Below are 144,179 nucleotides of genomic sequence, written 5' to 3'. Positions count from 1 at the left end.
TTTTTTCAAGAACCAAATTCTACATCAGATGCCATCTGCTTACTGAATGATTTGGTCATCTATGCTAGGAGATGGCAAGTATAGCTTATGACTGGATTCTGACTTGCTATGTATTTTTATAAATAAAGTTTTATTGGAGCACAGTCACACCACTTCATCTATGTATTGTCTATGTTGCTTTGGCATTACAATGGCAGGGTTCAGTTGCTGTGACAAAGATGGTTTGGCCTAGAAATCCGAAATTACTTACTATGTGACCCTTTGCAGGAAAAACTTTTTATTTTTTTTTCCCAACCTCTGGTCTATGAAGACAGTACCAGTTGCTGAGCTGCTGATAAGAAGCAAGGTATTTTGAATGTTCTTTATCCTATTGTCAATATTTCATCTTACCTTGCAAATTATTAGTTATATTTGCTCAGAGAAGGACCAACTAAAAATAGAGTGAACAGAGCTCCTAGTCCCAGGAGGTGAGCAAAGCCCACATCCATTATATAATTGGCCACCAAATGACGACCATCAATATAAACCTTACTATTAATCATTTCTGTTTTATGGTGCTATGTCAGACACCAGTCCATTTCTACTTATTCCTGCTTCATAGTAGTTCCCAATTTAAGATATAAAATGTTGAGACAGAACTCTATCCTATAATCTAATGAAATTAGTACTTAAACGGCTAATAACAAAAGAAGAAATCAGAATTCCTTTGCAGCTAGACATTTTGTTATCCTACTTGCCCTAAAATTTTGATGAAAGTTACAAATAGTAAAACTTTAAGAAAGAGAATTGTAATTAAACTTGCTTACCAGGAAGTTGTGTCAAAGAGTTTGCTTTAAAAGACATCCTCTTTAGGGACACCTGGGTGGCTCAGTCCCTTAAGTAACTGACTGTTAATTTTGGCTCAGGTTATGATTTCATGAGATCAAGCTCCCCATCCAGCTCTGTGCTGACACCATGGAGCCTGCTTGGGATTCTGTCTCTGTCTCTCTCTGCCCCTCCCTTGCTCATATACACTCTCAATTGCCTCTCTCTCACTCTCTCTCTTTCTCATAAATAAATAAGTAAACATTAAAAATAATAAATAAAAGGCATCTTGTTTATTTTTGGGTGAGGGAAAGGGGTGAATAATTTTAGACATTCTTTTCTTAATAGCAAAAACCAAGCCTAATTAAGGAGACAAAACATTGGTTTGTAGAAGCAAACAGAATTAATGCCTAATGTTATCTTATTTTTTTTTTACTCTGAGTTCAACATACCAGCTGGCTTGAACTGTGGGTGACATACATAATTAAAACTGAAAAAAAAAAAAAAGACTGGAGGATCTTACTTATCTGGCTTTCTATTCCTTTTTATGTTGCCCAAATCACAACCCTGCCATCATCTCTGCATAATAAATCAAGCAGAAATTCCTGCTGATATGATGAATATTTTATTTTTTTAGTTTTGACCATTGCTTTATCTTCTGCAAGTATAATGGTAAATTAATGAAGTAAGTCCCTTAAAATAGTACATCCTATTAAATAATTAGATCATCATGAAGAGAAGAAAATTCAGTATCTAAAGTTGATGTACTTTCATTTTAGGTATTTCGACTGAACTGATCAATATCCAATTAAGTTAATAATGTCAAACAACTAGATTTTTTTCCTAATTTTTTATTATGAAAAATTTCAAACAGGCAGAAAAACTAAAAAACTAAATTCCATCATCAAGATTCAGCAATAGGTAATGGCCATATTTGCAGTTGTCTGCTTCTAGTATTTCTAAATCTAGAATAGTCTCCTAGCAATTAATTTATTTAGGTATTTAAATTACATTGACTTTTTAAAAAGACCAAGTCAGTTTTTTTCAGAATGTCCCACATTTTGAATGTATCAGTTTGTTTCCTTGGTGTTTTTGTTTGTCTGTTTGTGTTTATTTTTGTTTTTGTTTTCAGAGAGAGAAAGAGAGCACATGAGAGAATCTTAAGTAGGCCCCACACCCAGCTTATAAGATCGTGACCTGAGTTCAAATCAAGAGTTGGATGCTTCACCAACTGAGCCACCCAGACACCCTACTTTTTGGTGTTTTTATTGTTTTCCTCTATCCTCTATTTCTGGAAAGCTGGAAGATGCATCTAAAGACCATACTCACAGTAAATGTTTTGGAAGACAGTATTTTATAGGTAATGGTGTGTACTTTGCATCATATCAAGAGGCACGTGATGTCAGGTTATCTTAATATTGGTGATGCTAAGTTTGATCACTTAGTAGATTTAATGTCCAGTAGACCTCTGGCACACTTCTAAATTGTCCTTAGGACAACAAGGAAATTACAAGAGAAGTTAGAAAATCTTTGGGAGTAAATATAAAGAAAAAAACTCCATTTTGAAATTTGTGGGATATAGTTAAAGCTTTGCTTATATTTTTCTAAGGCTTATATAAATAAAATGGAAGAGCACACAATCAATGATCTAAACTTCCATTATAAGATTCTAACAATGGAGAACAAATAAAAATTTAAGCAAGCAAATTAATAAAGATAAGAACAAACAAATAAAAAATGAACAGAAAAAATAGAGATCAATAAAATTCAAAGCTGATTCTTTGAAATGGCAAAAAAAAAGAAAAAGTGATAAACTAAGTAGATGGATCATAAAAAGAGAGAGAGAATAAAAAAACAAAAATGACCACTATCAGGAATAAAATAAGAAACATCACTATTGATCTGACAGTCATTAAAATGATAATAAGGAAATATGATGAACAACTTTATTCCAATAAACTTGGGAACATAAATGAATCAGACAAATTCCTTGATGGTGTAAATTACAAAACTGACTCACAGAGAAACAAACACCTGAATAGTTCTACATTTACTAAATAAATTGAATTCATTACTTAAAAGCTCTCCCAAAAGAAAACTCCAGCCCCCGGTGACTTCCTAGGAGAACTCTATTGAATATTTAAGAAAGAAATAATAACACCAATCATACATAAATTCTTTCAGAAAATAGAGAAGGATGCAATAATTTCTCAAACACTTTATGAGTCCAGCATTAGCCTGTTACCACATTCAGACACAGACATTACAAGAAAACAAAGCTAAAGACCAATATCCTTCATAAAACTAGATGTAAATCCTTAACCAGATTAGAAAATTAAATCAAGCAATACAAAAAAATAGATAATACATAACCACTAAGTGGTATTATCCCAAGATCATAAGGTTAGTCTAACATTCTAAACTCAATTAATGTAATTCCCCCATATAAAGAGAATAAAGGAGGAAAGCATATGATCATCTCAATAGATGTAGTAAAAAAAAAAATTTACAAAATGCATCATCCACTAATTGTTAAAAGCTTTTGGCCAAATGTGAATATTAGGGAAAGAGAAGGAAACATTCAGCTAATTTCATACGTAGTAGTGAAAGACTAAATAATCTTCTGCTCTAAGACTGGGAACAAGGCAAGAATCTCTGCCACATTTATTTTATTCTACATTATGGTGGAAGTCCTAGCCTGTGCAATAAAGCAAGGAAAATAAATACACACAGATATGCAGTACACACACACATGCAGGAAAGGAGGACATAAAACTGCTTTTATTTTGTGGGTATCATCATGAAGTACATAGAAATTCCTAAGGACACTACAGAAATGAAAAAAAGCTACTTTAGCTAGTGAGTGAATATAACAGTATCACATGATAACATAAGACTAGTACCACCAAAATCAGTTGTTTCTAGATACTAGTAATGAAGATATAATAGCATTAAAAACACATAAAATGTTTAGAGATAATTTTAACAACATGTACAATATATTTACAATGAAAACTGAAAGATTGCTGAATGAAGTTAAAGAGGACATATATAATTGGGGAACCATACAAAGTTCACGAATTGGTGCACTGAATATTGTTAAGGTATTGATTCTCTCTAAATTTATTTATAAATTTAGCACAACCCTAATTAAAATTCCAATAGACATTTTTAAAGAAATTGTTAAACTGATTATACAATTTATATGCCAATACAAAAGATATAGAATATAGAATTTTGAAAAAGAAAAATGCATTGGGAGGATTTATACAACATGACTTCAAACAGTAAACAAGGTAGTATGATATTGGCATCAATATAGACATTTAGATCAATGTTACGGAATTGGGAGTTGAGAAATAGATGTATGATTATATGGTATATTAGTTTTTGACAAATAACCAAGATAATTTGATGACATAAAAATTGTCTTTTCAATAAATGGTGTTGGGATAACTGGTATCAATATGGGAAAAAAGGGGGCTTTGGCATTTTCCTGATACCATACACAAAATTTGATTCAAAATGGATTATGGACCTAAATACAAAGGTTTGGGGTTTTTTTAAATTTATTTATTTTGGGAGAGAGAGAGAGAGCATGCAAGCATGCACACACACACACACACACACACACACACACACACACACCAAGCGGGAGAGGGACAGAGGTCCACACTGTCAGCACAGAACCTGACAGTGGTGGACTCGATCTCACCAACTGTGAGACCATAACCTTAGCTGAAATTAAGAGTTCCAATGCTCAACTGACTGAGCCACTCAGGAGCCCCAACACAAAGGTTTTAAAACTTAAAACTTCTACAAAAAATACATACAAGAGAAATCTTTGTGGTCTTGGGTAAGGCAAAAGTAGTGTAGATAGGACACAAAATATATGAGTGACAAAAGAAAAACACATTTGTAACTAAATTTTACCAAAATTAAAAACTTTTGCTTGTCCAAAAATGCCATTAGGAAAATTAAATGGCAAGTCACAGATGGTGAGAAAATGTTTGCAAAAAGTACATGTTACAAATGACTTGGATTCAGAATATACAAAGAAGTCTTACAACTCAATAGTATGAAGACAAGCAAGTAAAAAACGTGCAGATGCTTTGCAGATGAACAAGTCCAGGAAAAGTTGTTCAACATCATCGGTCACTAAGGAAATGCAGATTAAAACCACTACTACACACACCCACGAGAAAAACAAAAATTAAAAACAAGTGTTGGCAAAGATGTGAAACAAATGGAAACCTCATGAACCACACGTAGGAGTGTTAAATGACAGTTGGAAGAATGGCAGTGATTCAGAAGGGGATGGCTCCATGAAAGGGGGCGGGGCGATGTGGAACCAAGCCATGGCCAATCCAGAGTTCCAAGTGCGAAAAAAACGTTGTTGTTGCTCTCCACTGAGGTTCTGAGATGATCTGTTATACAACATAACTTTACAAAGGTTGACGAATAGATTTGTATTTTGACTTACATATGGTGCTTTATTTCTTCTTCCTTTTCTCTATGCAAAAGACTTTCTGTTGCTGAATTTATTGATATTTTCCGTTACTGCTTCATAATTTGAATCATGATTGGAAAGGCTTTCCCATTTTCCAACTGTCCTGTGACAATTTACTGTAAAAGCTAGCTTTTCCCCGGTAATTTAAAATGCCACGTTTATAAATATCCATATATACTTGCTCTATTTTTGTACTTTCCATTCACTTTCATTGTTTTGTCTGTCTATTCTTGGACATGATATCACACTGTTTAAATATAATGACTTTACAATAGTGTGATTCAATATAATTTTCATTGCTCTTCTTTTTCAACATTTTCTTGACTCTTTGCTTCTGTATTTCAAGACTCAAGTTTTCTAGCTTTACAAAAAATATTAGCATTTTTATTGTGTTCATGTTTTATATGTCATTTCCTACATTAACTCAAATAATATTGACTTGTTAGGAATTGAATCACCCAATCCAAACATATAGTGCCTTTCTATCTGTTCAAGTTTATTTTTTCACCTTGCACTAGTGTTTTATTATTTTCCATGTATAGATTTTATCTGTTATTTTATTTGTTTCCTCCTACTTTTTTTGTTGTGGGATCTTTTCTTCCACCAATTTTTCTAACTAACAATTTTTGCACATAGGACATATTAATTTTACATGTTATTTCTAGGTACTGACACATCATAGAATTATATTACTATTTATAATCCTATTTTCATTGATCCTTTCAAGCACACTACCATAATTCATTTATTATATTTATTTATATATTTATATTATTTTATACATATTTATATTATACACATTTTATTTTATATATAAATTTTATACATATTTATATTATATATATTTATATATTAAGATATGTTTTTATCTTTTATAATTATTATGCTTCTAATTTTTATTAATCACATTGGATAATATTTCTAACACAAGAGTATAGAGTAATGTAGACAATAACCATCCTTCCATTATTTCTGTCTCAGTGAGAATTTATTGAGGGTTTCCTTATACATAAATGTTACATTTTGGTTTGAGGTACAGAAACATCAACACTCAGAGACAGACATGCACCTACACACAACGTAATCATTTCAGGATGAATTCATTAAATCTTATTTCAGAAAGTTTATTTTAATTATTTTCTTATTTTTTTATTTTTATTTATTCTGAGAGAGAGAGAGTGAGAGCAAGCGGGAAGGGGCAGAGAGAGAGGGAGAGAGAGAATCCCAAGCAGGCTCTACACCATGAGTGTGGAGTCCAACGTGGGACTGAAACCCAGGAACTGTGAGATCATGTCCTAAGCAGAAATCAAGAGTCTGAAACTGAACCAACTGAGCTACCCAAGCACCCCAGTTTTTTTTTTAATTTTAGAGAGAGAGAGCACACAAGCAAGGAAGAGCAGCAGACAGAGAGAGAGAGAATCTCAAGCAGACTCCACACTCAACGTGGAGCCTGACATGGGGCTTGATTCCATAACACTGGGAACATGATGTTAGCCAAAATTAAGAGCCAGATGCTCAGTTGATTGAGTCACCTAGGCATCCCTGTTTTTTGTTTTGTTTTGTTTTGTTTTGTTTTTAAGTTAGAATTGATGTTGAATTTTGACATACCTCTTAAGTATCTAGGGAGATGTATGATAATTTTTCCTTAAATCTATTAATGTATTTAATGACAATTAAGGCTTTTTATGATGTTGTATGATTTTTGCATTATTATAATAAACCCCACTTGGTCAGGATACATTATATTTTAATGTACTGTTTTATTTCATTTGCCAATGTTTTATTTTAGATTTTTGCATTATCTGTAGTTTTCATTGTTTGAGTTTTCAGCTTTAGGTTCAATGTTGTACTCACCTCCTAAAAATACTTTGAGTATTTTCCTCCTTTGGCATCCCCTATATGAGGTTGTTAATTGCTTGCCTGACTTACTGGTACGTTTTTTTGGGAGAGTATGTACAGAGAAATTAGAATTTGCTAATGGCCATTATATAATGGAAACCTGGAATATTTATCTTATTATGCAACCAGTGCATACTGAGGAAATCTTACAAAGTACAAATGAGCAAATATATATATATATATATATATATATATATATATACACACTAAAATAACAATGCTAATGGAAGCACCAGTCTTTTACTACTTTGAATAATCTTTTCACCAGATGATTTAAAAAATTTAATAGTGACCAAAATTAGAAAAAAATAAAAGGATCTTATATATCTTTTCATTCAGTAGGATGTTGGCCTAAGAACCTTAGCTTTCAATTTATTACTACATTTTATTTCATTTGTACTGAAAATATTTGAAGTACTTGACATACATAACTATTCTGATAAGCTAATGACTCTATAATGTTGAAAGAGTAAAAGGATGCTCTTTAAAAATAGTAAATATCTCATTTTAATCTAAAGAGGTGGGATCATAACTTAATTCTAGTTATATAAACAACCAAAAATTGACTAATATGAAGTCTACCATTTTGAGGGTGGAATAAAATTTGAGTACTTATTTTAATCTCTCACTTAAAAAGCTTATTTGTGCACTTACTGAATGTATACTCTAGGTAATAATGTTTCAGAGTCTTCCTTGTGATTAGATCTTACTGCCAAATTCAGGTACTCTTACATGGATACTTGATATATATATATTTTTAAGACAACAAAAAGTATAGAAGAAAAGATGTGTTTTCTGTTTGTTTGCTGTTTAATTTCCTCTATTTCGCCTTTTAAAACATTTTCTGGGTTACTAGAACACTTTTTAAGGATTCCTTATTTTTATTTACAGTATTTTATTTTTAATGGTGGTTGTCCCAGGCATAATATTATGCATATGTGAGTTACCACAGTCTGTTATCAACATTCTACCCCTTTGAGTGAAGTTTAAAACTTTACTTCCATTTATGTCCTTTTACCATCTCCACTTTTTTCTTTATCACTTTTTTTTTTTTAAAGTATAGTTGACACACAATGTTACATTAGTTTCAAGTGTACAACTTAGTGATTTGGTAAGTTTTTACATTATGCTGTGCTCACCACAAGTGTAGCTACCATCTGTCACCATACATCACTGTTATAATATCCTTAACTGTATTCCTTATGCTGCGCTTTTTATTCCCATGATTTATTCCTTCCATAACTGGAAGCCTGTATCTTCCACTCCCCTTCAACCACTTTGCCCAATCCTCCAACCCCCTCTTCTCTGGCAACCATCAGTTTGTTCTCTGTATATATAGTTCTGGTTCTGTCTTTTGTTTGTTTATTCCTTTTTTAGATTCCATTTATGAGTGGAATCATATGTGTTTGTCTTTCTGCATTCTGACTTATTTCGCTTAGCATAATGCCTGCTGGGTCCATCCATGTTGTCTCAAATGGCACTATTTCCCTCCTCACCTTTTAAACACAATTGTCCTTAGTATTTACTCCACATACTTTAAGTACCACATTACATAGTGTTATAATTTTTGCTTTAATCATCAAAAATGATGAAAGAATCTCATGAGAAATAGGATTGCCTATTGTGTTTACCCATTTTTACCTCTTCTGATGTTACTGCCTTCTAAAGTTCAAAGCCTTCAGTTATCATTTCTTCTCTGTTTAAAGGAAATTCCATAGTCACTCTTCAACAGATTTGCTAACAATAAATTGTCTTAGTTTTCCTTCTTTTCAGAATGTTTTTATGCCCCCTTCATCTTTGAAGGATATTTTTATCAAATTGGAATCCACCAATCAATTCTTTTTTTCCAGTACTTGAAAAATGTTGTGTCACTTTCTTCTGGCCTCTGTGGTTTTAGATGAGAAATGGGCTTTTCATTTGATTTGGTGTTTTCCCATAAGTAATAACATGCCATTTCTGTCTGGCTGCCTTGAGGACTTTTTCTTTGTCTTCAGTTTTCAGAGATCTAGTTACAATGTATCTTGGCTTGGATTTCTTTGTTTTTTTGTTTTTTTTCTTTTCTATCCGAGTTTTGCTAGGCTTCTTGAATCTGTACATTTCTGTGGGTTATGGTCCCACAGGTCCCCAAGACTGTTTTCAGTCTACTTCCTCACTGTTCATGTTGGATAAATCCTATCCGCTTGTTTTCAGGTTCACTGATTCTATTCTCTGTCATTCCCATTCAACTACTAAGTACATTCAGTAAGTTGTCCAGTTTCACTCATTGTATTTTTCAGTTCTATAATTTCCATTTGATTCTTTTAAAAAATAGTTTCTATTTTTTTGCTGAGATTTTCTATTTTTGTTTGTTTGTTTGTTTGTCTCAAGAGAAGTTGTAACTATTCATTGAAACATTTTTATGATGGTTGTTTTACAGTATTTGTCACATTGTCCCAATATCTGATTCATCTTGGTGCTGGTGTCTGTTTGTTGCTTTTCTTTTTTTTTTTTTTTTTAATTTTTTTTTCAACGTTTTATTTTTTTTTGGGACAGAGAGAGACAGAGCATGAACGGGGGAGGGGCAGAGAGAGAGGGAGACACAGAATCGGAAACAGGCTCCAGGCTCCGAGCCATCAGCCCAGAGCCTGACTCAGGGCTCAAACTCACGGACCGTGAGATCGTGACCTGGCTGAAGTCGGATGCTTAACCGACTTCGCCACTCAGGCGCCCCTGTTTGTTGCTTTTCTAATTCATGTCATAATTTTCCTGGTTCTGGATCCGATGCATAATTTAAAAAAATTTTTTAATGTTTATTTATTTTTGAGAGAGAGAGACAGAGCGCGAGCAGGAAAGGGGAAGAGAGACACAGAAGCAGGCTCCAGGCTCTGAGCTGTCACCACAGAGCCTGACGTGGCGCTTGAATCCACAAACAGTGAGCTCCTGATCTGAGCCAAGTCAGATGCTTAACTAACTGAACCATCCAGGTGCCTCATGCATAATTTTTGATTCTAGTCTAGACGCTTTGGAAATTATATTAGGGGACTCAGGCTCCTATTTAATCATCTTTTTGTGTGTGTGCAAGCCATGCCTCTATTAAACTGCACCTAAAGGTCTGGGTGGTTGTGTTTGTTCAGCTTCTTGAGGGACCTGGTCCACCTCACCTTGGCAAAAGTGGCATGACTCACACTGCTTTGTTGCCTGCAGGCACTACACCAGTTGGAAACTCAGCTCCACACTAGATTCCTCTGACACCAGAGGCATTCCAATTTTTCCTGCAATGCACTACTGCCTCTCCTGCCTCTTTTTTTTTTTTTTTAATTTTTTTTTTCAACGTTTATTTATTTTTGGGACAGAGAGAGACAGAGCATGAATGGGGGAGGGGCAGAGAGAGAGGGAGACACAGAATCGGAAACAGGCTCCAGGCTCTGAGCCATCAGCCCAGAGCCCGACGCGGGGCTCGAACTCACGGACCGCGAGATCGTGACTTGGCTGAAGTCGGACGCTTAACCGACTGCGCCACCCAGGCGCCCCCTGCCTCTTTGATGCCAGGTGTTAGGGGTGCTCAGCTCCATGTTTGGCCCTGTTTATACCAGGGGCGGGGACCTGTGGAGTTAGCGGACTGTCAGTTGCCCTGCCTTATATTACTTCACTCCACCACCCCAGTGCTAAGTGGGTGTGGAGGTCCCCACTAAGTGGGTGTGGAGGTCCCCACTTAGTCTTGTTGCCTCCAGGGCTGGGGTGAAAGTTGAGCACTTATCAGCTCCAACTAGTACCCATTGTTTAGTGTTTCCTGATACCAGGTGGGTGTGGGTGCTCAGCTTCCCTAAGACCCCACCACCCCAGTGGGGAAATTGGAGCACTGTCCACTTCCACTGGGCAGGAGATCAAAGGTCAGCTCCCTTCTCTCTGTACATCAATCAATGGGGGAATCCAAGTGCTGTCTGATTTTGCCTGGGTAGGGACAGGGGTAGATCAAAATTCCACTCCAGGACTGAACTGCATGGGTACAAGGCGTGACGTTTTCCCCCCTTGGTGTTTAACTAGAGTAGGGTGGGTATTTCCAAAGTTTTCTAACTTGAGGCGCCACATCTTCTGGTCCCTCGGCTTGGGATGAGTGCACTCTTGTTGAAGGTTTCTTTCTCTTTTTTGTGTGTTTTGCCTTGTCTTTTTTGTTTGTTTGTTTGGTTTTTGGTCTGTGCCTATTGGAGGCTTCTGCACTGCCCTCTCTGGGACCTGTGAGGATATGTCAGGCAATAAGGAGACTAGGAAATTCACTGGCATGTTACTCTCAGGTCTTGAGGTCTCTTTGCAACCAGACTTCCTTCCACCTTTCAGAGAATTCCTATGCTTGCTTGTCGTGTTATGTTCAGGGTTGTTTAGTTGTGAAGGGAGGGGTCTGGGAAGGATGGGCTACTCCACCTTGGCAGAACCAGACCTCCCTATCATAAAAGGATTGGAAATTGGTAAAACCACAATCAGCCCTTTATTATTTTTCACTTCAAATGTTGCACACAAATCTGGTCAGGAATTCATTTGGCTGCCCAACCCTCCTTGTCAAATCAGACCCTACAAGATCAAGGGCAGACCAGGTTTAAGTCATCATCAATCTGTTAAAAGAAAGTGAGGGGAGAAACCTCTTCCCTGAGTAACTAAAGCAGACTTTTTTTAATATGTCTTTGGATGATAAATGATAAGTGAGAATATTTGATCTAGGGACAAGTGTAATATTTCCTCTGGATTTATATCTACCATTTAGCACCACCAACTTCAGTTCATGAACACATCTAATGATAAATATCCCTTTTAGGTTAATTTTTCTATATCTAAAATAGTGGCCCAGTGGGAAGTGATGACCAATCCATTCCCCCAATGGCTTCAGGTAGGGAAATTACTGAGTTCATCATCAATCTTCCCCTTCAGTCCTCTAGGGAAGATTATCTTTGTAGAACATAGTAAAGCTAAATAAATTTAAAAGATTATCAAAGAGAGATTATAAATCTAAGCAGAAGTTCTCAATTCTGGGCACTCACTGGGGAATTAGAAAAAATAATACTAAAGGGTTTGCACTGCCCCGATCAATTAAATAAGAATATCTTGAATGGGGCCTCGTCATCAGTATTTTTTAAAGTTGTCCAGGTGATTCTAATGTACAGCCAAGACCGAAAATAACTCATCTAGGCAGGTGGTGTTTTCTTTGACAAGGGAATTTATCTGTTATAACAAATTGCATCCACCATACCAGATAAAAGCTCACACTGGAATAGATGTTCTGGTGATATGAGCTCCTCCCAATTTTGCGAGTGGCTTATTTTGCTACCAGAAAGTCCTTTCAAACCAGGACGAAGAATGGACAATGCTCTAAAAATATTTTCTCCCAACAGATAAAGAATCAAATGCTATAATTCTGGAGAGATGGACACTCTGAAGTTAAGATCTTTCATACAGAAATTGTGTTCACCACCATCAAGTTCAGCGCATTAGATTCCTTAACTTTGGGACCCACAACATTCCGGCGTATATAACAAATTTTGCCTTTCAAAAAGTACTTGCAAGTGACCCAATGCAAGTGAGCTTGTCAGGCATAAATCATTGAAATTGTTGGATTTACTGTGCAGTGAGCATTCCCTGAACCCACTTTTCCCGATGGAGAGCTCATCTTCGACCTGGCAAATCAATCTCATTTTGTCTCTTGAGAACATTTATAAGCAAGAGTTTGCATTTTTGAAACTCCAGGGCTTCTGGGATGGTTACCTATACTGGTCAGTTAGTCACAGCCAGAAAATGATGGGACTTTTACCCAGGGGAGTTGTGTTGGCTGAGGGGCATGACAGTAAGAATATGCAATTCCTCAATCTGGGAGAGGATAAGGGAAGCTGGGTACAGGCTCACAGTTTATATAATACTGTGTTAGGGCTTTCATAGCAAAAAGCAAGCCTCTGTATTGGTGAACCTTGCAAGGAGACATGATAGAAGTTTCTGGATGAGTTAACTATTGTTATTAGGGTGTAGGCATCAAAGGCTGGTTAAATCACCCTTCAAGGAATGCAACTTCTGTGGGTCATTAAATTATTCTCCCTTAGGGGCATAGACAAAGGATTGGAGAATACCAGCCATAATGTTTTCCTAAGAAAGGTAAGCCTGTTGACTGTGATAAAATGGATCTCTCCTCAAGTTTTGTTAGTCTGTTTCCCTGAGCAGCCTATCATGGGCTCTGACAAATTAAGAGGGTTCCACAACTGATCTCATTTATGAAATTCTACTAGGATTCCTTTCTGTGCAAGTTCTCCTTAATTCTTTTTTTTTTAATGTTTATTAATTTTTTGAGAGACAGAGAGAGAGCACGAGTGGGGGAGTGGCAAAGAGAGAGAGGGAGACAAAGAATCTAAAGCAGGCTCCAGGATCCAAGCTGTCAGCACAAATACCGATACAGGGCTCCAACTCAGAGACCACAAGATCATGACCTGAGCCGAAGTCAGCAGCTTAACCGACTGAGATACCCAGGTGCCCCAATTCTTAATAATACTGCTGATACACATGCAGCAATTGGCCCTGGTGGCCAGGTGTTTTTGAGAATACCATGTTTCTCTTGATTTAGGATTTAAGATTTGAGATTTACTATTTAAATAAGTCATTTTTCTTAGCTTAAAAATGGTGGGAAATCTCAATGGTGACACAGAATTAGCCAACCTAACTTCTAGAAACTTTACAGGTAAACTTAGCAACAAGTTGGCATCCACATATGTAATCTAGTTGCTTAAATCTAGTTGTGCGTGAAGGAGCAGGCAGAAGATTCCTTAGAAGCCATGCCATCCTTAGATTTCAGAGAAGGGCTGATAGTTCACCTAATGTTCTAGAGACAGAGTTGGTTCAGTTAAAAATTTATTAAATGTCTACTACATGATAACTTATAAAGAAATGCATAAAATATGGTCTCTGTCCTTTAGAAGCTTACAACTTATCACAATCTTTTTATTTTCAGCCAAACCTGAGCACAAAAAGTGCCTCCAGTTTCAGAAAGTGTTAGATAAAAGTTTAACTTCTGTTTTAATAGCTCACCAATGATTACATACCTAACTCCCTAAGGTCCTTCATTCTATCCTTAAATATAATTATTGCAGGTTGACTCACTTGTATGTCATTGTATATATTTGCTATTAAAGCTTTTCTATGTAAAGAACCCTATAAAGTTTCAAATTGTATGACGATGACTCACTGGACAAGTGCATAATTATAACTGGTGGCTCTTTAAGTCTTAGCAAGCAGCCAACAACATTTTCAATATTTATTGGCCTCATCTTACATGTCTGTGTCCAAAAGGAGTAAGAGACTCATTGCCTAAATCTATGAGGAGCTGTATAACACAAGCGGCATATAAAGCTTGTTGCATGATTATTAGATCTCCAAAAATATCAAATGAGAGTAAAATGAAAATAAAAGTTCATTATGGGTACATATAATGCTTGAAAATATTTGATTCATTTTCACTTAATGACAGTTGAAAATTTCTCTAAAATGAAGATGATTGCCTCAATGTATATTAGATGTTAAAACAGAAATTGAGAAGAAAGAAATTCCATTTAAATTTCATAAGCAAATAACTAGTAAAGGAATGTCAGCTGCATTACATTACTACGTCCCATATTGGCTAACTAAATTATGTGCTCATTAGTTTATTGAGTTAATAAATGAGAGGCTTAAAAATGTACACGCTCTTACAAGTGAAATATTTTCACAGAGCCAAAGGAAGCTTGACTAATTTGAGTTAGATTTAAATCCTTTGTCTTCTGTAATGATTAATACCATGAGACAATAAAAGAACAATCAGCTTCTAATTCTGACTTGGCCAGTGACTCACCAAGAGAACTTGGGAAATTCTCTTTGCCTGTGGATCTGAATCTCCTTGTCTGTAAAAGGACAAGACAAAACTGATTCTTGGGGCTGTACCTAGTCTCATGGTTCTGTGCTACCAAAGATTCTAAGGGATCTTATATTTATAACTTAATATTATATGTGATAAAATTGCCTCGTGTTATTAAAACATAGTCTTATAAGATCAAGGTTATTTAGGGACTGAAATATATCCTAGGCTGAGAAACACTCTGGGGCCAAGACCCATGATATAGCTGCAGTAATTAAATTGCTGAGCTCTTGGAGGAGAATGGGGCTGATGATATATTATCATGAGATATGATAATGTAAGTGAAAATGCTTTGTAAACTATTTGGGGCTATATAAATGTCAGGTATTAGGCATTATTATTTTCTCCATTTATTGAGGGACCAACTTACAGAACTGGCTTCAACAAGGGCATGTAATAAGTCAGGGATATTTTGGAAGAAAATACATTTTTTATTCTGACATTCCTTCCGTGCCTTCATCCCGCCAATATTTATGGAGCTGCTTCTGCTTCTAAAGTGCCAGTGACGGAATTAAAGAGGTGTCCAAGACTATTACTATCCTCAACAAGTTTGCAATGTAGTAAATATGTATGAAACAACATCATCTATTTTTCTTTAGTGATTTTATGTGTAGAACACATTTTTCCTGACTAGGTTTTAAGTTCTTTGAAGCCCCAAACTAGACTTCTTTTCTTCTTAATTTTTAAAATCTATATCCAAGTTAGTTAGCATATAGTGCAATAATGATTTTAGGAGTAGAACCCAGTGATTCATCCCCTACATATAACACCCAGTGCTCATCCCAACAAGTGTCCTCCTTAATGCCTCTTGCCCATTTAGCCCATCCCCCCACCCACAACCCCTCCAGCAACTCTCAGTTTGTTCGCTGTATTGAAGAGTCTCTTCTGTTTTGTCCCTCTCCTTGTTTTTATATTATTTTTGATTCCCTTCCCTTATGTTCATCTGTTTTATCTTAAATTCCATATGAGTGAATTCATATGATATTTGTCTTTCTCTCCCTGACTTATTTCACTTAGCATAATACACTCAAATTCCATCCACATTGTTGCAAACGGCAATATTTCATTCTTTTTGATTGCTGAGTAATACTCTATTGTATATACATACCACATCTTCTTTATCCATTCATCTGTCAATGGATATTTGGGCTCCTTCCATACCTTGGCTATTATTGATAGTTTTCCTATAAACATTGAGATGTATGTACCCCTTTGAAACAGCACACCTGTATCCTTTGGATAAATACCTAATAGTGCAATTTCTCGGTCAGAAGGTAGTTCTATTTTTAATTTTTTGAGGAACCTCCATACTGTTTTCCACAGTGGCTGCACCAGTTTGCATTCCCACCAGCAGTGCAAATGGGTTCCTCATTCTCCACATCCTCGCCAACATCCGTCCTTACCTGAGTTGTTAATTTTAGCCATTCTGACTGGTGTGAGGTAGAATCTCATTGTGATTTTAATTTGTATTTCTCTGATGAGTGACGTTGAACATTTTTTCATGTGTCTGTTAGCCATCTGGATGTCTTCTTTGGAATAGTGTCTGTTCATGTCTTTTGCCCATTTCTTCACTAGATTATTTTTGGGGGTGTTGAGTTTGATAAGTTCTTTATAGATTTTGGATACTAGCCCTTTATCTGTATGTCACTTGCAAATATTTTCTCCCATTTAGTTGGTTGCCTTTTAGTTTTGCTGATTGCTTCCTTCACCATGCACAAACTTTTTATCTTGACGATACCCCAAGAGTTTGTTTTTGCTTTTGTTTCCTTTACCTTCAGAGACACGTTGAGTAAGAAGTTGCTGCAGCTGAGGTCAAAGAGGTTTTTGCCTGCTTTCTCCTCTAAGATTTTGATGGCTACTTGTCTTACATTTAGGTCTTTCATCCATTTTGAGTTTATTTTTGTGTATGGCATAAGAAAGTGGTCCAGCTTCATTCTTTTGCATGTCACTGTCCAGTTTTCCCAACACCATTTGCTGAAGAGACTGTCTTTATTCCACTGGATATTCTGTCCTGCTTTGTCAAAGATTAGTTGTGGGCCATACATTTGTGGCCATATGTTTGTGCATCCATTTCTGGGTTCTCTATTCTGTTCCATTGATCTAAGTGTCTCTTGTTGTGACAATACCATACTCTCTTGATTACAGTTTTGTAATACATCTTGAAGTCCACATTGTGATGCCTTCAGCCTTGTTTTTCTTTGTCATGATTGCTTTGGCTATTTGAGGGCTTTTCTGGTTCCATACAAATTTTAGGATTGTTTGTTCTAGCTGGTGTTATTCTGATATGGATTGCACTGAATATATAGGTTGCTTTCAGTAGTATTGACATTTTAACGTTTGTTCTTCCAATCCATGAACATAGAATATTTTTCCATTTTTGTGTGTGTGTCTTCTTCAATTTCTTTCATAAGCCTTCTATAGTTTTCAGTGTATAGATTTTTCACCTCTTTGGTTAAGTTTATTCGTAGGTATTTTATGTGTTTTGGTGCAATTGTAAATGGGATTGATTCCTTGATTTCTCTTCCTGTTAATTCATTATTGGTGTACAGAAACACAACCAATTTCTGAACATTGATTTTATATCCTGCGACTTTGCTGAATTTATGGATCAGTTCTAGCAGTTCTTTGGTGGAATCTTTTGGGTTTTCCACATAGAGTATCACGTTGTCTGAGAAGAGTGAACGTTTGACTTCCTGCCGACATGGATGCATTTCATTTCTTTGTGTTGTCTGATTGCTGAGCCTAGGACTTCCATCACTATGTTGAGTAACAGTGGTGAGAGTCAACATCCTTGTTGTGTTCCTGACCTTAGGGGGAAAGATCTCAGTTTTCAATTTCCCCATTGAGATGATATTAGCAGTGGTCTTTCATTTAATGGCTTTTATGATCTTGAGGTATAATCCTTCTATCCCAACTTTCTTGAGGTTTTTTATCAAGAAATGATGCTGTATTTTGTCAAATGCTTTCTCTGCTTCTATTGAGAGGATCATGTAACCACACATCTTTTCTTTTATTAATGTGCTGTATCACATTGATTGATTTGTGGATATTTAACCAGTCCTACAGCCCAAGTAAAAATCCCACTTGATCATGGTGAATAATTCTTTTAATGTATTGTTGGATCCTATTGGTTAGTATCTTGTTGAGAATTTTTGAATCCATGTTCATCAGGAAAATTGGTCTGTAGTTCTCCTTTTCAGTGTAATCTTTGCCTGGTTTTGGAATCAAGGCAATTCTGGCAACTTTTATTTCTTTTGTCCTCCTTCACTATGTTCAATGGACTATTTGATCCTAAAAATATTCTTTGATGGAAAAACTAAAAATAACCTCTGTGATAGGATTTAGACCCTCTAAAGGACAAAACAAATGTATATTATTACCATTAATTTATGTTTGAAACGTTCTCTAGTACAACTCAAGAAGACATCTAGACAATTAGGATTCCACAGTTTTAGAAATAATACTGGATCAATAATAGCTTAAAATAGTAATGCAAAAATAACAACCAACTTTATGGAGGACTAATAATGTGCCAGACATGGTTATGTGTTTATATTCATTATCTTATTTACTTTTCACAATAATCCTATTAAGTGGGAACTTACTATCATTCCTATTATATAGATGAACAGACTAAAGCTTGGAGATAACCAAAATCACACAGATAGTGAGTAGCAGAACCAGAAAATGAATCCATGTGGTATAGTTGACAACACCTGAAAGGGGAAACCATAGCTGGGAACTTTACCTGATTTACTGCATTAAAATTATCTAGAATTTTAGATCATTCTAGACCAGTGCTTTTTTATGGAGGACAATTCTACCACCCAGGAAATATTTGACAACATCTGGAAACACCTGTGGATGTCACAACTGCAGAAGTTCTATAGAGGCTAGAGACACTGCTTAATATCCTCTACTATAAAGAGCCCCCCACAACAAAGAATGATCCAGTCTAGGGGCACCTGGGTGGTTCAGTGGGTTAAACGTCCACCTTCAGCTCAGGTCATGATCTCACGGTTCATGGGTTCAAGCCTCACACCAGGCTCTGTGCTGACAGCTCAGAGCCTGGAGCCTGTTTCAGATTCTGTGTCTCCCTCTCTCTCTCTACCCCTCCCCCACTCATGCTCTGTCTTTCTCTCTCAAAACTAAATAAACATTAAAAAAAAAAGAATGCTCCAGTACAAAAAATTCTGATCTATACCTGTCTTTATTATTATTATTATTATTATTATTATTAAGGTATTATTAACATACAACATTATATTAGTTTCAGGTGTACAATATAATAATTTGATATTTGTGTACGCTGTGAAATGATCACCATACTAAATCTGGTTACCATAGTTACCATCCACAGTGACTTCCTTCTAATGGCTCAGACAGTCATGAACAAACATGATCTGAAAGGCCAACACAAGAGTTCAAGTAAATGTGAGGATGCAGTTCATGATCTCAGAGTTTTAAGAGATGGCATACAGTGTGGGGTAATTTTTTCCCAGAAGGTAAGAACAGAATTCTTATTTGAAATTTATTACTTTTTGGTTGAATTTGGAATTTGTAAAGGTTTGGTTTAAAGTTCATCTCCTCCCCCTGACAACCTTCGACACTTCTTGTTAATTTAGAACAATGTCCTGTAGTTTTTTTTTTAAATATAAAATATAGCTGAAGTCTTTCCTACATTTGAGACTCTTTCCATCTAACAGTTATATGGCTTTATCTATGAGTGGCTAAGATAAATAGCTATAGCAATTTCATGGTACTTAAAGTCACATTTCTTGATAATCTCTGGATTTTCAGGGACCATTAGAGATCCCTGTGTGAATCTTGGAATAATGAAAAGTACATTCAAGCAAATACTTTAGGTACTCTGCCATTGCTGCATTGATTTAGAAACATATTTCTAAGTCAATTTTTTTTTTGCAATTTTAACTTGTAATAAAATGAGCCTTAACAAAAATGTCCTTTGCAATCTAAAGGCTTAGGTTAAGAATAGCAGGCCAAATTGAGAATTAATTACCATTTTGAAGTCACGGTACTATATTTCTTAATCCTAAATTGTACTTCAAATAAGGATTGGTTTTTACACCATAGGAAAACAACTTTTCCCTCTTCTCATGCTTTTTGAGATGGGAAAATATGGATGGTGTACATTTAGAGGATAAGATTCAATAATACAATCATTAAATGTTTTTGATGAAGCCATAATAATATCCTACTACAGAATCCATGTTCTCTAAGTCATCTTTAATACTTTGAGAAAACAATTATTACTGAATAAGAAAGATAGAAAACCAACCAATACTGAACACATTAGTAAAATTTATGTATTCACAAAACTGATAATACACATTTATTTCCAAAAATCCTTAAAGCACAGGTAATAATGGAGCCAGTCAGCAATTTGCCACTTGCAATTAATCACTCTCTTCATATTCACAACATTCAATTTTTCTTGCTATTTGAGAGAGTAATGATTAATTGATAAAAGTTTAACAAGTGCACTAATAGCAGGTGCTCTTAATTGCAAAGTCGTCGGAATGATTCTTCCCAAACCTACTTTATGCTAATTTGTACAGCATTAGTCATAACACTTTATAATTTTACTTTTAAAACAACTTTTCTTTTAGTCACCCTAATTTAATTAAGAATTTTAACTAGTTACATGTATCAAGAACACCAATGAATTTTAAATTTGTGAGTTTGATTACCATAAGAGATTAACAAGAAGCCTCATAAAAATGCACGGCTGCCAATTAGAAGCATCAACACTGCGTAAATTAGAATTTGTTAATTGCTTTAGCAAATGTAAATTCCATTTTTTGAAATTTTATGAACTGAAAAATTGATTATATTTTTGTGAGCCTTCAGAAATATCTTATTAGTGATGATATTTGTTTCAGTAGTTCCCGAGATTATACTTTTAGTCACAAATATTTCTATTCCATTTATTTCACAAATATCTGAAGATAGCATTCATTTTTCATCCACACGTGTTTGCCCCTTACCATCCACACTATTAAATGAATACTTAAGTACACATTTTTCTTTCATCTGTCTTTCCTCTCAGCAAGACAGATAAAATATGTTCTAGGAAAGGTTTGTTATTTTGTACTTTCAATATTAAAGTGCATGTAATTAATTTAGTTTCCTTAAACACTATGTGTTTATGACAAAACCTACAGATGCTTTTACAAAGATGAATATTGAAACAGCATTTCAGGTATGCAGATTAATACCGTTTGCCTCTAGGAAATAAACTCAGCAATTTTGCATTTTAGCATTATATGAGAAGCAAAAGCTATATTTCAGTATGCATTGTGGAATGGGGAGGTCTCAGCAACGTAAGATCAAAATCTGTTTTCGGCAACGTCTGAGCACTGACTTCCAACTTGCTCCCATGCTCAGCTGCTGTCTAGAAACTGAGGGCTGTATTTAGGACAGACCTAAAATATTCTTATGGCTGAGTTGACATAGTGTAAGTGAGGAGCTGGGGAAATAAGGCATTGGATTAGATTTTTCTGTGAACCAAGTAGGTAACGTGACTTATTTGATAGTAGCCATTGACACCCTCCCTCTCCCTCCTAACTTTTCAGGCCCCTCCCAGAACTGTTTTGGAAAATCACAATGCCTGATCATCTCTCCTAAAGGCTCCAAACTGACCAGATAATTATTTGGCCGTCCAAAACCTCTTGCATTAATGCATTATCCAAAATTAGTGTAATTAGATTACTCTAGCCATGATTAGCTCCCAAGGGGATAAGGCACAGGCTAAGACCACAGGGGAAAGGGATCATGAACTTAGTGCCTTCCCCTTTGATCAGTGGGGGTAGGAAGGGACTTGACATTTACAGAGAACATGCTTCATGTGTATAGCTCCATATCTTGTCATCCTTAAGCAGGAACTGAGACCCAGACAACTAGACATGGGAACAAGTCGCAGCAGGAAAGCCGCGGGCCTGGGAGGGGCTGCTGCAGGAACTCAGGGTTAAAAGAGATGTAGTCTCTAGAATCAGGAGGCTTGTGAGGTAGCAGAGCAGCCCCTGACTACCAAGGGATCAGCCTGATCCCTTCCTCTTTGTTACACTCACCCCTCCCCAACACGCTTTTCCTGTTACACTAGTTTAAAAGAAGAAAAATTGGAAACAACCTCAATTTCCAAAAAAACAAAGACTGTTTAATAAATTCAGGTGTTAGTGGCATATTATGCAGCTATTAAGATAATAATGAAGATGTATATGTAAGAACTGACATGGAAATATGTTCGCAATTTATTAATTCATTGGTTCACCAAGTATGTGGCATACCTATCGTACATCAGGTTTAGAGCTGAGTGCTTCAGTAGTGAACAAAAGAGATCTGTCCTCAGGCAGCCTGCTTTCTAGTGAGAGATTCAGAAAATCAAAAAGTAACTAAACAAACAAATATATCATGTAGCCTCAGGTGTGATAATTGTTAGGAAGAAGTATAAAGCAAGGGAAGGAATAGGGTGGGTGGCAGTGACATCTGACTGGATAAGGGGTCAAGACTGTGGACTAAGAACATTCCCAGGAGACAGAAAGTCAGTGTAAAAGCTCTGAATTGGAAGTCTGAAGGCCAGACCCATGGGTGGAAAGATCAAGGCTGAAAAGGAAGAAAAACAAGAGGTGGGTCAGAGAATGGAGAGAAAAAACTGCACTGATGGCTACAAACCTGAGGTGCCCTAGTGCCCTCACTGAGCTATCCTTCCCAAGGATGGTTCCCTGAAGGACACATCCTCCTGGAGCTTCCCAGAATGGTGTGCTCTACATATGCTAATACCCAGGGTGTCAAACGCATTGTTTCACATCCAATGGAGAGCATACAAGTCTGCCGGCACCTAAAAATGTTTAATTAAAAATAATACACTATGCGGGGTAGTCAGTCACTTCTGTGGGCTCTGTGTCGCCTTTGGGGCTTGAAGTTTTTAACTTCTGTTTTAAATCCAGTCCGTGAGCATTCCAGGACCGGTCATGGTGGGGAAATTGGGAAAACATGCATTGTTGTTCACAAGAAACTCCCTGAGGGGGAGACTTTCTCTGGGGACACATCAGTGTTCCAATTCATCACCCTTTCCCCTCTTTGTTAGGGGTACCCTAGGACCAACCATTTATCAGGCACAGAAGTCCTCTGTAAGTTTTACGACTTTGAACCACCTCCCATCACGTGGTATTGGTAACCTTTAAGGTCTGCTCCTCGTCTGTATAGGGATTCTAATCCTTGATTCTTCAGTTGGAATATTTTTGGGAAATCCTGGGAAAAACCATTCCTCTTGAAGCCACAACTTCTTAGGCTATTAATAAGGACAATAATATTTATCTTTCCCACAGGGTGGCAGGATGGTTGATTAATAAATGCTTAAAGGGTGTTTTGACGATTACAAGTGTCAGCTATTATTGTGATTATTGTTAGCTGATCCTACAATCCAGAATTAGAATGAGCATCAGGTTACGCCTGACCCTTTCATCTTCGGTGCATACGTTCTATCCACTGGAGGAATTAAATTTAAACCCAGCATAATTAATTAATGTTTATGAAGCATGTTGTGAGTCTCAACTGCTCAACTCTCCAAGTGCAGTTATGAGAAACACCATAGCTTTGGTTTGAACTTTGTAATGATATTACATTCTGATTGGCTTCATTTACATTACAGATTGAGTACTCAGGGTCTCATTTCTGTATTCTGTGCAGTGCCCAGTAGCCTGCAGGCATATCATAGCTATCCAATAAAAGCAGTAATAAAGTTGTAATCTCCTTTCCTTTTCTCTTGATTTGCCTCCATATTTTAAAAAAGTAGCCTAGACAGGAAGAAAGATGCTCTCTTTGTTTTGGCAAAAGATAATTCAAAATCTTTGCTAATGAGAATATGGAATCTTCTTTCTCCTGCTTACCAATCAGGAAAATAAAAACTATTTACTCTAGGAAGTCTGGTTGTATCACTCTTAAATCCTTTCTAGTTCACTAAGTGCTTTGAATAATGGAGAAGCTAGAGGACCCCTGATTTAATTTTGTCTCCTGTGTTTCTTTCGTATCTTTGAGCTCTCTGGCATTTAGGAGAATAGGGCAGAAGAGAGAGCTAAGGATGATTTTTTTTTTAAAAGAAAGCTATTAAAAGCTTTTACAAGAGACTTGAGCTTTAATAAAACCTCTCTGTATGCAGGAAGGCCAAATCTCCAGGGATTTGGAAAGAGGCAACCTCAAAGTTAAACATTTGAAGAGCAAACTAAATTCATGACGTTAACATCACTTCCTTTCTTCTCTCTCCCTTATCCTCCTTATAATAGATCCAACATTGGTTCAGCACATTCTTTCACCCCAAATCCCCAATAGATCACAGTATCAAATTCTAACAGCACATATTTGCCCAAAATTTTAGTTATAAAATGTTATATTACATATGTGTTAGTTTTCTATTGCTGCCATAATAAATTACCATAAATGTAGAGACTTAAAACAGCAGCTATTTATTGTTTCACAGTTCTGTAGGTCAAAAGTACAGGCGCAGGTTGGATTAGCTGTTCTCTGATGCGGGTTTCACAAGGCTAAAACCAAGGTGTCTACAGCGCTGCTGTCCTTCCTCAAAGCTCTGGAGATGTATTCTTCTCCAAGCTCATTCATATTGTTGGCAGAGTTCATGCCTATGTGGTTGTAGGACTGTGGTCCCCATTTCTTTGTGGCTAGTGGCCAGGGGTTATTCTCAATTTTTACAAGCTCCCCACGTTCCTTCACTCATGGCTTCTTTTCTCCATCTGCAAAGCCAGCAATGGTGGATCAAGTCTTCTTCAAGCTTTGAAACTTTCTGATCCCTCCTTTCTGCCTACCCCTCTGCTTCTCAGTTAAGAATATTCTCCTCTTGTGGTTAGATTAGACCCAGTTGAATAATCCAAACTCTCACCATATCAAGGTCTATAACTTCCAGTATGTCTGCAAAGTCTCTTTTCCCATGTAATATAACATAGTCACAGGTTCTAGGGATTAAGGCATAGGCATCGGTGGGGGGAGTCATTTTCCTGCCTGCTAGTCTATGGAATTATCATACTAGACAAGGAGATGAAAAATTTTATGGAGGAAAAACTGCAGGATCTCAGTAGCATATGTGATTTAACTCAGGTCACAGAGCAAATAAATGGCAGAGTTCAAGGGTAATGACTAAAATCCTTGTCTTACTTGCTATTTTTATAATTTGATTTTGATAAGAACTTAAAGGGTGCTTAGTAAGTGTCAGGTTCTCTACTACGCCTGGGAACACAGGGATGAAAGATGAAATTTCTGCATTCAGGAGGTTCACAATTTTGTGGCCTACACTGACAAATATGCAAGAAATTTTAAATACGGTTTGTGAAGGCTTGATAAAGAATCCAGTAGGAATAGAATTTCAGGGAGGGAATGAGTGGGCATTAGGAAAGACTTCCCAAATGAGGTGATCTTTGAAAAGGTTCTTCAAGAACAAACAGGAGATCATCAGATATCCAGGGTATTACAGTGGGCATAGCACGTGCAAAGTCTTGGTGGCATGAAAGTATAGGATTCCTTCAAGAACCGGAAAATGGGATAAAGGGTACAGGTGGAGAAGAATTAACAGAGAAGCTGTTAAGAGTTGGTACAGCTAATTGTGTAAATCTTTTTAAACATATATACTCACTCCTCCCTGCGCTGATTAGGATCAGTTGTAGTATTTGAGCCAGGTGTGACATTACCCAATGAACATTCTAGAAAGGTATAAAATGAGGAGATTCAACCAAATGAGGGCTGAGCTGATGAATAACAATGACTATCATATTCAAGGCACTTGCTAGGGTTACAAAAATACAAATTATATGCTTTGGCTTTACAGATTATTTCGCCTTATGTCAGAACTCTTTTGGCTGCAAGAAGCAGAAAGCCAGTTCAAACTAACTTCGGCCAAGGAAGCAGAATTATTGATTCATATGACTGCAAATCATGAGGATATATGACTTCAAGCAGAGCTGGATCCAGGAGCTCAAATGATGTCATCGAGGGTCTCGCTTCATCTCTGACTTCTGACCTCCTCTTTTGCAATCATTTCAGAGAGCTTTCCTTCTTGTTGCACCAAAAATGGCCAGCAGCAATTTTAGATTTACATTGACTTTACAGCTAACAATCCTAGAGAAAAGGGCATTTCCTTTCTCCTAGCATCCAGATGTTTCTGAAAAACAACTCTGATTGGCCTGGTTTACACATGCCCACCCATGGACCAATCACTCTGTTCACAGAGATGGAGTATTCTAAATAGCTTCCCTGACTTATACACCCACCTCTGTAAGGGAAACATGGAGCCAACCTCATGTGATGGAATTGGAGTATTTTTTTTAATAGAGTAATGACAGACACTGAAAAAGAGAGTGAGAGGTGAATATTCTGGGTCTCCACTACACCAGTGCATACACATCGCCCGTGGGTTTTGTTAAAATGCGAATTGTGATTCGATAATGCTAGGGTGAAATTCTGCATTTTTAACAAGCTCCCAGGTGATGCTAATGCTGCTGATCCACGCACCAGGTTTGGAGTAGCGAGACACTGCTACCTATGGAGGGAACCAAGCAGAGCTTGCAGAAAGTTAACCATAATAATAAAAATGCAAATGGCAATTCGAGATGATGACAGAAGAGATGTGAAAAGAGGTAGTATTAAACAAACTGTAAAGGCGATAGTCACTATAGGAATTCAGAGAAGAGAGAATGTCCCGAAGCTAGGTCACCGGTACTCAAACTGTGGTCTGCAGTTTGACTCGGAACTTTTTCAAGAGGTCCGTGAGGTCAAAACTGTTTCAATAATAATGCTAAGATGGTATTTGACTCCCCCCCGCCCCGACCCTCCCCCGGTCTACATGTAGTGATGGTGCAAAAGCAACGATCAAACAGCTGGCACCTTAGCATGCGTCAGGGCAGGGGCATCAAAGGGTACGGTGGCTGTAGAGGTCATATGCACCATGACCAGCCTTCACCGGGGAAAAAGAAAGGCAGAGAAAATGCCAGTTTTACTTAAGAATGCCCTTGATGAAGCGACAGAAATTATTAGTTTTATTAAATCCGAACTCTGGATTTTATTAAATCTTTTTAATATTCTATGTGGTGAAGAGGGAAGTGTGTGTGAAACATTTCTGCTGCATCCCAGAGCATAATGGTTGTCAGGAAGGAAACCCCTTGTGTGATTGTTACAAGCTGAACTGACAAACTGTAATTATTCTGACTTGAGTATTTGAACATTTTCTTACGAATAAACAGGTGAGCCTCCTACTTCCAGGAAAACAAATGACAGCATTCATTCTTAATGATAAAATTGGTGCTCTCAAGATAAATTAGAATTTCAGAAAATGTTTATCTGTTACCATGAGCTTCAAAGTATTTCAATTCTGAAAGGCTTTTCTGGTAAGATTGATGGTATATGAATTAACTGTGTTTTTTGACATTGCTGTGTCATCATTTGGATTGTTTACATAATTCAGCGAGTCAAATTTTCCAAATGACCGATGCATAATGTTACAAAATTATGCATGGGTAAAAAAAAACATTTAAAGTACAAGACAGATACATAGATATAATTACAATGAGTGCAAAAAACTCACTGATATTGTTTCCGATTCCATATTGCAACTAACCTTTAAGAAACTACCACTTTCCAGGTTTGAGTATACTATCAAAAAAGAATATACAAAATTGTCTAAGAAGGCTGTTAAAACACTCTTCCTTTCCAAAATATCTGTGGGGGCCAGATTATCTTCACGTACTTCAGCCAAAACATGTATTGTAGCAGATAAATGCAGTAGGTGATATGAGAACTCAGCCATATTGTCTGAAATCAGACATTAGAGGGATTTGCAAACAATGCCACGCTTGTCACTAATGGTTTTACTTATTCATTTTTTACTTTGGCAAATGTAGTTATTTTTTCATAAAAAGATGTCATTTATTTTAGCATCCATTTGATTTAATGTTATTTTTAATGGCATGAACAGAAATATTTACATTTTTCTCTTTTTAAATGTTCCAATTCTATAAATAATTGTTTATATAATCCACATAAACAAAAGCTCTTTGGGGTTCTTCATAGTTTTTCAGAATGTAAAGTGGTTCTGAGACCAAAAAGTTTAAGAACTACCAGACAAAGCTTATCAGAAAAGCTTGAAGTTGGCTAGGTTTTTACTGCCATTTAATCATGGAGTATATTATAATAGAGCAAACACATGGATTCTTACTCTTAGCATAATCTTGTGTTTTTAATGGGGTCTAGTTAATCTTTTGAGTATGATATCTAGAATAGAAACTATGCCTTTAGAATCTTTCAGACAAAAACAAAAACAATTCATCATCCCCTAACAAATACCAAAAATACCTAGAGTTGGTCTTATTTAAATGCTCTTGAATAGAATAGGGCTAAATATTTCCCTGTTCATTTAAAATAGGATTTTTCAAAATAAAATTTAGAGACCAAGTCTCTCCCATTTCTGAAATACATACTATTTGGGCAGAGTTTCCTTTTGTTCTAGTTTTTGATTGCTTTTTGGGATGTCAAACATAGTTAAATAGTTGTTTGGAGTTAGAAGTTCTATTTGTTGGCACTTGGCTTTCTCTTCTAATGCTACTACAGGTTGGATCACTGGAGAGTTGGTTGACAGATATATTCAAACCAAGGTTACCACCTCAGTCTGAGGTGATGAAGCTCCTTATATGAATAGCTATAGCCCTTCTACCTAAAAATAAAACGTTAGAAAATTCAAACTTCCCCACAACAGGATTTGTACCACTGATTTATATTCCAAGTGTTTTTCTAGATGCCTTACAAATATTGACACCTTTAAATCTCATAACAATCTTATGAAGGACCGATGAAATTGAAGATCATAGTTCAAAGTCACATAGCTACTGAGTGGTAGGGAGCCTGGGGCCACCTGGCTGAAGAGATTTTTAAATGTTTATTTATTTTGAGCAAGAGAGAGCATGAACAGAGAGAGAGGGACAGTGAGAATCCCCAACAGTCTCCATGCTATCAGTGCAAAGCCTGATGCGGGGCTCAAACCCACACACCATGAGATCATGACCCGAGCCAAAATCAAGAGTTGGACGTAACTGACTGAGCCATCCAGGTGCCCCAAATTGGGGATAAATTTTAAAATAACATTTCTAATCAAGAGTTCCTTAATTTTTGTGGGAATAATTTTAATTAGGATTTGTTTGTGATTTGGACACATACCCTATACTTATAAGAATTCCAAGAAGAGATTCAGGAGAGGCTGAAGCTACAGGAAATAGAAGTTAAAATGATGTAGAGTTGGCAGAAATCTGTCATGCTCCTCAAAGTCTGCCAACAAAATTACCACCAAAGGCAGAAATATGCAAACCTGGTTCTCTGTTACTAGTGACAAATGGCTTTAACTTTTGTACTTTATCTTGTAAATGCTCTTGAATTTTGCATAATATAATACTTTGCTTTAGTATAGTAATCATTTTTTTAAAAAGACTTCTTATTGAATAAAAATGATTCTCCAAGAAAATCCAGTGCTACAGTTCTTTGTGTCTTGAAGAGGTCCCTACTACATGGTCCCAATCTTAGAAAAGCCTTGCTCTGTAGAATACTTTTGGAAGACCATGGAGGATTATCTCTTTTTGGTATCTCCTCTTCGTGAACTATTGCTCAGGGACCCTATACTAGCACTAATACGTTGCATAGCTCCAAATAAATCGATAGCAAGAGGGAACCAGGAGGCAACTCCATAAGCCAGTTAGGTTTGGCAAAGGCCCCTTTCACTGCTTCTTTTATTTTTTTAAAAATTTTAATGTTTATTTATTTATTTATTTTGAGAGAGAGAGAGAGAGAGAGAGAGAGGAATAGAGAGAAAGCAGTGGAAGAGCAAAGAGAGAGGGAGACAGGATCCCAAGCAGGCTCCGTGCTGACAGATGCGGGGCCGGAACCCATGAAATGTGAGATAATAACCTGAGCAGAAATCAAGAGTCCCACAGATGCTTAACTGACTGAGCCACCCAGGCACCCCTCTCCTTTTAACTCACACCCATCAAATGTCTAAAGGGACTAGGCAGGTAGCAAGAAGGAGTGAAAGAAGCAAGGTATGAGTGGTATAGGAGATGGTGGGGACTTGGGCACACTGCACATGGACTATATATATTTTTTTTTGTTTACTTATATTTGAAAGAGAGAGAGCACAAGCAGAGAGGGGCAGAGAGAGAGGGAGACAGGATCTGAAGCAGGCTCTGTGCTGACAGCAGAGACCCCGATGTAGGGCTCAAACTCACGAACCATGAGATCATGACCTATGTCAAAGTCAGATGCTGAACCGACTGAGCCACGCAGGCACCCCATGCACATGGACTACTGAATGTGAACTGCACTATATACCCTCCACTCAGGAAGACTGGGCGCCAGGTTACTCTGGTATTCTGATTATTTTTTTAACTAGAGGAATAAGGGATTTCTATTATTATATAAAATATTTTTCTTAATTTTGGTAAATAATTCAATTTTATAAAATACATGACCAGCCAAAAGAGTTTCAGACCTCTGGCCTCTGCTGTACATTCCTCCAGAGAATGAAGGAACGTTTATGTTGTCGAGTTATGCCTTTGGTTGGTAGATGGATACTCTGGCTATGTGTGTCAGGAAAGGTGTGAGAAGAGAAACTTCTGTCCTCTGGTCATAAAGTTTTTGTTTCTGTCTACTTACAAGTCCCAAGAGGGAGAATGAAGATGACTCTCCTTAAACAGGATAATATCATCTTTATGGTGTCACCATCTGGGGAATACACGTTTCTTTTGTTCTCTCTTTAGTGTAAAAGGGGAACAACTATTTCCCATTCTCTGAAAATTCTTTTTGTATTTTGACATAGTTATGAAGGCTGTCCCTGCTCACATTTTTGCTCTCCTCAGAAAAAATAGCCCCAAATCCTCTAATATTTCCTCAAGGATTTTTCTTTTTACATTTTAATTATCTTCATTATAGACCTCTGGACTCTCTCCAAGTTTCTTGTATCTTGCTTATAATGTGGTCACACTGGAACAACTTGTTCTCATAAAAGCTCAGCCAACGCTAAATACAGATAGAAGATTATTTGCAATTACTCATGTCATGTCTTTGTGTTATTTTCAAGCAGGATTGTATTTCTGACTGATACCTTAAAACTTGTAATCAATCTTGCTACAAGCTTCATATAATTTCTGCTATTTTTGTGCATAGCCAGGCCTTTTGTATTCTTATGCCATAATTTGTGACATTCACTTCATTATAATTCACCCTATGCAATTTCCTTTATGTTTATTTTTTTTTCTCTGTATCTGGAATGCCAGAACTTTCATGCCAATATCTAAATAGTGTCCAATACACAATAGGTGCTTAAGATAAATTTGCTGAGTGAAATAACTCAAATATGATTTAGGCAATATGTCCCACAAAAAAATTTTATTGAATCAAGTAGAAGCTCCTGGTATATTTTTCCAAAATACTAAAGCTTTAAATTCTATTTAGAGAAAGATTTGTGTCTAAGTCTTGGCTTTTGCTTCTTATTAGCTATTTGATTTGAATAAGTTATTTAAATTCTCTAAGCCTTTGTTTCTAAGTTATTGTAACATTTATATGAGATATTGCATGTAAAATGCTTGGATGCATTCTTGGTACATAATGAATCCCCCTCTCCCACCCCCCCCTCCAAACCCAAGATGCTAGGTTAAGAAGAAAAATGTAACAACCAAAACAAGGAGTACAATATCTGAATAAAAGAAGGGGGAGTTATTTTTTTATCTCACATTCTTTTCTGAAAAGTCTAATGCTGGAAATTATTTCTGGGCCCTAAAAATTCTTGGTCATGGTATCCCCTCTTGATGCTTCACTTTCTCATCTTTCTGCTTGAAGTAAATGCATGGCGTAAATGTTTAGTCCCAGTAAAATACTCCCTACACAATGTTAGCATTTAAAATCATCAGTATCATTAGTTTCATCTTTTTCCTATATCTTCATGAGATCAAAATCTAAATGGAAAATAGAGCCCATTGATGCAAAAAATAAATGTACAACTGCTATTGAAATGCTTTAAGGAAGGAGCACCTGGGTGACTCAGTCAGCTAAGACTCTGACTTAACCTACTGAGCCACTGAGGGGCCCCTCTCCTTTTAACTTACACCCATGGTTATAGAGTCAAACTTCTAAAGGGACTAGGTCATGGTCTCACAGTTCATGGGTTCGAGCCCCACGTTGGGCTCTGTGCTGACAGCTCAGAGCCTGGAGCCTGCTTCAGATTCTGTGTCTCCCCCTCTCTCTGCCCCTTCCCTGCTCACACACTCTTTCTCAAAAATAAACAAAAATTTTTAAAAATGCTTTAAGGAAGAATATCTGCACATACAAAGAAGGATGGTCCCTTTTCAAGGAAAAGAAGCAGGCTTTATCCAGACTGTGCTAAGGAGGAGGTGCTGGGCAAGTGTTTCCTGAGTGATGGTGGCAGTGATGGCAGTAGTGATGGAGGCACGTGCACCATCTCATGTCACAGAGAAAAGGGCTTGGCCACTACAGAAACAACAGAGTATTAGGTATTCCATTGAGTATCAGGCTGTGGTGAAGCCTTAGGAATGACAGGAAAAGTAAAAGGAAATGACAGTTAGGAAGTGATTCACAGCAACATGAAAATAACAAACTGGCAGACTTCACGGATGCTAAAATTCACAATTCTAAAATGGTCACCAATTTAACTCCTGAAGTGTGTGTCTCAGCAGAAATCGCAGAGTAAAGTGAAGATTTACAGTTTCTTTAGCAGGAGGTGAGTTGCTCAGGAGCAAAACTTTTATAAGGCTTATTAATTGTCATCAAATGATAGTATTTAGGGGTGGCGTCTGTTAGCACCAGTTACTATAAGGTGATAACTCACATAAAGTTTATATTAGGCTTAGGATTCATTAGAATAATTTTTGAAATCCAGATGACCCTGCAGCAATTTTCATTTTCAGCCACGATAGTAGATCATTTCCTACTCAGAACTACTTCAAAATGATAATGTGTCCCAAGGACACACTGAACTTCATTTCCATACCTTTCCAGTTTTACCTTTTCTGGGAAAAGGTCACTGACAATGAGATAAATACAATCAGAAGGCTTTATGTCATCACTATTCTGTTAGACTTATTGATTAGAATAAGTCAATTAAATAATTAAAAATTATTGGATTCAATTTTTTCATATTGAGAAACACAGCACACTTGAATTTATAATATACTTGTGCCAATTTGTTGTGTGTATTGGCTTGGGATGAATAAATATGAAGGTTCCTGGAAAAATAGTGAAACTGACAGGTCTAGGAATGAAGTGATAGAATTTTGTATTGGTTTTAGTATTTGTTAGGCAAAAGCTCTGAGCCTCATTCTTCCCTTCAGTGAAATGGGAATGATTTCACAATGATGTCACAGTGTTGTTTATTAGGATGATGATGATAAAGAAGGTCACAAAAATCCACAGGGCTGAATGGACACACATAAAGTTCTACCGCTATTGCCATAGCCACTAATTCTACCTCTGCTACTACGCCTGCTGTTACCACTGCCAGCACCTCCACTAACAGCACTACTCTTCTGTTGGGTTTGCTTCAGGCAGCTACTTCTCATCCTGGATTTGAATAGGATTAAAATACAGATAAACAGTGGGGCCTGGGTGGCTCAGTGGGTTAAGTGGCTGACTTCAGCTCAGGTCATGATCTCTCAGTCCATGAGTTTGAGCCTGCGTCGGGCTCTGTGCTGATAGCTCAGAGCCTGGAGCCAGCTTCTGTTTCTGTGTCTCCCTCTCTCTCTGCCCCTCCCCTATTTGTGCTGTCTCTCTCTACCTTTCAAAAATGAATAAATATTTTTAATAAATTTAAATACAGGTAAACCATATCTATACATTCTTCTAGCTTCCAACTCCTATATCATTAAAAATAATGAAAGGTTATAGGAAACATAGTAATATGCTTTTACATGTGTATTTTTAATAAAACTGATGTATTTCATTATTTAAATTGTCGAAAAATAATACGGAACTGTAATGTATGAAGTATGTGAACAAAGGGGAGAATGACGGTCAGTCTTCTATTATTCCCCCACCCCATCTCACCCTCGCCCCATGCATTCTCCAGAGATTACGGGGTCTGAATTTTCTCAGTCTCCTGCTCTCAAGGTTAGATGTTTTAGGAATAGAATAAATACATTTTGAATGTAAACTGTTTGATGCTATGCAAGTTTCTATATAAGTAAGTTAGCAGGTAAAGACCTTCAAATATTTTGCCGTCCAGGGCAGACACAAAACTAACCTGGAATCATGCCATTGAGCAGATTTGGAGTGTGTGTTAGACACAGGGCAGAGGACTGGCTACACTGACAAGTATGAATTCTCGGCTCTCCTTTTTGCTGGCTGTTGCTCTCTTCCGTCTACATTGACTGTTATAGCAGCCCTCTTTTTATTTTTAACAGATTTTCAGATTATCTTACAGTGAGTTTAACCTTTCTAATTTATTTCTTCTGGAATGTGTTTGTTATTCCATCTATAACAACATATTGTTGTTATTACAACAATCCAATGGATCTGAATCCTGCTGTAGTGTTCCTGCAGGGAATGCCATCCATCTTAAGTGGAATGGCTGGAGATCTGAGAGGCTAGATAAGGCAGACAGGGATGTAAATTGGGCCTTCCAAAGATTGCCCAAGATTAAAATCAAGTGGCTGCATTGTGGTAAAATCTGGTTGTTGATACTGGTAGGACTAAGGCTACGTATATGTATAGCCTGCATAGGCAGGAGTCATAAAAAGGTAATGCATCAAGAAGACATAAAAAATATATTTTCATTTCAAATGACAGCTTAAGCATTTCTCCATGTAAATTTAAATGACTATGATAATCATAGATGTACCATTTACCTTGTATTGTTGTGCCTTGTATTGTTTCCAATGTTGTATTACAAATAATGGCTACAGAGAGTGCAAAAAGACATCTTAATATTTGTGTTATTTCATGAGAATAGAGTCCCTGGGGTAAAAGTTCAAGTCAAAGAATATGAAAATTGTAATGACACATATACAGTAGTCCCTAACTGCCAGACTCACAACAATTTAACTTACTACATTGATGCTTGAGATGGCCCATCTCACTCCTTCCTCCACCTCCCTTCTGACTCTTCAATCTCAGTTTGATAAATATCTAAAATGTATAAAGAACTCATGCAAATCAACAGCAAAGAATCCAAACAATGTGATTAAAAAAATGGGCAGAGGAACTGAATAGACATTTTCCAAAGAAGACACAAATGGCAGGTAAATGAAATGAGGCTCAATATCACTAATCATCAGGGAAATTCAAATCAAAACCACAATAATATATCAAGCCACACCTGTTAGAATGATTATCAAAAGGACAAGAGATTACAAGTGTTGGTTGAGATGTGATGGAAATGTAAATTGGTACAGTCACTATGGAAAACCAGATGATCCAGTAATCCAACTTCTTGGGCATATATTCAAAGGAAATGAAAACAGGGTATCAAAAAAGATATCTGGACTCCCATATTCATTACAAACTTATTCAAAATAGCTAAGATACGGAAATGACACAAGCGTTTGTCAGTGGATGGATAGATAAAATTTGTGGTGTATTTATACAATAGAATAAAATTCAGACATGAGAAAGAACATCCTACCATTTGCCACAACATGGATAGAGTTTGAAGCATTATATTAAGTGAAATAAGTCAGAGAAAGACTGATACTGTATGACATCGCTTATATGTAGATTCTAAAAATGCCGTAGAAACAGAGAGTAGAATAATGGTTACCAGGGGCTGGAGGATTGGGGAAAAGCGGAGATGTTGGACAGAAGATACAAACTCCAGTTCTAAGGTGAGTAAGTTCTGGGGATCTCATGTAAGGCTGGTTAAGAAAGTTAATAATACTGTACTAGGTACTTGAAAGTGGTTAAAAGATTAGATCTTAAATGTTCTCATTACAAAAAAGGAATGGTAATTATGTAATGTGATGCAGGTGTTAGCTAACCCTATGGTGGTAATCATTTTGAAACGTGTATCAATAACCTTAATACCTTAAACTTACACAATATTATATGTCAATTATATCTCAATAAAGCTAGGAAAAGTATTTCTATCCTTTTGTGAATTGTTGATTAGTGTGGAAAATATCCAAACCTTAATAATTTGACTCAATCCACTCAATAATTATCTCAATCCACTATCAGACTTGTAGTAATATTGCTTTCAGTTTTATACTTTGCTTTTTAATATGAATTATGTTATCTTTAATTTATAGAATAAAAATTATTTTATGAAGTCAAATTAATGACCTTTCCTTTATTTCCTTTAAATAAGGCAATTAATCACAGGTAATAATGCAAGGTCCTTTAAATAACTTGAAGCTACCATTACCATCATCATGACCACCACCACCATTTTAGTTTGGAGAGTACAGAGTAGAAAGTGAAACTCTACCTCAATCCTTCTCCCTCATCCAAACCCAAAGCAGAGGTAATAGCCAGCAGTTTTATGTAGATCCTTCAAAGCTCTTCTTTTACATAAATTTAAATCTCTGTTGTTCTCAGCCTTCTCATCCTTTTGGTCATTGAGCTCAGTAGAGGCAACTTTCAAAATACATTTGGAATTCTCTATTTTTTGTTTCCTTTCGTTTTGTTTTCCAGTCTCACAAATTCCACTGTCTTCCCAACAACCCATTGTATTCACAGTGGTCCAAAATGATCATTTTAAGTTGTACTTTCCTTTAAAACCATTGAGTGGCTTTCCATTACGATTAGGTATAAATAAGCATCTTTTGCTAGCTTATTAATGCAGGGTTTGGCTATTGTCTGTTTCTGCAGCCTCCTTCATTGACTCTTGTGCTAACCAACACTATTTTTATTTTTCAGACCCTTGAAGCTCTTTTCCAACTCAGAACACACATTGTTCCCTCTCCTTAAGGTTTTTTCCTTCCCCACTTTCCTTGCCTAACTCCTTCTCATCTTTCATGTTAAATATCACTTCTGATGTGTCTTCCCTCAGTTTCCTCAATATACATAGTATTTCTCTTTTTGCACTTATAATTTTTCACTGTAATATTGATATAAATTGTTAATAACCACTTGTGTAATTATTTACTTAATATTTATCTCCCTCAGGGGTGCCTGAGTGACTCAGTGGGTTAAATGTCTCACTCTTGATTTCTGCCCAGGTCATGATCCCAGGGTAGTGGGATCAAGCCCTGCCTCGTAGGGCTCTGTGCTGAGTGTGGAACTTACTTAAGATTCTCTCTCCCTCTCCCTCTGCTCCTCCTCCGTTCGCATGCATGCATGTGCACACACTCTGTCTCTCAAAAAAAAAAGTGTCTCCCCCAATAGACCACAAGTTCCATGAGAGAATGTGTCTGTCTTACTCACTTATTGAGAGGGGAATATTATCTAGGAGAGAACACCAGGGAGACTTCTAAAGCGCTGAAAGCATTTCATATTTTGATTTGGGTGGTGGTTATGTGATTGCACATGCTTATTTTTACATGTGCACAAGTGAATAAATTTGTAAAAACTCTAAAGTTTTATAAAGTTTCTCATGTATATATGTTATTCCTAATATTTATATTTTTCTTCCATTTAAAAGTTTAATAAATTAAATCAAAGATATGCACTTTGAAAGTTTCTCATAGTACATATCAGATTGCCCTTCAAAAGCTGCAGCAATTTACATTTCCACTAACAGTATATAAGGGCACTCTTTTATCCCCATGTCCTCATCAATATGACAAGTCAAAGACAATATCTCAGGGATGTTCAAATTTGTTTCCTTGATTATTGGCGGAATTGAGCTAACCCATCTGGGATTTATTTAAATACATAAGAATTAAATATTTTTTCCTATCCAGTGTTTCCAGCACCATTTAGTGAATAGTCATTCCTCTCCTCTTTAAATGTTATGCCATTAATATTTATCATATTTTTGTGATGTCAATGACCTTGATAATATAATAAATTCTTGTGTACAGGAGGATCTGTTTCTGAGATATCTGTTCTCTCTATTCATTTGTCTCCATATTGTTGCACCAACACCATGCTGATTAAATTAACATAGCTTTTTAAAAACCTCATTAATCTTCTTTTTCAAATGTAAAAAGAATCCTGATACTTCAAATGATATCTAAAATGGTTTTATCAGAGAGCGTCTGGGTGGCTCAGTCAGATGGCTCAAGTTATGGTCCCAGGGTCATGGGATTGAGCCCTGCTTCGGATTCTGCACTGAGCCATGGAGCCTGCAGGGGAATCTCTCTCTATTCCTCTGCCCCTCTCCCCTTGCTTGCGCTCTATTTCTCTCTCAAAAAATAATATTAAATTAAAAAATCAGAAATCAGTTCAAAAAAATACCAAGGTTTTGTTCTGCAACTCACCTTGAGTGGGGTTCCTCAGGGAAACAGACATCAAGATGGAGCTTTGCGTGCACCTAGTTTAATTGGGAGTGCTCTGGGAATAATGCGTGGGAGAGACTGGGTGAGGGGTGCAATGGAGAAGCTGATCTGCCACGAAGTTCCAACACAGGCTTCAGTTGATCCCTGAGGGAGCTAAGTGCTGAGATGATACTGCCAAACTGACCAGGATTGAAACAAAAGTGCTAAATCAACCAGTAAATGGTTACAGGCTGCCTCCAAGGAAAAAGTATAGTGGTCAAGGCCAAGGATAGTTCCTGGAAAAGAACTCAGCTAGGAGCTGACAGTACCACAGTACAGGCTGTGTACCACAGCATCCACTACACAATTTTTATAATACCACTTCCTCTTTCAGGAGAGTGATTAGCTTTTCCTTGTATTCAATTATTTTATATTTTAAATAATGCACCCAGGCTAGAAATACAAAAACAAACAACTGGAAAAACACAGTCACTTTTCTGTGCAGTAACTGGTAGTCAAAAAATAAACTCAGTAGCCTGAAAAAATGAGTCAAATCAACAAGTGAACTTAAACAGTGGCCATCTCTTACTCAACATTAGCTAGAAGAATACTGTGGTTCTTACAACAAAGCACAACAAAACAAAAGCTAATCCTTCCCTTTGCTTCACTTTGGTTTTTCCAAACTCTTCATCCTCCTTGAGCTACAAGTCAACTTCAAGAGCTTCTCTCATTCTTCCTGCTCACACTCTGCATCTTTTGACGCAGCTGACCACCAACACCTGGCATTTGTCTGTCCAGTTGTCTACTGAGCACCTCTTTCATGTCCGTGTATCTTTTGCCCCCAAACCTCATCCCTCCCTGAGTCTTTTGCCATCTCCAACTCTGGTCTCATAACCATCTTTCAGTTTGTGGTCAGGACCTAGCACGTCTACGTGTTAGGTAAGTCTGAACCTGCCTCTTGTTTTTATTCTCAATGCTATGGACAGAGTTCACATCAACACCATTTGTTACGTGGACTGGTGTTGTAGACTTCGAACTGAATTCTGAGTTTCCAATTATTCCTATTTATAACCAATTATGCTACTAACAAACAGTCATCACCACCTGTGCTCAAACACTTTGAAGACTTATCTATCCCTCATAGAATGAAAGTTAAGTGTATTTAACATGAAATGCAATGCTCTGTGTACTTTCGGCCTCACCTGACGTTTTGTTCTATAGCTTTGTTGGGCCACTTGCATTCTCCTTCTTGTTTGTACTGCTTCCCTATGTTTCCTTTCTCTATCTATAAATGTAATTCTTTTCCTGTCCCCCCTAAAGACACTGTATTTATCTTCATGATTCAGCTCAAATGCTACTTCAGTGAAGTATTCTTGGATTTCTATGGCAGAAATTAATTGTGCATCCTTTTATTTCCCATAGTGCTTTGTTTATACCATTCTTACAACATGTATCTTGTTCTTACATATTTAGATGTTAGTGTGTTTCCCTGACTGGATTGGGTTTTAGAAAGCAGAAGCTGCTTATGTTGTTCTTCTTTGTATTCTTCACAAAGCCTAGGCAATATGAGTCTTCACTGCGCAAAATGTATGGTTGTGGAATATAATTCTGGCATTTAAAAAAATAAGGAGGCAATTCTCTCATTCACTTGATTCACAATTGGCCAATACGGTACTCGCCAATATGGTAGCTACTAGCAGCATGTAGCTATTTAAATTTAAGTGGATTCAAGTGAAATGAAATGAAAAATTCGATTCCTCACTCACACTAGTCACATTTCACAACCTTTATAGCCACATGTGACTAATGGCTACCATACTGGACCACACAGATATGGAACATTTCTACCATCACAGAAAGTTCTGTTGGGCAGTAGTACTCTACCACATTTGCACCAGAATGCTTTCAGCTACAAGTCATACAATACTCAACTTGTCTTAATTTGGGTTCCTCAAAAATAGACCCTGAGACAAGGTCTTATGCACATAAAATTTATTTAAAAGGTGATCCCAAGGTCAAGGAAAGCAATTTGAGGGGAGAAAAAGTGAGCAAAAGAATGGAAATAAGCCAGCAAAGATTGTGTTACCAAGTGGGTTTCTGCTTTGGGCTATTGGGATTCTGCTGGACTCCTCTGAGAAATGGTGTATAATGCATTTCAGAAATGCCCCACCAGACTGTGGAGTGGCTTGATCCCCAACTCCATTAAATCCCATTCTCTGTTGATTGAGGGTTAGAAAGCAGAGGCTAAAACTTATCCTCTCCCATCTCATCATTGCACCTTCAGGAAGAGAAGAGGTGTAGGAATTTGAGGTAGAAAAACATCAGCGTGTTGACAACTAGCTGTTATAGCAACAGATCATTTCAGGTGGGCAGAAGGGATGGGTTGGGGAATCAACTGATTCTGCTACACATTTAAATGGAGCTTAAACAATGACTACAATTGATTATCCTGCATAAGAATGTCTGGAAAAGGGAAAAATGAATGTTTGTGAATTCAGTGGTTTCATGGATAAGGAGCTATGGGTTGGTGGCCTTACAATAACCTTGACTTTTCTCCTGCCATCATCTCTAGTTCCCTGTAGCAGGTTCAAACTTCACAACTTCAGAAACAAGCTTCCCACAGACAGGATAGGGGTTAAACCTGGACTTGGAAGTTTTCTAAAAGCTTTTTTAATGTTTATTTACTTTTGAGAGAAGAGAGAAACAGAGGTGCGGATGTGGGAGGGGCAGAGAGAGAGGGAAACAGAATCCAAAGCAGGCTCCAGGCTCTGAGCTGTCAGCACAGAGCACGACACAGGGCTTGAACTCACAGACTGTAAGATCTTGACCTGAGTCGAAGTCAGAAGCTTAACCAACTGAGTCACCCAGGTGCTCCTAGGGTCTTTTTTTTTTTAATTTTTTTAATGTTTATTTTTGAGAGAGACAGAGTGTGAGTGGGGCAGGGGCAGAGAAAGAGGGAGACAGAATCCAAAGCAGTCTCCAGGCTCTGAGCTGTCAGCACGAAGCCTGATGCGGGACTCGAACCCACAAACTGTGAGATCATTACCTGAGCCAAAGTTGGAGGCTCAACGTGCCCCTCCTAGGGTCTCTTCTAAGGAGTGAGAACTTTTTAAAAAGCCCCCCTAACGACTTCCTTTTATATCTCAGTGGCCAAGACTCCATCACATGACTGTGAAGAAGGCAGGGTAATAAAATTGCCATGATTGGCTTAAACTTGTTAATATTCACCTCTTGGTTTTGAGGGTAAGGCTAAGGGAGGCTGCCTTTCTTGAGCACACCACCCTCCTATACCAGAACCAAACAGGCTTCTGCTGGCAAAGAGAAAGGTCAACAGGAGTGGGAATGTGTACCTAGGCAAGAGTCTGTCAATGATATAGGCTCCAAATTTTGAGAAGGATATTAAAGTCAAGGGAATCTAGCAGAAAATGACCAGGATTTCCAGGGCTTGGAAACTATATCATATTTTGAGTAAATAATGGAACCAGACACAATCCAGAGCTCTAATGTCATTACATAACTGAACCAATCCTTGAATTTTCCTCTCTAATAGATAGAATATAAAGCTTAAAGGATATCATGATAGCTATCATTTAATATTTGAAGAAATAACATTAGATAGAGGATTAAATTTAATTGTGATGCATGAGGGGATATAGTTAAGACCAGTGTAGAAATTAGATTTTTTTTCATATATTGGACAGACAGTTCCCTTTAAACAATTCATAAAATAACATGATTAAGTAAAGTAATATCCTCACCAATGAAAACTCAAGCAAAAGCAGAATCATACTAACAATTCACATTCCAGGGCACCTGGGTGGCTCAGATGGTTCAGCATGTGACTTTTGATTTCGGCTTAGGTCACGATCCCAGGGTTGTGGAATGGAGCCCCATGTCAGTCTCTGTACTGAGCATGGAGCCTGCTTAAAATTCTCTCTCTCTCTCTCTCTCTCTCTCTCTCTCTCTCTCTCTCTTTCTATCTCTCTCTCCCCCCGTTCTGCCTCTCTTCCCGTTCATGCTCTGTCTCTTTCAAATAAAGAACAATTTATATTCCAATAGTGCTATATGTATAAAAAGTATGAATTTAATTTATACTTTCATATATTTATATTTATAATTTCAAAGTATACTTACATTTAACTAGCCTCAAATCCTATAAGGTGGTAATGCATAGAGATACTATTATTTCTGTTGTCCTTACTTAGAGAAGAAAACTCCACAGGCTTAATGTTGCTCAAGATCAGGGAGCTAATAAATGGCATGGCTGTGATGCACACCCAAATTTCCTGATTCAAAACCATTGGCAATTCCTAAAACCTTATAACTATTAGGTTTGGTTCTACTGCCTTATTTCTTACTATTGGCAATCTGTTCCCAGGAATGCCCATCACCGTCCTCTCTCCTCTAGATAACTTAAACTTAGATTTCTTGTCCCTGCTGCTGTCTTTCTATATCTTGTAGATTCTGCCCATAATCCCCTTTAGCTGGTGATGTTTTATTTGGTATTAGTCACTATGTAGATTTTTGCCATTTCCAGTATGCTATTGGGTCCAGTTTGTGAATAAATAAAAATAGAGCTAGAGAAAGTCAATCTTGTTTCTCTCCTTGATCAATCTGAATTTTCTTTCTTTCGTGGAGTGTTCTGGTGTATTTCATGACTCAGTGGAACACAATAAACTCTGTCATTTCCTTTGTATTAGGTATTAAGGATTAGAACTGTTGTTTCAGTTACCCCCTCTTCTGCTTTTAACTTCCTTACTAGGGAAAATCCAGTGACTTCTCTATAGCCAGCACTCAATGAATGCTCAGTAAATTCTCTTAAAATAAATTATGGAATTCTAACCTGAGTTGTGAGAGCTTTTGATCTACTTCTGGATGTTGCTTTATGGTTCTGTTTTTTACATTAGCACAAATGTACTGTTTCTCTAGTTCTTGTGTTTTAACAACCACCAGGTCTCCAAGCTCTGTAGGATTCGAAGCAACTATCTCCAGTTACCAAAAATTAAAAGTTAAAAAAGAAATTTTAAAAAGAAAAATATTTTGTATCTCAAATATGCTTGATGCAGGATTTTTCTTCAATTCCTCATGTGGACCAATTTTTAGCCAGGAAGAATGGTTGTTGATATTGTTCTGGTGACTTCAGTTTGTGTTATTTGGGAGCTACTCCAAAGAATGCCTAAGAATTCTTAACTCCAGAAAAATAGCAAAATAATGTCAAAAGATAACAGATTAGGTAAATGACTTTACAATTACTGTCAGGATGGTTGTTTGTTTCATAATGTTCAGTTCGATCCACTATTTCCTACTAATTAGTGCTTTATTTTGCATTAGCAGTAACAATAATAATAATAAACAACAATATTGAATAGTTATTAAGAGTTTACTATATCCGACACTGGATTCTGAGCATTTTATAAATTTTATGCAACAACTTTGTCAACAGAGTACTATTGTTATTCTCATTTTACATATTTGAAAACTGAGACAGAGGGAGGTTAAGGAAATTATCCTAAGTCACACAGTTATAAAGCAGCAAAGCCAAGATTGCCAGCCAGCCAATCTAACTAAAGAACCCAAGTGCTTAATCACTATGTTTTCATTATTATTATTATTATCATCGTCATCATCATCATTAATTGTGCTCACGAAGTTGAAATTTTTAGAGGGCTGGCAGGAAAGCATAAAAAACCCCTCATTTCTTATAATGCATTAATGTATTTCTTCATTCCCTTCAAACAAACTCTTGGTGTTTTAACTTGCATGTTTAAGTATTGTCCAACTTTAACTATTTCATTTCTATAAATTTCTACTCTTTGCCATCTACCTATAGAATATATGTGTGTGCATGTGTGTGTATATATATATATATATATTCTGTATATATATAATGTATAATGAATATAGAATATATATATATTCTGTATATGTATAATGTATAATGAATATATATAATTTACATATGTATATGTATATTTCATATTGTTATATTAGTTATATGATATATATACATATATATTATATACATATAATAAATTGTTAGGGTAGGTATTTCTGAGTAAATTCTCTGTTCAGACTTTAAAATCTTTGAGTCTAGAGACTGTGCCTTGTGAATTTTCTGAAGGGCTGACTTGACCTGTCTTTGAAGGAAGTGCAAACTAAGAAGTAAAAGCAACTGTGAGGAACAAAACTAACCAGAACAGTGAGGAGAAGGATTCTTAAGAACAATAAAAGACATGTGAATAAAGGAGATAAAAGGTTTAAATCACAAGCCCTGAAGGAGAAAAGCAGTTGAAGTAGTATAAATATAGAAGGAGTAAAAAATTAGGAATGTTTAGATGCTAATCTATAGGGCCAGAAATTCCAGATTAATTTTTATAAATTAGAGGAAAAAATTCAGTTTCTACAAAGAGATACAGATCTATACAGGAAAGAAATTGAGATTATTACTACAAAGTCTCTGAACAATGAAGGAATAAAAGGAGCAAAAAGTCAAGGAGATGGATACGGAAAAAGTGTGGCAAAGCAATGAAAGAAAAACTAGAAAGAAAAATATTGAGGGAACAATAGTCACAGAGAAATTCCTATGGTTTTTAATGACACAGAAACATAAAATGTGAGAGAAAGGCGGCAGAGTTGAGTCATTCCTACAGCTGGCTGCTGAAGTAAGGCTGCAATGTTTCTTTATTATGACAATTGACCGGCCAGATAAATTATGATTCAGTAAGTTACAGGTGTGGGAAATGGAGTGGAAACGTACAAGGGACTCAGCAAACTGTAAAACTGCAGTGGCTTTATCAGTGGACTCCTGTTGAGTCCATCTAGTTGATGAACATCTCTATCAGCCAGCAAATATAAATGACTTATGGGAATAATATTTCAAGGCATAATGACACAGCTATATCTAGTATTCTTCTAAGATCTGGGTTATTAAATATTAAATATCAAAGCTGTAAATTATAGTAGCAGCTTTATATAACTAAATTAAATTCAAACAAAACCTAATTTCCTTAATCATTGGCTGTAATCCTCCAGGAACATATGCTATTAACTCAACTACAAATGGCACAGAAATTGTATGACTTCAGTTAAGTTATTTGATATCAAATTCTAATCCAGGGCAGACTTCTCTGTAAATCTCCTACAGGGATTTTAATACTTCTGCAATCATATTGGCTTTTTTTTACAGAGTAACTAATCTTTTCATACTCTTATTTCTCACTCCTTTATCCAATTTCTTTTTCTTTTTTTTTTCTCTCAGAGCACATTCTAGGTCAATTTTTTAAAACAAACGTCCTGTGGAATTAAATAAATAATATTGAAAATTATCACCAGAACTATCATAACCTTAGATCCTGCACAGAGAACTAATTAAACTTAACTGGGAGTATTTACAGATCCAATTAACTGTCTGTGGCCATGTATGTCAGTGTAAACCCAAAATAGTAAAGAAATGATCAGTATAAGTTGCCTCATTGTCCCCATGACCAAATGTTTATTATGGAGTTTGTTCAGTGATGAAGTGCATTGTGTCTATTGTAATTATGAACAAATGGTTTAAGTGAATTTATTTTGTGCTCTTCTTGGACAAATGTTAGCCATCTTTTTGAATAGTCCATTATGGGCATAGACTAAATAAATATATGATTAAGAATCTAAAATTGCTTCAAGTAAAAGAGTTTGAAGGGGAGAGAGGAATCAGTTCATATTATGGGGATTTACACAGCAGTAAGGAGATGAGAGCCTTGGCCAAAGTGGATGCCTGGGACATTTGGGCTTCTGTTCATAAGCAAGGTAAACAGTGATGTGAGGCATGGAGAAATTAGTCTTGACAGACACTAAGAAGGAGGATGGTAATTAGTTTAGGCTTTAATCCGAGATGTCAGGCTTCTTGAATGTGAGGGTGGGGCAGTCCAAGACTGCCTTGAATTCAGCAAGATGGTAATTCAAGACAGTGGGCAGTTCTGTGAGAGGGGAGGCTTGCTTTCCCCAAGACTAAAAGGTCATACCTATCCCCTTCTGCATCTGTATGCTGAAGATTCTTAAATGTCATTTTCCCTAGCCCAAACTTTCCCAGCCTTAAGGTTTCTCCAGACTCATTTTTGCTTGCCTATTTATATCTTCACTTGGATGTCTTATAGGAAAATCAACAAGAACATGGATCCTATCACACTCAGGGTCTCATCATGAAGCAGATGGAACCCTCAAAAGGTTAACTGAGATAAGCCTAATGAGAAACGTTTACAAAGGCGTTGGTAAAATTAAAGGAGTCAATAAAAGGTGCTAAAGCACCCTGGGATTGGTACCATTGGGAAGCTGTTATCTCCTTCAAGCTTACATGTAGGAACAAGGACAAGAAGCCCAGACAAAGCTTTGAGTCATGAAACAAAGTCCATCAGATTGAAGCAGCAATCCCAGAAAGAGTCACTGGTAGAAATGGGGTGACACTGGAAGGAATCAGAGGGAATAAATTCTTTTAAAATAAAATAAATTTTATTTTCTCCTGCCTCTTGCTGTTACCTCACATATATGCATCTGTGATATCTATCATCTATCTATCTATCATCTATCTATATAGATTTATGTAGAGAAAGAAATTCTTCATTCATATATGTACATCTCTATATACGTCCATGTAAGTCCACTTTGTTCTGTATTTAAAGTATACACAAGCATCAGTATTTTTACTGGTTACTATAAACAACTGGGTTGGGGACTGGCTTTGAGCTCTTGCTTCTCCTAGGGTCCCTCCACTGCCTAACTACAAGCGTTCCCAAAGGCTAAGTCCTCAACCCTCTACTCTTTCTCCTTACCTCCTATTCCCAGAATTCAACTATTGTCTTTATACTACTGTGGGTTCTGGCGTCAAGGCACAAGTTTTAATTCACAGGGATAGTATTTGATTAGGAGTGCAGAATTTAAAAATTTTTTTAACGTTTATTTATTTTTGAGGCAGAGAGAGACAGAGCATGAATGGGGGAGGGGCAGAGAGAGAAGGAGACACAGAACCGGAAGCAGGCTCCAGGCTCTGAGCCATCAGCCCAGAGCCTGACGCCGGGCTCGAACTCACGGTCCCTGAGACTGTGACCTGAGCTGAAGTCGGACGCTTAACCGACTGAGCCACCCAGGCGCCCCAGGAGTGCAGAATTTAAAACAAGGTCCTCTTTTGCTATGAAAAAGTGTAGAATTAAAAATTAAATAGACTCACTTTTGCCCTTTCTTGACTAAAACTGAAACAACCCAAACGAACAAATAAAAAGATAAAGGGAGCAGGTGGTCCATCAAAGAAGTAGTAAAGGGTCTAATATATATTCTTAAACTAACTTTGGTTTGCTCTATAATCTTTTTTTTAAGTTTATTTATTTTTGACAGAGAGAGAGAGAGAGAGAGAGAGACAGAGCATGAGTGGGGGAGGGGCAGAGAGAGGGAGACACAGAATCCGAAGCAGGCTCCAGGCTTTGAGCTGTCAGCACAGAGCCCAAGGTGGAGCTCAAACTCATGGACTACAAGATCATGACCTGAGCCGAAGTCAGACACTCAACTGACTGGGCCACCCAGGCGCCCTATATAATCTTAAACAAGTTTTGATCAAATGTGTTTTAAGATGTAAGAAACTCAAATGTTGCCTGGACTTGTGGCTTTTGTGGCTCTCCAGTTTGCAGATAAAGTCACCAAAAGTCTTCCCTCAAGTCCCTGAGGGCAGGTGGATGCCCTGCATATCATTTGTACTTTATTGAGTGTCAGTGTCCTTTCGACAGACTGGGGATCCTGCTCTGGCTACTCATGCGGTGGTGTTGATCACCTGCTGATATCCTCACCTGGAGCATCATCAGGTCCACACAGCCTTTGAGCTCCATCGCCACTTGCCTTTGGCTCTTTGGTTTTCTTCCAAAAGATAGTAGGAGAATGCCTTTCCCTTCTCACACCTATGCTTCCAGGTGATGTGCCATGGTGGAGTGACCTGTTTCCTTAGTGATGGCTGGTTGTGGTACTCACCCAAAGCATGCAGGTGATTCAGGGCGGGAGTTACAGAACCACCTTGTAGAGCACACTGGACTGTTCTTCCCTCACCTGCTCAGACTGCTCATCTGAGTTTGACTCACAGAGCCAGAACCCTTCATCAGTTTTGGCGAATGATTTCTCTCAGGGCCCTCCGTGTAGTGGCTCTCCTACCATGTGTCTCTCATTTTACACTCACCTCCCATCAAACTACATCCCTGCTGTGGATGGAATTCAAGTTTCTGAGACTTATGGGTCCCACAGAAGCCTGGGGCATGACTAGGTTTACTAGTGGGGAATGTGCAGTGTAAGAGTAGGGTGGTAAGGGAAGAATAAACAGTCTCTTTTTCTCCAAAGGCAGGAAAACAAGTTTCCTTGGGTCCAATTGGAGTGAGACTGGGAGCTGGGAGTAGAGGCAAAAGGATACAGAGGGAGTTTGAAATGTGGAGGAAAGGGACCTGTCATCTACCTCTGATGCTAACATGCCCAAGCCTCAACTCTGGCCTCCAAATTTCTTGATAGGTTTATATGGTCAGCCATACCAAGATCTTCTTTTATTACAATCTATGTTTAGCTAATTCCACTAAGGATATCTTCATATGTGAGTAAATTTTCAACTCTTAGTAGTTTTAGAAAATGATAAAAATTGTCTTAAATGTCCTTGATTCAAAATTGGATTGGATTGGATCATAGGCTATTTTTGAAGTTTCTTGAACTTCTTGCAAAGAGTACCACTGTCTGTTAACCTGCTCCCTACTGTTTCCATTCATCATTCATCACTCATTTTACCACCACAACCTTGGGAATTTGTTGTCGTCATTGTTGTAGAAGTTGATAGAAGTTAGTAACTTAGCTGTAGCTGTGTTGATATATGATTTTTCCTAAGGGTCTATGGGAAACATAGGCAGCATTGGTGTAATTCTTAGATCTTGGGCTTGTTAAAAAATTCCAATTTTTCCCCCTATATTGGGGGTTTGAAAAGATGAAACACTAAGAATTACAGTCAATTTCATACTCAATACTCAATTGAAGACTATTATGGGCTGAAAAATTCTGTACCAGAGGCTTCAAAGAAAAAAAAAAAGTGGGTCATTTTAAAGACATAAAGCTTACCTATTCCATTAGGTAATTTGGCAAGTCCAAATAGCTGCAGCCATTGCTATGAAGTCTCCACAATTTTCTGAAGAGAGTTACTCTTCAAACCACAACTGCTGTTCAATAAAAAGAAAAGATTCTGTAGCCATGGAATTTGTGCAATATTTCTGCTTTATCAACTTTTGATACAGAAAGAGGGGGAAAAAAAACCCTTTAGTTTCCCCAAGGAAAGTCTGTACCAATCTATTAAATGAATCTAACATTGTACCTATTGGAGAGTTCAGAAATTGTTTCACAGAAAAATTGTATTGCTTTTATTTACAGTTTCATAGGCCATCTCCAAAATCTATGAATGCAGCACAGTGAAAATTTGAAACACCTAGTGTTGTTATAGACCAGCCTTTGTTTGGCTTTTCCTTAAGACATACTGCATAAAGGTGTTATATTAACATTGAAAGTATTTTAAGAGCTCTCTCTTCAACTTTGTCAAAAAATAGTCCAAAGAATTAAAACCACCTCCATACAAACATGGGCCTTGCAACAAATTAGAAGTTGGCTCTGTAACTATAATTTAAGTAAATTTTAAATTACACACACACACACACACACACACACACACACATGCACACACACACACACACACACACACACGCTGTTTTTGATGGCAAATTCCTCAGACCTAAATCACACTTTTTATAACCCAGCTGGTGGCATGAAGTCAAGATGTCAAGGTGATCAAACTAGGGCATCTGTTACTCCTGGTGATGGCCAAAGATGATAAGTGCATCATTCCCACAGCCAGAGAGGAATAACCTCCAATTAAGCCTATTCGCATAGCTGGGCTCTCTGCTAGACCCTCCAAATAAGCCCTTTAAAATCAGTTTTTTTTTTACCATGACAGCTTAAAGATTCAGAAGAAGGGGACACCTGGGTGGCTCAGTAGGTTAAGCATCCAACTCTTCATTTTGGTTCAGGTCATGATCCCACAGTTTTGTGGGTTTGAGCCCAGCATTGAGCTCTGTGCTAGCAGTGCATAGTCTCTTTTGGGTTCTCTCTCACCCTCTCTCTGCCCCTCCCCCACCTAATAAATAAATGAAATTAGAAAAAAAAGATTCAGAGGAAGAAATACTCTATCCCCACCCTGGAACCTAAGGCACTCACTAGAACAGTACCTGAGGATGGGGATAAAGTGTGTCTTTCCCCAATTTAATCTACCAGGCTCAACATATGGTAAATACCCCATAATATTGACTGTCTCTTCTCTTTCACAGTCATCCTCCTACTATTGGAAATTTTGTTGAAGAAACATGGGAAGATTTAGAAATTTATAATTTGCAATCCAGCCCTCAAAATACCAGGAAAGTATGTCTTCAGATACCCTTTATAAAAAAGCCTTATCTAGGGTTTGTGCCCAGACTGGAAGTTTAATGGAATGGTTTAAAACATACAGACAATAATTGGACTGATATACTTCAAATAAATTCCCTCTTCTGTGATAGTAACAAATATCTCAGGTTAGGCTTGATCACTGTAGTAGTCAGCTCAGGCTACTGTGAAAGATAACGTACACTGGGGTCTTAGGCAACAGAGTTTTACTTTCTCACAGTTCTGGAGGCTGAAAATCCAAGAACAAAGTGTCTCCAGGGTTGATTTCTGATGGGACCTCTCTTCCTGGCTTGCAAATGCCACCTTCTTGCTGTGTCCTTACATGGTCTTTCCTGTGCATGTACAGATTGAGAGAGAGAAAAAGAGAGAGATCTGGTGTCTCTTCTTCTTACAAGGATACCAGTCCTAACTGATTAGAGTCCCACCATTATGACCTCATTTAACTCTTATTCCCTCCTTAAAAGACTTCTCTAAGTACAGTGACACTGGGGATTAGGGTTTCAATACAGGAATTTTGAGGGAATTCAGTCTATAACATCTGACTTCCCAAGTACTTAAGTTATGAGATATCAAAGAGAAGAGTAAATATCACTCAAGGGCTTTGTTTCCTCTTCTGGGAAAAGGGTTAGAGTATTTTGGGTTGTACCCAGGATAGTTATATTGTGTTAGGTAGAAGAACGATCTTGCTATTTGCCTTATTTTAAGATTAAGTATGGTTTAAGGAGAAATGTAAAGGTGACAAGTTGACAAGGGTGGACTGGTGGTGACTAATTAAAAAAAAAATTTTTAAGATTTATTTCTGAGACAGAGAGAGACTGAGCATGAGTGGGGGAGGGGCAGAGAGAGAGGGAGACACAGAATCAGAAGCAGGCTCCAGGCTCTGAGCTGTCAGCACAGAGCCTGACGCAGGGCTCGAACTCACAGACCACGAGATCATGACCTGAGCTGAAGTTGGACGCTCAACCGACTGAGCCACCCAGGCGTCCCTGGTGGTGACTAATTTTATGTGTCCACTTGAATGGGCCCAGATTTTTTGTCAAATCAAACATTATTCTGGGTTTTTCTGTAAGGGTGTTTTTAAATGAGATTAAGATTTAAGTTGATAGATGGAGTAAAGCAGATTGTTCTCCATAATGTGGGTGAGCCTTATCCAACCAGTTGAAGGTCTGCATAGAACAAAAGACTGGACCTCCCTCAAGTAGGAGTGAATTCTCCTGTCTCATGGCCTTCAAACTGGGACATCTGTTCTTCCTGGTTCTTTAGCCTGCCATTCTTTAGATTCCAACTGGGACACAAACTGTGCAGATTTTAATCTTGCCAGCCTCCATCATCACACAAATCAACAGTTTATAATAAATCTCTTTATGTATTTTTTTCTGGAGAAGTTGACTGATGCAATCATCCCTACCTTTCAAAGGTCAGCTATCTCCAACTTACTGTCATTTAATCGTGTATGCACACATTTATTGTAAATGTCTCCTACGTAGTCAGGGTTACAGTTTGTTGTTGCACAATTTAGGAATCAGAAAATCATAGCCATAGTTCTTACAGTTTTCTGACTCCTAATTTGAGTCAGAAATTTGAGTGATTACAAAATATTCAAATGATGACAAAACATTTCCTAAATTCTCTAATTTACTGGCTGCATGACCTAGCATGAATTGCTTATTTTTTTCTGAAATTCAGTTCCTTATTTGGAAATGGGGATAAAAATACATCCCAGTTTTACCTCATGAAATCACTTTAGAGTCTCATTGAAAATTCTTCTGAAGATACAAAGCAGCATCATATGATTGGATGTATTACTATTACTGCATAAGACACATGTTCATTTGTTACTGTAGGCTGATCTTAAATTTAAAATTCCCAACTTTAGGAAACATATCTTATTATGAAAAACTCTTTTGGTTAAACCAGGGATCATATGCTGCTACCCTCCATGCCTACTCTTTGGCAAACATATCAAACCTACCAACAAGGCACTTTCCCACAGAGCTTGTGAAGAACTTTGGGATTCTTCTAATGTCTCCTATTCCTGGCAGACACTATCAGTGGACCTGAGTAGGCACACAAGTTGATACCTTGCTGTCATCTCTGAATTAGTTACAAATCCAGCAATTCTGCAGCCCAGCCTGCTCTGTCAAAGGAATGTGTAGATTACTGTTAATTTATGTAATGCAATATGGATCTGTGGATGAGATGGAGAATATATATCCAATCTCAGTGACTGCATTTAGCAATAAGAATCATAACTTCTTCATCTGCTTTGCAGCACAACCCCCACCACCTTTAACCTTTGTGGTCAGAAATGCAGACAGGTCAGCTGTCATCTGCAAATTTCATTGCAAATGGGAGTTGTCTTTGTAGAAGAGAGTTGTTTGAAAGGGAACAAGAAATCGGATTGTGTGCCAAGAGAAGAAAATAAGCTAAATTATCCACATTCCTCACCACCTTTTTCTCACCCTCCTCCCCCATTATAGGTACAACTAGTCCTTCTGGGGATGTTTTCTCAATTCTTCTTCAGATTTCATAGAAGAAACCTGAGGTCTGTGATTAAAGTAAGCAGAAGGTTTTATGTTTCTTTTGTCACTGAGTCGTAGAGAAGAAACAAAACAAAACATGTTCAGCTCAGTCTCAACCGAACCAATCACATAGCTTTATTAAACATAGCATCAACAGAAAGAAAATATGAAGTCCTTGCCCAGGAAGGATGGATGCCAAGAACAGAGTAATTTTCTGGCTTTGTCCTTGATATCTATAAATTTTATTCTTTGTGCAAGTCACTACGTTCCTATATAGCTGTTGATATTAAACATTGGGGGAAACTTACAAATGGACAGTGAAATGCATTAGGGATTACCAGATGTTAGCTAGCCACACTCCATGAGAACCCTATTCACATCTGTTTTTGACCTCCAAAGTACATAAAGCACTTTCTTTTCTCTTCTATTATTCGATCTCCTTATTTTTGTGGCCAAATATATATTGGATGCAAAAACTTTTTCAGACCAAAACTTGGCATGTGAACTCTTGATTTGGCTGCAGTTGGGTTACCACCAATTTGCAAAATAAAGTATGAATAATAATCCAAGCTGTAAGAGTGCAAAGTAAAATAAATCTTTACTTTACCATCTTATCAGAGAATATAAATCAATCTGGCACATACGTCAACCTTAATTTCTGTGTAAAGTTTCCAGATGTAGTTATGATTCTATTTTATAAATATAACCAACATGTTATATATAATGAGAATTAAAGACCCCATGGATCTCATGAATGGCCCTTTCCTTATAAACACAATCTAAACCCAGAGCCATGGAATTCTATTGAGTTCACTTGACAGTGTTGCCTCTACACAGGTTTTTCTCATCTCTATTCCTGCCACTTCCTCAATTCAACTTCTTTCCCCTCTCCTTATTTTCTACTGTGTCTATGCCTCCTCCCTACCTGTGGACAAGAGATTAGCCCTTTGGAAAACAATCAGGGACACAAAGGGAATTGTTTTTAGAACACATATCTACAGAAATGATTTGGGATGTTGGCCTCTCCCTTGTTTTGTATTTCAAAACAGCCTTCAATACTAAACTCTTGCTTACTGGTTTTGAAACCAGAGCCCTTAGTTATACCAGAACCTGCCACTGCTACTCTCCCTGCCTAGCACCAGGACAGCAGCATGGGTCTCTCTGCCCACTGGGGCTCTCTGCCCACTGTGTGCAGGCCTTGCATACACAGGCCAGGCCACCAGGACGCTCAGCCACACTCAAAGTTGAGAAAAAACCCACTGGCTCCCACCTAGTATGTATCTCCCACTTACTGTGGTACAAGAGCTTGGCCTTCTTTAGGGCCACAATAGCCTCTGAGAGCAAAGCTCTTATAAGTGAGGACAGGGAGGCTTAGAGAGTTAATGTACTTGCCTGTAGTTAACAGAGGTAGGTTGGCCTGATCTCAAAGCCCATGCCTTCAACATGAACTGATTCCCTCCTGGCCACATTAGAAGCAATCCCTTCTAGCCATTCTTCCCATTTCTGTAATCCTTGGTCACTAGGCAGAAGGCATCTCCACCTATCTCCTCTTCTTGCTACATTTCCATCCCTTACTGCCTTGCCATTCTGCACCCTCGACAGCACCAACACCCAGGATGCATTCTCCTGGCACCCCATCGAGTTCTTACCCTCAAGTATCCTCTGTTGAAGTCAGTGTCACCTGGGTTGAACGGCCTCTGCCTCTCTCAACTCTCTGGGCATCTCATTTTATTTACTCAGAAGCCTCATACATTGATTGGTCTTATTTTCTACTAAATTTTCTTTTAAGAGATTTATTTTTACTTGCCCTTATCCCTAGAGAAACATCAAATGTCTTGCTACCTCAATTTTCTTTTAGTCCATTGGCTTCTTCAATTTCCCTTTTTGCCCTGCCGATTCTGGACTTTACAGCTGATGACTGAACAACTGACACCAGCCATTCTTGGCTCCTTTAGATCCCTATAGTCTGCACATCCTGCCTGGGAGTACTGAACCCAAGATCCACTTCCTCTGTACCTTCTCTACACTTGGACAGCTGAACGCTGCCAAAGGAAATTGCTTATTCCCCTGTTTGTGTTCAAACCAGCTCAGAATTGTTCACTAGCCCTTTATTTACCTTTTCTTACATTTGACTTTTCCTTCAGCCACAGTCCAAATCTTTATCACTCTCCCCAAGTTGCCCACTCAATTCAGCACATGGTCTCAGATCCTACTTCACTGTGATAACTGGTGTCCTCAGGGCTGATCTCGGCTGACTTCCCATTGCCCTTCAACCCCTGCTTTATCTAAACTCACACCCTTCCTTCCTTCCTTGCAATCTCAGAGGACAAATTACTTCTGCCTGGTATCCCTACCTCCTTTCTCTCCATCTGGCTAACTCCTCAATTATCTTCTAAGGCATCTAGGGTGGTCATTATTCCATGAAGGATTCCTTAAAATTGGTCCTGTAGTTGGACTAGGTGCCTCTCCTTGGAGCTTTCTTGGCACCTATGTCTGCCCCTGTGCTTGTCAGGTTCTAGGGTAAAGCCACTTGGGTGTTTGCTTCCTCAAGGTTATGAAGTCCTCAAGGTTAGAGACTGGGTCTGATCCCCTTTAAATCCTCAATGCTTCCTGCAGACCTGTCACATAAAAGGGGACACAGTTTTACTTACTTGTTTTTGTTCTCAAACTTCCTTCTTTAACTTAGCTGGATGTGTTTCCTTAAGAGTCTTAAGGAAACAACAACAACAACACCCCCACCAGATCAACAGACTCACTAAGGAGCCTGTCTTATGCTTTTACGTTTTATTTCTATTAAAAAGAAAGATTATATACATAATTCACTATATGATATATATTATGTATGTACATATTTATACACAAACACATGTATATATTCATATTTCTTAGTACTTTACATGCAATAAAAAAAATTTTTTCTTTCACATTCTTACCACCACGAAAAACTAAATGAGTTGTGATTTTGGACAAGTCACCTGCCCATTCTGGGCCTCAGTTTGCAAAGTGAGAAGAATGATAAGCTCTGTGGTCTCCTCAGCACTGAGATAATTTTGTCGATGACAATGATAATAAAGCAGAGACTCTAGTTATGGGAGATGACAAACGAATAATTGACTCTGCTATTCTGAAAGTATTCTCACATTATCACATAATTCCTTTATCTGATATTTTTAAAGTGAGAATTTGAATTTTTAAGCTACTTTGAAATAAAATGAAATAACCAAATAAAATATTATAAGCATTTTAAAATAAACTTTTTAATATTGTAATAGCTTTAGATTACATAAAAATTTCAGGGATAATTCAAAGACTTCCCATATACCCCTCATCCAGTTTCTTTCTTCCTAACAACTTATGTTACCATGTTACATTAGTCACAACTACAGAGCCCACATTGATATATTACTAGCAATCAGACTGTAGACCTTATTTGGATTTCACTAGTTTTTCCAGCAATATGCTTTTTGTCCCCATCCAAGAAACTGCATTACATTTAGTTATCTTGTCTGCTTCCTCTGGTCTGTGAGAGTTTCTTAGTCTTTTGCTTATTCTTCATGACCTTGACAATTTTGAGAAATACTGGTAGGGTATCCAACAGAATGTCCCTCATTTTGAGTTTGTCTCATGGTTGGACTAGGAGTATGGGCTTTGGGGAGGAAGACCTCCGAGATAAGGTGCCATTCTCATCACATCACATCAAGGGCACATACTATCATCATAACTTGACATTGTAATGCTAACCTTGACCCCAATGTATTTTCACAAAGCATCTTCATGTTCATTTCCTCATGCGATTCTTTTAAGGATCATGGAGTGTGCAAGGCTGGACCTTTCAGCTCGATTTTACAAAGAAAGACCCCAAGGCAGGGCTATAACTAAGGCATTAGGACTGCCACCTCATCAATCTCTTCATGGCACCCTACCCACCTTCTAAATCATATCTAGAAGAAGCATTTATAGGAAGTAACACATTACAATGCTTTTCAGTGTAAGTTCATTTTAGTGTTCCTGTGGTTAATAATTTCCATGATTAATGTGACCCAGTAATTCCACTTCTTGGTATTGACCAAAGAAAACAAAAACACTAAACCAAGAAGAGATGCGTCCCTCTGTGTTTATAGAGCAGCATTATTTACAGTAGCCAAAGTATGGAAGCATCCTAAGTGTCTATTGATAGATAAATGAATAAAGAAAATGTAGTATATATTCACAATGGAATATTACTCAGCCATAAAAAATGAAATCTTGCCATTTATAACAACATGGATGGATCTACAGGATATTATGCTAAGTGAAATAAGTCAGATGAAAAAAAATTATCATACGATTTCACTTATATGTAGAACCTAAAAACATACCAAGTGAACAAACACAAAAAAGTAGAAATAGACTCACAAATACAAAGAGCAAATTACTGGCTGCCAGAGGGAGGTGCATAGGGGTATGGGTGAAATAGATGAAGTGGAAAATAAGGAACAAAATTCCAGTTATAAAATAAATAAAATAAAAAGAGAGAGATGGAAACAAACCATAAGAGATTCTTAAATACAGAGAAGAAACTGAGGGTTGCTAGAGGGGTGTTAAGCGGGGGGATAGACTAAATGGGTGATGGGCATTTAAGGAGGGCATTTGTTGGGATTAGCACTGGGTGTTATACGTAAGTGATGAATCACTAAATTCTGTTCCTGAAATCATTATTACACTATGTTAACTAACTTATATTTAAATGAAATTAAAAATAAAATAAACAAGTTTGGAATGGCAGGTACAGCATAGGGAATGTAGACAATAATATTGTAATAACTTTGTATAATGACAGATGGTAACTACAATGACCAGGGTGAGCACCAAATAATGTATATAATTGTTGAATCACTGTGTTGTACACCTGAAACTAATATAATATTGTATGTCAACTACATATCAATAAAAAAAAAACTTAAAATAAGTTTTCATGATTAAACGCTATAGAGTATATTCAAATCATAGCTGTAACCGTAGGCTTGTTTGAAAAAAATTAAAATGGGTCAAAATGCCCACTTAAATGAATCAAATACATGAACTACATAAACTAAATATCATGATCTAAATTCGTGTTTTGAATAAACTTTCTTTTTCAAGCTGATTATATTGTGTTTGATAGTCATACTTTACTTTTGTAAATATTCAGGTTTTTTTTACCAAACCCCAAAAATCATTCAAAAGAAGGTTGTTTTCTCATCCATAAAATAAGCTTGTGATTACAAAAGGATGTGACATTTTGTTTCAGAACAAAAGTGTGAATCACTTTTCAATCAGATGGGGAGGGAACCTGATAACTGTCCCTCTGAAGACACTAATAACAGCAATAATAAAGATCACTTTTTATAATTATAGCAATAATAATAATAATAATAATAATAGCTAACATATTTAGCTCTGCCTGTGAGGCAGGCTTTGTGCTAAATGTCAATCTCATTTCATCCTCAAAATCTATGGATTAAGTCCTACTAATATCCTCATTCTGCCAATGAGGAAACTGAGGCTCAGAGAGAGAAACCTACCCACCCACGTTTACAGGTATCACATGCTTGAAGTGTTTAGTTTGCTCAGGCTACTGTAACAAAACAGCACAGATGGGGTGGTCTAAAGAGTAGACATTTACTTTCTCACAGTCTGGATCGCAAGAAGTCTGAGATTGGGAGGTTGGGTTTCTTCTGAAGCCTCTGTCCTTGGCTTGCAGATGACTGCCGTCTTGTTATGTCTTCACATGGTCTTTCTTCTGTGCTTGTGCATCCCTGGTGTTTCCCTGTGTGCCCAAATTTCCTCCCTTTAGAAGGACACTAGTCAAATTGGATTAGGACCCACCTTAATGGCTATGATTTTATTCAATCACCTCTAAAGATATTATCTTGAAATCCGGTTACATTCTGAGGCACTAGAGGTTAGGACTTAATATGTAGACTGGGGTGGGGGGCATAATTCAGTTCATAATAGGGGCTGTGATTCAAACCCAAGCCCTATGACTCCAGAGTCAAAATCTTAATTACTCAGCAATCCTGGCAGATGAGTCTCACACTATTCCGGGCAGTAAAAACGACCAGCATTGTCAGACTTGCTGTTATCTTCACAACCAACCATGCAGTGACTCCACTTATCTGTCATCTCCTTCAGGAATGAGGCCTTGAGCTCATACCAATGACATTTACCAGCTTTATTACTTACCCTATCATTTACAAGCAGCTAGCCCTAGAAGAAGACTCAGCTATGGTATCTACCAGCTGGGCAGTCACACAATTCTGTTTTAAGGTGTTGTTTATTCAACCCTCATGCATATCTTCATTTATTTATTCAACAATTATTTACTGAGTGCCTGCTATATTTCAGGCATTTTTATAGGCACTATTGAAATATCAACCAATTTAATCCTTACAATAAATACAAAGGTACTATCATTATTCTTATTTTATAGAGAAGAAACCAAGGCTCAAGGAGATTAAGTAATTTTCCTACAACTGCATCACTTAGGAGGTGAAGCCAGAGCCTGAAGAAAGCGGTTTGAAGAAGGCAACCTTCCTCCAAGTCCTTCACCTACACTTTAGATTTATCTTCCTTGCTAGCTTTTGAAGTGTCTGAAAAATGGGGGGCCTGGGTGGCTCAGTTGGTTGAGGGTCATGATCTCACGGTCTGTGAGTTTGAGCCCTATGTCGGGCTCTATGCCGACAGCTCAGAGCCTGGAGCCTGTTTCAGATTCTGTGTCTCTCTCTCTCTCTGACCCTCCCCTGTTCATGCTCTGTCTCTCTCTGTCTCAAAAAAAATAAATAAAGGTTAAAAAAAATTTGAAGTGTCTGAAAATTGATAATTACCACTGACATTTACTTAATTTTTTAAAGAAGAGTAATCATTACTATTACTGCTAACTTAATAGAACTCTCCTTTTACTCCACTATTATACATAATGTGAAACAGTTGCTGTTCTATTTAATCCATATATTTCAGAACAGCCAAGAAATCTGAGTTTTTGGATTCAAATTTTGATCTAGAAACTAAGATTTCACCTTTGAAATGGTAGAATTAATTTTTAAAAACAAAGAGGACACAATAAAAACAGTACTGGAAAAGTGTGAGGGGGTGGACCAGGACTTTTGAGGACTTTCAGGAAGATAGAATTGGACAGGCAGGATTGGTGTCAGTGGAGAAACCAGAGGGGAAGAAAATAGCCTGAGCTAAGCAGAAGTGAGCACAGGCCTTCTGTGAGAGCCCCATAGAAGCTGAAGTCATACCAGCAAGAGCAAACAGAAGTTGTTCTCAAGGGATTTACACATTAACTCTACTCAGGACAGTGGAAATTTTTGAGGATCTTCTTTGCTTCCTTACTCAGAGTCATTGATGATGTCAAGCTAAAATCTGAGAGCTGTACTTTTGAGAAAGATGGGAGTGGCGTGAGACTCCTAGTAAAAGTATAAAGAAAATCAGAGCATTCATGAGGAGTGGATATGGATATTTACAGTAGCCAGGGCTAGGGAATGACACAGAGAATATAAATCAAGGATGCTCTATCAAGGACTGAATGAATACCCTAAGCACCAGCTCTCAGAGGAACTCTCCTTACCTTGACATCACAGTCTGCTTCTCCTCACTGAATCCCACAGGGAAGCTGATCTGACAAATGTATCCTGCCCTAGTCCTTAGGTCCATAACCGACTCTCTCATTCAGTAGACAGCAACTCAGAACACCTCTACCAAATTTGTCTCCTGGCCAGCCTAGTTCATTGTTTGCAAATATAAATGGACAACAAAGAATCATCCTATTTTTTGAAGATCACCAGATTATAAAACCCTGAAAGTGAAAGAAGGAATGAATAAAAACTGAGCAATCAATGAAGTGAAAGCAGAAATGATCATCAGGAAAGATAAAATTATGAGTAATAGTAAAGGAATTTTAAAAGCTATTGCATCCATCAAATGATAACAAGCTTCTATGAAAAAAATGGGATATCAATTAATTAATCAGTTAATAAGAAAGGCTTGTTACAAAATAAATTGGCCAAAAGAAACACTGATAGAGTTGAACAATAAGATAAAATCATTTGAAGATTAAGTCAGATATCGGGAAGAGAAAGTTAGGAAGCTCTATCAGAACATAGATCAAAAAGACAAAAATGGAAAATATAAAGCATTCCAGAAGGAGAAAACAGAAACAATAGGGAAGAAATTATCAAAGAAATAACAGAATATCAACTTTCTTAAAGAAACAAGACTAATCTGTAAGGTAGTGTAAATGGAAAAAGTCCAATATCTACTTACACACATTCAAATGATAAACATTCCAGGGATTTGAAAAAATCCTAATAATTCCAGAGATTAAAAAATACTTATCTACAAAGAGAAGACAATGAGATGTACATGAAACTTCCTATCAGTAATACTGGATTCTGAAAAATAATAGATGTTCTCAAAGTTCTGAGGAAAACATACATTGCATATGAAAATTACATTGAATACTAACTACATATTTTAAATATTTTGTGTTGATTTTCAGTTTTTAAGACCAATGCAATATATTTAATTATATCTAGGGAACAGTATGTTGTTTTCATAGACAACATCATCTCTAACAAAATTTGGGAAGTAGAGGTGGAGTGAAGAAGAAAGAAAATATTGTGGGAGTATCAGACTCCCCAGCTTTCAAATTTTGTGAGTTGGCAAATTAAGAAACAGAGAAATATAAGGTATACTTTAAAAGATATAATTGTAGGGGTGCCTGGGTGGCGCAGTCGGTTAAGCGTCCGACTTCAGCCAGGTCACGATCTCGCGGTCCGTGAGTTCGAGCCCCGCGTCGGCTCTGGTCTGATGGCTCGGAGCCTGGAGCCTGTTTCCGATTCTGTGTCTCCCTCTCTCTCTGCCCCTCCCCCGTTCATGCTCTGTCTCTCTCTGTCCCAAAAATAAATAAACGTTGAAAAAAATTAAAAAAAAAAAGATATAATTGTAACTGCCAAGAAAAATGCAAATGGAAGGTGTTAATTGTGAACAATTTCTCTGGGGAGTGGAAGTGTACTTTCCTACAGTGTATGATTTTTACCATGCATCATGTCATATACATACACACATACATACATACATATGTATGTATGTATGTGTGTATGTATATGAATGATGTCTAAATACCAAAATGGAGTCAAGGGAGGAATGAACATTAATAGGAAGCTGTGGCTTTTGAGACCCAACTGCAGCTTTGGTGGCTTCTGGAGGCAGATGTGATTTTGGATTGCATTGCTGTTTGGAGGCCATAATTGTGCCTACAATGTTTAAATAGTATCAGAGAGGGTCATCTCTAACACTGTAGAAATAGGATGTGTACATATCAGCCAAGGGACGGATGGTCCTAGATGCATCAGTCAATATGCCTGCTGTGGCCCTTCGTCCTCTGCTCAAACTGTCCTACCCAGAACCCCATGGTGAAGGATGATGAAAGCAGCATCAACACCGGGCTTTGCATTGGAATGGCCAATGATTGAATTACAGTCCATCAATAGCCTACTCACTGGTCCAATGTGTGGCCTGGTAACTAGAATTGAAAAAATTCAGTGAATTCCTTTTCTCAGGAGTTTGAACTCAGAATGTGGAGAGATTGCTTGTAAGTGGACTGTGGCAGAGAGTTGCTGTGAAAAGGTCCATAAACTGCAACTAGGAAATCCCAGAGCCCCTCCAGTCCACAGCTATCCTACAATTCCAGTTGCTCAAGCCTCTATTGTACTTCTGTGCTTGATTTCCAAGGGGTTTCATCTCCTTGTTAGACCTTGTTAGACCTTCCAGTAACTACTCCTTTTACTTGAGTTAGCATGAAAGAGACTCTTCCATACAAGCAAAATCACTCTAATTGACAGAGAAGCCTGACAACGGTTTCATTTTGCATTCAGAAGGCAAGAGAAGTGTGGCGACTGCTGTCCCCTGGGACAATAGGGTGAGCTGGTTCCATACATGCAATCCAACTCTATATCACAAGAACTGGGTGTATGAGGCTAAGATTGCTTTTTCAAGAAGAGACATTTTGGGCATGCTGGGTGGCTCAGTCGGTTAAGCGTCCAACTTCGGCTCAGGTCATGATCTCACAGTTTGTGGGTTCCAGTCCCACGCTGGGCTCTGTGCTAATAGCTCAGAGCCTGGAGCCTGCTTCGGATTCTGTGTCTCCTTATCTCTCTGCCCCTCCCCTGCTGGCACTCTGTCTCTTTCTCAAAAAGAAATAAAAACCTTAAAACAATTTTTTTAAAAAAGCATCAGACTCTTGACTTCTGCTTAGGTCCTGATCTCATGTTTTGTGGGATCGAACCCCTCATCAGGCTCTGTGCTGACAGTGTTGAGCCTGCTTGGGATTTTCTCTCTCTTCTCTCTCTGCCTCTCCCCTGCTCATGCTCTTTCTCTCTCAAATAAATAAGTACACTTTTTTTTATAAAAAGAAAGAAGAGTAGGATTTTTTTAAATTGCTTAATTTTTTTCTTTTTAAAAGATGTGTGATCTATTTGGATTGGAGATCTCAAGATAGTTCTCAAAGCCTCCAGTCTTCTAAAATGAGCCTAGGAACAATATTATTTTAAATAACCTTAAAGTTATATTTAATGACAATTTTGTTTTTCAGACACTCAGGTAATGGAACTTAGACTGAATCTAAACCTTCAAATCAAGAAGCAATATAGATGTTTGGAAGCTAGCAGAGCAACTCCCTTCCTTGTTAAACCCTTCTCCTGGAGCCCTTCCCAGGAGGCTTGAGAAAGAGGAGAGAGGCAGCCAGGCCAGGCCCTTCCATCCTCCCGTGAAGACAAAAATTTCACAGAACATGAACATCAAGCAGGGCCACTCTGTGAGGCTGATGGAGTGAGACAGAAGTAGGATCACTGGGCAATTTTGTCTGAACTCAGACAAAACATGAACATTGCCCAAACCATGGAACTGACCTAACTGACCCCTAACTAAATAAGCTTTATTAAGACACCCCATCATAGAATTAACCCCACTTCCTGGGAGCATCCAATTAGAGTAGCGCCCCACTTTCTTAGCTGTCCTCAAATCACTGAACAGAAGTTCAAGTGCTTCTTAGTGAGTCCTTTCCAATGCCTTCTTCCTGAGATGCCCTCAGTTCTCCCCAGACTGTGCTCTCTTTCCTTCAAAGAGCAGTAAACCTCATTTGTTCAGCAACAGATGTGTTCCTGGTGGCACTCGGCCGGGATTTGACAGGCCTTGCGAGGGTCACATTCGTTGCTCCACTCTGAGTATTAATTGTCTCAGATCGTCAAAGAGCAACTCCCAGAACTAACTTTCTTGGTCCAGGCAAGAATCATCAGTGATTACCAAGCACATCTTAGCTGCCAGGTTCTTTATATGGATTGACTCATTTGATCCCCACAATGGCCCTATGAATTCCTATGAATTGATGAGTTTAGTACCCCATATACAGATGAGGAAACTGAGGTACAAAGTTTATAGCACTACTAAGTGACCGAGCCAGGAGTCTAAGACAGCCTGCTGGCCTGGCTGTAGGGCACCGGGGGTCCACACCACCCTGCCCCCCACTGCCCTAGTGCACAGTGCTCTTGTGTGCCACTGAAGAGTGTGAGGTCACTGGTCACTGTGCTATCCGCCTACAATGAAAAGCACTATAATAAGCGATCCCAGAGATTTCACTGCTGGGTTCCCTGGAAGATATGGAAGAATGCACATCCACAGGATGAAGAAAATCTTCCTAATAACAGTTAATCAGAAATAACTGAGCTTCTAAGCAACTGGATTTTTTTTTCACCTAATGAACACATGGATTATAGAATTCAGAATTTGCAACCTAATTTTAAGAAAGGTATGGGATGATTCTAAGTTGAATAAACCTAACCAAGAAAAATATTCCTTTTGTGTTTTTCTCTCAATTTTACTAATGCAGTTGAGAGAACATTCCTGCTTGGTAGTAACATGACTACCATTTATTTGTCTCCCCAGAAAGAGGGGTGCTGAGGTACAAGAGCCTTAGAAGGCAGTGGTTAATACTTAGTGAGATTTCAATAACTTAGTTTCATTTTATTTTAATTTTGTAATTACCTTCCATCTATGGCCTACTATACTGTTTTTTTTTTCCATTTATGAGTGATATAAAGTTTCATTTAAAATTATTTCAGTATAAATTTGAGTTCATTTAAATAAAAATGTAAAATAAATAGTGATACAGGTGGTAGGAAACCAAACAGGAAACCAAAAATCATGGGGCACCTGGGTGGCTCAATCCCTTAAGCATCTGACTCTTGATTTCTACTCAGGTCATGTTTCCTGGGATCCAGCCCTGTGTTGGGCTCTGCGCGGGCAGTGTGGGGCCTGCGTGGGATTCTCTGTCTCTGTCTCTGTCTTTCTCTCTGCCCCTCCCCTGCTCACACTGTCTGTTTTTCTCAAAATAAATAAATAAATAAATAAACTAACAAACTTAAAAAACTTTTTTTTTTTTTTTTTTTTTTTTTTTTTTTTTTTTTTAAATCATGAAGGTGTTTTGGGAAACCCTGACTTCAGTGTCCTCTTCGCCTTGGATGCTGGAACACCAGAGTTTAATTCATTGGTCATTGATCTCCAGGGCGCAGTTCCCAGCTGCATGAATTTCTCCCTCCAGTCCAACTCCTGTCTTTATCTTCTACCTCCTCCCTCACTTTCCCCTCTGTCTTCCTGTCTTACTACCCTCCCTCTTTCAGATGAAATTAGTGGAGGCGGGGGGGGGGGGGGGGGGTGGGGGGGGGGAGAGTAGGGACGACTTAATAAAGAACATCCCTTTGCTTTGGTAACACCGTGCCCAAAGACTGCAAGTGACCTGGACCACCTGCCCCCTAAATGCGGTGCGGGGAGCTCTCAGAAAGCCCCGGCGGATTCCCTCCCGTCCCGTGAAGTTTTCATTCTCCAAGCGGCGCAGGAACAGCGTTTCTAAAACTGCTTGGACAGCGGATTCTTTGGCCCTCCTGGGTTCCATCTCAGAGTCACTGTGAGAGCGTGTTCCTGTAAGAAGAGTGAGTGAATTAAACCACTTCGGCGGAAGAGCCAGGGAGCAGATGCCGCAGATGTGGCAGACTCCGTAGCACCTGGACCTTCACTCCTCTCCAGCCCTCGGAGAGTTTGGGGGAAGCCCCTGCGGGTGGGATGGGCTTGAGGGCCGGGATGGAGCCTGACTCCCGGCATTGGGAAGGCAGTGGGCAGCGCTGGGGAATAACGCCCCGGACCCGGAGCCCCGGCGTCACAGCCCCAGACTTCCTGGAAAGCCCAACAGTCTAGACGTGCTGGGTTTAGATTCTCCCCTCTCCGAGAGTTCTCAGGAAGTTTGGGGGAGGGGCGAGCCGCTGTCTCCCCTTCGGGCGCGGGAGGCTGAGCCGGGACTGCGGCAGCGGCGGGTCTCCAGCTGTCACGTCCCCGCCCACGGGCGGGCTCCGGGGCTCCCGAGAGGGGCGGCCGGGCGCGGGCGCGGGCGGGGGGCGGCGGCGGGCAGAGCGCGCGGGCCGGCATGGAGGGACTGGTCCTGCTCAATGCCCTGGCCACCCGGCTGCTGTTCCTGCTGCACTCGCTGGTTGGGGTCTGGCGAGTGACCGAGGTGAAGAAGGAGCCGCTGTACTGGCTGCTCGCGCTGCTCAACCTCTTGCTCTTTCTGGAGACTGGGCTCACCCTCAAGTTCAAGCGCGGCAGAGGCTACAAATGGTGAGCGCACCCCGGGAAAGGGCGGGCGCGCGGAGTCCCTGGGCGCTGTGCCTTACAGCTCGCGGGCAGCCCAAGAACCCATCTCCCCGCAGCCCGCCGATTCCTTACTCGGGTACGGACCCTCTTTGTCCTCGCCCGGAGCTTCCAAGGAGCGCGAGACCTTGCGCATCTCTGGGACCCGCCGGAGTACCTCGCGGTCCCAGGGCTACACAGGGAAGGCTCAGTCGCTGCCCGGTGTCACCCAGTCCCAGATTTGGTAACTTGGAAGATATGAAAAAAGAAAGGAGGCGCTTGCCTGCTCTACAGAAGGTGCTCCAGAGAGGGGGAGTCGTGCGGCAAGGGGGTGTCCATGTGCCCTGCTCCCTGGGGTGTGTGAGTGTGCATTCGCATGCAGGTGTGGGGATGGCTCCAGAGAGGGGGAGGTGTGGGGCAAGAGGGTGTCCACGGGCCCTGCTCCCTGGGCTGTGTGCGTGTGCATTGGGGAGTCGTGGGGCAAGGGGGTGTCCATGGGCCCTGCTCCCTGGGGTGTGTGCGTGTGCATTCGCATGCAGGTGTGGGGATACATTTCGCTGGGCACCAGCGACTTTTGTGAGAGCTTGTGTGCATAGAACAATCTCCCAGGGTGAGAAGTCCCTCGAAGCACTTCTGTGCCTCTTTGCTTCCTTTAGCCGGGGGCCCTGGCATGGCACCCGCTTCAGGTGTCCTGGTTCCTTCAGAGCTTGGTTAATGGTAAGTTCATCTTGTCAAAGAAGGGTTGCCACGCAACCTCAACCTGCAAGAACTGCCTGACGTTTTATTTGCTCCCTGAAGATTTGAATGGCAATAGAAGAATTGAGAAAAAGATTATTTTGCCATTTACAAAGAGTTTCCACCTCCATCCCTGCACTCCCAGGAGGTTTTCATCCCAAAGTTCTCCAAGTTAGGCCTCTTCCTATATTAATTTTTAAAAACTAAAATTATGGTCACATAAAAATTCAGTAAAATGTTTGCTATACATTAGTAAAAACAAAACAAAAACAAAACAAAACAACAAAAACCACCAGTAAGTCTGTGTTTTCATATGTCGATACTTTTAAAAATACCTAATCTACAAGAAAATATTATTAGTCAATTCAAATGCTACATACACGATGGCATTATAGTTAGCCACCAAATTAAGGGGGAAGAAAACCCCTCTCTATAGTTTTATAGATTAAGCTGCAAAAGGCTGTGTATTTCGTGACAGTTCAGGGATGAGATCCTGTTGTCTCTTAAGATGATGTGAATCTTGCTTAAATTTTCCACTGTTGAAAAATTTCTAGAATTATCAATGAGAAAATTATTCAAGTAGAATCCTAATATAACAAAATAAGGATTGGGATGTCACTATCCCTCTCTCTCACTATGAACAGCTTATTAAGCAGGAGAGATTTGAGGTACTTTCCAATGTACCTTTTAAGAACCTCAAAAAAAAAATGGCATTAGCTTCCCCCAATAAGCCTTAGGGTTAAAGAAACAGAAGTGGAGAAAAGTGTTCACGCAGCAGGTCATGTGAGATTTATTTAGTTTTTTACTGATCAGTTTTAAGATGCTAGGGTAGAAAATACCTTCTGTAACAGGAGCATGAGGTCTGAGGCTGAAAAGTGTTCCATGAAAGATAATCTTGTCACCAACTATCACAGCTTCTGGGAGAAATGTCAACCTCAGAGGAAGGACCAACTCAACCAGCCCTAAAATATCCTCCCTCAATATACTCCCTCCAAATATACTCCCTCCAAGAGTAAACCAGAGGCCTTAGCTCATGTGAAGTCAAAATTCCTCTTCAGTTGTATAGCAATACTGTAGCCAGTTGAAACTTTACCTCCATGTCTATACCATCATTGGCAGCTGATTCAGACTGGTATGTAACTTACCACTAAGAGAGGAAAGAGATTGGGGCAAAAATGGGTGATCAATGTGTAGAGTTAAATAGGGAACTGGGGACGTAGTCATGTGTGGTCTCAAGATCAGAAGAAAAATGGAGTAATCTGGGCTTTCCCACTTACTTGCTTTGAGGCGTTAAGTTACTTAACCTCTCTCACCCTTAGTTTCCTCATCTATAAATACATATAGGTTGTTATAAATCAAATGAAATAATATATTTGATAGTCAATGAATAAAAAAGGAGTGTTTTTTTCTAGATCCTAGGGTTTTTCTTATTATTATTAAAAACCCCTTTGTGTCAACTGGACACATTTTCTGTCTGTACAAGTCCAACAACTTTACTTGAGGGACTGGCCAATAAACCATTGATTCAGAATCAAAAAGTAAAAAAAAAAAACATTCTCACCTTTATTTCAGAACAGTCCAATGATGTATACTGTGTATTATAGCACTAATTCAGAAAAATTGTGCTGGCTCCATATCTAGACTAATATTTTAAAATAAGCAAAGAAAACAGTAGATTTGGCTTATAAAATTTCAGGAACAAATGAGTCCTTATAAATAATGTAAATAGAAATGTGATTGATAATGCTTTGTTCTACTGATCTTACCAAATGCTTTGTTCTATGAGTCTGCAAATGTGGTCATTTTTTGTGGTGGACAAAATTCACACACTATTCTGTCAAAAGGAAAAAAAGTCAGAAGATGGGATGCTTAAAAAATATAGAAAAATATAGAAAATTATCCCTGATATAACATGGTAACAATGAAAAAGGATTTGATTTGGGACATATTTCTTTTCTGGGCTGAAGTTTTCTGAGTAAGGCAAGGCATAGTTTTTGTTATATTTGATTGTTAAAAAATAGTTTCAATCAGAAAATCAAGACTGATGAAATAAAAAAAGAGATAAGTACATGTTATGACAGTGTCTATATCTGTATACAGGAAAATGCAGATCTATCCATCTATCCATCTATCTACATGCAGATCTATATGTTATATGCTTTTTGATTCATTGGCCTTACATTTTAGAATCTACCCTATAGATCCAAAAGTACTCATATGTAAAGGCATATGTACAAAATATTAATTTCCATTTTGTACGTAGAAAATAAAGCTAAAAACAACCTGATTATCTATCATGACTGTTTGAAAAATTGTAATATACTCACACTATATATAGTTTACTGGCATTAAAAATAATGAGCTAGAGTTTAGCTATTGACCTAGATGGATGTCTATGGTATGTTGTCAGGAGAATAAAGTTACAGAATTATGTGTATTATAGGCTAAATTTTTAAAAAACTTGTTAAATAATTATCCTTTGTATCAATTGAATACATTATCCATTTATAAGTCAAGAAAAAGAATAAGAAGATGAATCCTTCCCATACTTAAACTCAATCAACCAATAAAATAATGCCTGAATGGTAGATTAAGGTCTGTATACACAAGAGGTGAATGATTCTTTTCTGGAACATCGGATCCATGAACCTCCATTAGACTACTCAGAGCTACTTTGAACATTGTTCTTTTTACTAAAATCTGCACGTGGCCCCAAGTAAATCAAACTTACAGAAATCATGGAATGATACATTGAGCTATAGAGGAAAATGTGAACAAAGTTTCCTAAAACATACCAAACATATTACACTTGTCCAAAGAATGTTTCTTTAGCTATCCTTTGGAAAGGAAACATGGCACTAGCACTGCTGAGCTCAGCTGTCGGGGGACAGCAACATTACATCAACACTAATAACTTACAGTTGGACAAGTTTAATGTGTTGGAATCCTATAGAATAGAGAGGGCAAGCCAACGGACACATCCCCTGTTAAGCTCAATAAATGTGTGCTAGTAGAATTCGCTCCTTTTCACCTGGTATTTATTGATTTCATGTGCATGTTCACTTATATTTCTTTAAGATGGAGACTAGTATCACTTGCTGTATTGTTTCTTGATTTTATTCTCTATGGTCCAGTTAACAATTCAATAGATCCATGAATTACCATTTAGGTAAAGTCAAGCACAAGACGATGTTTCTGTTGATTTTTTGCCACTACCGATCAGGTATTTTTCAAGGGTTAGAGAAATGACCAAGACTGTGACAAGTTTGAAGCCTGTTCACATGAAAGCAGGAGGTATCTAAGAATAAATAGAAATCTAAGTTGAATTTATTGGTAAAAGTACAGAATTTTAAGCACTGAGCTTTCTTCCTCAGAATCCTAAGCATATAAGGTAAATATAATTGAGTTAATAAAATACCTCACTTATTTGGTCACCTTTCTTCATTATCTCTCTTTCCTTTTTCCTTTATTGAGTTTAATCAGATGTCTGTTTGTTGAATCACCTAATAAGTACATGCAATACTATGCTAGACACTGTGTGAATAGGCAAAAGAAACAGAAAACAAACACACTTGAGATTTTAAAATAAAGGGTAGTATTTTGATTAAGTGCTCAAATGTGTGGGAATAAGAATAATTATGAATATTTAGCATTTGTTGGCGTGCAGGCTCTTTTAAGTGTCTTACACAGATTAGCCCACATGACCCTAACAGCAACTGCAACGATTTTCTGTTTCTCTGTCTTCCCCAATTTTTAGATGAGGAGACTGAGGCACAGAGCTGTGAAATCAACTGAAGGAGCAGAGGTATTAAGAGTCCAACAGTTTAGAGGAGAAAAGATGTGACGAAGTGTACTGGGGATGGGGTGGGTAGAGACAAGCGATGTCATGGCATTTGAGCTGGATCAGGAAAAATGGGTAAGAGACAGGAATGCAAAGGCTGTGTAGGTAAAGGATGTCCTGAGGGAGGTGAGTGTAGGGAGACTTGAGCAGATTTCTCCGGAGGAAGCACACAGCCTTATCATTCTCGATTCAACAAAAATACCTGAAGCAGCCAATATGTGTTAGACATTGAGTGTCAGGAATATGGAAGTGAATAAAATGGGTGAAATCCTGCCTGGAGGGAACTCACATTTGGTCAGGGGACTCAGAAAATAAAGAAGTAAATAATAAACAAGTGAGCTAGTAAGTAACAAATGAGTGATCAGAACTCTGGAGGCTTGAGTGGCAGGAGTTCCAGATGGATGAAGCAGCAGGGGAAGATTCCAGTGGGTGGTCAGAGCCTCACTGGGGAGGCAGCATCTGAGCTGAGTCTGTTAGGAGGAAAAGCCAGTGTGGGAAGAGCCAGGGAAACACAAAAGAGAGAGGGAAGAGTTAAGTGTGCCCTGGGACATTTCTGACACACCCCCAGAAGACAAATAAAACTGGCTTTCTTTTCTACTCTTCCTTATCTCTACTCTTCCCCATGTCCTTTGCCAACACAGAAAAATTCCTTCTGGATTTTATACTGTTACCATATCTTATTTGAAGCATCATGTGTTAGCAAATATCTGGGTATCTCCGAACTCAAAATAGGAAAGACGAATTAAGAATCAGAAGGGATTCTATCCTAAACTGATTTCAAATTCAAACCAGTTTTGTAAAAAACAAAAACAAAAAACAAAAAAACAAAAGCTGAATGAAATCTGTTTTGAATACTCAATTGTATTTGGAAGGTTCAACAGCAGAGATGGAAACCTAGACTTGACAGATGCCACATGAAGCCTGATCTTGAAGGAGTCTTGGGTAGTGTAGGAGAAATTCTTTGTCTGATGTAATTCTGTAGTGTTCGACAAATTGTTTACAAAAATGCCAGCGAGAAAGTTGGGAAATAAAAGCATTCTTCTCCTGCTCATCTTTTTGGCTATCAGAGAGGATGAAATAAAAGGGTTTAGAAGCAGACCCTGTGATTTCCATATGACCAACTTGCACACTGGACATTCTCCCTGCAGATAGACTATTTCTTTTATTGTTTGCACTTACTGTCCCGATTTCCTGAAACCTCTCTTTAGCTTTTCAGTTATTCTAGTAACACTTCCGACAGTGCACTGGGTTTATCCACCCTGTCCGCAGTGTGTGTACAGTTTTATAATACTTGTCTTCACATGTGTTTGTGTGTATGTGTTTTATATCCTGAACCTTGAGCCCAATGCACGAGGATGACTTAAATTTGCATGTTTTTGGAGGCACACATTGAATGTTAGCAGCAAATGACTTTGTTTTTAGTGATCTGAGTCATAGCTTAAGAAGAGTCTTACCCTCACTTGAATTAGTACTGTGCTTCACTCCCAAAAAAAGTCGTATTTTCTTCTTTTATTTCACAATGGACTTGGGACGAAAGCAATAATTGTGTCTGCATAATTAATAATAATTCTAAAAGAATGGGACCCCCAGGAAACTGAACCATTAAGTAATGTCCATGCTTTTTCGATGAGTATGTTCAACTGAGACATTTAGAACTGAAAATTATGGTTATAATATTTTGTAACTTCTTGTACTTGACAGGAAGAGAAGCAAAGTGCAAATTGGTGTGGGCAGCTCTCGTGAGTCAGTATAAATATATCTTTACTTCTAAATTCCATGCACTTCCCTTTCTCATGGTAGTGCCATTATTTGCATTCAGCATCAGGACAAATCTGAATAGTTTAACTTCTTTTCCAACAGTGGAACATTCACTTTTCCATCAAGGTTTATCCGCCTCACGTGCACATCCCTCACTACTCCAGAAGGTCCTCTGAAGGACTGTTATCAGAAGAGTTAGATCTAGGGTATCTACATTATTCTGTTAAAAAAAAATCAGTGTTTTGTTTTGAAATAAAATAGGGTTTTTATATGCAAGTATCAAAAAGTGTTCTTTGAAAGTCACATGGAAATAATATTAAGGACATACAGATTGTTGGTATAAAATGCTAGTGTGGGGACTGATTTTATAAATTTTTTAAAATATTTATTTTTGAGAGGCAGAGAACGAGCGGGAGAGGGGCAGAAAGAGAGAGGGAGACACAAAATCCCAAGCAGGCTCCAGGCTCTGAGCTGTCAGCACAGAGCCTCATACGAGACTCGAACTCATGGACTGTGAGATCATGCCCTGAGCTGAAGTCTGATGCATAACGGACAAAAGCCACTCAGGCGCCGCCTGATTTTGTTTCTTTTCTCTGAGTATGAATCCACAGTAGTTGTTTAGGAAGGGGTATTATATTTTATCCTCGATTTGTCTGACCTCACAGAGCCAGCTGGCATACAGCTAACAATGTTGTGCACTTATCAGAATAACAATTAATATTCCTTAGGGGGGAAAAAGTCCTCTCTACCATCAGGGCAGTTGCCAGCCCTTGTTGGGTCCTTCAGTATTCCTTTGCTTTCTTATTTCCCTGAATTAGCCTCCTATCTCACACACCTGTTTTAATCCACCTCGAATAGCTTCCTGATAAATTGGCTGTGCCATTTTCTGACAGTGCGTTAACAGTAGTGATGAGTATGATGATGAAGGGGACAGTGATGGTGATAATGGGGGTGGAAACAGTTATCAATTACTGAGTACTAACAATACTGCAAGCCTGCTTTACATCCATTATCTCTGGGAATCCTCGCAATAACCCTATGAGTTAGTTTTTATCTTTTTTTTTCAAGTTTCTTAAGGTTTATTTATTTTTGAGAGGTAGAGAGCGCAAGTGGGACAGAGGCAGAGGGAGGGGGGACAGAGGATCCAAACCGGGCTCTGCGCTGACAGCAGCGAGCCTGATCCTGGTCTTGAACTTATAAACTGTGACATCATGACCTGAGTTGAGGTCCCTCACCATCTGAGCCATCCAGGTGCCCCATGAGTTAGTTTTAATCTTCATTCCCATTTTATGATGAGGATACTGCTGCACAGCAAGACTCCATCACTTATGTAAGGTCGCAACTAGTTATAAAAAGATCACAAAAACAATTCCTAGCATACACTGAGTCCTCACATTTACTGAGCCAAGAATTCACATTGTCCACATTACTTGATTTGGTCCTCACCATAACCCCAGAGTTATTATTCTCGCTTCTCCTGGCAAAGGAGGAAGCAAAACCTCAGAGAAGGAGTCTCCATCCCAGCACTGAACTCCATCAGCCTATTTCTTGTGCTCTGCATTCAACATCTGATTGGGTTTTCTCTGTGGAAAATACAACTACATAAATTTTTAGGATCAAGGATTCCCGATAGCAAAGAAAGGGTCAAAGTATTTTTCTATTTTTCAAACTTGGGTTGGCAAAATTCTGGGGGACCTGAAAATGAGCACTGGGATGATTTTGCCTAGTGCAGACTTTGGGAAAGTCCAGACTACACATGGACATGTCTCAGAGACATACTTGCACAAGCAGACATACTTGTAAAACCAAAATAGGATGTAAAACAAAACAGAAGAGGAGGAAAAATCTCGAGTGCCTTTATTTTGGGTCCCAAAGTAAAAAACAATCTCTTCTACAGACCAGAAATAAATACCACTGTCTTTTATAGAATGAAATAAGTTAAAGCATTACATAAATACCATCCATCATGCATTTTATCCTCTCAGAGACCATTAAAATTCCTGTAGTCATTAACATTTAAGTTCACTTAATCATTAAACAATCATTTATTGTACTAAGTGCTATAATGATGTTTTTGAAGGAATATAAAATAGAGGCAGTTATATGGGAACAGGAGAAAACAACACTCTGAGAACAAAATAATTTTCCACGAATTAAGCCCAAGACTGCAGAATGTCTGCAGAATAAAGATATGATCAGTACAGTAGGCTTGTTAGACAAGGAAAATTTCTCAGGTAAGTGATTTATGTACGAGTTTCTGTAGTAGCTGGGGTTTTAACAAGAGTGTAGAGAAGAGAGAAGGGCTTTTCAGGTGGAAGCAATATCATGATGGCAGGGTTTTAGTTGGAACCAATTCATTTAAGAAGATGCCATGATTTTCTTTGCCTCGGAAATTTTCCATGAGAAAAATAATACATAGATCCTAAAATTGATGCAGATTTTGTTTAGTCGTCCTAAAGCACACTGCTGAGTTTTGAACGTGAGCGACTCCAATTTTAATAAAGCTTGTTCTTGCTTTAGGTATCCTTTTGGAAAATTTTAAGTGAAGTATATAGTACTAATTTTGCTGCCAGCTTATATCATAATTTGGGAATATGACTTTATTTAAAAAAAAAAAAACAACCGGCAGCAGCAATCAATGAAAATTACAATTAAGAGCCCTAATATTCACCTTTGGAGGTATTCTCTTTGCAAAGTCTAAAAGTGGGCATTTTTTAAAGGGCTTTTGAGGTATGAAGAATGGTTCCACTGCAGGGGGTATTTCCAGCCCTTATGAAATTCCTCCCAGGCTCTCTGTTCTTGTGCTTAGTCCGCTCTCTCATAAGATCAGACAGACAAACCCATCATCTGATTTTGGCACCTATTAAAACACGCACACTCCTTGTTAAATTTTTCCTTTTAGGGGCAGGTCTCATGAGTAAATGCCCAGTTAGTTTTGGCCTCCTCCCCTCCCTAGTGGGCGGGCACAGGCAAAGGGCTCTGGGAGGGAGGTGATTGTGAGGTTATGGTAAGCTAGTTAAGAAGGCCAACAAAAGGGTGGGGGCTGGAATTGAACTAGTGACTTCCCAAGTGTTCAGAGTTTCAGTGGTCTGCAAGAGCATTGGGCACATTTGGAGGTGTATGCTGAGGCTGTCATATTGGCCACTCTTTCCTGCTCTGTATTGACATAAAGCCCTTGATGAGCAGCCCAGAGGGAAATCGTGGATGTTAAGGCCCACTTGGAGAAAGCAGTCTGCGTGAAAGAGGGCAGACAATCCTTAAACTGTGAGATACCCTTTGGGGGCTTGTGAAAGGGTATCTTGACCCAGTTTCTTGATTTCCATGAAATTAGGCCTATTATCATAAAATGCCCTGGAAATTTTATTGAGGATACTCAAGGCAGTTGAACGTGAGATTGTGAAACTAGTATCCTTACAACTCCAATCCACCTTTGTAGAGTAGGGAATACTGAAGAATGAGATACAAGTAAAATCATGATCCACATTGAAGTAATCTTGGAACATTATTTTGCTTCACTTAAATATTATCTATTTTCTGATTCATGTGTATGATTAGAAGACTAGAATCCTCATTGTTTTCAGAGAGGAAAGCTAAACAGGGTCGTAGGCAATAGGATAGTTAATTTTTCTATTTGCTTATTTATATTGTGATATGCTTCTGAGATGAATGAATCTTACTTTCTCAATAAGGAAGCACTAACTCATTTTTAGAAAAAATAAAATGGAATCCTGATTTTAGACTAATGGTGAACTAAGGTAAATAAGATCCCTTTGTAGGGCCAAATTGTTAAATGTCATGAAATAATCATTTTGTGAAAAAATGACACACATTTGTTGAAATGACAACTTTTTATGATAAATAATATTTTTGGATGAAACGAACTGAAAAAAAATGAGGATAGACCTTTAACAGCTCAGGGAAGTGTCTAGCATGTAGGAAATAAACATCTCTACTTGGTAAACAAATGAGTACATAAACAAATAGAGGAAAAAAAAAACCTTCAAGATAGGTGATACTCCTGCCATGTACTTTAATGAGAACTGATAGGGTGAATAAACCCTGAAGTTTCAAAACCAAAACTAAAATACCAAACTTCTGTGGAGAAAAAAGAATATCTTTAGGAATATATTAATTTAAAAAAATAGCTAATTCAAATAATTTGTCACTAAAGTATTAATGTTGCACACATTCTGTATTCTGACAGAGTAGTAGGAATTGGTATTATAGTAAAGCTGAGTCTCTAAGGGCAGATAGTGGATTAGTAATGGGGTAGTACACATTTTATAAAAATCTCCCTCTTGGACATATCTTCTGAATTTGATCATAAGTTTATCAGTTTTTGTTAGTTTGTGAATAAATAGTGTATCTTATATTTAAAAACAAGTATCCAGAAACCTGATTTAAGTTATTTCTGGGTTGGCTAGATCCTTCTATGGTATTAGACTTCGTACAAAATACTTGGCATTGACTTACTTCTGATGCCATTAAGACATAAAGACTGGAGTAAAATTATTTGGTAGCTCCTAAGAAAAGGCACACAATTTGATTAATTACATAGAAAAAGGTGGGGTCGGGTCTAGTTTTTAATTTTTAGAGTTCAGATTCTCCTTGGTTCCAAAGGTGAATTACACTGACAATGCATGATCAAGAATATAGCAAACCTTCTAACTAATAAGTAGTGGTTAGAGTGTCACCTTGAAATATTAAATCTTTCATAGTAGCAAAACAATATTATATTCATATAAAAACAGAATAATTAATTTCTTCAGTAAAACTTCTGATAAGATTCCATTTATGATGATATTTTAAGAGGAAATTTCTAGCTAAACCAGCAACAGATTGTCAAGAAAATAGAAAACAGAAAAATCAACCAAGGCCTGATCAAATCAATAAATATTTATGGGTAACCCACCTTGGGCCAGGTACTGTGGGAGGACCTGAGGGTATAACGATGCACTCACACTTTTTGTGCTTATACTACCTACAATTGCCAGGAGACAACTGATGGGAAACATGCACATACACATGCACACACATACAGTTATAAATATTGAGGACCTATAAGGTAAAAGTGAAGAGTGCTATAGACAAGCATGACAAGGAAATCTAATTGAGACTGGAGGGACAAGAAAAGTTTTTCTGTAGAGTTCCATATACCTGACATGAGCTATGAAAAGGAGATACACGGGTGAAAAGTGGGTGGGATAAAGAGATATTTCAAGGGAGAGAAATACATGTGTGAAGGCCTGAGTTAGGAAGACACATAGGTTTTCTCCAGAAATGAATAAAAAGCAATGTTATAGGAGCACAGTGAGGAAAAATGGCAAGCAACAAAGCCCAAGAGTTAGGCCGGGTCCTGACCGTGCAACATTCTGTAGGTCATCATGGGCAAATGGCCCATGCAAACCACAACTGTATAACAGTAATTGCCATAACATCGAATATGGAGTTTGTCCTCAGCAGCACAAATTTCCTTTGATTCAAGATGTCTTAAATAGCTTTAGTTTGGGGAATTATAGTTTGAAAATAGGATTGATTGTGAGTTGGTTGAAGAAACAGTCTTCCGAACTGGTGCCCTCTGGGTAGGTACCAGTTATGTAGCTGTGAGTTTACTTGTAGAACGGAGCCTAGACAGGGGAGTAGCTCACATGTATTAAGCATCAGGCCCGTGGCACACACTGCCTCATTTAATCCTCACACCCATCCTAGGAGGTGGGTGTTATGGTCTCCATTTTATAGATGAGGACACTGAGTCACAGGGAAGGTAGTGAATTCCACTACCCTGGAAGAGACAAGATTCAAATTTGGGTCTCCTAGGTTTGTGAAATTTCTACTGCAGTGTAATAATTCCTCAAGGGACACACTCTGGGAGCATACTAGATCTCATGGAATGGGAATAAAAGTCAGGTAGATGCTAGTACCCTTCATTCCCTCCATTTGCTTAGTCCTCCCATTATTCATAAATTCACAGATTAAACATTTAAGGATGTGCTTAGTAAGCATTTATTAAAGACTTAGTAAGACACCTGATACCACTGAGAAGAGGAAAAGATGAATGAGAAGAGGGAAGGGACATAAATATATAGAAGACTCAAAAATCTCCCTTCAAGGAGCCTTTATTAGGAAAGCTAAGGCTTATATACACATAACCATGAAATAGGGGAGAATATGTTGGGTCACGGGAGAAATATAAGCTAAGATTAATTCCTGCTATGCTTCTGAAATACAGGTAGGATGTTGATGGGTAGAGATGTAAGAGGACAGCATTCCATAGCAGGCAGTCATAATTTGGGAGGACATTTGCTCTAAAACCATTTCAGAACCTCTCTTCTCAGATTAATCAAGCTAACAGAGCATGGAACACTTTGTTCTATATATGGCTAAAATGTAATCCTCATATCCAAAATACAATATATTTAGACACATTTTAACACTTCCCTAGATCATTGAGACTTCTATTTTCTCCATAAGTTTTGCTGTTGTTTTAATTTAATTTCAGCTGTACAATGACCACTGCCTGCTACAGGGAATTAGAAGGAGAGGAAGGAGAGAAGGGACCTCCTGATGCTGCTTTGCTATTATTTACCTTGGGGTGCTGTGCATTTCATCAATAACTCTACCTGGAAGCTTCCTGAAATTCCAGCAAATCCTCTCAGGTGTAGGGTTAAGAGGATGGGACATGTGAGGAAAAGGCTATGGACTGAGTTGAATAGGATAAATTCTTGGGCTTTCGGTGCGATTGCTTCTTTCTACCTCCTTTTCACTTATGTCAAAAAAGTCTGTGAAGATGAACTGAAGTGAGGGGAACTTTAGAGAAAACATTTTATTTTGTTTTGGGGCTATGACACAGGACGAGAAAAGGGAAGTGGAAAGACTAGAATATCGAAGCTTTGAATATCAGATTACAGAATTTAGATTTTCTGTGGCAGGCAACATAGAAAATCTTGGATCTTGAAGTTTTTAGTTTTGGTGTTTTGATATAACCAGATTCCTAATTAGAGGAAGTATCTTGAAATGGGATAGTATTTTATTTTTCAATTATAGAAATAAGCCTCATGCATAGAAGATGTTAAGAGTTGTTATCTGTTTAACCTTGTTTAAGAGCTATCATATGTTCAGTCCAGAGTTTCCTTAGATATTATTGTAATGGCATTGTTAGGGGAGTCAATCTCAAAATTAATCCCAAGAGAGTCAAGAAAACTGCAGTCCAGTGGACATTTGACATAGCAGAACAAACATTTACATATTCCAAATGTCCTTGCGACTGGAAATCATTTCCTTTCTTAGTCACACAAAGGAAATACTCTCTCCTGATGTTTCCCTTGATATGTAAGGTCAAGGAATTAATCCCCCCCCCTTTTTTTAGGCGGATGTTCAACCATGGGGCTTTTGCTCTCTCTCCATTGCCCAGCCATCTGCCAAGATTTCAATAATATCATGACCTATAACCTTTGTTTCAAAATTGGTTCTTTGCAGGAAATCAAAGATGGAGGAATTTCTATATTAAATACTGATTTTTAAAGAATTCGCTTTCTTTTGTCCTTTCTCTCTTCTCCCCAGAAGTTAAAAGGCAATATTAGTGAAAGGGTTAAGAGCCTTTCTTTAAAAAGTCCATTCTAGATGTTTTCTTCCACTTAGGTCTGGTCACTTTTCTCTCCTGGGTTATAATAATATGGTTTTAATACCAATTCATCTTGAATAATTGTATTTATTGAGGAATTAGCATTTCTAATTTTTAGGTCATTTTAAACCACTACATGCATATACTATAAGTATTTTAATAAAATTATATTAGCTTACAATTTTGACTTTGAGATGGTCTATAAAGCAATAGTCCAATCTAAAATGAAGTGCAATTTGAAGAAATAAATTTGGAAAGTATGCTATTTTTCTCTTATTTCAAAGTTCTAAGGACACATTTTCATTGTATAATGTTTTATAAAAATATTAATAGTAATTACCTGTTATGATGTGCCTACCTCTGCTAGGCATTCTTTACAGAAAGTATAATAAAGACCTCTGTGGGATAAATATGACCACTATGGACTGAATTCTGTTTCCCATAAATTCATATGTTGAAACCCTAACCCCCAATGTGACTCTATTTTGAGACAGAGGTTTTAGGAAATGAGGTCATAAGGGTAAGATCTTAAGCCAATAAGATTGATAGACTTTTAAGAGGAGAAGAGAGATCTCTCTTTCTCTCCTTGTGAAGTGCATGTGCCCCGAGGAAAGGCCGTGTGAAGACACAGCAAGAAGGTGTCTTCTAAAAACAAGGAAGAGAGACATCACCAAACCCCAATCATCTTTGAACCCCAATCTTAGACTACCAACCTCCAGAACTGTGAGAATATAAGTTTCTGTTGTTTAAACTACCCAATCTGTGGTATGTTGGTATGGCAGTCCAAGATGACTAATACAGTGACTGTCCCCATTTTGTGGATTAGGAAGCAAACTGAGAGTCACTGGCAAAACTGATATTTGAAACTGATTATTTTTGATTATAAAGGCCCACTATTTGAACTGCCCTCTGAATTTTGAGCCAGAAATAATGAATGTAGATAGCTTTAAAAAAATACCAAGCACTTCATGTGTTGTTGTTTGTTTGCATTTTTATTTTCACTAGGCTTAGCAGATACAGTCAGTAGATTTTGCTCATTCCTATTCATTATCATCTGATTTTTGTGTTCTAGCAGGATGTTACTATTTGAGCTTTCAGAATTCTAGGTTAATATTAAAAAATGCAGCCAATTTTCCTGAAATTGCAATGCTGAGAAATCCAAGAAGATTTACTGTTGCTGTATTTGCTATCTGTAAAACATATTAAACACAAAATATCCAGTTTTGTGCCTGCAACTAGTTGGCAGTGTCCCATTAAACCATATTAAAATTAACTTCTATTAATTGGATTAGAAATTCAGTGAGAATGACAGCTGCTAGTGCCTTTTGCAGTTACTTTGTTTCTCTATAATCCATATGGCAGAAATCACATAATGCTTTTTTCCCCATTGAAATGAACACTTGAGATAAAGAGGATTGACTGGATGTGATCAGGGTATGTGCATTTGTTTTGTTTTCTTTAAATTTTTTTTTGTAAAAACTAAACTATCTTTTTCTCTTCTTCCACAGGTTTTCACCAGCCATATTTATATATCTGATTAGCATTGTTCCATCATTATGGCTTCTTGAAATGCACCATGAGACCCAGGTATGGCCTTTTGGAAAGTAGGAAAGTGGAAAATTCATCAATAAACTACTTTCATACTATAATCCAATTTGTTTCAGAAATGCATGTCTCAGAGGAATTGGAGTTATCAAGAATTGAATAAGTAAGAGGCCATTAGCAAAAGAAAGTGAATTCACAATCTGTCAAAACCAATAAAAATGTTACATTTGTTTAAGATTTAAAATTACATAATTAATTAACAATTTATGTTAGAGATCTTGTTCCTAAGCATCCCCTAACCTCCGAATATGCTAGAGTTTATATGGGGGGCAGGCTGTGTGTAAAAATTTGGTTTTAAACTTTACAGATTTAATGAGTTTCTATATTGTACCAAGAATGGGCAGGGCTCAATAATCCAGCATCCTCTGAAATATTTTTTAAAATAGCAAAAACAAAATAGAAACCCATTGTCTATACCCTGCTATGTAAATACAGTCAAACTTGGAGGGTCTATTTGAAATAGTCTATCTTAAAATTTAGGCCTTACAGATTACAAAAGATTCCCTTTTGAGAGTCCTAAAGTCCTATGATCTGTTTTAGTGAAATAGGAATTCTATTCTGGAGCCAGACACTCAGGGTAAAGGAGAGGAGTATGGCACCCACCATTGGGAAAGGTGGACTATATGTATGAGGACCACACTGATTTAAAAAATAAACAGTGGTTTCCAATAAGAGTCCCTAATCTATATATAAAGAAAGAGCTGCTAAGCGAGTTGCTTCTCACATGGGCAATCCTAAGTCTCAGGCTCTGGAATAGTCTCACAATCTGTTGTTATTAAGGCTCCATACTGTGGATGGCAGATCCCATCAGATTCCAGACCACACTTCACATCTTCAGAGCGTGGATAAAGGAACTAGGTTACAGATGAACTTTAGCTATGGTATAATTTTAGTACCTTTACTGATAAAATGCTTTAGTCAAGATAAGACTTTGCCCCTATACAGATTTCTTTCCTACAGTCAATCATTTTATAGTAAAGTTAAGCCTCTTGTGTATGTTTCAGATATTCAAACTGCATCTGGAAAATGTTCCAAATTTTAGGTACACACAGGGGGATTTAACTCTATGGACTATTTTTGAAGAATTCCACAAGCACATACCAATAAAACAGGCATAAAGAAAACATTTATCTGCCTTAAATCTCCTATTTAAAAAGTATTAAAGTCATAGGCTATCTCTATGTCTGTGGCAAAAATATTTTTGTAACAATAGATAGACTGGTTCAAGTTATCATGGTTTTTAAAACTGTACCATGAGGAGTTAGGGGACTGTTTCAATTTCCTTACTACTTACAACTTTCAGGGTTATGGAAATAAGCTCTGGTGATTTGAATCATTTCTTTCCTTCACATCCAATTCTATAACATGACTATCATCCACAATAACAATTCATTTCCCCAAACGCTTTTATAATATAAATGCATTGCACAGTTAATTGATATACAGGTCAAATCCCATTACAACAAATAGCATGCAACCAAAAGCTATCTTTTTAATAAAAAAAAAAAGATTTTTGAGCCCCAGGCAGTACCTCTCTAATTTTCATACTACAAAAGAAATTGGACCTTTAGTAGTAATGGATTTGACTCATTTTGACACTAAAAACTAAAATGAATGCCTAAAGATTGAGTTGGGCAGAGTGGGCAGAGATGGAAGTAGAAAAAAGTAAGAGAAAGAGAGACAAAACAGTAGTGGAATTGCATCTAAGGAAAATAAATGGCAGAAAAAAGGGAGGCACAGCAATTCTCTTAGTCCATTCATTTAAAAATGTTTGGTTGTGATAATAACCACTTTTCTTTATATCATCCTTTTTTTTCTGAAAGTATTTTCAAATGCATTTTCTCCTTTGTGAACTCAGGAACTCCATAAGTTAGGCATGGTGTATATATATATATATATATATATATATATATATATATATTTCTACTTTATAAAAGAGGACGGCTAAGACTCAGAAAGATTAAGTAATTTTCTCAAGGCCTGCTCAGCTAATCAGTAAGAATTCTGGGGCTTAGCACCTAGGCCTTGATCCCTGCTCTGTTAACCCACACTGCCTTTCTCAGTTACATGTTCTATGTTTTACAGGAGTTTTGAATCAAAATCATCTGACTTTTTTTCATGACAGGAAAGAATAATTAGTTTCTTTTCACATTTTCCATGTATTCTACATCCTAAAAGTTCTAACCTGTGTTTTGGCATTCGTAAAACATCTTGACCTATTTCATGAAGAGATTCCAAATCTTAAATGATCAATTCTGTGCCTTCATTTCTGAATCTGGCTAGGTCTACATAGCTGAAAACAACTATGACCGTAACTCTCAAGTCTATTTACGAAGTAGCAAAATTAAAGCAATGAAAAGTTTCTAGTCTTGAAGGTGTTTTAGTCTGGTTTGACCCAAAGGAATATTTTTGAAGCTAGTAAGAGTTTTTAAGACATAGCCCATGAAAAAGTGGTTTGTTGGTACCCAGAACATCTACATGACTCACCTATACAACGCGAAATGTAAATAATATTACCATAAAAACAATACAAGTTGGGTTAGGTTGTAGGCATCAAACCAGTTGGTTTTTGCTGTCCAAATGCAGTTGCCACTTAAAGGAAAATTTCATCATCTTGTAGTAAGTAGAATTACAAGAATGGAATGGGACTCAGATAGGTTGTAATATCTTAATATGGACTACAAAGCTATTTGCTACTGCAGTGCAGATGACTTTATTTAAATAATATGTCTATGGATTTTTGGTGATAAGGATGTAAAAAAACATATGAAGGTCACCATTTTTAATATACACTGTGCTTTCATGCCTGCAAATAAAGTGGTCAAAATTTGTTTCCTATTGCCTATTTGATTCTCACAAAGCTACTATGCAATGAGGATTTGTTGCTTGGTTCAAAGATTGAATTTTTTATCTTCATTATCTTTTCTTGGAGCCTTAGCTGTACAGAAAAAAATAGTGTGCAAACAGCTGGATTTTTGCTTTTAGAGATATGGCACATGGCCATTTTTCCTAATTATTCTTGTCATTCCACTCATAACACTAGTTGTTTTGGGAAAGACTAGAAAAAAAATAGCTTCTTGACATTTCTTTCTACTTTTTCAAGTGGTTTATTTAATGATCGATGCAGTATCCAAAATAATTAAGAAAAATATACTTCTCACAGCGTTAGCATTTGAAAAAAAATAGTTTCTCTAAACCCAAATACATGAGTGTGGATATGTGGTGCTGGTGGTGGTGATGGCAGTGCTGTGTGCATCTGTTTGTGTATGTTTCAAAAGTATGTTAGCCCTGCAGGTGTTTAAAACAAAATCTTCAATCTTTTTTTTTTTTAAAACAGTGTGTGAAATAATCAGTGGCTACCACTACATTTTCAAGTGCCACCCCTTTTCTCTCTTATAAATCTTTTCTCTACCTCAGATTCCCAGCATCTGGATAAAAATCATGCACAGTCCACCTGCAGAAATTTACACACAAAATGAAAGAGTGAGGGGGGAAAACATTTAGTTTAGGTCTTTGTCAAATTTTTCGTAAACCTAAGTTGACTTTCAAACTGCCACTAAAATGTATATTTTGATGGGTGAACATGATAATTCTTTTGATTGTTACAGTGCTTAACAGGTAAGATTGAATGTAATTGGATTACCGACCTAAGCAAATGGTATTTTAGATAAAGAGCCTTCTGGACAAGAAATAAACTCGTAGAATCAACACTTTGGCCAAGATCATACATGTTTTAATGCTGTCATTGGTTGTTGATTTGTTTTGCAATTGTTCCAGGATTCAAGAAAGGAAACCCAACTATGACTCCATAAATTGTACAGCTCTCAAATACCAACAGCAGTTTTCACAGAACTAGAACAAACAATCCTAAAATTTGTCTGGATCCACCTAAGACCTCAAATAGCCAAAGCAATCTTAAAAAAAGAAAAGCAAAGCTGGAGGCATCACAATTCCAGAGTTCAAGTTGCATTACAAAGTTGTAGTGATCAAGACAGTATGGTACTGGCACAAAAACAGACACGTAGATCAATAGAACAGAATAGAAAGCCCAGAAAAGAACCCACAACTATATGGTCAACTAATCTTTGACAAAGCAAGAAAGAATATTCAATGGGAAAAAGACTGTCTCTTCAACAAATGGTGTTGGGAAAACTGGACAGCAACATGCAGAGAAATGAACTTGGACCACTTTCTTACACCACATGCAAACATAAATTCAAAATGGATTAAAGACCTAAATGTGACACCTGAAACCATAAAAATCCTGGAAGAGGACACAGGCACTAACATCTTTGACATTGGCTGTAGCAATTTTTTTCTGGGATTTGTCTCCTGAGGCAAGGGAAACAAAAGCAAAAATAAACTACTGGGACTACATCAAAATAAAAAGCTCAGCACAGTGAAGGAAACAACAAAACTAAAAGGCAACCTATTGAATGGGAGAAGATGTTTGGAAATGACATATTTGAGAAGGGGTTAGTATCCAAAAAATATATATATAGTATCCAAAAAATATATATGTAGTATCCTATATATATATATATATATATATATATATATATATAAATTTATATATATATAAAACTTCTAAAACTCAACACCCAAAAACCAAATAATCCAATTAAAAATGGGCAGAAGTCATGAACAGATATTTCTCCAAAGAAGACATACAGATGGCCAAAAGACACATGAAAAGATGCACATCACCACTTATCATCAGGGAAATGCAAATCAGAGCTATAATGAGATATCACCTCACACGTGTCAGAATGGCTAAAATCAACAACACAAGAAAGAACAGTGTTGGCGAGGATGTGGAGAAAAACGAACCCTTGTGCACTGTTGATGGGAATGCAAACTGGTGCAGCCAATGTGGAAAACAGTATGAAGGTTCCTCAGAAAGTTAAAGCTAGAACTACCTTAGGATCCAGCAATTGTACTATGAGGTATTTACCCAATTAATACAAAACACTAATTCAAAGGGATATATATATATATATATATATATATATATATATATATATATATATAAATATGGCAGCATATTTATAATAGCCCAATTATGGAAGCAGCCCAAGTGTCCATCGATAAATGAATGGATAAAGAAGAGGTGGTATATATATTCAATGGAATATTATTCAGCCATATAAAAGACTGAAATCTTGCCATTTGCAATGACATGGATAAAGCTAGAGAGTATAATGCTAAGTGAAATAAGCCAGTCAGAGAAAGACAAATACCATATAATTTCACTCATATGTGGAATATAAGAAAAAAACAAATGATCAAAGGGGGGAAAAAGAGAGACAAAACAAACAAACAAAAAAAACCGGACAATTATAGAGAACAAACTGATGGTTACCAGAGAGGAGCTGGAGTGGGGGTGGGGGTGAGTTAAATAGGTGATCAGGATTAAGGAGTGCACTTGAGATGAGCACTGGGTGATGTATGAAATTGTTAAATCACTATATTGTACACCTGAAACTAATATAACACTGTATGTGTATTAATTGGAATTAAAATTAAAACTTAAAACATTCTACAGCTCTGCACAATGAACTTGGAGCTTCTACATCCTCATAGACTTGTGGGAAAATAAAACATGTATAGTTGAGTCTGCTCTCATATTAATTGAAAAGTGGTTTTCTATCTCAAGACTATAATCTGATTTTTGGAAATGTTTATGCATGCTGTGTAAACTCCGCATATCTACTCATAATTGCTTAGATAATTGAAGCCACTTGGAACTCTACCTATTGTGTGTGTTTTTTTTTTTTTTTACATATTGCCTTTTTACAAAATTCTTAGCATTGCAGTAGCCAATCTGAAGGGATGTCACAAAATACCAGCAGCAAAGAAAACTTCAATCAAACTTTGATGTCAAGTGAACAAGCTAATGGAGCAGATGATCTCATTAAGACGGTGAGAGCTTTTTCCACTGTATTTTAAAGGATCTGGCAAATCACCTTTTCATTTGGTGAGAATAACATGCTCTACACCTTGCAGCTCATTCTTTCCTAAAGAAATTTGCCAATCATTTAATCGTTTGCTCAGGATTTTGCAAAACAATTGTATTTTTATATTTATTAAACACATTTAACATGCATAATAGTCATATATATCTAATATACCTGTATATTAATAGGTATATTTAACTTGCAGCATTAAGTAACCTATAACACTTAGGTAAGACAATGTATGCACAAAGGGAGATACATATTTTTGGTAAAGGAATGATATAGTTAAAGGATTGGGATCTGTCCTGTATATATTTTAGGAGTTTACATTAATAAAATAGGGAAGATTTTCAGCCAAAATAGAATTACTTCTTTGTTCTTCACATGCCTGATATTTGTCAAACTAACCGTGGCCTATTAGGAAATGATATATGGGAGAGACTCGAGGCCCAGGCCTGTACCAATGAGCCATGGTTTCAACAATAAGATAGATTATTGATTCTAAGAGATTTAATTCAGTCTAATTTATGGATTCTAAATCAAGCTCCCATCACAGCTGACTGACATCACTTTGAAAAAAATCACTTAATCTCTCTGTATCTCAGTTTTTCATCTGACAGTTGAAAGTATTAATATCTACCCCACTAGTATGCTTCCTATAAGAATTAAGTAGGATGTATGGGGCACTTGGGTGGCTCAGTCAGTTAAGTGTCTGACTTTGGCTCAGGTCATGATCTCGCGGTTCATGAGTTCAAGCCCTGCGTCAGGCTCTGTGCTGCCAGCTCAGAGCCTGGAGCCTGCTTCAGATTCTGTGTCTCCCTCTCTCTCTGCCCCTCTCCCACTCACACTCTGTCTCTCTCTCAAAAATAAATAAACATAAAAAAAAGAATTGAGTAAGATGTATATGAAGTCTCATAGAAGAAATATGAAATAGTGTGTAAAGGCAAGATCACTGATCTTCATGCGTGGCTTCAATCAGGTTAGCATCCTGCCTTGTCTTATCCTGCCTTTACCTGTACATCAGTAAGTAATTGAGAGGAGTAAATAGATTTGCACAAACATAGTCAAGTTACTTGTATAAATCAGAATCAACTATCCAATCCACTGGAGACCAACATTCCTCGTCTTTAAAAGATTATAGCCTCTGAGGGCCAGTAATATATTTTAAAACTGATTTAGAAGTTAAACGGGCAAGAGATATCATTCAGAAAACAAGAAAGGGGTGTAAATTTTTCTCGGAGTCCAAGATTAAAGGCAGAATAAAATTTGGTTGCTAGCTTATAGATTTTTCAATTATGTTAAATGTTCAAAATAAAAATAGTAACTATAGTTAGTCTCTTTCTTTACATTTACGTAATTAATAAACATTATTATACATTCTCTCATTTGATGTAGCAGTGTTTTAGAGCAATAAAAAACAAGAGATTTGTACCATGTTAAAATATTCCCAGATTACTAAATTCAGACTTGAAATCTCTGAAAGAAAAATACAAGGATTTTTTTGTGATTTTAATATGGTATTTAAAAAGTTTTGCTATGTGTTGTGTCATACTTTGTTACAGAGAAAGTAAAATGAGAAGTGATCTTTAAAACGTCATCAGATTGGCTCTTTAAATACCAAATGTTACAATCCTACTAGCAAGTGTGAGGTTTAAATTACTTCTTATAAGGCTGCCCCATTTTAAGAACCATCTTAGCTTTTTTTCTCCAGAGTCTTCAGTTGAAAGGAGCTTTATTTTCTTTAGTAAGTGAAGAATCATTTTTATGAAAATGACCTTCCACAAAAACTGTGGATTGAAAGCCGTGGTGAAGATGGCATCACTTTCCAAGGTGGTAGCTCATGGTCCTTCTCTCTGTATGACATTTCTGTTACACAGGCCAAAGTTTTTGTAAATAACTTATCTACAGTATGTGAAAAAGTTTGGACTTTGGGACTCCATCAGACATTCTTGCTAATGCTCATAATTGGAAGATGGCTTCTACCCATTGGAGGCGGGATCACTAGGGACCAACTCTCTCAACTTCTCCTTATGTTTGTGGGAACAGCTGCTGACATACTGGAATTCACAAGTGAGACCCTGGAGGAACAAAATGTGAGGTAAGTAGGCCTGCAAGGTCAGGCCCTCATACGTGTCTATTCTTCTTTTATTTACAGAAGAAATATAAGGATTTCCAGTCTATCATATGACCAGTGATACAATCATAGAATTTCCTGATGTTCAGGTTTAGGTACGAGCCCAGTTTATATATACATGAACTTCCTGCTAAGGAAAATGGGCAAATAATATTTCCTTTGGGTGAGAACAGAAAGGCTCTACATGTCTGCATGACCATAGCTAACCTATGGGGCTGTGGTGATCAGAAAACCTAGAGGTAGAGTCACCATCCATAGCTCCTCTCTCATATTCTCAAATGTCCAGGAATGCCCCCAGTCATAAAATTCTCTTCTAGAGCAGAGCATAGCTACCATTCCAGGAAATCACCTAGAAAAGACATAAGGAAATCTCTCCTCTACCCAGGTGAGAATTTATATTCCCTCGTGTGAGTGGAGAATGGGGCAGATTAGGTTAGGGTTTTTTTTTTTTTTTTCACTAAATTTTATTTTTAGTCAGTTTTGTTCAAAGTGCCCAAAGGCTTTCTGGTGGAGATGCCTATAAATTAAAACTTATTGAGTTGGTACTTTTATTTTTGCCACAAGCAAATAAACTCAGAATCCATGATCACATCTGTTTATGGAACTACTTTCTTACCTTTAGGGATTTAAGTCTGAGTGCCTGTATGTACTTTCAGCTTGGGTTGTTTTGCACTATGCTATAAAAATAAATTGCAATGAAGCTGGCTTTTAATGCTACACTTTACTTTATGCTGTGTTTCTCAAATAACGAAACATAAAGCTGAGCAAAATGCACTAACTTATTGAGTAAACTTAATATCCCAATTATAGCACAAAGTATATCTGTAACCATAGGTTACCTGTATATAATCATTTCCTATTCCATTTGTACTGATTTTTCTTATACTTTATTAAGTACACATAGAATTTTAAAAAGAATTCAATTTGTCCTCAAAATGTTGATTTCAGTTTTGTATCTTTAATACCTTACATTTAGCCAGTGCTTTACATTGTATAACAAATTTTCAGATACTTTAGGACACTTATGACACAATGGAATTACAAGAAAAACATGAAAAAATCATGACCAAGCACATAAAAACAATAAGTAACTATATAGGCACAGTGACAGGGCCATAAAAATACAAATATGACTAGCCAAACTGTATAGAAATAAACACATACATGCTAAATATCTAGGGAGATGGGAGGGATATAGGGTAGGAAATGGAGTATTCAGGAGGAATATGTTTTGTAGGGCTGATAATAAAAATGCGAGAAATGGGCACCTGGGTGGCTCAGTCAGTTAAGTGTCTGAATCTTATTTTGGCTCAAGTCATGATCTCATGGGTTTGTGAGACCAAGCCCTGCATCTGGCTCCATGCTATCAGTCTGGAGCCTGCTTGGGGTTCTCTCTCTCCCCTTCTCTCTGTCCCTCTTCTGCTTGCATGTGTGCTCTCTCCCTCTCAAAACAAAGAAATAAATATTTTTTAAAATAAAATGAAAACGTAAGAAATGACTAACTCGGCTATCTTAATGGTCTGTTTATTAGGTCCATCCAGAAATGACACCAAGTTGCATTTAACAGATCAGTGTTTGCCAATAGATGTTAAATATTCAATAGGTTAGTCATTAAAATCTTAATTCCCCCAAAAAACTTTGAAAATCATGAGGTACTCATTCATTCATCAACTGTAGATTGATTATCTAGTGTGTACCAGGCAATGTGCTAGGTGGTTACTGAAGAGCAAATGGTGAGTAAGTAGTGAGAGAAATTCTGGACACACAGTCGTATCCCAATCTAGGTAATTTCAATTCGGCAAATTCTCCTGCCACCTACAAATTAATGTGAACATTTCAAAAACCTTTTTTTTTCTTATTTTAAACTTGTATTATGTCATGAGAAGGGATCAAATAAAGTATGCCCTGGTTATTGTTTTAAATTTTTAATTTTTTTAATGTTTATTTATTTTTGACAGAGAGAGAGAGACAGAGCATGAGCAGGGGAGGGGCAGAGAGAGTGAGGGAGACACAGAATTCGAAGCAGGCTCCAGGCTCTGAGCTGTCAGCACAGAGCCCAACACGGGGCTTCAACTCACAGATCGCAAGATCATGACCTGACCCGAAGTCAGACACAACCGACTGAACCACCCAGGCACCCCTGTTTTAAATTTTCTTTTAGGTTTCATGGTTTCAGACTGAAGTTTTATTTTTATTTTTATTTATTTACTTTTTAAAATGTTTATTTATTTTGAAAGAAAGAGAGAGAGTACATGAGCAAGAGAAGGGCAGAAAGAGAGGGAGGGAGAGAATTCTAAGCAGGCTCTGCACTGGGCTCCATCCCATAAACTGTGAGAACATGACCTGAGCCGCAATCAAGAGTTGGATGCTTAACCGACTGAACCATCCAAGCTCCTCTCATTTTATTTTTGATATAACTACATGGTGTCAGTGACCTTCTGTAGTCTCCTCCCACGCGACTCCATCACTACTCAGACTCAGAAAGAATTTAGAATTTTTTCTCCCTCTTAAAACCCACCTTCTGAGTTTTGATTTTGTCACCAGTATCTTCTGTACTGCAAGGGTAGACACTGCAAATGTCATCTCTTCAGAGGAGAGACTTAAACCTCTCCCACTGGGGTATAGCCTTCCCCTTTGACCTTAAAAAAGACGATCATGAAAAATAAATTTAATGTGCTTATGAAAGATGTTCACGTGGAGGCTACTTCATTATAACCCACTTAGCATTACCTATTTTTATAACATTTTATTTTCTATTTTTATTTAATTCCATAATTTGGGCTGACAGATTTAGGAGAAAACCTTCAATAATGTGTACACCACGATGATATCTAGCTCTCTTTCCTGCATCCTGGCTAAATATCTCAAATTCAATTTTTTAAACTTAAATCAATTTCTTTCTGTATGCTCACTTTAAGTTCATTTGCCTAATAGTTATGAATTTACATGGACTTGTGAGATGCTGCAAATTTTTCTTAAGAGCTTAACTTTACACACCATAAAATACAACTATTCTAATTCTGTGGTTCGATATTTAGTAAATTTATTAATGTGTAACCATAATCAGAATCTAGATTCCTTATAGCTGTTTGGAGTCAATTCTCACTCATTCCTACAGCGAACCCTAGGCAACCTCTGATATGCTTTCTTTCTGCACAGTGTCCTTTTCTAGAAATTTCATGTAAAAGGTATCATAAAATATGTAGTGTTTTGTGTGTAGCTTTTTCACCTAGAATATTTCTAGGGTTCACTCACACTGTTTCATGTATTGGTAGTTAGCCGCTTTTTAATTGCTAAATAGTATTCCATGCATATACCACATTTTATTTATTCATTTAATAGTTGATATATGTGTGTACTGCTATTATCTTGCTATTAAGAATGAGATGGCTATGAACATACACTAAAATCCTTTGTATAGATCTTTTTTTATTTCTCTTGAGTATATACCTAGGAGTAGAATGACTGGGTTTATGTTAAGTACATGTTTAATTGTTTAAGAAACTACCAAACTGTTTTCTAAAATGGCTGTATATTTTTGTATTCCATTTCTTCTCATTTTCACCATTTTTTCAGTATTTTGATTATAAACATTCTGTTATGTTCTTGTGGTATCATATTACAGGGTTTTATTTATTTACTTTTTAGTTTCATTTTTAAATATAATTTATTGTCAAGTTAGCTAACATGCAGCGTATATATTGTGCTCTTGGCTTTGGGAATAGATTTCCATGATTCATCACTTACATGAAGCACCCAGTGCTCATCCCAACAAGTGCCTTCCTCAATGCCCATCACCCATTTTCTTCACCCCTTCCATCCTCAGTTTGTTGTCTGTATTTAAAGGTCTCTTATGGTTTGCCCCCCTCTCTGTTTGTAACTATTTTTTTTCCTTCCCCCACAGTGCTCTGCTAAGTTTCTCAACTTCCACATATGAGTGAAAACATATGATATCTGTCTTTCTCTAACTGACTTATTTCACTTAGGATAATACCCTCCAGTTCCATCCATGTCATTGCAAATGGCAAGATTTCATTCTTTTTCATTGCCAAGTAGTATTGCATTTTATAAATATCCCACTTATTATTTATCCATTCACCAGTTGATGGACATTTGGGCTCTTCCCATAATTTTACTATTGTTGATAGTGCTGCTATAAATATTCAGGTACATGTTCTCCCATGAATCAGCACTCTATATTCTTTGGATAAATTCCTAGTAGTGCTATTGCTGGGTTGAAGGGCAGTTGTATCTTTGATTTTTTGAGGAACTTCCATACTGTTTTCCAGAGTGGCTGCACCAGTTTGCATTCCCACCAACAGTGCAAAAGAGTTCCCCTTTCTCCATCCTCACCAACATCTGTTCTTTCCTGAATTGATAATTTTAGCCACTCTGACCAGTGTGAGGTGATATCTCAATGTAGTTTTGATTTGTATTTCCCTGATGATGAGCCAATGTTGAGCATCTGGATGTCTTCTTTGGAAAGTGTCTATTCATGCCTTTTGCTCATTTCTTCATTGGATTATTGGTTTTTTGGGTGTTGAGTTTCGTAAGTGCTTTATAGATTTTGGATACTAACTCTCTACCCAATATGTCATTCGCAAATATCTTCTTCCATTCCGTTGGTTGTCTTTTAGCTTTGTTTATTGTTTCTTTTGCTGTGCAGAAGCTTCTTATCTTGATGAGGTCCCAATAGTTAATTTTTAATTTTGTTTCTCTTGCCTTCAGAGACGTGTCAAGTAAGAATTTGCTATGCCTGAGGTAAAAGAGGTTGTTGCCTGTTTTCTCTTCTAGGTTTGATGCTTTCCTGTCTCACATTTAGGCCTTTCATCCATTTTGAATTTATTTTTGTGTATGGTGTAATAAAGTGGTCCAGTTTCATTCTTCTGCATGTTGCTGTCCAGTTCTCCTGGCACCATTTGCTAGAGACTGTTTTTTTTTTTTTCCATTGTATACTCTTTCCTGCTTTGTTGAAGATTAGTTGGTCATACATTTGTGGGTCCATTTCTTGTTCTCTATTCTACTCCACTGTTCTATGTGTCTGTTTTTGTGCCAATACCATACTGTCTTTATGATTACAGTCTGTACTGGAGTACAGGCTAAAGTCCAGGATTGTGATGCCTCCAGCGTTGATTTTCTTTTTCAACATTACTTTGGCTATTTAGGGTCTTTTGTGGTTCCATGCAACATGTTGTAGGTTTCTAAAATTTATTTATTTATTTATTTATTTATTTATTTATTTATTTATTTAGAGAGCAGGGGCAGGGCAGAGAGAAAGGGAGAGAGAGAACCCCAAGCAGGCTCCACACTGACAGCATGGAGGGCTCCATCTCACATACCATGAGATTGTGACCTGAGCTGAAATCAAGATTCAGAGGGTTAACAGACTGAGCCACCCAGATGCCCCCATATTATAGTTTTAATTTCTGTTTCCCTAATGACTAAACATGTTGAGCATCTGTCTATGTTCTAGTTAGCTAATCCTATATTTTCCTTCAGTGAAGTGTCTGTTCAAATTTTCATCCATTTTTTTGTTCAATTAATTTTTTATTATTGATTTGTAAGAGTTCTTTATATTATTTATATTTGGACACAAGTTCTTCTTTAGGTACATAAATGTAATTTCCCCCCCTCTCTGCAAGTATACAGCTTTCTTTTCATTTTTTGTCATTCAAAGACTATTTTTAAAAATTTTGATAATGTATCATATCAATTTTTTTGTTTTAAGTAGTGCTTTGGGTGCCATATCTAGGAAATATTTTCCTCATCAAAACTGGAACTATTTCCATGTATAGTAATCTGACTTAACTTTTTTGTGGTGTAATATAAGGATCTAAGTTTGTGTTCTGTCTTTTTGTTGTTGCTGTTTTTTGGCACTGTACCAGAACATTATTTTGTCCTAGCTGAGACCAATTATGTCAGCACCATTTGTGGAAAAGACTTTCCCTACTAAATTGCCTTGATATCTTTGTCAAAAATCAACTCACCACATCTGTAAGAGTTTTCTTATATTTTCTATTGTGTTCTATTGCTCTATATTATCTATCCTTATGCCAATAACACACTATTGTGATACTGGAATTTTATGATAAGTTTGAAACTTGATGCTATAAGTCTTCTAACATTGTCCTTTTATAAAAAGTTTTTGGGTATTCTAAGTCCTCTGTATTTCCATTTAAGTTTGATGATCAGTTTGTCAAATTTTATAAGTAATCCTGCTGGAGTCTTGATAAGGATTGTATTAAATCTAAGCATCAATTTGTGAAGAAAGGACATCTTAATATTAAGTCTTTTAATATGTAAACATGAATCATCTCATCATTTACTTAGATGTTCCTTAACTTTTCTTATCAATGTTTTGAAGTTTTTGATATATGGGTCTTATTATGCTTTTCCTTAAGCTTATTCTTAAGTATTTTATTCTTTTTGACAAAATTATTTTCTTAATTTCTTAATTTTTTTAAAATTTCTTAATTTCTTAATATGTAATATTGCTACTACATAAAAATACAATTGACTTTTTTTATTATGATCTTGTACCCAGCAACCATGAACTTGTTTATTAGTTTTGTAAATTCCTTAGGATTTTCTACATGTAAGTTAATGCCATTTGTAATTAAGATAGTTTTCATTCTTTCTAATCTGCATGACATTAATTTCTTTTTCTTGCTTTATTGCAGTGGCTAGAATTTCTAGTATAATGTTGAATAGAAGTATAAGAGTAGGCATTCCAATCACCAAGGATAAGCATTCTGTCTTTCACTATTAAGGATGTTGTTAGGTATAGGTTTTTCACAGATACACTTTATAGATGCCCTTGATCAGTTGGAGGGAATTCTTATTTATATCTAGGGTATTGAGAGTATCTTGCTTGCTTGCTTGCTTTTTGTTCTTTCTTTCTTATGGACATTGAGTTTTGTTTATTAATTTTTCTATTTTTATTAAGAATATTATGTGATGGTGTTTTGCATTCTATAAATATGGTATATTACATTAACTAGTTTTCAGAAGATAAAACAACCTTGACCTCCTGAGTCAAGATAAGTCTCACTTGATTATAGTATATAATGGTTTCTAAGTATTGCTGTTATTTGTTTGCTAACATTTTGTTAATAATTTTTACAACTATGCCCATGAGCATATTGATATATAGTAATATTTTCTAATGATATATTTTTCTTGCTTTAGTATTAGGATAATACTGCACTCAGTGAATACCTCAGGAATCATCCATTCTTTCTGTATTTTCTGAAAGATTTTATAAAGGATTGGTATTAATTTTTCTTTAAATATTTTAAAGGTTTTTCTATTGGGAAGATATTTTATTTCTAATAGGTTTTTCTATTGGGAAGGTATTTTATTTCTAATATGTTTTTCTATTGGGAAGATATTTTATTTCTAATAGGTTTTTCTATTGGGAAGATATTTTATTGCTAATTCAACATAATTATTTATAAGCCTATTCAGTTATTCTATTTATTCCTGAGTTAGTTTTGATTACATTTTTTTCTTTCTAGGAATTTTCCCATTTAAATAAATTATCTAGTCTTTTATATAAAGTTGTCCATAAAATGATTTTCTTATACTTGTGTCCATTTCTATAGGGTCACTTATTATGCCCCCTTTTACATTCTGAATTGGTCATTTGTGTCTTCTGTGTTTTTACTTAGTCATATTTATCAATTTTGTTCATGTTCTAAAATAACCAACTTTTGGCTTCATTGATTTTTCTCTATTGTTATTTTGTTCTCCATTTCATTGATTTGTGCTGTGATGTTTAATTTTCCCTTCCTTCTGCTTGCTTTGGATTTAATTTGCTTTTTTTTTCTAGTTTCTTAAGATGGAAGCTTATATTATTGATTTGAGATATTTTTGCTTTTCTAACATGACATTCAAAGCTACAGAATCCCCTCAAACCACTGCTTTATGTGTATCCCATAAACTTTGATATCTTATCTTTTTATTTAATATGGTTCAAAATATTTTCCAATATCTCCTTCAATTTATCATTTGACCTATGGATTATTTAGAATGTAAGCTATTTAATTTCCATATGGAGATTGCCCAAATTTCCTTCTGTTGTTTTCTATTAATTCTGTTGTAGTCTTTAAAGTATTTTGATCCTTTAAATTGATTGAGGCTTATTTTACGGCCTAGCATATAGCTTATCCTGGAAAACGTGCTATATGTATTTGAAACGAATGTATATTTACAGGTTGTTTGCTTGAGTTTTCTGTAAATGTCAGTTGTGTCAAGTTGGTTATTAGGTTATTTAATTCTTCTATATCCTTACTGATTTTCTGTCTAGTTGTTCTATAAATTATTGAGAATGGGACATTGAAATCCTCAGCTCTAATTACTGAATTGTCTATTTCCTTTTTCAATACTTTTTCATATCATCTCTTATGATATGGGATGTCTTTTCCCATCCTTGTACTTTCAAACTCTTTGTATCTTTATATCTACATGGTGTCCCTTATAGACTAAATATAATTGGATTTGCATCTTTTGTCCCAGTCAATCTTTGTCTTTTTTTTTAAAAGTTTATTTATTTTTGAGAGTGAGAGAGTGAGAGAGCACAAGCTGGGGAGGGACAGAGAGAGAGGGAGACACAGAATCAGAAGCAGACTCCAAAGCTGTCAGCACAGAGCCCCACATAGGGCTCAACCAATGAACGACGAGATCATGATCTGAGCGGAAATCAGACACCTAACCGACTGAGCCACCTAGGCGTCCCATTCTTTGTCTTTTAATTGGAGTATATATTAGTTTCCCAGGGCTGCCATAACAAAATACCACTAACTGAAAGTCTTAAAACAACAGAATTTATTTTCTTACAGTCCTCAAGGCAGAAAGTCCAAATCAAACTGTTGGCAAGGTTGGTTTCTACTGGAGGCTCTGAGGGAGAATCTGTTTGGTGCCTCTTTCCTGGATTCTGGTGGTTGCTGGCAATTCTTGGTGTCCCTTGGCTTGTAGACATAATCACTCCAGTCTCTGCCTCTGTCTTCACATGGCATTCTCCCCAGTGTTTCTTTCAGTGTTTCCACATATTCCCCTCCTTACATGGACACCAGTCATTGTGGTAAGACTCACATTAATTTAATATGACCTCATCTTGACTTGATTATATCTGCAAAGACTATTTCCAAATAAGATTACATTCTGAAGTTTGTATACATGAAATTTGGGTAGACATCATTCAACTTACTACAGTGTGTTTTTTCCATTCATATGCAATGTAATGATTGATTTGGTTGATTTTTGTCTGCCATTTTGCTATTTGTTTTTTCTTTCCTAGGTCTTTTTTATTCCTGTGTTTATTCCTATGTTACTCATTTACTAGTTAAAAATTTTTAATAAACAATTTTAATTGATTTTTTGTATTATTACTGGTTACTTTAGAGATTACAATATATGTTTTAAATCTTCACATTCTATTATAAGTCAACAGCTCCATTTATTCCCCCTATTTTTTACTATTATTGTCATATATATTACATCTTTGTATGTTATAAACCAAATAATACAGTTTTATAATTATTATTTTATAGACTTTAATTTTTTTTAAAGAAATTAGAAGGAAAGATATCCACACATTTATGTGTTCTCTTATATTTGCCTACAATTTGAAGATGCTCTTTATTCCTTCTTGTGGATGTGAGTTACTGTCTGGTATCATTTCCTTTCAACGTGAAAGACTTCCTTTATTGTTTCTTCTAAGGCAAATCTGCTACCAACAAATTCTCCCAATCTTTGTCCAGAAATGTGTTTATTTTGCCTTCATGTTTCAAAAATAGCTTTGTTGTATAGAGAATTCATGGTTGTCAATTTTTACTTCAGCATTTTATTTATTTATGTATTTATTTAAAATTTTTAATGTTTATTTTTGGGAGTGAGAGAGAGAATGAGTGGGGAGGGGAAGAGAGAGAGGAAGACAGAGGTTCTGAAGCAGGCTCTGCACTAACGACAGAGGGCCCAATGCACGACTCGAACTCATAAACTGCGAGATCATGACCTGAGCTGAAGTTGGACACTTAACCCAAAGAGTCACCCAGGTGCCCGTCAGCATTTTAAATATACCATTCCACTGTTTCTTCATTATTTCTGATGAGATGTTAACCATTGCTTTGGTGTTACCCAGTACAACTTGCTGTTTTCAAGATTTTCTCTTTCTCTTTGACTTTCATTCATTTTACTGTGATGTATGTAGGTATGGTTCTTTTTGTCTTTATTACTACAACATTTTTTATTTGGGATCTGTAAATTAATTTTTTTTCCTCAAATTTAGGAACTTTCAGCCATCATCTTTCAAACATGTTTTGTTTCATTCTCTCTTCCTCCTTCTGAGACTCCTATCACAAATAAGTATGTTTAAGTGTGGTCCATAGGTTTCTGAGACTGTTATTTTTTCCCATCTGTTTTACTCTTTTTTTTCAAATTGGATAGTTTTCATTGATTTATCTTCCACATCACTGGTTCTTTCTTTCATCATCTTAAATCTATATGTACAGTCAAATTATATAGTTTACCTAGTGAATTTTTCATTTTGGGCCCCCTAGTTTGAACTATAGAATTTCTATTTAATTCTTTTTACAGCTTATACTCCTTTATTTATCTGTTGAATCACTGTCATCACACTTTCTTTAATTCATGGAACATAGTTTTATTTTATTCTTTGAACATATTTATAGTAGTTATTTTGATGCCTTTGTCTGCTAATTCCAACACCTAGACCCCAATTTCTTTTTTTTTTTTGATGTTCATTTACTTATTTTCAGGGTGAAAGGGTGGGGGTGGGGAGAGAGGGAGAGAGAATCCCAAGCAGGCTCTGTTTGTTAGCACAGAGCCTGACACGGGGCTCAATCCCATAAACAGTGAGATCATGACCTGAGACAAATCCCATAAACAGTGAGATCAGACCTGAGTCTGCATGCTTAACAGACTGAGCCACCCAGGCACCCTTCTAGACTTCAATTTCTACTGATTTTTTTTTCCTGAGTATAGATTACACATTACTGTTTCTTTGCATGTTTTACATTTTTGGTGGTAACTGGACATTTTAAATTATATTTTGTACCAAATCTTATCCCAACTCTTCCCTTTTAACTCAGGCTTCTTATTTTTTGTTGTCTGAATAAATTGCCTGAACTTAATCTAAGGACTCTCTCTTCCATTGGATTGTAGCCACTGATGTCTCTGCTCTTTTTTCTTTTTTAACTCCTTCTTCTATTTATCTGTCTTTAGCATGGCTTATTAGGGTTATACCTACTCTAATCAGCCAATGATTTGGACAGGATCTGTGATCAAACACTTCAAGCCATTATGACCTCCACCCTCTGCCAATGGATATGTATGTGTGTTGGATAGCACATTTAAATTCAGAAAGTTTTCATATATATTCAGCTTTTAATTCCCCTGGGTTTTCTTGGATCTTCCTGGCACATGTCTGGCATACACAGAGACCTTATCTAGCCCTTCTAAGGCTCTTATTTTCAAAATTTCTCCATTAAAATTCAAGTTAGTCTGCCAGTCACCCCAACTGAGATTGCAACCTCAGAGTAGCAAGGCTGTAGGTTTTCTCATTCATTTCCAACTAAGTTCATTACTCTTACTGACCACACCTCTAAGCATAAGATTTCACAAATCACTCCAAGCCAAGTCAGCACACTGTGACCATGAGGGACCTCTGGTTTTCATTGTCAAGACCTCTCTGGTAAAACTACTATTCTGACTGACCAAGACACCATTGACATTCCCCTCCTTTTGACTAAACTTTAAAAAGGTCTGTTGTTGAGTATATACTTCTGGCCTTCCTTTCCTTACAGCATTTACTTTAGAAAACTTTCAATTATCAATTCTTTCTCTGCTCCTTTGAGATTAAGTCTTCTCCTAGCCTCTTTTGTGTTTTACTATCCAGGAATATCTTTGTAATGGATGTAGAAGATGTCCCTTTGAAATGTGATCATCAAAAAAGATAGCACCCCTATCTCTTGGTCTCTTTGGGGTGTTAGAAGCCTAACTTGGTTAGAAGTTAGAAATCGGTTTTGTTAGTAGCCAATTAGCAAACACAAATAGTCTAATCATGTTGACCAATCTCCCCTTCTAATGTCCTCTAGTACTTTTGCACTAACTCGCGTCAGTGCTTAAAATCTCTCTTGCCTTTTGTTTCAGTAGGGGTGAACTCAATATTTCTCTCTTATTTCAACAGAGTTGAATAAAGTCTTCCTCGCCTGTTTAACTCTGTCTAGTGCAATTTTTCATTGATATAGCCAAGCTGGAGGGGTGTGAAAATCCATGGACAAGAATACCTCAAACTCCCACTATTCTTAACCAAAGCTCCACCAGTTTTTCATAAATAAATGCTACTCAATTTCTTGTTTACCTTTGGTTGATTTCCAGAGATCTGAAGTGGTTGTTTTGACAATTTGTCTAGTATGTCTAGTATGTATGTTTGTTGTAGAGAGGTTTTGCTGACCTTTTCATTCTGCTATAGCCATCCTCCAACATTTTTAACAATTCTGAATTTCAATATCATTGCCAGGAAGAGTTAACTGGTTATTCACACATTGAGAAGTAATCTTTAATGTACAGTCTTTTTTTGAACACAGATCATTTTTAAAGAGAAAAACTCTATTCTCATAACATTATAGTTATTTCACTATATTTGACCACACAAAGGAGAATTTTCCTATTTTTGCACTGTGTTTTCTGTCCATTTAGCTCCTTTTGCTTGGTAAAATATTTTTTCTGGGCTAGGTTAATACTTAATTTTCTCACCTTATTTTTCTCTCTCTCCTTTATTTTTTTTTCTTTTTCTGAAGAGGTTTGTTGGATGCTTTTCTAAAAACTAGGTGAATTCTATCCATTGATCTCTTATCTACAGGAACATTTACACTTCCAAAAAGAAATCGTTAAGCAAGTTAGCAATGTATGACTCTGTTTTTACTTTTCATCCAGTAGATTTAGTGCACTGATCTACCAAATTCCAGTCTTTTATCCCCCTAACTTTCCAGGTGGAGAAGTGATACTCACATCTATAATTATATTTGTCAAGATCTTTTGTCTCTTCATGAATAGAGTTCAGTGTCTGCTTACAAGCTTCTCAGTTGACATTTATGAAGACATTACACATGAGAAAATGAGGTGAGACAATTAGGGGAGACAGTTAGACAATGGAGATGATGTTGGATAAATTCACTCCAAAATTCCTTTACAAATTTTGAGTGATTGCCATTTAAGCTCAATGATTTATTTACTTTCCTTTTAACCTTTCTGAGTAACTTTTACTATCTGACTTAATACAAATTTATCTGCTTCAAAATTTTTCTGGCCATTTTTTCCAAAGTTATTTTTGATAAATTTACTAATATGTTTCTCAACACTCACATTTCCCCATATTTTGTGTATACTCAGATACTTGTATATGCAAGATATATGTTTATTATTGTAAGGTTAGAATTTGGCTTACATAGGGTGAGGATTTATTTATTATTTATCCCTAGTTTGTGAAATGATAGAATTAAAATACAGAGTTTAAGAAATATGTTCAACATAATAAAAATACTACTGCTACCATTGCTGTTACTGCTGTTGATACTACTGCTACTACTACTGCTAGTACTACTATTACTACTACTGCTGCTACTGCTACTACTACTGCTAGTACTACTAGTACTACTACTACTACTACGGCTACTATTACTGCTAGTACTGCTGCTACTACCGCTACTGCTACTACTGCTGCTACTGCTACTACTACTGCTAGTATTATTATTACTACTACTACTACTACTAGATAATGTTTATTTATCTCTTGCTGTGATCCAAGTACTGTTTTAAGGGTTTTAATTGTGATAAGTTAGTCTTTACAATAGACTATGAGGGGGATACTATCATTATCACCATTTATAAGCTGAACTGTGGCAGGCGAGAGAAGTTGAGAAAGTCTCAAGGTTATAAGATAATAAAAAATAAAAAAATAATACCTGCATAATTAGTCTGTTTCAAGTGCTGTTCTAAGAGCTTTACATGTTTAACATATTTTAACAACATACTTAATGAAATTATGCTGTAAAATCCAGTAGTTATTATTATTGTTATCTTCATATTGAAGACAGGTAAACTAAAGCATATAGATGTGAAATTGCTTGTTCATGTTCATGTAGTCAGTAAATATTCTGGGATTGGAGGCCCACATCCTATCTCTCTAGTGAGGCTGGAGCTGGTGTTTGAACTCCAGCAACCCAACACCAGACCTCATGCTTCACCATTGCTTTCTGCTGTCTGGCAGACAAATTGCACATGAGTTTTTGGTAGAATTATTGAAGTTCGGGATTAGAAGAAACTTCAAAAGTCGTCGTCTATTGAACAATCTATTTTACATCTGTTGCAAAGTCCTCTCCAGAATTTTTTCTCAACAAGTTTTTGTCCAGACTTTCTTTGAAAATCTTCACTAATAGAGAATATACTAACCCCAGGCCATCTCATTCCATTTTGACTTGATATTATTAGAAAGTACTTTTCTCTATTGTGATAAAATTTGGATTCTTATAGGTGCCACTAAAATCCTTTGAATCTGAATTGGCCCTCTGAAGTCACAAGAAATGTTTAATTCCTTTTCCGCATGATAGCCTTTAAGTATATGAAATAAAGTTTTTAGGGACTCTTGTCTTGTTTTTAATTTCTTGAACTATCCCACATAGAACATGGCTCTAAGATCTCTCACCATCCTAGTCTCTCTCCTTTGGACCAAAAACTTTATAAACTTTCCTCCTAAACCATGAAGCACAATACCTAATATTTCAGATATATTCTGAACATTATAGAATACAGCAGGCTAAAACTTTCTGTTTCCTTTATGTAAATAAATTTAGCACAATGGTGAAAAGGGTGGATGCTGAAACCAGCTGTCTAGTTTTGATTTCTGCTTCCAACACTTATAACCACATTACTTTGGACAAGTTTCTACAATTCTGTGCCTCAGTTTCCTCACTGGTCTAATAAGGATAAGTGTAACTATTTTGTAGAATTGATATGAGTGTGACCCTTAGAAACCCTTAGAAAGCTTCCTGAAATAGTATGAGCTTCAAAAACTGTGGGCAAAATTATTTAAAACTTCAGGAATTTATTGGAGGTCTCTTATATATAGACATTGACATGGCAAAGATGGAAAAGTTATAGACTCCATTCCCTAGGTATCTCCATTTAAAATTCTAGACTTTATACTTCTTATGAAGAGACCTATGATTGCATTTGATCTTGGAAAATCATCAATAATGTCACACTGTGGACTTATAATTAGATAATAGTAAGGGAAAAATCCTTGAGCTTTCTTTATGGTGGCTGCTGTGAAATGGTATCTCTTCTATCCTATTCTAGGTCATCCAGTTACAACTTGACAAGATCTTTTAGGATCCTGATTGTGTCTTCTGGGGAAATGGTTTCCCATCCAACCTCCATGTTTTATGTGTATATGAGAAGCCTTCCATCAATGTGCAACCAAGTCATTGGTGAAATGTGAAGTAGAACAGAATCAAAGACAGAGCCTGCAGCAACCCTCAGAGAGCTCCCTTTGGGGAGTCATTTACAGAGTTAGAAATCCACCTAATTGTGCTCACACCCAGAACATTTCTTAATCTTGTTAATAAGAACACTGTGGGAGGCTTTTTTTACAAGCCTTATTTAAACCCAAATGTCTGATATTAATTTATTTATCATTACTTCTTTGGTAATCCTAACTCTATTGAAGAGAGAAAGAGAGAGAATGATCTTAGTATTTACTGAGTGCAATTGTTCTCAGGGAAGCTGTGCTAATTCCTAGTAATTACTGTCTTCCATAAGGGCTTTCAGAAATCTTCTAAATAATCACTTATATAACCTAACTAGGGATTAATAGTAAATGTGCCTTTTGTATTTTAAGATACACTTCTGCTTCATTTTGAAAATTAAGACTTTATTATTTTTTTTGTCTCCACCCTTGTCTCTGCCATTAACTGCCAAGATAATGATGGCTCATAGTTTTTGAGATCTAATTTTTCAGGGCCTCAATACTTGAAGCATTTAAAGATATCTTTTACAATCACCTCATTTCTTTTGGTTTCAACTACTCTTCCCTGATGCCTTTCTATTCCTCTCCAACATTAAAATCCCTCCTGACAGAGAAGTTGGCAATCAAATCTGCTATAATACCACTAATCTCAAATTGATAACTTCCTTTGTATTTTCACTAAAAAAAATCGACTTTGACATTTCTATAGTATCCTTTGTATTTTTATAACATCTATTCTTTCTGACTTCAGTATTCAAGACCATTCTTTTAGGTCGATGACATTTGTATATTTGCCAAGTATGGATCCTTCTTCTGTACATTCAACAATTCCTTCCACAAATATTTGTTGAGAGTCTATTATTTTCCAGTCACTGTTCTAGGCCCTGGGGATACAATAGTGAAAGAAACTCTCATATTCCTTGACTTGCATATTCTAGTGTAAATTTTTGATTATTGGATTTATCTTTCCGCTTTTTTCTGACCTGAAGATACTTTTCTTTTATATGCTGAGCTTTTCATTGTTGAGCATCATCCAGTCCTTTTGAGATATATTTTTAAGTTAGAGTCTCATGATCTTACCAAAAAAGTTCTCACTTTTTCTTGAGAATTCTTGAAATCAGCCCTCTGAATTTGTGAGTCAATGTCTAACATTATTCTTAGCATTTATCTCCAATAATGTTTCCGTGATTTTGTAAAACTAAAGACAACAATATGGGACAAAGAGGCTTTGCCATAATTTACACAGATGTTGGCACATGTGGGAGTTGGATTTTAAGTGTCAGTTTTGCTTTGTGTGTTTTATTTTTTTTTACTTCCTCATTATTCCATTATAATCATGCATGGAGTTTCATGGGTTTTTTATATCACCAAGATGTTTTGACAAGTCTCAAGAGGTTTATTAGTGCATACTCAAATATGAAAAAAAGATAAATTATTTCTTAAAAAATGATCATATTTTTATTACTAATTTAAAATTATGTCTGCATTTTAGGAATAGCCCTGCCCTAGTCTATGCCATCCTTGTTATATGGACCTGGAGCATGCTGCAGTTTCCACTTGACCTGGCAGGTGAATGTCTTGATGTTTGCTCAAAGAAACAGAAAACAATTAACTCTTGATTAAAAACTGTAATAAAGCTAAGGAGGCATCTGAGAGGATTATCATTTTAATCATTTTGATATCCCAATGTTAACTGCAGTTCAGTTTAGAAGAAAAGTCAACTGAAACTCAGGAAATACACTAGTGGATCCACCCTGTTACGTGGTGAGCGGGAGATAACTGAACGTTACCAGAGCACAGGTTTACATTCTCTTCAAAAGTGGTTCTATCATGTATGAGTTGGAAAACCTCCCTCAAGTTAGTTAAGACATCTGTGCCTCAGTTTTTCACCGATGAAATGGGGCTGATAATCATAGTAGCTAGGATTGAAGGTTCTTGTGATGACTAAATAAGGTATGGTTTGTAAAATGCTTAGCGCATTTGCTGGAATATAAATATTCCTTCTTGATATTTTAGGAGCTCATTTTTGTCCCTTTGTCAAAACATCACAAGGGAGTAAGAGCAATTCTGGGGTCTTGTGGAAAATTAAAATTCTTCTTAGAAGTAGTCCTTGGAATTCCATTGGCCTTATTTTAATAAATACATAAACTCCTGAGACTTTGCAAGAAGAAACTGTTTTCTAAGCATATCATACTAACCTAGAGTTGCATTGTCCAATATGGTACCTGCTAGCTACATGTGGCTATTGAAATTTAAATGAAAATTAATTAAAATTAAACAAAATCCAAAGTTCGGTTCCTCAGTCACACTAGCCTCATTTCAAGTGCTCCACTGCCACATGTGGCTGCTGTGGTAGGCAGTGGATTAGGCAGAACATTTTTACCATCACAGAAGTTTCAATTGGACAGCATTGATCTGGAGTCATCCCTTAACTTCTAGGAAGGATCCCTGGAATTCTGACTTGAGAATTCTCCAGGATGCCACTTTACTCTGAAGAAATTCTAGGATTTAGTAATTACATTTTCCTTAAACCTAACTTCTTTTTTATGGCACCCTACCCACTGACATCAGGATTAGAATTAATCTAGAATAGGGATTTTTAATCTTCTCTGCATCTTTTTTTGGCTTATGTTAATAGGCCCAGAACTTTCAGAGGTAATTTTAGAATTTAGCAACCACTTTATGAAACAAAATTGTCACCAGAGTAGATGGAAAGAATGACTGTGGCTTTTTAAAAATACCCCAAATCTCATTACTAATTAATAATTACAAACAAATTTTTGCCAGTAACACACATCTCTCTCTCTCACACACACACACACACACACACACACACACACACACACACACATTTTGTCATAATGTGCCCAGTCTATACTTATTGATCAGGTGGTGTCTCCCAACAGAATATAAGGTACCATCACTTTAGATGTTGAATAACAGTCTTAGGAGGTCCCTTCAGAACCATTTCCTGACCCTAACTTCTTAGGAGAGGCCACTATTGATCTTATGTTGGTTTTTCTTTTGTCATTCACTCTGCTGATCCTCACCCTCCCCTATCTTGTGGTTTATAGACTTGCTAAGAAAATTTTTATTTGGGAAAGAAATTCTGTAAACTTTCGGGGGTGATAATGTTATGCAGCTGTTTGAAAAACAAAGACCAAATGTTACTTCTGACTAAATCACTATTGTATTTTCCAACAAACAGTACATTATGTTCACCCATATCAAAGCAGCTTCATAATATTTGCAGGCTCCAGTAGACGAAGGCATTCTTTGTTTGAAAATTCCAAATGGAAGGCTTCATTATTATAAAGGATTATATTATGCCCTTGACCTTGAATTAAATTAGCATTTTAGAAATTAAAACAAAAAGGTTCATCTGTTGATTGGGCCTCCTTTTGTTCAACTGGAAAATCAGTAATTATATCCAGTGTTTCTTGTAAACTGTGAAACAAAACCATAAGGCATTAGACAAAATGAAATAACAATGGCATTTATTTTGGGCTTTTGTCCCCCCACCATTAGAAAAATATGTGCAACATGAATTGAGTTTCAATTTGAATTATAAACACTTGAATTTCCACAACATAATTTATACATATGCCTGACTAAGTCAACCAGGAAACAGGTAGATCCCAAAGGGAGGATACAGAAGGATCTGGGCCTTGTATCTATACTCTGTTCTGTCTCCCAAACTCAGCAGTCAGATAAGTCATTCATTATCCAAAGGGAAAGAGAGAAGTGAGAAATCAGAGAGGAGCTAGTGGAAACAAAAAGAACTGGTGAATAGGGGCCCCTCTCCTCACAGACATCATTGTTACCTCAGTTTTCAAAGGAAGAAGTGGGCCCAGGAAGGTTAAGTAACTTGGCCAGGATCTTGCTAAAAAAAACGAGGCAGCCAGTCTATCTGGCTTGAGGCCTAGAGTGCCCGGCTGTGCTGTCTCCTTACGCAGTAGACCCCAAGGACAGACCCAGCAGTTTGTCTTGTTCTATATTCTTGCTAGCCTAATTGATTGTGCTTTCCCCAGGATTCAGACTAAAAGGTGATCTAAAATTTGTTACATGGATAGAAACATGATGATTGGCTTTCTTTGGTGTTTTATTGAAATTATAACAGATTTTTGATTTTAAAGATAAAATTACTAAGGATATTAAATAGTTACGGGGTGACTAAGGGTGGTGTTAAATGTAAAGGGTGGTATCACCTTTACCCCCCAGAATTAAATTATAGAATCACTCCCAATTGTTAACTAGCATAGCACCCATTGTTAATGACTCTTCCCCATTTCATTCTGCCTTATACATTTCAGGGATGTGCTAATTGTTCTGTCTTGTGTTCTCAGTACAGCATGTCGTCTGCCCCTTGTCTGTGGCAATGAGGGGGTTCCCCAGTCTGTTTTTTTGCCAGTACAGTGCCGATCTGTGGAACATTGGAATCAGCATCTTCATACAAGATGGTCCCTTCCTTGTCGTGCGTCTCATATTGATGACCTATTTCAAAGTGATAAACCAGATGCTGGTGTTCTTTGCCGCAAAGAATTTCCTTGTGGTGGTGTTGCAACTCTATCGCTTGGTGGTGCTGGGGCTGGATGTCCGTGCTTCCTTGCGAAATCGGCCAGGAAGACTGAAAGCAGAGCACAGCTGCCCGTGTGAGCCAGCTGTGAGTGGGATCTCACCTGGAGATTGGGCGAGTGGCTCTAATGGGGGCTTGGGTACCCCCTTGCAGGCCTTGCCTGTCACCCCTGAGCACTCTCACCCCACACCGTAGTTCCTTACTGACAGCAGCATGCAGCTAGAACGTTCGACTTTCTGGTTCCTCTTACAGACAGAATCTACCCCCCCCCCCTTCTTTTTTAACTTTGGCATGTAATAATTTTCAAAGGAACAACATAAAAAGCGATCTTAAGCCAAAGCCGAGGAATTTTCTTTTTTCGACTGAATGGAAAGAACTTTGATTAGTGGCTATCGCTACAACTTCTGTGTGATGGTATCAGATGTTATAGTTGTTCAACGACTAAGTGATTTGTTTGTCTTGAACTGTTTGAAAAGCTATGGACAGGGTTACAGTGACATGCCCTCAAAAAGATTTAGTGCAGACAAACTGTCACGGCTGTTACCTGAAAATAGAGAAGCTTTGAACTTTGGCTCCATTGTCAGACTATCTCATCTGATCTTTTCTGCAATGTCCCTGACATCAAAAAATGTACATTCAGTGAATGCAGAACAAATGAAGGGAAAAGTGCTTTTAAAATTACCTCACTGTGAGCTGGAAGCAGTGAAAATCTCTGCCCAGCTTCCATGGCATTGAGAGCCCTCTTCATCGCTGCACAGACCTTCCCAGGAAAATCATTTTTCTGGGCTGATGTGGTATTCTGTCATGGCGCATATGCTCTTACAGAAATTTTATTGCTTTTGGCTTGGGCACTGCGAAATTCACAGCAAGCCATTTCGGTTGTGAGGCAGGAAATACTGGTAATGCTAGCAAAGTCACAATTTCCACCCTGAAACATGATTTGTGGTATTCGTCAGTATTTTTCTTAACTCTACTTTACCGTTTTCTCCATTGCCAAGTCGAATTATGTGGGTTGAAGCAAGGAAGCACTGAAGCAGTGAATAAAGGTGTTTCAGTCCCTTTAAGTGTTACCATAGTTTCTGGAGTCCGCCAGTGGTAGGCAGAACTCCTCTGAGCTGCCACTATGGAGCCGAGCCTGCCTTTGGTCTCAGGGAAGGTACTGGGGCTGGAGGCTGGCATCAGCCCTACACACAGCCAACAGCCGTTGATTAGTGACAGGGCTCAGAAGATGCCACCGCATTGTGGATGTCAGAAAATTCGCTTTTCTTGCCTGCATTAACGACTTCACTTCCCCAGTGTTGAAATAGCCATACGTTACCCTTTATACACATCTGTACTTTCTAGATGGAGGTCATTCAGAACCTTTTGAAATGATTTTTGCTTTTAAGATGCAGTGTGGAAAGTTACCTGACTATATAGCAGTAATTACATGTGGGGCAAGCAGTTCCAAAACTCTTCTTTTAGGGTTCAAGGCACAATTCCTGCTTGTTAGTATGCTGAGGAATTCAAAAGGACATGAAAGATAAGACACAGTATGACCTTAAGTTGGGTGTGGCTGTGTGACAACCAATCAGAACAATTTTATCTATAAATCTGTGTGAATGATATCTGCTCAAAGCATTGGGTAAAAAGTTTCCTAGGCAAATTCTGTTTTTACACAGAGAAATTGGTATTTTCCACTTCATGGCTTTGGTGCCTCATAACGTCTTTCTGTTTCTTCCTTTTCTTCCTTGTGCTTCTAATTTTAACAAGGTGATGATTATAAAACTTACATGTGAAACTAACGGAGTACATTTGTAATTTTCATAATAATTTTGTGAACCTTAAGATCAGGAAATCATATTTATATAAAGTAAAGAACTTGACAACTTTTAAGGGCGTGTTTTTAAAATGCTTAGCAATTGGAAGCAAAATAATAACTGCTACTATTTATAAGAGTGCCTCGCGGAATCTGTTTTTATGTTGACTGTTTTATGTTGAATGTTTTCCTCCACAACATGTATGTGCTGCTTATTACTGCAGAGTTGCTCATGGCATACTTTTCATGTTTTAATTTTTTTTCTCCCAGCAAAACAAACATTGAACATCTAAAAATAGATAAACTATAAAGTAGTACGAGCTGTTGCAAGGATATTTTTAAATGCTTTCAAAAATGAGACTTGGCTGGGCTTCCTGAATGAATTCCTAGTGTTTAAGTAAAGTATTTTGTAATTAGCACTCCTCCAAAGGCCTGGGAAATGGGAAGTCCAGAGTCTTGCTTTCCTTAGAGTGCCAGGATGGCAGAGAGCACAGAGGACCCACTCGGCAATGAATAGTGGCAAAAATAGACACACGCTGTACAAGGTTTTCCAGGAAAATCTGCTAAGGGCAGCATTTGTTAACCTAACTGCCAGTAGGCTCACTCTTTTCGACTGTTTTTATAGCAGAAAAAAACCTATATTCATTTTGTTTATTTAAAAACAAAACCTAAATCCAGGTTGTATCCCTAGGACCCCTGATGGCAAGAGTTAGAATTGTATTCATTTAATTGTATACTTTTATTGTAGATTGCTAAACGTTGGAGTGTTTGAAAACATCCCAGCCTTTGCTATGTCAAGTGGCTAGATCAGTAGTTACCGCCCATATATTGATTGACAGCCTGGGACCTGCTTCCATTTTATTTCTAATCAGATAACGATTTAGACCATCTGTACAATGTGTTGTAAGCCATCCCTCTCTACAGCCTTGCACAAGACACGTGACACGCTAATCCCCGGCCACCTAAGAGAGTGGCTTGTTTGTGGTGCTGTGGTTATTGTTGTGGTAGTTGTTCCTGAATGGCTTGATTGAAGCCCGATCAAACGTCCTCCATAAAAACATTTTCTCCTTGTGAGAAAACAGTGTACGTGTTTCAACGACGCTGCATGCAAACAAACCTTATAACCATCTCGTGGATTTACTTTTCACCTTAGTAAGATAGGTCTCAAAGGACGTGACTTCATAGTGCAAGATGTCTAGCTGTCTTTGTCTTTCATCATTCTGTTAATTTTTATTTACAGATAACATAAACTGGAACTAACATAAAAAAATAAAAATTCGTACCGGCCAATAACATCCTCTCTAATCTTCCAAAATGAAAAATCTTGCACAGATCTATCAGTTGGCTCTGCAGTGCTTCCATTCACATGCAGCAGCATTTCAGGCCTTGTAAGATCAGAAAGAGCCAAGAAGTACCAGGATTCACTATTGTAATACTAATTGTGAATTTTTTATTTATTGGAAAGTTTCCAAAGCCCCGGAAAGGCATGCATTGTCTGTTCACATGGTTTAGGGTTTCCTCCCAAGTTTCAGAGTTCAACATTGACTTCTTTCTATTCTCTTTGGCATTTAATTTCAATGATTCGGAATCCATTCTCCTGTTAAAAGAGAGATAGAGAGGCAAAAGGCCAAGCCTCTGTCCACCTTCACTCTACTTCAGCTCTACGAAAGTGGAATGTTGAAATATACTGCAGGGCCTTAAAGATGCACATAAAAAAAAAAATCTTGAATTATAAGAGACTGTTCCTTTTGTTGTTGTTTTTTCTAACTTCTTTTTACTTACTGGACATTCTTATCCACTCTTGCTAATATCTGATACAGGGCAGCTGGAGAACATTTATAGCCTTGAGGCTTCAAATAACTTTCCCTATGATGGGAGGAACTTTAAACAATGTTCGAATAATCAACTGTTGCAACCTTATATTTTACACATGTCCCTCCTCTAAATCCTTCTTTCTAGAATATTTTGTGAGAATATTTTCTCTGAATTATTTATATTTATACTATTTTGCTATGAATGACCTTTGTATTTTATTATACACATTAAATAGTTTGTGTAGAACCTTATCTTGATGTCTGTTATCTGTCTGCATTTCTTGTCTTTGTTGTCTACTGTCATTAGTTTCATTTAGTTTTTAAACTTGGATTTAAAAAAAAACACATCTATTTAGAATGTGACTAAAGTGGCATTTCAAACTAGCGAGGAAAGACTGACCAATTTTATAAATGATGTTGGGAAATTTTGTGAACCATCTGGAAAAAATAAAGTGAGATTTTTATCTCACGCAATATATAGAAATAAATTCCAGATGGATTAAAGAACTAAATGTAAAAGTGAAAACTATAAAATATTAGAAGAAAATATGGAATGTGTCTTTAGCATTGGGGAATGGGAAGGTCTTTCAAAGCAAGACATGGAACCCAGAAGCTATGAGAGAAAAGATTGACAGATCAATAAAGGTTTAAAATTTCTGAATGGCCAAAGGTGTCAGAAATACATCATTATCATTTTCTGGGGAATGGTGTCAGTGCAGTTTTACAAGAGAAATGGGAGATATAGAAATTAGAAAGAAGTCAAGTTTACTATTTAATTCTAGAAGATTGAGTCTTGAACATCCAAGAAAAACATGCAAAAACCTACGGCAGTATTAAAAATAATAATCTAACATCATGCAAAAATCAATGCTTTTCTCTATATACACATACATCACATAAAATATGTATTTGAATGAGAGATTTCCATTACAATATAAACTAGAACCATAAAGTACATAGGAATAAACTTGGTAAACTTGGTACAAGATTTTTGTAAAGAAAACTTCAAAAATGATTTTGAAGACCTCAGTGGATAATTTAGCATCATAAGTTACATTTCTATTGGAGAACAGTTAGATGCCTTGATATTTTAAAGAATTTCTCCTAAATTGATCTCTAAATTTAACACAACCACCATAATGACAACAATAAGATTTTACTTTTTAATGATTACCCAAGCTAATTCTAAAGACTTTTTGATAAAGTAAGGATGAAAGAAAGTCTGGAAAATACTGAAAGTAAGAAAAAAAATGAGAAAGAGCTTTCAGTATATTTAAATATATTATACAGCTACAATAACCAAGAGAATTCAGTTCTGTCAGGCAGAAAAAAAGGAACAGAATAAGGTCAAGAAATAGGTTGAAATACATAAGGGTTTTGATATATGATAAATCATGAGTAGAGGGGTGACAAAGTATAGTATGTGGTTTAAGGTTTTTAAAATATCAAATTGAATACCTATCTCAACCCTTATGTCCAAAATATTTCCAGATGGATCAGAGTTAAACATTACAAATTTTAAAAATATATTATAGTTGCAATTGTGAGAATGTTTTCTAAGTTATACGTAAAACTAGAAACCAGAGCCAAATAATAAATTTCCACTTGTAAAATTAAAAATTTTAGCATCATAGGGGCACCTGGGTGGTTCAGTCACTTAAGCTTCTGACTTCAGCTCAGATCATGATCTCACAGTTCATGGGCTCGAGCCCTGCGATGGGCTCTGTGCTGACAGCTTGGAGCCTGGAGCCTGCTTCAGATTCTGTTTCCCTCTCTGTCTGACCCTCCCCCACTCATTCTCTCTCTCTCTCTCTCTCTCTCTCTCTCTCTCTCTCTCAAAAAAAAAAAAATTAAAAAAATTTAGCATCATGAAAAAACCGTAAGTGAATTCAAAAATTGAATAACGAACTAGGTAAATACTCTTGCAACAAATGTAACAAATCGTTATTTTTCTCATAATGAGCAAACAGCTCTTACAAATAAGAGAAACAAATCCTTTGGAAAAATAAGCAAAAGATATATGATTCAATGCAAAAGGAATAGTTAAGGAAATGCAAATCAAACCACAATGAAATACCATTTTTCAAATGCAGACGAAACCACAAGATACCATTTTTCAATTATCAGGTTGGCAAAGATTCAAAAATGTTTTAGGATGTTGTATTAGAAGGACTCAAGGGAAATAGGCGTTCTTACTCATTGCAAGTGAGGATATAAATTGGTATAACTTCTTTGGAAGATGATTTGGCAATATTAGTCAGAGTTAAAAATACATTTGTTATCTGACCTAGCAACTCAGCTTTCCAAGGAAGTATCCTACAGATAATGTGCACAAAAATGTAGGTATAAAGCCATTCAAAGCAGTATTTTCTATAGCAGCAGCATAGTGTCCATCCATAGGATTATTATTAAATTATGAAATAGCTATACTACAAAATACTGTGTAGCTTTTTAAAGGAATAAAGCAGATGCATAAGTGCTGCTAAGGAACAATCACTTCGATATTTTGCTAGGTCAAACTAAGGTAGCAAACCATGAGGTTAGAATGTCACTCTTTTTATAAATGTTATTCATCTTTACAAGTGACTGGTAAACCAACAAAATGATCCCCAAGTTTCTGATGATCATAGATGTTCCCACCTTTTCTATTCTTTTTTTTTTGTGGCTGCTTTACTTTTTACAATTTGAAAGTCTTAAGTATTCATTATTTTAGTGATTTTATTTTTTTAAACAACACTTGCACATCCGTGAGCTTTTTTTAAATATTTATTTATTTTTGAAGGAGAGAGAGACAGAGTGTGAACATGGGAGGCTCAGAGAGAGAGGGAGACATGGAATCCGAAGCAGGCTCCAGGCTCCAAGCTGTCAGCACAGAGCCTGATATGGGGCTCGAACCCACGAGCTGTGAGATCATGACCTGAGCCGAAGTCAGACACTTAACTGACTGAGCCAATCAGGCGACCCTATTTTAGTGATTTTAAAAACAATTATTAATAAAAAACAAACCTCACCAGCTTACAGAGCCTTCTGCCACGTGTAGACACTCCAATATCATTCTGCAAATAAAGCAAAAGCACATCAATCATTTTCACTCAAGAAAATATAGACTTTGCCATTATAACTAAGAATGATCTTTAGACGCTTTAGATGAATCAAAGGTTTAAACCATGTGAAATTCTGCTTGCCTTATGAAGCTTGAAACCTTGGAAAATTAAATAATGAATAGATCTATAAGACCACAGAAAAATCAAACCAACCAAAACAATTCAGTGGCTCTTGATGCATACCATGGAGAAACTTTGAAATGGCCAGTCTGACACTTTCACACCTCCTGACATTTATGAAGCCACCAAAACAAACCACAGAGTTATTTCACATTGAATTACAGAGTCAAACTGATTTCCCCAGGAGAGATAGAGAACTGAAGAGCCCTGAAAGAAAACTCGAAAGAATCTTTGCATCTGTTTCCAAGTCCATATTCATAGTCCATCTAACTTGTGTATGTAAGCTGTTTAGGGTTTTGTCAAATATTTACTCAGCTTAAAATTGATTGTGCTGAGTGATCAAATGGATCATATACAAGTCTGATCATATTATTGAGGAAAACGAAAATTCCTAAACCAACCATATGTCAGATATCATATAGTCTTTGTATCCAAACTAAGAATTTCGGGCAAGGAAACTTGAATCTACAAGACAAAATATGTTTTCTCTGTGGATGCTGATTTTCAGCGTCTGCCAAGTGCAGAGCTGGAGAATTCAGATGGTTGTGGTTCTGGGATCTTGGGGATTGTTTCTACCTTCTGGCAAAGAATGTTCTTCCCTATTATTCAAATGTTCCCAAATGACCTGAGTGACAGCTAACAGCTGGGTCAAAAGCTGTAATTATTTCATCAGGTCTCTTGGTTTCAACTAACTTCTATAACTTGTGGGGATTTGGGGTATCTAATTTCAATCTCTTTCCTGGATTCCATGCCTGGATTTGCACCTCCCCTGGCCACTCTGCAAGCCTCTCACACTCAGTATATATAGAATGCTTATCTGACCATACCCCAGTCCCAATAGACTCCCCTCCATGTGTTCCATATAATGGCTAGCAGTCTTTGCCGGCCACGCAGGCACCCACATGAAAACTGGAGATATCCTTGACCCATGGCTCTTCTTTCTGATCCTTCCTACTCAAGTAATACTCACATTCTTTCAGTTATGCTGTTCATAATTTTCTTTAAATCTTTAATCTACCCTTTCTGTTTCACCTGCTAATGCCCTCATTTAATGTCTCATCATTTCTTGCATCAGGGACTCTTGTCATTTTTCAACTGGCCCTCCACCCTCCTGGTTTAATCCCCCCTAAGTATTCCAAACTTCATTCAGAGCTGTTCTAAAATGCACAGTGGATCATGTCTCTCTTGTATTCAAAATGATGATGCCTCATTGCCAACAAGATCAAGCATAAAGTCCCAGGAAAGTCATTGAAGATGTTTTACAAGCTGGCCCTAATTTGACTTTTTCAGCTTTGTTTCCCATCACTTTGCATATGTGGGTGCACATACACACACACACACACACACACACACACACACACACGCATACATACACACACACATCCCTTCCACCATAACATAGTACTCATGCCTCATGCTCCCCTAAACATGTCATTATCCTTTACACAGCAATGTAAAGTTTGTGTACTTTGCCATTTCTTTTTTTTAGCAATGCCTTTAAAGGTAGTCCTTTAGCAATGCTACCACTCTATTACTGATTCTTTGTCTACTGACCCCTTATCTCTTCTGGGTGGCCCATTTTCCCATCCAGACTTGATGGCTAAAGGAAGGAAGAATGGTCCCATTGGCCAAGATCTTCTGTAGCCTTTAGGAACTCCAGCAGAGTGAGTGCAGATATTGTCTGAAAGTAGAAAATGCTCCAGTCTCAGGTCTCTGATTTCTAGGGTTTCCCTCAAAGAAACAATGCTAGGTAGAGCTAGGGGATTTATCACTTATCATGGTCCCAGTCTAGAGGCTACAGGAGAAGCAACAGGTCAGTGATTCTCAGAAGTTTTCCTCTCTTCTTCTCAGGTCTTCTCAGCTGACAGTTGTAATTTTTCCTTTATTTATTTATTTATTTATTTATTTATTTATTTATATTTCTGTTTATGTTGCCTAAGTGATGCCTTCCCCTGCTCCTTACAAAGATTCCCCCTTCTAGCAATACTTCCCATCAGTGGTCACCAATCTTGGCAAAAAAATAAAACAAAAACAAACAAAAAGAAAACAAAAACAACAAACAAACAAAAACCCCCAGAAGCTTCCAAAGGCTCAGCTCAAAGATCACATCTATCTGCTTACGGAACTGAGTGACTCTCCTCCTTTACTGTGTGTTCACAGCACTTTGTTCTTGTCTCTGTCCTCGTGTTTATCATAATGTATGTAATGATTTGTTTGTGTGTCTGTCTCTTCCACACCTGTGAGCTGTTTGAGGGCATGGGCCATATCTTATATTCTATTATAATAACCACACAGCTCCAGACATACTGAAATTTTGTCTGCTCCCAGAAAACACCAAGTTTTTTTTTTTCTGTTTTGGGGACTTTGTTCTTGCTGGTGCTTCCTGAAACCCTCACCCTGGATCCTTTTTATTTGGATTCCAACTTAAATGCAAGGTCCTCAGAGAGCCCATCACTTTTTAACTTCCTCAATAATCTCCACGATATTGATCTTTATTTCTTTTTCCTAGCATTTTTCACTAGTTGAAATCATCTTTACTGTCTATCCTACCTGTCGTGAAAATGTAAAGGTCAAGGGTATCTGTCTTGTTCATCTTTTTGTCCCCAGTGGCTAGCACATAGTAGCTGCTTAAAAACTACTGTTGAGTGCATTATTTTTTCTGTTTATTTATGCCGTTAATTCTTTTACAAAACTAAAATCATACTATGGATCTATTTATTCTACTTTGTTCATTTACTGTCATTTCTTGAGCTTTTCCTAAAGTTAACTATTCTTTGAGAACATAATGGTTACCTACTCCTATGTGTGAACATAGGGAAAACCTAATCACCAAACACAACAGACATTCCCAGCCATCTTCCTCCTTAACACTCTGCCTTGGGTGCTGTGGAATGCCTCTTCCTTGTGGTCCCCTCTACTCCTGTGGTGCTGTGAGACCCTCACTTTCAGTTCTCATAGTCCCTCATTGTTGGTTCCTTCTCCATCCATGGGTCTGTTGACTCTTGCACTCTCTAAATGTACAAAGTCTATCTTGTCCATCTGGGCTCATCTATCCCTTTGCAATTTCACTCCTACCAATGATCTCTTCTGTCTGTACTGCCAGCTTTCCCCCAAGCTTCTCTTCCACGTCTCCATGCAGATGCCCTTCTGGCACTTCCAGGTCAACACGTCCACACTTGGATTCAGAGCATGCCCTCTCTTAAATCAGTTCCTTTTCTTGAGCCTTCTATTTCTGTTAACACAACCACCATCATTCCAGCCATTTTGGCTCAAGCTAGGTTGTCATCTTTGATTGACTTTCCTCATTCATACATTTGCTGAATCCTCTTTCTTGTTTTGTGTAATGATGTAATTATATTGCTTTTCTGTGATTATATAAGTCTTATATGTTCCATGTAATGATTTCAAACATACAGAAAACTAAAAGGAAGAGGGTAAAAATCACAGAGAACCCCAATCCCCTAACTACTATGTTCATAATTAATAATTTGGAAGCCATTCATTTGTGAATATTTTATTTTGGGTAGAAATATGATAGATAGATGATATCTGGATAGATAAACATAAATAAGACATCATATTAATTAAATCTTTAAAGATTCAAAACATCAGAAGAGTTCCAAAATTGTGACTTATTTTATTTTTTTTAATTTTTAATGCTAATTTATTTTTGAGAGAGAGAGAGAGTGAGCAAGGATGGGGCTGAGAGAGAGGGAGACACAGAATCCCAAGCAGGCTCCAGGCTCTGAGATGTCAGCACAGAGCCTGACGCTGGGCTCCACCCACAAACAGAGATCATGACCTGAGCCAAAGTTGATACTTAACTAGCTGAGCCACCCAGGCACCCCATATTGTGGCTTAATTTAAATTTGTATGATGAACAACTTCAGGTCTCAATCTTGTCAGTATTACCTCTATGAAGGCATGTATAACCTCATGTGCAAAATTGAAAAATGTCTGTATTTTAGGCCTTTTGTGAATTTGGTGCCCCTGTGGCAGACTCTGGAATTGGGACCTTATTTTATTCATCTTTTTGTGCCCCATGGAGACTCGCATGGTACATGTGGACTAATTTTTTGCTCTGTGAATGATCAATGGCATCAACAAATATCTTTTAATATCTCCTATACACAAGCCACTGCTAACCATGTGAGATATACACAAATGAATAAGACATTCCCCTTGCTTTTGAGGAAATATATAGCCATAGTCTTTCCAAAAAAAATGCCCTATGGCCTCCTTAAACTTTGCTACCTCCCACCTATCTCCATGCCTGTGAAGAGTTCCTTTTGGTTCTCTATGGGTTTTGTGTAGAACCTGAAGTCCCCAGGCCTTGCTCCCAACACACACTTTGAAATATGAGAGGGGATGCAAAAAAGAAAGGAGATCTGAGAAAACTGATTTAAAAGGAATGAACGTTGTTTGTTTTTTGAAAACATGTTTTGTAGGTTGATAGCTCTTGATCACTGTAGGAAGGCCACTGTGGGATCCCTCAAACATTGCAAGAGCTCATCTTGGTCATATAATGACTTTGGCTATAATCTGCTGCCTTCTTTCAAAGGATGCCGCTATTCTGCAGAGGCTTGTGTCTGAACTCAGCCATATTTCTAGGCTCAAAGTGGTGGGACACCATTCATATGAAAGCACCATGGGAGACTGAAAAGCATCATGTGGACCTTCAGGATAATCTAAAGTATTCCGAGCAGATGTCCAAGGCAGAAGATGCTCATTTGGTACATGGGAGGGAGCAGCGAGATTTATTTTTAAACATTCATTGGCCTGAAAGGAAGAACACTTGGGGCCATCACATTCAGCAATCTCAATTACAGCATAACATCTTAGAAGGAAAACACGCCTGCTCTGTACTTGAAGATCAGATCACAATGTCTCCCTAACTCTGCAAATACTGTTCAAGAAATTTAAAATTTCACGTAAGTGATATATGGTGTGAAAGCATTAGAGAAAATGCTAGCTTGGAGAGCACGTCAGTCATTTTTAAGAGCAGATGTCCACCACTTCTCTCTTTGGAGGAAGCAGCCCAGTAAGCCGCATGCTGCTGAATCAGATGTGACAAAAAAGTTCAGTCAGCCCAGTTTATTTTGGCTTGAGAGTCAGCAGCCATGAGTGGGCAATGGCTGGTATTTCTGGGTCTGCTGCTGCTTCTACTTCAGAGACTGTTGAGTCAGACCTGACTGAACTCAACAGCCGTCTCTGGTTCTGCGGCACACATGTGTCTCTTCACAGCCTGAGTGCTGGTGATCTATAGCATCCTGGTAATTTGTGTTTTAAAATGGCACACCTACCTGCACAGATGTAAAATCGGCACCAAGCAAAATAAGCTTACCCTAGAATGTTGGTCTTCTGTGTTCCTCCATAGAAGACCAAACACCCAGGCGCTGATCTGTTTGTTATGCGGTACATGTCGTCTCTGGGGGTGACAGCCACATTCATCAAAGCTCCAGTCCTTCGAAAGGGATAATGTTCAGGAAATATTTGAGCGGCTATCAGAGAATGCATCCTTGCCTTATGGCTTTTCTAAAATGGAATAAAAATCCTGTTTTCAATCAGAATCTTCCAAAGAATACAGACCTCATTTCTCCAACTTCTTGGAGAAGCCCAAGCAAACATCAACTATTAAAATTTCTACTTTTTAGCTTCAAGTGTCTCACTTAGTGTCATACTGTTGACTTCCTTTCAGATGTTGTCCACACGACGATTTTACTCAAGGTAGATTAGATCTATAGATTCTGCTCTCTATTTGTACTTTGAGTCACATAGCTTTGGAGTGTTTGAGCTTGAAGGGATATTATATCACCTTACTTCTTTGAAAGTGAAGAAATAAAAGCAGGGTCATCTTAGACATACTCTATTGAACGGGAAGTTTGAGACCCAAATGACCTGCATAAAAAAGCAAAATGCAAACAAAAACATGCAACAAAACCAAAAAATTAAGCCTGTTTACTTCTCTGCCAATAACACATAATATCTCTAATACCCTTAAAATAATCTCACTTGCCCAACATTTTAGAGTTTACACAATGCTTTCACATCAGTTGTTTTAATCCCTCACAACTGCTCTAGAAACATTTTTTTTTTTTGTATCTTGAGCAATGAGGAAATGAACAGTCAGAGTGGCCAAAACACTTGCAAAGGTCAGGTCTTTGGGTCTGAACAAGTTTTTGGGTCTGAACAGAGGTTCCGATTCCTGGGCAGGAATGCTTTGTGAAATGATTCTATTCCACAAGTAAGCAGCACTGAGCACAAACCAACTTAAAAATCTAAATAGATTTGCTTTTCCCATTGGTTTGAAATTTTCCAAACTTAGCTTTGACCAGCAAAATTGTCCTGATGTCCCTGGAAGTAGGTCCAAAGCCACATCCATAAAATGACAACATCTGTTAGCATAATCAGAAAGGGATTAAATTACCACTCTACTTCCTTGGGCCCTGAACTGGTTTGCTCCCAGCAGCTTCCAACCTCAGCAGTATTAAAGTAATTTGACTGCCTCTTCCCCACGAGAGATTGGTATTGTGCACACTTGTTCAAAGAAAACTGTTGCTGTTGTTTCTGTGGTACTGGGATTAATTATGTCAGAGTGATTCCTTTTGTCTCCTTTTCCATATTTAATGGAGCTGGGAAATCTGAAACTCACTTATCCTCTTTCCCACACTGAAACCTTTCCACGTTTTCTAAAACAATTAAGATAATAAAAGAAAAACACAGTGACAGGGAAGATGTGGGGTTCTTTTACAGAAAGAAGACCTTTTGAGTTTCCATGACCCACTTCTCCCTCCCACCCCTCCTTCCCTTGCTCCTCTCCCCTCCCCTTCTTCCCCTACCCCTCACTTCCCTTCCAGGTTCTTCCTTTTCATAGAGGCACTTTAGGTCAGGAGAATGTGACTCTGCAGCAGGTAAAAGTGAAACTAAAACAGTAAGTCTTCCTTTCTCTTCCTCCTCTGACTTCTTCATCTGTATAAATTAAAACCCATTCTAAACTGTCTTCTTTCCTTTGGCATGAAAATGAGTCCTCCAAGCCTTCATTAAATGCCCAGTCACCTCATCCTGTTTTCAGCTTCCTTAACTTTTTGTCCCTCAACTTCTCCTGGATATCTATTGTCAGACTGGTATGATTTTTTTTTTTCTGTGAAACCTGAATTGGTAACCTTGGAAAGTCTGAATTGCATCCAAAAGGAATTCATTACTGAGTGGGGGTGACTTTGACTTTCATGAAAATGAAGGCTCCGAAATCATCAGCTTTAGAAAATAATTCATTATACTTTTTTTTTTTTTTTGGTGGTAGGGTGGATAAAGTACCTTTCATAAAAACACCTCTTGTATGAGTATCCTGTGTGACCTATCTCTTATGAAAGAAAATGTTAGGACAGTCAGCTATTTGGAAACATTGTATGTGCAAGCTTTTATGCTGACTTTCAGTGAGAACAAGATGAATCATGAATACTTAAAATTCCTTCCCCATAGTTCTGCTTGAATCCTAGTTGAATTGTTTCAGAGTATGCACCTGGGAGACACTGTATACAATATGGGGTTGGGAGTCAGAACTTCCAAAAATGGCCCAGCTTAGTGGTCAGTGGTAATGTAGCTCCCTGGAAATCTCATCTCAGAGCTCTCCTGTCTCATTATTTGGGCACATCCTTGCATGTCTCCCTTTCTTGCAAGGCAAAAGAATACTGACCACTAGCCTCGGAATGTTGAAGGTTAACAAAAGTGGTGATTTTCCCTTAATTTAGAAAAATTACATGAAAGAACTGAGGATGACATTTATGCATCTACCACCCAGATCAAAACAATTTTAATATTTTGCCACATTTGCTTTAGATTTTTTTCATATTACATACATAAATAAAGTGGGGATTAAGTAAAAATCCTTTTTTGTACTCTTACTCAATTATATTCTTCTTTCTCCCTCTCTAGAGGCAAACACTTCCATAAATTTGGGATATAATTTCCCAGTCCGTGTTTTTATATCTTTATTATTTAGCTTTAAACATTATGTAATATTTGAGGCAGACAATTCTAATTGCCTACTTAATCATTGTCACATTGCCTTCTAACATTCTATCAGAACCCTGGTCCTGTCCCAGGAAGGTCTTTTCACACCCCCCTCCCAGCCTCTGGTGCAGCTAAAGACTGGAGGGATCAGTAGGGACAGATTTGACATAGTTTTGGTCAAGAAGCTTAGTGCAGAAGTTTAGAAAGTGAGGCCTCTAAGAAAACCACTGTTTTCTTGGTAAAAGTGGGTATATTCAGATTCAGATCTAAAGCATGGGTGCAATGTGTGACATGGAAGCTACCATCTTGTCATCTTGTCCATGGAAGAGCAGAAGATAGAAAGGGCCATGAGCCGTGACCAAACAACCCTGGGTATAGGCTTCAGCATCTCTGAAAATAATTTGTTGAGTCCTCTAGTAAAGGTGGACTAATTAAACGTATTTAGACATGTACATACCCTGTTCCCCTTCTGGACCAAGCCTGGTTAACTGTACAACTGTCCCATCCCTCACTTTGTGGGACTTGCCTGGTGGCCCCTTAGAGCAACTGGTATCTGGATCACCTTCAGGTGAATTCTTACAGGACAAAATTATAAGCTGCTACTTTTGTTAAGCCACTGTCATTACATTTCTTTAAATACAGCCAAACACCACCATAACTAGTAATGTATTATTTTGTTTTTAAAAATTTTATAGAAATGATATTAGCTTAACAACCTGTTTTTTTCACTCAAATTATGCTTGACTTCCAGCCACTTGATACATATTTGGTTCATTTACTTTTATGATTATTTTTTCCATCATCCATTTTTTTCAATGGGTATTTAGATTTTCTAACTTTTCACCATTACCAATGACATTGTTCTGCAAAGCCCTGTAGACTCACTCACGCAACAGTTTCTCTAGGATGTATGTTAGATGTAGACTCTGAAGCATCTTTTTGAGATTCTTAATTTGGGTCTAAGTGGCCTTTCGAAAATAGACCAGTTCATGAATTTAGCGGTAATTCAGGTGGGTAATGGCAGTCTCTGGGACTCTTTAAACTATATGATATCACATTTCCTTATTTTTTTTACCATATTTTTTAAGCTTCTGACAAAAGTAGGAGCCAAAATTTAAAAAAACATACAGAAACAGCAGCAACTGAGTAAAAAGATTTTGATTTCCATCAGCTCTATGCCACTTCCTTCTGTTACTCCCCTTTTGGTCACAAAATTCTATCCTAGTATTTTTCAACCATGGCACTATTGACATTTGGGCTAGATCATTCTTTTATTTTATTTTTTATTTTTTAAAAATTTACACCCAAATTAGTTAGCATATAGTGCAACAATGATTTCAGAAGTAGATTCCTTAGTGCCCCTTATCCATTTAGCCCATCCCCCCTCCCACAACCCCTCCAGCAACCGTCTGTTTGTTCTTCATACTTAAGAGTCTCTTATGTTTTGTCCCCCTCCCTGTTTTTATATTATTTTTGTTTCCCTTCCCTTATGTTCATCTGTTTTGTCTCTTAAAGTCCTCATATGAGTGAAGTCATATGATATTTGTCTTTCTCTAACTAGTTTCACTTAGCATAATACCCTCCAGTGCCATCCACATAGTTGCACATGGCAAGATTTCATTCTTTTTGATTGCCGAGTAATACTCCATTGTGTGTGTGTGTGTGTGTGTGTGTGTGTGTATACCACATCTTTATGCATTCATCCATCAATGGACATTTGGGCTCTTTCCATACTTTGGCTATTGTTGATAGTGCTGCTATAAACATGGGGGTGCATGTGTCCCTTCGAAATAGCATACCTTTATAAATGCCTAGTAGTGCAATTGCTGAGTCGTAGGGTAGTTCTATTTTTAGTTTTTTGAGGAACCTCCATTCTGTATTCCAGAGTGGCTGCACCAGCTTGCATTCCCACCAACAATGAAAGAGAGATCCTCTTTCTCCGCACCCTTGCCAACATCTGTTGTTGCCTGAGTTGTTAATGTTAGCCATTCTGACAGGTGTAAGGTGGTATCTCATGGTGGTTTTGATTTGTATTTCCCTGATGATGAGTGATGTTGAGCATTTTTTCATGTGTCAGTTGGCCATCTGGATGTCTTCCTTGGAGAAGTGTCTATTCATGTCTTTCGCCTGTTTCTTCACTGGATTATTTGGTTTTTGGGTTTTGAGTTTGATAAGTTCTTTATAGATTTTGGATACTAACCTTTTATCTGATATGTCATTTGCAAATATCTTCTCCCATTCCATTGGTTGCCTTTTAGTTTTTGTGATTGTTTCCTTCACTGTGCAGAATCTTTTTATTTTGATGAGGTCCCAGTAGTTCATTTTTCCTTTTGTTTCCCTTGCTTCTGGAGACATGTTGAATAAGAAGTTGCTGCGGCCAAGATCAAACAGGTTTTGCCTGCTTTCTCCTCAAGGATTTTGGTGGCTTCCTGTCTTACATGGAGATCTTTCATCCATTTTGAGTTTATTTTTGTGTATGGTGTAAGAAAGTGGTCCAGGTTCACTCTTCTGCATGTCGCTGTCCAGTTTTCTCAGCACCACTTGCTGAAGAGACAGTCTTTATTCAATTGGATATTCTTTTCTGCTTTGTCAAAGATTAGTTGGCCATACGTTTGTGGGTCCATTTCTGGGTTCTTGGGCTAGATCATTCTTCATTGCAGGGCCTGTTCTGTGCATTTTAAGATGTTTAGTAGCCTCCCTGGCCTCTCCTTATTAGATGCCATTAGCACACTCCTCCCCAGTTGTGACAACCAGAAATGACTCTAGATTGCCAAATGTCCCAGAGAAGCAGGGGAGTGGGTGGGGGGGAAGGTGCTGAATCACCTAGTGGAGAACTACAGCTCTGCAGCAGCTAATTCCTGTGGTATTTAGGATGAATATGAGCAAAGAATCCCACAGAAACAATGGCAGACCATGCATTTAAAAAAATTTTAACATTTATTTTTAAGAGATAGAGAGCAACAGAGAATAAGAGGTGAGGGTAGAAAGAGAGGGAGACACAAAACCCAAAGAATCCAAAGCAGGCTCCAGGCTCTGAGCTGTGGGCACAGAGCCAATGTGGGGCTCAAACCCATGAACTGTGAGATCATAATCTGAGCCGAAGTCAGATGCTCAACTGACTGAGCCACCCAGGCGCCCCATCCATACATTTTTTTTAATAGTCATTTTAAGCCCAATTAAGAGTCTACTATAACACCAGTTTTGGTAAACCTATATTTCCATCCCCTAAGTTGGGGAAATTAATGTTGGATAATTATAAAACCTTTGTAAAATAAGTGTATAAGGAATAATAATAATATAATTACATTTTACTGTGCAAAGAATTTTCCTAAATTTGTTATATATTCCTGCTTATTTAATCTTCACAATACACTTGTGATATAGGTACTATTTTATACCCATTTGACAGATAAGAAAACTGAGGTGCACGAAGGTTAAGATTTGTTCAAGGTACATGTAATTACCACCATGTTATAGATGAATAAATTGAAACAGGGATTAAGAAAGTTAACAAAGATCTCACAGTATTAAACTTGGAGGTGATGTTCAATTGTGGCTTAAGATTGTTATACCCATGAACATCATACAAATTAAAGCTATTTATTGTCAAAGCTACTTAACATTAAGGATATTGATCCCTTAAGAGGAATTTAGTTATCACTTTTGCAAATTTAGAAAAATTAGATTTTGTAATTTGTCATTAGAAGATTATATTTATGTCTAAGTTTTAACAATTCAATTTTTCCCCTTTCTTTTTCTTCCTTAACCCTCCACATTTTTCCAGTAAGGATGTGGGTAAGGCAGCTAACCTGATGTAGAAAGCTAACTAACATAATAAAACATCCTGGGAGCTTCAAGTGGATTCAGAAATGATAACACAACATGTCCTAAAAGGACCCATCCATGCTAGGCCTGAACATGAGAAATTGACTCCTTCTCAAAAGAAACCTGGTCAGTTACACAGTTGCAAGAGCCCATTAGAGAAAAATAAACCCATTATTCAGAAGCACACTGCTCTGCCAGCTAAGATCAGACAGCACCTTCAACACCATTCAGACAATCTCATCCAGTGATGAGTTTCCTAAGTCTGAGTAAGCCCAGTTCAGGAAAAGAATGGTTGTCAATTATGACCTGTCCTTTTTATTTTATTTTATTTTTTAATTATTTTTTAATTTACATCAAGTTAGTTAGCATATATATAGTGCAACAATGATTTCAGGGATAGATTCCTTGATGCCTCTTACCCATTTAGCCCATCCCCCCTCCCACAACTCCTCCAGTAACCATCTGTTTGTTCTCCATATTTAAGAGTCTCATGTTTTGTCCCCCTTCCTGTTTTAATATTATTTTTTCTTCTCTTCCCTTGTGTTCATCTTATGAACTGTCCTTCTTATGCTGACTGTAATTTGAGTCTCGTGAATACTTCTAAAGTCATTACAATATCAAATTTTATAAGAATTTTATACATTATCCTGACCTTCTTGTATTTTTTCCCTGATTCTCTGGAATCTTCATTAATCTCCATATGACACTCCAGTTTTAAATGTTTAGACAAATATACTAATTTTTAAAAGTACTTTCTTTTTTCAGTTTTGAAAATTCCTGATTGTGCCTATTCTCCTGAAACTACTATATTGAGCCATCGTAGGGTCACTGTGGTTTGTGCTACTAACTTAATAGCGATTTATGTAACTTTATTTCCCAAGCCTGCTCAGTTGCTTCTTTCTGTAAGACTCAGGGCACTTTATAAATTAATAATTTTTAAAAAGCCTACAATAATAGTTGCAAAACCAGCAAAACCCACAGTGGGCAGATTTCACTTTCTGTTCCAAATTGCTACCTTAGGTCTATTAACAACCAGAACAATGGTGAGGGTTATTATGGTTTTTCTCGCATTATATCTTTAAAAGAAGATTCGGCAGAATAGGTCGAGGTGAAAATGGCTGAAACTTCTAGTTCCTGGCGTAATTTGGAGAGTACTAATATTTCTTAGTAGTAATATTAATAATATTATTATTATAATTACAAATAGCGAAAGTAAGGATGCATAAATAAAGTCTGCCCCAGGGGCAGCCCGGAGCTATATTCCAGCAAGTTCCTGTGCTTCAGTATTATGAGAATTTTTATCCATCATCAATAAAAAATGAGCATAGCAGTTATTATGGCAGTTTCCACAGTCAAGACTGTTTCTATTACATCTCTTAGTAAAAGGGTGATACACTCTCCATTATACGATGTCAGCTCATCCACCCTTCCGACATTAAAGTGTAACGTACAATCTTTACATGGATTCTTCCCTACTAAAGTCACATTTCAATGAACTTGGGGCAAGGACACAATGGGGCTAAATTAACTGTGGGCAGAAAGTAAAGTAAATTACATTTTTTTTTATAAACCAGTAACAGTGCTGAGCTACCTCCATTCCTTTTTCAGGAAGGAATGAAGTTGATACAAATTTGACAAAATAAATATTTTACAGAGCAAGCCTATGCTCACCAGTGGTGGAATTCTGCCAGATCAATGCCCCTGATGTCCCGCTGGGCACAATCTCTGGAACTACATATGGAACAAATACTTCTCTAACCCCAAACTCTCCAGTACCGTGGATATGAATAAACCATCTGGGCAGACTCACTGGCCGCTGCAGCCATCTTTCCAGCAACATGGTAACTAGGGCTGGGTTCTCAGAATATCAAAGTCCCCATCTCTATATGCTGATTTTTTTCCTTCCCCTAAGCCCCGTTAATTTTATTTTATCTTTTTATTTAATCTAACTACTCTTGCTTACAGTTATCAAAGGGCTATAAAAGCTTCACAGGTAACTCACTAGAGCATATGTGTGGGGAAATTTGGGAAGCCCAAGATATGGAGCACAAGACCCCAGTCAAGTCCAGCCTCCGCCCCTCCTTACATGTCTTACTTTGGGAAGATGTCTTTCGTGTTTTTTAGTAGATTGTTTTAAGGTTATCTGACCAGCTCCAAATGATTCCCACGTCTCTGGGAAGCCACGCTTGTCTGCATACTCCTTGGATTTTATCCATCAGTCTCCTCACCACCCCTCCCCCCGACCTCCAAGCAGAGTTGATGAAAGGTAAGCTGTGAAAAACATCTTTCTGCCATGTGAACAAAGGAGCAAGAAAGCTAACCTGCAGGAATAAAATAATGTGGTGGACAGGATGAAAGAGCATATAAGGAAAGGAAGACTGAATTTTGATACTTCTTAGCCCAACCTAGGGAAGGAGGAAAAGTAATCTTGACAACATTCTTGTCCCACAGCCTTCATTTAGACAGACGTGGCTGCACACCTACCCTCTGGTTCTGTGAGACACCATGGGTCTTAGTGCTGGAGTTCCTTGTATCATTTGTCTAGACTTTGTGGGTCTTTGTTACCTGCGACTGCGAGAGTCCTAAGACACTCTTTGAAGTCTTAGTCTTTCTTTTTCTACCACAAAACTAAAAATTCCTGACCCACTATCAAGGGTTTGTGGAAACATAAAGTGAGCTCACAACAATATTTTGTTATTAACCATTCACAAGCTAATTCATTTGGCCAACAAATGTTTACAGGCCTCCACTATGTGCCTGACACTGCCCTAGACATAAGGGTAGAGCACTGAGCCATAAAATAATAAAATAAAATAAAATAAAATAAAATAAAATAAAATAAAATAAAATAAAACATTGCCAAATGGAATTCATGTTCTGGCAGAGAGAAATAGAATGTAAAAATTTAAAAAGCAAGTAAATACATTGTATGACAGATAATAAAAGGAAGTTAAAAAAAAGTACTGTAAAGTTGGCAGGGAATGATAGACGTGAGGGTTGTTATTTTAGGTAGATTGGTTAGAGAAAGCTTCAATAAGGCAATAACATCTGAGGCATGAAGCAAATAAGGGTGTGAGATAGGGAGCCATCTGGAGAACAGCACTGCAGGAGAGGGAAGAGAAATGCAAAAGCCCAGAGCGAGGTATAGACCTGCTTGAAGGAAAGAAAGAAGACCAGAGTGACACAGTAGAAGTTGTTGGGATCCTGGAGTAGCTGCCATGGTATGGTAAAGTCTTCTAATTTTACTCCTACTGAGGTGGAAAGCTATTAGAGGCTTTTGAAGGGAGACTTGACATGGTTTGACTTCCATTTTTTAAAGTGTATTTATTTTGAGAGAAAGAGGGTGTGAGCATGCACACACATGAGCAGGGGAAGAGCAAGGAGAGAGAGGGAGAGAGAGAAAGCCAAGCAGGCTCCACACTGTCAGCATAGAGCCCCACACGGACCTCAAACTCAGGAACTGTGAGATCATCACCAGAGCCAAAATCAAGAGTCGAGAGCTTAACTCTCTGAGCCAACCAGGAGCCCCTTGACTTCTGCTTTTTTTTTTAATGTTTATTCACTTTTGAGATACAGAGCGACTACATGAGCAGAGAAGGGACATAGAGAGAGGGAGACACAGAATCTAAAGCAGGCTCCAGGCTCTGAGCTGTCAGCACAGAGCCTGACACAGGGCTGGAACCCACGAACCGTGAGATCACGACCTGAGCTGAAGTTGGATGCTTAACTGACTGAGCCACCCAGGTGCCCCAGCCCCTTGACTTCCACTTTGAAAGGATTCTTGAGATACTGCACTAAAAGCAGACCGTCAAGGGGAAGGCAAAGCAAGGAAATCTACCTGGAAGTCACCACAGTGGCCCAGGGGAGTGATTTGGGTGGCTTGGAAAGAATGGTGACTACAGAGGAATAATGAAGCCCCACATTTTCATTTAATTTGAAGGCAGAAGCTACAGGGCTTGCTGATCATTTCAAAATGGGTTTCAGAAAAGATGGGGTTAAGGAAAGGGCAAAGATTTTGGCCAAATAGACCGATGGAACCATTGTTGATGAGATGGGGGAGATTACAGTATCAGAAGCTATTGAAGTGAGGAAAAAAAGAGTTTCATTTTGGATATGGTAAAATTTAAACAATGATTAGATAAGCAAGTAAAAAAGTGAAGTAAGAAGGACTTGGATATGAGAGTTTGGAGAGACTTCTAGACTGGAGAACTGGTTTCTAGTCCTGCCTCCTCTGTCTCCCAACTCCTTTTCACCTCCGGAGGAGCCTCCCCCTTGGGCCTGCTAAAATATTGATGCTTTCAGTTGGAGGATTAAGAATTAAGATTACAGATGGCATGATACTTTAAGATCAAAGTGTTTGGAAGGGTAGTGAGAGAATTTCTAAAAGCCCCAATTGACTTTCTTGGCTTTGTATAATTAATTTGGGTCAACATATCTTTTATCTTGGAACAAAATACTATCAGCAGCAAAACATTTTATATCTATAACTATGTTTATTGGAAACACTTGGATCTTCTGAGTCAGAAAACAAATATAGAGATCATTGAGATAATAATTAACAAATTATTCTTTGATGCATGAATTGTTGGATGAGCATATCAGTCATGGAACATTTATGCTGAGAACAGCCTAACAGGGCTGAGTATAAAACTCAGTCCCTGCTGTAAAGGGGCTTGGAGCAGAAAGCCTGGAATCTGGCATATCCAAGGGGTTGGTGAAGGCTTGCTTAGGGAGTCTGAGAGGACAAGTGGGAGTTCACCAGGCCAAGAGACAAGAAGGCCATGGGCAGGAAGATCTAACAGGAATGATCTTCTTGTTAGATGGAAAAAGAAGAAACAACAATGGCCAGCAACATGAGATTAAGTGTTGTTAGACTATAAATTTCAAGACAGGGAGTCATGAGAGTTGTAGTGGGAGGGATGAGCTAGAGCCCAGTTATGGGGTCTCAAGATGTGACTAATTCTTTTCTTGCAAAGAAGCCATTCTTCCCTAAGCCAACTCAAATTCTTCATTTTTGGAAGGAGGCAGGGTGGCTAGATCATGTCAAACAACTAAAAACTAAATAATGGACTTTATACAACTTTAAAATTTTCTTCTTTTACATTTTCCTGATGCCTGGAGAGAAATGATGCAAAAGGCAGGAAAGTAAATATTATGGAAATTAATTAATTAGGATATTGCTTGTTATATTTAAAAATCATGAGAAATAATGATCCATGCTACAAGCATCTTTGCAATGATTATTAGAGATTACAATCAAGAAACATAAATATTAAGTCAATGAACTCTGGGGTCCCTTATAACAGTTGCAAAATTCCAATATTATGACCTTGCTTTTTTTCTCGTGTCTGAGGAATTGCCAGAGGGGAAGTATCTCTAAAGGAGGAATTAAGACCTCAGTCTCAGCTTGTGTTGCAACATCTCTTTGTTCTTAGAGCTCGCTTTGTAGCAAACAGTGGGTTTCTCAGAAATGATTTCAAATTTCATGAAAGTACATTATAGGAACTCAGGAGATTAGCCAGACAAAGGCTTATAAGACAGATGCAAAATACATAAAAATATTAATTTAAGTAATACAACAAATTAAGCTTACTTACTATCCGTGTATAAAGATAGACATATATGCAAATATATAAACTCTACCTCTTTAGTGCTTTGTATGATGTGTCTGATTCTATGACTAAATATATATCCACTAATACACATATTTTTGATCTGGTACATTTCCATTTTAAAAATCGTTCCCCAAATCCTATAATTACCGAGATTGCTGACTAGTGCTATTTGAAAACTCTTTGTAGTCCAGGTTACTTATCATCATGTTGGATAAAAATAGGCAAATGACATCTGTTCCCTTTTAAGAAATAGAGTTCCTGGTTTCATGGAACCTAATTAACTGGTTAGAGTAGCCATCCATAAAAACGGGAGCTAGCACTTCAGGGCCCATTAGCATCGCCCCATGAAGCTGTTCTCCTTAGCTGGCTGATTTTTCTCTTTCCAAGCTTAAGGATCCTGACCCTGAATATGTGGTAGGTCCTATTCAAGTTTCCTTTCACTTTTAATCCTGTAAGTGGTTAGAGTAGGTTGCTGATGAGGTTAAATAATGGACTGAAGTCCTAGGCAGATTTGTCATTATTGTTGTTGTTCCATGAGTTCATACCTTGACTTGGTTAGTTCCATCTAAATTAAGATAAGGGTCAGATGTAGTTTATATCTCTAAGTTCTTTTCTAAAGAACACATTCTAACTTAAAAACAGATATTCAGACACTGAATTTTAAACGTGTTTCATAGAATACCAATTTTCAAAAAAGTATTCCTTGAAAAACAAAGGAAAGGAAGCTTCTAGATTAACACCTGCATGTTGCATGTTGACTTTACATGTCAAGGTCAACACTTGAAAGATTGCATGGATGGCTCACTCAAGAAAACTTCTCAGCATTAGCACATTAAAGGTTCTGAGATTTCTAGCAAACAAACCTGCTTCCCCTTATTTAACCAGAATAGTCAAGCTTATCTGATAAAGGAAGGTTTGTTTTATTCTGATAAATATATATTGCTATTCCATGGAATTCCACATTTTTAGAAATAAGAGATATTAAATCAGGTTTTGGAGGCCACAGTGTTCAAATTGTATTCATTTTATATATCTACAACAAATCCCATTTGGCAGATAACTTGAGGGTCACAGATGTTATTCCAAGACTGGCTTACTGAACTTGCAGAACTGTAAGTGGCAATAAGGTTTCCTTATTTCCATTCTAAATCATCTCATTGTTACCAAGAATTCTTGGTTATTTGCTCGAAGATATTCTTCACTACTTTTTCTGGAGGCACAACATACTTTCCACCAAATTTGGAATAGGTGATTTATGATTCTTGATCTAATAACAAAATTTCAAACACAACCAAAATGGAGCAAAGTTTACATTTTTACCACATGTAGATTTCTAAAATCTTAATAACAAGAGGTAAAATATAAAGTAGGCATTACAAATGTCATAATGAGCCTTGCCAAGATAAATCCTCATAGAGACAACAACAACAAAAAAGAATAAAGAAACAAATTGGTAAGCAAAACTGAACCCGTGAGTCCAGATTCAGGTTGTACATAGAAGTTACTGAAAGCTAAACTTTGAGTTCTAGATATTCATACCCAAACTGAAAATGCCAAGGTGTAGAGACCCTGCTCATCAAAAAATAAAGCTGGCGGGGGCTAGGAGGACAACTAATTGTGACTTATACCTGGAAATACAGTGTATAGGAATGAGGGGGAAGGTAATGACACAATCTCAAATGAAAGAATAATTCCTATCTTCCCAGAGCAAGAATCTATAAAACATAAATATACATAAAGGAAATAAGCCCAAGGGGAGATGAAACAGACTGAATCACAGCCTGGAAATAAAAAATATCGTCATTAAAATCAAAGACTAAAACAATACCCATGAGGTGAACCAATTCTAAAGATGAAGCAACACTGTAGAGAAGGAGAGAATTAATGAATTTGACAATTATACTGAGAATTCACTGAGAATATATCACAAAGAGCAAAACAAACTTCTAAAAGATAAGGGAAAGCAGGTAAGAGAGGTGGATAGCTGATTTGAGAGACTCCAGAATATGAGAACAGAAGGAATGGGGGGAAAACAATATCTGAACAGATATAACTATGAATTTTCCAAAAGGGAAGAAAGAAAAGTATGTTTGTGGCAAACTGCTGAGTTCTGAGAAGTGTGCAAGAGAAACACAAAGCTAGAACTAAAATATTCAGGATATTAAAACTAATCCTAAAAGCTGGAGGCAAAACATCTGCAGAAAAAATGGCACTTAAATGTTCAGATTTCTGTTTAGCAATAAGAAACCCCAGAAGACAGTGGAGTTATATATTGAAGTCACTGAGACCTAGAATTTTATACCTAGTTAAACTATGAGTGAAAGCAAAATGAAAACATTTTCAAGCATACAAACCCTAAGATTGTTAACTGCTACAGATAATCTGCTGAAAAAAATTAAAGACTGTCATCAAGCAGAGATGCAAACTCAACAATTGATAAAATGTTGCTAAATTTGTTTATTGACTCCAAAAAACACAGCTTTATTCAGTTTTGAAATTTTAAATGTAAATCTACTGAAAATAATGAAACAGTAGGTTGAAATGATTAATGCACAGTTGTAGTATGATAGGTCCTGTGTTATGTATGAGAAAAGGGAAGAAATGTCACAGAGTTGAAGCATATGTTAAAAATAAAATTCGCGGGGCGCCTGGGTGGCGCAGTCGGTTAAGCGTCCGACTTCAGCCAGGTCACGATCTCGCGGTCCGTGAGTTCGAGCCCCGAGTCGGGCTCTGGGCTGATGGCTCAGAGCCTGGAGCCTGTTTCCGATTCTGTGCCTCCCTCTCTCTCTGCCCCTCCCCCGTTCATGCTCTGTCTCTCTCTGTCCCAAAAATAAAAATAAAGGCTGAAAAAAAAATTTAAAAAAAAAAAAATAAATAAAAAATTCGCTGTATATATTTTTAAAAATCCCAGACACCTAGTAAAATAATAATTAATTAGAGCATCCAAGACTGTGAAGGAAAATTAAAAAAAAAACTATTAAAAATGTTAATTCAAAAGAAAACAGTAGAAAAAAGAAACAAAACAGGAATGTAAACAGAAAATGCAAAATAAAATAATAGAAATAAGACTAAGTAAAGCATGATAAATTTAACATTTAACAAGCTAACAATTACCAAAAGTCTGTGATTTACTAAATTAAATTTAGAAAACAAAATCCATCTAAGACAAAACTACCTTGAGAAATTGAAGAAGCTAGTATATAATATAGTATATAATATAAAAGCCTTATGCTTTTGGCACTTATTAATCTTGACATGTATAGCCCTAGATCATTCATTTAAACTTCCATGCTTACTGTTTGCAGACTATTGCCTGATATTAATAATAACTGTAATAACTAACAATTTACTGACCCATTCTCTTTTTGAAAGCTTTTAAGATTATTTCCAATGTTATTGCTCTTAGAAACAATGGTACTATTTATACATTGCATCTGACCATTTTGTGCATGTTTGCAAGTTTTTGTTTCTAGATAATATGTATAAAGGAAGAATGTAGCATCATTAGCTGGGAGGAATGTGGCATCATTAGCTGTATGCTTCTTTACTGTTTTGGATGTAACCCAACGGCTAAAGTGTTTTCGAGTTGTAGCAATTTATACTCCCACTCAGGACTGAAATTCTAAACTTTATAAGCTTCTTTCTGCTTTTGTCAATGCTAATGTTGTCAGATTTCTTAAATTTATCCACTCTGAATGTAAAAGTGTTCTTCATTTTTGTTTGGTATTGTGAGGTTTAATATCTATTACTGCATTTATAGGTTTTCTTTTAAGTGCATTGCCTGCTCATGTTATTTTCTCATTTTTCTATGGAAGTATTTCAAAGTTGAATGGTTCCTTATTTATTAGACCGATATTAATTGACTATGACATGTGGATAAATAATTTAATTTATTTCCTAGTATTTTATTTAGGAACTTTGTATCTGTGTTCCTAAGTTCACTGTCTTTTTCTGCCCTTGCCTGGTTTTGATTTCAAGGTTATTACTTGTCTAATAAAATGAGTTGGTGACTGACTTTCCCTCTTTTTCTATTTTGTCAAATAATTTGTATTTGTTAGTTTTTTGAAGGTTGGAAAATTCACCTTGAGAATAGTCAGGATCTGGAGTTTTTTTGTGTGTTTTGTTGGATGAAAAGAAAACAGAAACAAAGTTATGTTTTGACTATAAGTTAAATTTATTTAAAAGCTACTGGTTTATTACACTTTTCTATTGTTTTTTAAAAACTGTAAAAGATTTTTCTATAAATATTTATATTTAAGCAAAGTTTTCAAAATTTTATATTTTTATATATTATAATTTATAATATTCTCTTATGGTTTTAAAAATTGGTACAATATCTGTGGTTGTGTCCCTTCATAATATTTTACTTTTTTTGTTTTTTTTTGATAACTTTTGTTGGAAGTGTGACTCTTTTATTAGCTCATTAAAAATACTATTTTTAGTTTTGTTAATCCTCTCTTTTGTTTATTTGACGCATTTTACATTCATTTTTTATCTTATTTTTGAAATTATCTTGTCTCTACTTAAGAGTCTGTTCTTTCCTAGCTCCTTGTGTTGAAAAAGACACTCATTTCCAAATATTCTTGTTTTCTTAATAAAAGCATCTAATGCTATGAATTTACTCTAATTGCAATCTTAGTTAGATACTATATACATTTTTATTATTTAATACTCTTTATTTTTCAACTCTAAATATTTTCAAATTTCTATTAGAAATTTAAAGTGCCTTCATGAATTTTTTTAAAGTTATTTATTTATTTTGAAAGAGTGGGAGAGACAGCCTGCATGCACCCGTGCACGAGGGGGGGGCGGGCAGAGAGAGAGAGAGAGATAAAGAAACCTAAGCAGTCTCTGTGCTGTCAGTACAGAGCCCAATGTGGGGCTCGATCTCACGAACTGCGAGATCATGACCTGAGCTGAAACCAAGAGTCTGGCACTCAACTGACTGAGCCACCCAGGAACCCCAAGAAGTGTTCATGAATTTTTAACTCTTGTAATTTTAATCAACTTGTCATTGAACTATTAATTTAATTTAATTTTCATCAGAGAGTGTGAAATGCATGAGCTGAATTTTAATAGATGTTTCTTGTATACTTGAAATGAAAGTATATTTTCTATTTCTTTGATATAAAGTTTTCCCTCTCTGTGTGTCTCTCTCTGTCTCTCTTCTTCCCTCCCTCCCTGCCTGCCTGCCTCCCTCACCCCTTCCACTTTGTATTTGTAAGTGTTTCATTCAAAATGTCTATATCCTAACTACTCTACTTTGTGCTGATTGGTCTATGGAATTTCTTACAGACTTGAGTTAAAACATCCCATATGATTGCTAGTTTGTGAAATTTAGCTTTAAATTCTGTCAGTTTTTGCTTTATGTTGGTAAACATTACATTTTTAGTTTCACACACACTCGTGATTCTTATGTATTTTTTGTGAATTCTTCTCCTTTTATTATTTTCTGTTCCCATTCAGTTCTTCTTGCCTTATTCTGTTTTATCTGATATTACTAATTCCCTGCCAGTTTTCTTTTGGGTTAGCATTTATATGACATCTTTATAAATATGAACTTATATAGAATAATATAAATTTGACACAAACAGAAAAATAGCATACATTGTTTACAGATCCATACATATGTAGAAATAGTCAAAAATAGTCATAGAGAATGCCCCTAATGATAATGGCAAACTAGCAATTTGGATAAATACACCTGTATGTGTGTATGTATATATGTATATATGTACTTCGGAAGAGGCGGGTGGGAATTTGTGGGTCAAAGAAAAAATAAAAAGGAAAAGTAGAATATATTAATATATTTTGAATTAATGGCAATAAAGACTACATATCAAAACTTGTTTGCTGCAACTAAAGTCATGTCAGAGGGACATTTTTAGCATTAAATTTGTATGTCAGAAAAGAAGAAAAGCTGAACATCTGTGAACTAAACACTCATCTCAAGAAGTTGCAAAAAGTAAATTCAACTCAGAGAAGTGCAAGAAAGGGAATAATAATGGTAAAAGCAGAAACTTTCATGAGACTGGAAGAAAAACATGCATTTTTCAATTAATTATTTGATGCCAAAATAACTGATAAAGAAACAACTAAGATGTCAAAAGAGAAAACCTACTTGCCAATTTTACTTATGATAGATGCAAACGAAATCTGGCAACACCTAAACAAAGTAGTACATCATAAAGAAGCTGACATATCCCATGAATGCAAGGTTGTTTAATATGAGAGCATTAGAAGTGAAGTCACCACACACACAGCGTAAATAAGAACATATTATGAGCATCTTGATGCAAAGAATTTATTTGATAGCATTTATTATCTGTGGTAGGCTGAAAAATGCCCCTCCAAAGATGTGCGTGCCTTATTCCCAGAACCTATGAATATGATACCTTGCGTGATAAAAGGGACTTTGCACATGTGATTAATCTAAGGATCCTGATATGGGCGTATTATCTTGGATTACCCTGGTTGGGCCAATGTAATCACAAAAGCCCTTATAAGAAGTAGGTAGGAAGGTCAGTGTCAGAGGAGATATTGCAACAAAAAGCAGTTTTGGAATGAGGCAAGGCCATGAACCAAGGAATGAAGATGGCCTGTTGAAACCAGAAAAGGTGAGGAAACATAATCTCCCAGAGCCTTGAAAAGGAGAACAGCTCTGCTGACCCATTTGGGGCTTCTAACTTCTGGGTCTGTGAGAAATAAATCTGTACTAGACTAAGCCACTAATTTTGTGGCAATTCGTTACAGCAGTAATAGGAAAGTAATATATTATCATTTATGATTTTTTTAAAAACTTAGTAATTAGGAAAAGAAAGGAATTAGCTTAATCTTTTTTTTTTGCAGTTGTGCTTGTTTTAATCTAAGCGAACTGTACCCCAACTTTCTTTTTATATATATATATATATGAAATTTATTGACAAATTGGTTTCCATACAACACCCAGTGCTCATCCCAAAATGTGCCCTCCTCAATACTCATCACCCACCCTCTCCTCCCTCCCACCCCCCATCAACCCTCAGTTTGTTCTCAGTTTTTAACAGTCTCTTATGCTTTGGCTCTCTCCCACTCTAACCTCTTTTTTTTTTTCCTTCCCCTCCCCCATGGGTTCCTGTTAAGTTTCTCAGGATCCACATAAGAGTGAAACCATATGGTATCTGTCTTTCTCTGTATGGCTTATTTCACTTAGCATCACACTCTCCAGTTCCATCCACGTTGCTACAAAAAGCCATATTTCATTTTTTCTCATTGCCACATAATATTCCATTGTGTATATAAACCACAATTTCTGTATCCATTCATCAGTTGATGGACATTTAGGCTCTTTCCATAATTTGGCTATTGTTGAGAGTGCTGCTATGAACATTGGAAAACAAATAACCCAGTGAAGAAATGGGCAGAAAACATGAATAGACACTTCTCTAAAGAAGACATCTGGATGGCCAACAGGCACAGGAATTAGCTTAATCTTAAAAGCATATCTACAAAACAATACAGTACATACCTCATCTTTAAAAGTGGCTTGTTGAAAGCGTTCTCCCTGAAATCAGACAAGAGACAAGGATGCCATATATCACTTTTTTAATTTGAGCTTGGGAAGCCCTACCCAATGCTATAAGGGAAAAAAATGATAAAAAGGGTTCTAAATAAATATGTGAAACCACCATTATTTGCAGATTTAATGATTTTGTATATTAAAATCCAAAAGAATCCATAATAAGTGCTAGAATAAAATAAAGTGAATTCAGCAAATTAGAAGAAAACAGTTCTCCTTAAAGATTTGTCTAACTCCAAAGTCGTTACAGAAAAGTAAAAAATGAGTCTGGAACATCTCGTTATGTCGAAAAATAAAGAAGACTTCCAAAAGTGAAAGAGACATGTCAAAATGATACAGAGCCAACTTGATGAGGCTCCCTACTGGCCATTCCAGGGGCAAATTTAGCCTCAAAATGAATAATGACAGTAATTACTACTGGATAAAATAATAATCCATGAGTTCATGCTGAAAGTAAGTAAACAATTACATAAAGGAGAATTGAAAGCTCTTTTTTTGTAGTAAAGTGATTATACACTAATTCACACAAGAATCATTATTGAGTATTGAAGCCTCTGGATGAATGTTTAAAGAGGAATAGGATATTTATTTAATTTCAAAGCCTCTCTCATTGGGTTGACTTAATTAAAAATGGGAATAAATGGTAAAGAGAAATAAATGGTAGCTATAAATTGGAACAAATCATGGGGCACTACCTTAATCAAATGATCAAATTAAACATCATTAAAATGGGAAAAAGTTAAATATGTGTCTTCTGATGTACTGAGAAGGAGATGTTAGATAGGTGATAGGTAGGTAGGTAGGTAGGTAGACAGATAGATAGATAGATAGATAGATGATAGGTTGCTAGAACACACATGAATACATATGTCTGTGTGTGTGTGTGCCTGGAACATACTAAAAATTGGTAAATCTGGGTGAGAAGTAAATGGAAATTATCTGTACTAACTTAATAAATATGTAAAATATTTGTACACAGAAAATTTAGAAAATTTTAGAAAAAGACCTAACTACATCAAAAAGTATATCATAATTATGAATTAGAATATTCAATGTCATAAAAATTTAAGTTATCCTCAGTATACCAATTTGTTCTAAGCAATGCCAAATGAAATTCCTAACAGATTTGTGTGTGTGTATAGAAATTTATAGGGATGGTTTAAAATGTGTATACAAATTCAAGTGCCAAAAATAAACAATCCTCTCATGAAGCCTAAGTTCCCTCATCTTTTTGTCTTGTACAAGAAGAAAAAATGTGAGGGAAATTATGCCATCAGGTATCAAAGCTATAAGACTACAAAGTGTAAGCTACAGTAGCTAATTAAACA

The 144,179-nt window shown here is 37.1% G+C and overlaps 1 protein-coding gene across 2 annotated transcripts; it reads left to right on the top strand.

Moving 5' to 3' along the window:
- The first annotated feature begins 66,337 nt into the window (after window positions 1-66,337).
- TMEM26 (transmembrane protein 26) lies at window positions 66,338-114,871 on the top strand. 2 transcript variants are annotated; one of them, XM_023240480.2, is made up of 6 exons: window positions 66,338-67,221; window positions 82,697-82,775; window positions 88,602-88,715; window positions 90,628-90,848; window positions 107,924-108,000; window positions 110,783-114,871. In XM_023240480.2, the coding sequence occupies exons 1-6, from the start codon at window positions 67,031-67,033 to the stop codon at window positions 111,085-111,087; spliced, it is 987 nt and encodes a 328-aa protein (XP_023096248.1). In that variant the 5' UTR covers window positions 66,338-67,030; the 3' UTR covers window positions 111,088-114,871. The 2 variants fall into 2 exon arrangements, with proteins under 2 accessions (XP_023096248.1, XP_003994013.5); XM_003993964.6 differs by having other exon boundaries at window positions 66,344-67,221; window positions 110,778-114,871.
- Window positions 114,872-144,179: the final 29,308 nt, after the last annotated feature.

Source organism: Felis catus, chromosome D2, assembly GCF_018350175.1.
Source record: "Felis catus isolate Fca126 chromosome D2, F.catus_Fca126_mat1.0, whole genome shotgun sequence".
NCBI classification, from domain to species: domain Eukaryota; kingdom Metazoa; phylum Chordata; class Mammalia; order Carnivora; family Felidae; genus Felis; species Felis catus.
This window is presented reverse-complemented; position numbering and strand designations above follow the sequence as displayed.

Bases quoted from the DNA above. Each gene is read 5' to 3' on its own strand.
- TMEM26 (XM_003993964.6), top strand. From the start codon at position 67,031: ATGGAGGGACTGGTCCTGCTCAATGCCCTGGCCACCCGGCTGCTGTTC. The intron at 67,222-82,696 runs GTGAGCGCACCC...CTTCTTCCACAG, and splicing joins CGCGGCAGAGGCTACAAATG to GTTTTCACCAGCCATATTTA. The intron at 90,849-107,923 runs GTAAGTAGGCCT...TCTGCATTTTAG, and splicing joins CTGGAGGAACAAAATGTGAG to GAATAGCCCTGCCCTAGTCT.